The sequence below is a fragment of the Poecile atricapillus genome, chromosome 3 (genome assembly GCF_030490865.1).
Source record: "Poecile atricapillus isolate bPoeAtr1 chromosome 3, bPoeAtr1.hap1, whole genome shotgun sequence".
Classification (NCBI taxonomy): Eukaryota; Metazoa; Chordata; class Aves; order Passeriformes; family Paridae; genus Poecile; species Poecile atricapillus.
In genome coordinates, this window is record NC_081251.1 from 13381686 (window position 1) to 13525864 (window position 144179).

Below are 144179 nucleotides of genomic sequence, written 5' to 3' on the forward strand. Positions count from 1 at the left end.
TGACGAGCCATCTCCTGCTGCTTCTTTACAGGTTGAGGTATATTTCTGTGCAGTGTCAGACAGCAAGCAGCACTGCAGATCTCCACTACTTTACACTGGCTCTTGTCGGTCACTGTGAGACAGCTCTCCTGTTTTACAGCTGCTGCTCAAACTGTTTTACAGCTTTCTCTCTGCCACTCCCGAAGCACTGCTTTTCTGGGTGGGCTGTCCCTCTTCTCAACTCCACATTAATCAGGATCCAAGAATCTGAACTCCACTGCTTGGCTGACAAGTGTAAAAGAGCAAATAGGGAGCTGTGAGGCAAAAAAATTGATTCTGGACCTTTCAACTGGCCTGCAGTTTGTCCTGCCTTACTTCCCCTTTTCCCTGTTCAATGAATTTTCCCTTTCATTTTTCATCATCTTCCAAATTCAACATGGTCTTTTCTCTCAAATCAAATAACTCTTAAGAAAGAGTAGTTCCGTGCCAGATCTTTCTGTACTTACGTGAAGAAATCTTCATGCATCCAGGTCATCAGTCTGCAATGCAGTTCCAGCAGTTAACTTTAACAATGTTTGTTTCAAAATGTGTTTCTTGGCCCACTGCAGGTGGCAGGTGCAGTCCCAGACGACCTCACATATTACATCTGCTACACTGCATTAATACTGCAAACTGAGCATGCAAAGAATCCCATTAGCTCTAGTACTGTAACAGACAATCATGGGGGGGGGTGGGGGGTGAAACATTTTATTTTTACTAAAATCATAGAATCATTTAGGTTGGAAAAAAACCTTAGAGATCATTGTGTCCCACTGCTAAACTATACTGACAAGTCAACCACTAAACCGTGTCTCTAAGTGCCACATCTATCTGATCTGATGTTAGAATATGATTCTCCATTTTGATTACACTTGTTATATGCTACTTCTTTCTCTGCTAGGTGTTCTTGTTCTAAATTGAAAACAATGAGCAAAAATCCCTTCCCTTTGGGTTGTACATATGCCTGTTAATATATATTTTGACCCAGTTTTGGAGGGTTTTGTGCAGTTTAATAATATTAATTTATTTAAGTATATTTAACAATGAAAGAATTCTTCTTACATGAATATATGAAACTTTAAAAAATGAATAATTACTTTCAATTTTATTTATATATGAAATAATCATCTTATTTTTTTATGAACAAGGCAGTAGTGCACACTTTTATTTCAGGTGTCTAATCCTGATTTTGGGAATCAGGACTTGGCAACTGAAATTGTAGTAAGATATGTTTTATTCCATCAGCTGCGGGGATATTTCCTCCAAACCATGTGTACCTGGTCAAGACAGGTTCCAGGTACAAACATACACTGATCCCACAGGCCCACACCTCCCCGCCCCCCCATCTCCGCCTGCTCTTGCTTCATATTATAATTAGCTGCCTGGTGGTCGTGGGCTGGGGTCTCTGGGATGAAGGCCAAATGTCTTCCTCAGTGATTGCTGTTTGACCTTCACCTCTGGGCAGGCACAGTGGAGGTTTGGCTCTCCCTCAGATCAGCTTGTCCTGCTCAAAACCCCCTGTCTGGTCTTGGCTGGTTTCGGGAGCCACGGGTTTCTGCTTTGTTGGATTTTCACAATACCTAGATCTTGCTTTGCTGAGTCTTCACAATATATCTTATCTTAATGGTTTTTCCCTGGCAACTAAGTTCTTATGTGGTTACAAACTGTTTCTGCTATGTGTTCTGTTTCTCCTCCAACTGCTTAAGCACATTATAGGCTTCTAAACTTCCAAATTTTCAAAACCATAAATGTTCTCCATCTCCTTCCTATGTGTCAATGTCCACTCCATCATCTTAAGCTGTCTCCAAGAGTCCTCTTAAAGTATCAACTGACCCTTATGCAGTTTCTTCAGGTATAGTAGACTTTCAAGAGAAGGGAAAAGGGATCAGTTTTGCTTGCTAACTAATGGTAGAATTGCTAAGAGTATTGCAAACTCCTTTTAAGTTATGCTACAGCATCAGGCAAGGCAGCATTTTCCATCTATGAAGCACAAAGTCATACATAACAACTAGTTTGAAAGCAAGATTGTGACTACATCAAGGCAAATAAAGTGTGACGCTAGCACAAATATCTGGAAGTAGAATTGGCTCTAGCAAATACATTTTTCCCTTGTCCTCTTGTTTTCTTTGTTTCCTTTGCACCATTGTCACCCACTGAACAGCAGTAGTAAGTTTTTAGCTTCTACTGTTTCATAAGAGCACATCTCATTTTTCTGTGGGATACCCTGTGCTGCAGCAGTTACTGACAGTCACTGATGTATATTGTTTGCATGATCTGATGTTACAGCAATTCGGCGAAAGATACATCAGACTAAATGTAACAGGCAAAGAAAGCTGTTGCCAGATATTTTCCATTCATTCTGATTAAGATTAATAAAGCAAATTAAAAGATTTTTCAATCTGAGGCAACTACAAGGGTTGTTTTGGTAGGACAGTTTTATTACCATGAGGTAATTTCAGTTAAGTGAGATTTCCTACCAATATCAGCTTTGTTTCTAGACATCTGCAAATGAACAGGCTGTGCTGAGAAAGGGGAAGGTCAGTTGTTTGTGCTGGAGAAAAGCTGAACATGCAAGCTGATGCTGAGTTAGGGACACATTAGCAATGTGTCAGCCAATGATGACACCTTTGCTAGAATAAACAAAATCAAGACAAAAAACTGTTAAAATCAAAGCAATTGTTTTAAAGTTTGCAAAAATAATTCAAGTAGATGTTACTATATTGTTTTTCATGTGACCTAACACTCTTTCAGAAGCACTTAATACAAAATCCTCCTAGTCATGGACGTGATAGTTTAGCAGTATCTACCTAACTCTCATATAACTAATTTTCAAACACAAAGTGGTTCTCAAAAATTAGCTGTGATAAGCTTTGTGCATGGTGGCATGTTCTTGTGAGACAAACCTTTTGTCCTGTTTTAGACTCACCAGACAGTGATCAGATTATCAACATCATGTATACCAGGGTCTATTAACAGAACTGGATGGATTAGCATTTGATCCTGAAAAAGATTTGCAGGTTAATACAGTTCCTAATGCAACATTTAGTGAAGGATATAGTGACTCCTAGGGGCTGCCCAAAAGAATTAATATTCTGAGGTCTTAATTATTTTTTTTTCCCTCAAATGGATATAAATTTCTAATTTTGTAAAGGATGATTAAGACTTACGTGAATCCCACCACCTGGGAGATTACACGTAGGAAGATGCAAGACACCATGCAGTAATTTCACATTCTTTAGGATGGTGAGTATTATTTAATTCCTTTTTTCTCTGGTCAATCAATATAGCACTTTCAGCCATAGTCTCACCATGAAGGAAATATAATCTAGATTCATCAAATAGAAATATGGGATATAGCTCTAGCCAAATACCATATACATTATTTAAAACTCTAGTGAACTGCTTGCAGACATTATAAGGGCATTTTAAAGATTAATAAGTCATTTTCAGTAAACAAGGAGATAAACCAAAATCACAGTGGTTGTCTTGGGTATTTGGAAGGTTTGTCTTTTTCTCTCAATTCCTTATACATCCCTCTTTCTTTTCTCTCTAGCAAAGAAGAATGGTTTACACTTAAATACAGATGTAGTTTCAGATTTTGTTCCCTACAATAACACTCTCTACCCAGGAGAACATCTAGATCATGCCATTCCTCTTACATCCTTTCCACAATGAATTTTTAGAAATTCTGGAGTAACACTCAGAGGAAAAGACATTCATTATTTTATTTGCTACTGGGACAACTGCAATCTCTTTTTTTTTTTATTTTTTTATTTTTTAAGACAAGGTTGATAAGAATTGGTAAGTATTCTGTTAAGAATAGGACAGGATAAAGACATATTCTTTATCACATCATTAGAAAGGAAGAAGGAAATACAGTTCAGCTATAATGTGTGGCTGCAGCAAGTCATGGGAAACTCTGGGCTGTAGCATGCAGATTAAATTGAAGGGTGTTGGATTTTATTCTTAGATATAGCTAATGTTGCTCTGAGTTGGAGAATAAGTAGAGGTAGGGATTAAAACTCATAGAAGCATGACTAATGAAAGGACAGAGTACAAGATTAGTGAAAGAAATTGCTGGTGTGACATGTGAAGGCACAGTCAAAAGGTTGCACAACTATATCACTGTTGTCACGTCACATAACAGGGAAATGTAGGTGGTGACTCTGGTTGGACTCCAGATGCCCAGCAAAATGCTCCATTGCTCCCCTCATGGACAGGGTGTGATAGAGAAAATATAAAAGGCTTGTGGGTCAAGATAATGACAGGGAGAGATGAATCACCAGTGACTGTCACAAGCAAAACAGACTCAACTTGGGGAAAAATATTTGATTTATTACCCATCAAATCCGTGTAGTATAATGAGAAATAATCTTAAATCCTCCTCTCCCCACTCCTCCCTTCATTCCCAGATTCTCTCCTTTCTCCCTTCCAATGACACAAGAGGATGGGGAATGGGGTCTGTGATCAGTTCATTGCACTTTATCTCTGTCGCTCCTTCTTCCTCAGGGGAAGGATTTCTCACACTCTTCCCCTGCTCCAGTTTGGGGTTGCTGCTATGGGGGATAGTCCTCCATTAACTTTTCCACGTGACATAGGCTGCAGGGTATGAACTGCTCCAGCGTGGATCCCTTACCATGGGGTGCAATCCTTCAGGAGCAGGTTGCCCCGGTTTTGGTGTCCCATGGGGTCACAAGTGCTGCCAGCACAAACCTGCTCCAGTGTGGCTCCTCTCTCCCTAGGCCACAGGTCCTCCAGGAGCCTGTTCCAGGGTGGGCTTCCCACAGGGTCACAGCCCCCTTCAGGCACCCACCAGCTCCACTGTGGGTCCTCCATGGGCTGCAGGAGGATCTCTGCTCCCCCATGGTCCTCCATGGGCTGCAGGAGGATCTCTGCTCCCCCATGGTCCTCCATGGGCTGCAGGAGGATCTCTGCTCCCCCATGGTCCTCCATGGGCTGCAGGAGGATCTCTGCTCCCCCATGGTCCTCCATGGGCTGCAGGAGGATCTCTGCTCCCCCATGGTCCTTCATGGGCTGCAGGGGCACAGCTGCCTCACCATGGGCTGCACCAGGGCTGCAGGGGAATCTCTGCCTGAAGCACCTCCTGCCCCTCCCTCTGCACTGACCCGGGCTCTGCAGGTCTATTCTCACATATTCTCTCTTCTCTTCAACTACAGCTGCCATTGTTCAGGGGCTTTCCCCCTCCTTCTTAACACAGTTATCCCTGCAGCATTACCCCCATCTCTGATGGGTTCTGTCTTGGCCGGTGCTTGTCCATCCTGACACCAGCTGGCATTGACTTTGTCAGATGTGGGGGAAGCTTCTGGCAGCTACTCAGAGAAGCCCTCCTTCCCTGCTTTACCAAACCCTAACCTTGCCAAACCCATACAGCTGTCCCATTTGCAGATGCTAAAAAAATGCTGCACACACAGTGTCCTTAACACTGTCCCTCATTTTTCCTCTGTGATCCTTATGTCTACTTTTGACAGCAAGAATTGCTTCTTATCCTCACAATTAATGAAATCCAACTGTCATCTTTTAAATCCATCTACTTAGTCAGATTATTTTCCCTGTAATTCATCTGAGTTAATTCTTTCAACTAAAGTCTTCAAAAGCATGACTAATTTTTCTTAGTGCTTTCATGGTGTTTTTCATGTTGAAAAAATTAAACAAATGTTAATTAATTAACAAATATACAGAGCTACAAATATGCAAGTCAGTCATCAACACTATTTTAGTTTATTAATTAAGATTTCATAATTTTTATTTTTATCACAAGCCAGTCTAAATGATTTTTTTGTTAATTTTTTGAAGGAAAATTGCAAATGTAATCATGAAGAAAAAGGAAATTGTTTCAGAGTATTGTAAAGTCAAGTGAAATTATAACATCTAAAAATGTTGAAATTATAACATCTACTCTATCTGGTTGTTCGATTCTTCCAGCTGATATATCCTTCCATGCTCCTTTATGATACAATAATGCAAGCAATAAATACCATTGCATGTACAACTCACAGCTGCTGTATTTATCCCCACATTTATCTTTTTGACCTGAGTAAATATCAGTTCTTCACCTGCAGGATGGCACTGAAGCATACTGGTACTAAAAATGCAAAGCATTTCATGCAATTATAAGGGCTTTCTCATCTATCTAAGAAAAATTACTGTGTGTGTAATTAAAAAAATGCATCAATATCTGCTCCAGTGGAGCTTCACTGCATATCTCAAGTATAGTTTGTACTTCATGGCAATTATTTGGATGAGCATTTCAGCCATATAGAGATAAGATGCTTTTTCTTTCATGGGTATAGTCTGCCCGTATCATTGAGGTGAGCAAAGAGTTCTTAATGAAAATACCTACCCTAGGAGGTACAAATCATTCTCTATATATGTAAAGCTGTTTTTGATGGAGGTTTCTGGTAACTGATAGAGATTTCTTGTAACTGACTCTTTGATGACATATTCTCAAAGTGTGAACATTAGAAGTTTTTCCAGGTTCAATTGTCTTTTCCCACCTCTTTATTATTTTGGTCCATCAGATGGAGGAGAAAAGTTATCTGACTCAGGCATGCTTTTCTGTTTATTTTTTAGGATGAAAAAAGAATTTAGAACCTTGCCTTTGGGTTTGAAACACCTTGCCTTTGGTGTTTTCTAGTGTATAAAGCAGTGTAAAATAAATAACAACTTTCTAATTAATGGCTAGTTTAGCTGTAATATTGGGAGAAGATGTTTGCTAAGAAACATGTCCTGTCCATGTTCTGTGTGACTCTATATTAGGGTCTGATTTAGATTATTCCATCTGATCTGTATCTTGTCTAAATAAATTTCCCACCTTAACCACACTTGTTCAGAGAAATTATATTTTGATATATGAACACAACCTGCTTGCAAAACCTTCAATTTTTTATCTTTACACCTAAATCTATTTTGTTAAAGAGACTTCTGGATCTTGTTAGGTTAAATGACATGTAATACATTTATCAGTCCTACCCAATATTGTACTAGCTAACCAGCCCTCTGTAGTGGTCTCCCTGGTGTGAGCACTCCAGTGGAGGAGTTGATGGTCTCAGTCAAGTCACCCCTGCTGCATTTGGGGTTCATTATGCTTCATTCAGGCTTGGGAAGGCTGAATTCCCCTTAGCAGAGTAGCTGGTGTATCCCCAAGCCCCAGCATGCAGCACTATAGGGCAGGTGCTGGCATGCCCCAGGCTGCTCAGTGACACTATGGTGGACATTGCCCCACCTTTCTAGAAGATAAACGCTTGTTTTAACACACAACAAAGTGTGTGAGGAATACTGAACCTCTCCATAGGTGGCCTCTGTGGAGAAAGCTGTGGGACTTCCCCTATGCTTCACAAAACTGGGGTTCCCAGCATCTGAAAGGACATAAGATTTACATGCTAATTATATTTATCTTATTTCTATATTTTCTTAAATCAATTTCATTACGTATTTGTTGTTGCACCTTTCTGAATAAAATACAGACAGAATTCTGCACCCCTGATTCCACTGCTGCAGAGCATCCTGTGAGTCTTCCCTTTGCTTTCCCATATGTAGGTGTACGGATACCTACAGATAGATGCCATATAGATGGTAAACTGGCACATGTGGGTTACTGCAACTTGCAAAACAGCAATTTGCATGAGGCCAGGCAAGTCAAAGACAGGCAAGTATAACTGCATTCCATACTGGTACAAACTGGCAGAGTTACACTCCGTTTATCCTGTCTAGTGATTCTGATTATGACTATTTGAATCTGTTTAAATAAACAAGCAAACCACAAAATACTCCAAAGCCCATATTTTGATATTTTGGAATATAAAGAAGTGTTCTTCTCAAGAAGTGTCCCCTTCTAAAATAGGATTGAAGTAACCTTGCAGTTCAGAGAATCAGAGAATCATGGAATATTCTGACCTGAAAGGATCTTGAAGCCAAACATCTGGCCCTGTACAGGACCACCCCAGAAATCACACCATTTGCCTGAGAGTTTCTTCCAAATACTCCTTGAACTTGGCAAATGTGGTGCTGTGACCACTTCCCTGGGCACCCTGTTTCCATGCCTAACCACTCTCTGTTCAATGGACCTTTCCCCCTGCAGATTCTCTAGTCTCCAGACCAACCACCCCAGCTTTTTTCATTAAAGTCTTTGAAAGCCAGGAGCAGGAAGGGGCAGAGGATTCATATGTATTTTCAAGCCTCAGAAATTCCATAGCTAATTGAGTTTTTCTTCCTGCCTACTCTCTAAAATGTACCTTCCACAGAAGATATAACAGGATCTAAATCTAACAGGAACATTTCACTTGAGAACAATTATTTCCTGCACAAAGAACTGTGATTTCATAATACCAAGCTAGTGTGGGAGACTGTATTTGAAAGCCCTTATTATATACCATCTATCAAGATTAATTATTGCACTTAGCCTAAAGCACATCAGGTTAGTCTCTGTTTTCATTTAATTATCTTCCTAGTTATCTTTTAATTATCCTGTTTCCCTACCAGTGCTAATATATGTAGCTGCTATCCTGCATATTTTTCCTTTACACAGGAGAACACACATGGTTTTTGAACAGCAGCACAGCTTGTGCCAATGTTTTGTAAATGTTACCTATGTTAGGAGACCTTTTCTTTGAAACCACAGATTTCATCATGGTGGAATACCACCAGCACAATCACTGATTAGAATAAATAGGGTGTTTAATTATTTATTGAGAATTATTTTAATCTGAAATGTTATCCTGATTTTTGCTTTCTCTTTCATTATGTACCTTTGCATGCATTAAGCAGAATATTGGTACATGGAGCAGTTGGGATGGACTTTTCAGTAACCAGTCATTTCTTTGCCAGTGAATAAAAGATCATACCATCATGGAATAGCTTGGGTTGGAGGGGCCCTTAAAGATCACCTAGTTGAAAACGCCTTGAACAGGGTGGGGAACCTTCAACTGGACCAGATCTCTCAGAGCCCTTTCCAATTTGGCCTTGAACACTTTCAGGGAGGTGCACCCACAACTTCTCTGGACAACCTGTTCCAGTGCCTCACATTAAAGAATTTCTTTCTAATATCAAACGTAAACCTACTCTCCTTTGGTTTGAAGCCATTCCTCCTTGTCCTGTCATTGTATGCTCTTGTAAGAATTTTCTCTTCAGCCTTCTTGTAAGCTTCTTTCAGGTACTAGAAGACTGCAATTAGGTCTCCCTGAAGCCTTCTGTTCTCCAGGCTGAACAATGCCAATTCTCTCAGTCTTTCCTCTCATCATCTTGGTGGCCTCCTCTGGCCTTGCTCCAACAGCTCCATGTCCTTCCTGTGCTGGGACCCCAGGGCTGGATGCAGCTCTGCAGGTGGGGTCTCACCAGGGCAGAGGGGCAGAATCCCCTCCCTCTCCTGCTGCCCACGCTGCTTTGGGTGCAGCCAGGACAGGTTTGGCTTTCTCACCTGCAAGGGCACATGGCTGGGTCATGTCCAGCCTCTCACCCACAGCACCCCCAGGTCCTTCTCAGCAGGGCTGCTCTGGCTCTGTTCATTCCCCAGCCTGGAGTGATACCAGGGGTTTGCCCAACTCAGGTGCAGCACCTTAAACCTGGTTCATGTGTTTCCCATGAGCTCATTTCTTGAGCTTGTCCAGGTCCCTCTGGATGGCATCCCATCCTTCAGGTGTGTCTACACTGCTCCTCAGCTTGGTGCAAATGTGCTGAGGGGGCACTCAATCACTTCACCTATGCCATTAATGAAGATATTAAATAACACTTGTCTCCATATAAACCCCTAAGGGACAACACTGGTCACTGGTGTCCATTGAGAGTCTGACCTATGGACCAATACCCTCCAGATGCAACCATTCAATAAATTTCTAATCCACCTAACAATCTTCTCATTGAATCCATCTCTCTGATTTAGAAAGAAGAATATTGTGGGAGAGCATATCAAAGACCTTGCAGAAGTTCAGATAAATGATGTCTGCAGCCCTTCCCTTGCTCATTGCATAAGTGATGCAGTCACTTAGGTGATCACTTCTATAAGAGCAACCCACATATGCTTTGAGTTGGGATTGAGGTAGATGTATTGTCTTAGCACTTTTTCTTTTTTCAACAAGAACATTCACAAACAACAAAAGAAATCCAGTTTAATAGTGAACTGCAAGAGATGGCCCTTTGGGCAGTACATGTTAAATTTTACCATTCTCTGCTACAGAAGGTGGATAAATTAGAGAAATAGAGGAAAGCTGGATAATGTTACAAAGGCTTAAACATTGGTGACTATTCAGTATGAATTATGCTAAAATAGAAATTGCAAGGAAATCAAATGTCATGCTTCATTGGACAGCCTGATAATGGAGTGTAGTGTATTGTTTCTTTACTGTTAATTTATCAAGAAAGATATGCTTCACATAACAAAGGGAATAAAATATAAAAAACTCTCAACCAACCCAGAAAGCTTGCATAAAGCTCAGCTAGAGCTAGAAACTTTGCTGAAGGTACATCTATACAAAATGTGCCAGCCTGATAAACAGCAACTGTCAAAAATCTGTCAAATGTCACCCATGGACAATGAGATGATTACTAGCCCCAGCTTCAACTCTCAATGTCTTGTACCAAATCTGGAGACATTTAAGGAAAGGTGAGGCTGAAGGGACTTTAGAAAACATAGGAGAAGAGCATTCATCTTTATGCTTTCCCATATATATACTTGTCGTGGTTTTAAACCAGTAACTAAAAAATTACTTATTTCCTGATGTGAGATATGGATTAGAGCAAGAGCAAAAGAGGCTTAGAACTTAAAAAGGAATAAAGAAAGTTTATTAACAAACTACAAGAATAAGAACACCAGAATAAACTTCCAGAAAACCCTTTTTATCCCCTACTACCCACCATTCCCTTGTTCACATGACAACAGAGACAAAAACTTTGGAACTTTGGTGGTTAAAAACAGTCCCAATTCCTGCTACAGTCTTTTCATCAGTCTTTGTAGAGAAACAGAAGTCTCTTTCTGTTAATCTATGGAGTGTCTCACAAGAAAACTATTTCTGTTATAGTTTTCTATTTCCCTGATGTCAGCTGCCCAAAAATCCTGTCATCAGAGCTCACTCCTCCCATCTCACATCACTCTGAGGTGTGTACGGGCCAATGAGTCTAGGGATGTCATTTTAAGGATGAGTTATTCAAAGACAAAAGTCTTCTTCATCTGTCTCTGTGAGCTCCACTAGAAAAGAGTTTTCTCATCGCCCCCCAAGGCTTCAAATCTTCGCTTCCCTGTATCACAATTACTCTACTTTTTACTCAAAATCCACACTTTGAACACTCCATTCCTCCCTATATACTCTATCATGAATTAAAGGAGTTTTTTCAGGACCTTATTGTCCATCTCCATAGCTTTAACAGAAAAATATTTCAGCTTATAAAGCATCTCCTTATTCTCTACCTTTTCTGAAGCTTCTTTTCTTTACTGTCTCTGATAGTTTATAAAGTCTCTTTACATGTTAATTACTCTCTTTTTCTCTCTCTGGATAAAAGGATTAATCCACAAGTCTCGTCTGGGTAATGAAAGAGTTAAAATCTTGCCCAGGCTTTGTAGCTGGTTCTGTGATCTCTGCCGGTGCAGGAGCTGGAGCTGTCTGCGATGGAAGATTCTTCACAGCTGCTCTGGAGAGTGTGGTCACTGTCCCAGCACGCCGCAGGTCAAGAGCTTTTTTCCTTTCTTTACTCGGCAGTCTCTGGTGAATTCAGTCACAGCAAAAACTGCAGCCGAGCCAGGGACCGGCCTGGCCAGGCCAGAGCCCGGGGCAAGCCCCGCAGGCCCCATCTCCCGGCCGGGAGCCGCTGGGCCCAGCCCAGCCCCTGCCCGGGACACATGGGCTGGGCAGGGAACGGGAGGCCAGCCGGAGCTCTGTTACCTTTCACAGCCAGGAAACAAAGAGCACATAAGTGCCCTGACTTTACATCTTAAAGAGGTGTTTACAAGTTGACTTCACTTTTTAATGGTCAAAACTGCTGTCAATTCTTAGAAATGACTGATAATTGGTCAGGAGGAAAGACTCCCATCAGCCACCAGCAGTTTCAACTTCCCTAGCTCCCAAAGCTATCTTAAAGGTAAAGTCACCCCATGACAATGCTACTTCTATGTTTGGTGAGCACGTCAAAAAATGGAACATAACAAAGAGATAATTTTTCATTTGCCCAGAGTTTCTGAGTGCTCGGTACACTGCTGAGAACAGAAGAACTAGTGTCAGTGAAGTGGGTACATTCCCAAATGGCCACATTGATGTTGCCACACACATAAACACAGTGCTTTGTTGAGCATTCACACAGAATATAGAAGAGACTGCAAGATTTCCTCCTTTTTTTAACTTAAAGCATTGATTTGAACTTAGGTCTTCTTACCAAAACGTGCTTGTAGTGCTAACAAAATAACTTATCAGAGACTTCTTTCTCTTGCCAGTTAAAGCAATGCTGTTCTGCTTGAAAGAATAAAATGCTCATTTTGGCTACACGCAGCCCCATGAACAGCCCTAATCCCCCTGCCTCACCCTGCCTTTGACTATTTTGTTGCTCATTCAGCACAGAACATCTTCAGAGCAGCCCCTGATCAGGAGCCCTGAGCCACCGCTGGAAGAGGATGTTCCCTGCTACCTGCACAGAGACCCTGGAGCAAATGACTTTGGCCTAAGGGCCCTGTGTCCTCTGTCCCACCTCGCTCTGCGGCACTGAACCCAGCACACTGGAGTCTCTGCCAGCATGCTGAGATCATTCCACGCTCCCTCCTGAGAAATGTTTACACTCTTTGTCTGCACAGCTGCCCAGAGCTATGAAGGGAAAGGATCTCATTTGACCTTTTGCTCTAGAAAGGGGAAGGTACAACCAAAGGATATACTGCACAGTATTACAAAAAGAAAACTCTGCCTCCTGCAGTCATTGGTTTGGGCAGAACTTGACATCAAAACATGAGGAGAAACTTGTAATTCAGAATGTTTTCACTTCTCCCTCTAATAATAATTGTAGATGAAATGTATGCAGCAGTGACACTGCTTTTTGTCAATTAGTATGAGATGAAAATGTTTGTTGATTCCAATTCTGCATGTATCTATGCTAATTTCATGGTGTGTTTCCAGATTATATCCTTCAGTTTGACAGATATGTGAAATGTTATATGGCAACATCTGATTTATTTTGTTAGAGATGCTGCCTAATGAGAAAAGTAATCAGTCCCACTAGCCTTTGCTTTCAAATATCAGTTCCCATTAGAGACATTCCTATAAACCCTTACTGCTCTTCTTCAGTCTATTAAGTGGAGATTTTCTGACTGAGAAGACTTTCCAAATCCACACATCATAATTTAACTGAAATGCAGTTATTTTCTGCAGTATATGTATTTCCTCTACTATATTTTGCTAATAGCTTTCTTTTGCTGAGATTTGAGAAAAGATTTTTTTCTCCCACCAGACAATTATTCTCATTTGTTTAAAATGGCAGTGAAAGCACAATTAATCCACGATCTGTAATGATGCAGCCATTGCCATGACAATACCTTGTCACACTTCTATTATGGAATGAGCTGTTGAGCTTTGTCATAACCCAGAAAATTCTTCCCTAAAATTTAATACTTTTAACAGAAATTTACAGATATTAAATAAAAAAATCTTTCAAGCAGATTGATAGCTTATGTTCCTTATCCTAGAGATAAGTGCTATAGTACAATTTCCAGTATCATTCTTCAGTCAGCTGGAGAACAATGTAAAAAAGTAGACTCCTACCTCCTAAATTTATGTTAACTATATTATCTTTCTCATTCTTTCACTACTTGCACATTAGTTATGAATGTAAACCCATTGGTGACTTAGTCTAATATTACGAGAACAAATTATTGTGTCAGTTTTCAAAAATTATATTTCCCACTAGTACTACTCCTAGTGGTATGACTTTGATTCTTTTTGTTGTATTTTACCAAAGATAAGAACTTAGGGTTTTAGCAAAAAAATACCAAAACTCACTGTGTTTAAATCCCAGAGCATCTACAAATTAAGAAATTTGCTTTCATATGAAGAGAAAATATAAAAACACACTAAAACCTAATTTATAATCTTATCTATATGGTTCATAAAATCCAGATTACTAATTAGTACATATCTACTGATAAGTGCAACAAATGTCTTCATTGAAGAGCAATAAGTTTTTAGCATGAATAATTTTCAGAAGTTCTATAAAATGCCACATAGTTTTAAGAAAGTTTCTTCTCAGTTCCTGAATGGAATTTGTAACATCTAGCAAAAATAACTCATTCATTTATCTGACATTTTTAACAGACTTTTGTAAATAATCTGCAGTGTTGTTTTCTTTTACAAAAAGCTCTGTAGCAGCTCACAACTTTCATTAACATTGCCTCACAAATGTCAAAAGAACCAAATGCAATGAACCTGTTATAATGTACATGACACACCTGGTATTATTAATGAAAAGTTCCTGTAATAAAATGAGACCATTTTTCTTTGTTCAAATCAGATCCACATGTCCAGACTCTAGAGATAAACCGGCTACTTAAGTGTACTCTTGTATACTGAATCATTAAATTTTGTGTTAAAAATGACAGAAAAATGCATTGTATTAAAAAACTATATTAAGAAAACAATAAAAAATGACTCATAGAGGGTAAAAGATCTTGAATCATCTTATATTCCAATATTGTGCAGATTAATAAAAGCTATAAATTCTAATCTAGGCAATTCGAATGTTGAGCAACTCAGAATCATAATTCTTAAAATTATTTTTCTCCTCATCTGTACTCCCTATCCTTTTAAATGAGAATTTTTTTTGTGTGAGGAGTTGAACATCTCAGTTTCTTCTAGAGCCCCCCAGCATGTGAACTCAGAGAAGAGGAAAATTTAATCCACAAGGGCTTTGCTCCAAGAATTTCAGCTGCTTATTCTGCAGGAGATTTTCTTTCCCTCTCCCTTTAGAAATAATGCACAGCAGAACTTGATTTTTCAGAGCCTTGGGCTCTTGGACAGCCATAAGCCCTCTGGACCCTTACCAGGATGATTATCTAATCATCCAAGAGAAGACCTATCTATCCTGCTGTATTTTAAGCACTTACCTGAGGTGCCTGATTTAGGAATAATATCATTAGAAGGTATCCCATCATCCCTGAAGTGCTCTTCATGACTGGTCTAGAGAAAATTTAAGACATGATCCCTCTCTGAAGAGGACTTGCTTCCTCCATCGTTACAGAAAAGTGCAGGCATCTAAGTGCTCAGCATGAGCCTTACCTGCCTACCCAAGCACATGCTCAAGAATTAACTACTCTTTTACTTCTAAGGCTCACTCTCTAAAGAGTTACTTCTTCCACAGAACTACCACGTGAATACATAGCAAAAAGATGGCTAATTTCTCATCATGAAAGGGCAGATTTCAAGTAGGGAAACATTGGACATAAAACTTATATGAAAATTTCAGCAATCATGAGCAATTTAATATTCACTTGCTAGTATATGTGTTCCTAGGAAGTTATAGTGGCACAACATTAAAAATCAAGGTAAGATTTAGAAGTGGAGGAAAACCACTTTAGAAATGAGTCACGCTATCTAAATTAATCCTTCCTGGGGTGCCATGTCACCACAGGACTCTCTTTACAAGACCCAAGGTGGTGTTCTGTGCAATGGTGTGAGGCATGGGATACATCTTCAAACATCCAGTGGTTGTTTCCACCATTGTCAGCACAGGGTGCTTTCCTTGGCAGGTTTGCAAGTGTGATGCAATGTATCTGCCAGGCCTCCCCATATTTCAGTTTTGAGCATTGTCCCCCATGGCACAGGAACTTTACCTGCTTGGCCTGCTTGACTGCAGAACATGTTTCACAGTTACAATAACTTTGGGATATAGTGTCCATGGTTAAGTTCACCCCTTAATCACAACATCATCTGTATGTCACATCTCCTCCCAGGTGACCTGAAGCATCATGGGTCCACTGAGCCAGAAATTATTACCCTGGTATTTCCAGTCAAGGTCTATCTGAGACACTTTAATCTTGGCAGCTTGACCCACCTGTCCATTGTTGCAGTGCTTGTTGGTAACCCAACCCTTGGCTATGTGCTCATCTTCAAGATGGACTTTTACAGCCAGCTTCTCTACCATGGCAGTGATGTCTCACCAGTCTTAGCCCAGATGGGTTTTCCTCTGTTGCCAATTGGCTTTTTTATGTCTTTCCAGACAGGCCAAAAGAGCATTTGCTACCTCCACAAGTCAGATTAGAGGTCAAGTCTTGGCCATAGAGTCTTGGCCACTTCTCTCATTTGGCAATATCTAAAGCCAAGTGGACAACTTCAAGCTCTGCAGCCTGATTTGATACACCTTTTCCTAAATAGCTTCTGTGACTCACCACATATGACTCTCTCCATTCAGCAGCTTTCCATTTTCAATTTGCCCCTATAATATGGCAGGAAAAGTCAGTGAAGAGAGTGTATTGCTTTTTATTTTCAGGTAGGTGATTATATAGTGTGGCCTCCTCAGCACATCACCTTCTTCTCCACCTATTCTGATGACCTGGAATTTTCACCTTGAGGTCAATTCACTATGATCTTAGAGATCGCTGGGTAACTGGGATTTCTTATCCAAGCTTGCTGTGTAATCAAAGAGATCTCTTGCTCCATGTGGCATCTGCAGCAAGATGTGTGGAAGGGACTTTACCTTTGAATATCCAGTGCAGCACTGGCAGTCAGGGTGCCAAGAGGAGCTGTTCTTCAATACCAGTCACTTCTGAAATAGATCAAACCCCTCTGCCAAGATCTCTTTTTCAGTTGTGGTGTAACAGGCCTCAGATCCTTTTCATCTCCAGCTCCAGAACCCCACATATCACTCTCGGGTCTCCCTGAGTGCTTTTTGCCAGAGATTACAGGAAGGACCATTCTCCTCAGCTGCAGTGTGGAGCACATTTTCACAGATAAATACAAGATGGACAACATTCCTGCCCTGCTGGGTTCCTCTCCCATCCCTGAGCCTGAGAAAACAGAATAAATATGATCAAAAGCTAAATCATCTGCTCCACAATACACCATGCTGTGATGCCTCTCTGCTGCTGTGGGGTCAGACTCTGCTGGGGTTTTTACTCTGCACTGTGCCTTCTCTGATGAGTTCAGCAGCATTTGGTCACTTTCTTTCAGCACCACATTCTGGAGCTGCATAATTTCTTTTATTTTCTTGGAGTAGGGCACACATTCTGATGGGCTCAGTCTTGCTGCCCCTTTCTAAGAAAATCACCTCTGGGCTGCATTCACAATCCAGCCGTGTTTGCCACCTGCAGAGCTGTATTGTCAGAGGACCAGAAGGGACAAGAAGAGATGAGAAAGGGCAGGGTGTGCAAGGGCTGGTCCTGGCAACCTCTCTTAGGAAGAGATGGAAACAAAATGGTGCAGTTCCAGGAGTGTACTCACCTTTTCTTCCTGAAACCATGTCCCCAGAGATGATGTGAAAGGTATAGAACAACAACCTGGCCATGCCCATACCCTCTGCCCCCTCTCTGCAACCAGAACACACACAGTGTCATTCACATTTAACTAAAGAATACTAAGAAGCCAAGGAACATGCAGGAAATCTACCTAATTTTTTGGAATAAGTACTTCACAATGACTATTCTAAATTCCATTCATCTACAGAGAATTTAATTCTGAAATAAACTGGAATGTGCCATTCAAAATGGTAAGCAGCCACTGTGAAATTGCTCTGAGATAGAACTATTTTGGACAGATCAAATGATGGAACATAAATGATTGTAGAAAACTGATCAGTTTTCTTGCTGTAGACCCATATCTTCCTGTTGTACAAATGGTCTTGCTGCAGGATCCAAAGTGAAAAGCCCATGTTAATAGTAAACAAAGCTATAAATGAGGAGTTGAGTATTACTATTTTGCAAAACCAAACCAAACCAAAAAAAAAATAAATGAAAATCAAAAAAGAAATAAAATAACATACTAAAAAGTGCCTAAAGAGTTCTTATTCCTATTACAGCTTCTGAGAACAATCTCAGCAGCTGTAGTGGGAGTTAGCATTGTGGATAAATGAAAGCTAAGCAAAAAAATCACAGAAATATCAGAGATTAAGACACTGTTACATGGATGACACAAGAAAGAGTCTTGGAAAATACTGAGAACACTAGAAAAATGAAAGAGATTAAATATATAAACATATTTCACTTTTGTTAGTGGAGACTTCCTAGCAGAAAATTTTATAGCATTGTACAATACTACTTCTGGAAAAGTAGATAACAATAAAGTCTATATAGAAAAATATTTTTAAAAAGAGATAATTATCAGGAAGATTTTTACATCTATTTCCATTTTCATTACTTGCTTAAATGAACAGTCAGACAGTTCAACTTTTATCAATTTTCTGTTTTTTTCTTGCATTCAATATTTACATAAACTATAAATATATTTTCTTATTCATTTCTGGTTAACCAACTATGTTAGCAGATTGATACTTGAAAGTGGCATATAACAAATTCTTTAGTTAGGTTTCCTGTAGCAACATTTGTCTAATGAATTACTTTGTTCAGGAGCAGCTATTCAGTCCCAAGACGGAAGGCAGTACTCACTTATGAAGAGCACTACGGGGATGCTAACAGATAACTACACTGTCATTATTATGAATATATCCTTAGGATGCAAGGAAAAAAAAAAAAATAAAAGACATTCCAAACACAGAGACTGATTTAGAAAACAAAGTTTGACAGAATTGATACAAAGACAGATTGCTCTAACAGGCATCTTTATAACCAAAGTTAAAATTAATCCTAAAGCTAAGATTTTTAGTTTAGTCCTTAAAACATTTAAAAGGGATTTTATGATTCATTATGAATCATGTATAAAATTTCAACTCACAATTCCATTACGTATACTTGAATTAAGTTACTTATAAAAACTATGCAGATTCCTGTGGTGGATTGGTGAAACTGATCTCAGAGAAGATTCCCTTCTGCCTTTGCTTCAGCTTCTTGCCCAAGGGCAGAAGGAAACCCCTTTCTGAGTCTCACATCTGTCTTTGAGTGTTAAATGGGCAGCATCAGTGTAGGCAGCCAGCAAATTAACTAGACAGAATCAAGAGATGCCTCTTCTTGTCAAATAATTTAAAAAGTGCAACCCAGTGTCAGTTCAGTGCTGTCCTCTCAGAAGTTTGGAATAGAACAAAAGCAGACTTACATAGAGCTCATACCAGCTATTTTTAATTATTGAAAGAATTTTTCTGAATATGTTGCCTAGCAGGACTTTCATTTTACCTGGTGAGGTACTGAAAGGAATGCAAGCTGCCAACCCAGTGCAGGGAGAAAGGACACATCCCATGTAAGTCACTGAACAACTTTTCTTCTGCTTAAAGACACTTTAAAAATGCAGAGTCATTACCAACACTTTTTGATGCAGGCATCCTTAAATATAAATTCTGCTTTGGCTTTATCTCATCAAGTCCTGTTGCTTAACCTGAGTTTTAAAGCTGCTTGACTGTATCTTAATGGAAGTGCTCTGGTTGAGTCTAACTGATAACTGAACGTCATCATCTAGGTCACGGTAAGTATGGATTTCCAAAAAAATAAAATTTCCTCTTATCAACTGATAAAAACTGTTTTTTGATAGGAGTCATAGTGCATGCTGCTTACATATCTGAAGCAATGAAGTCCACTGGGTTGAATTCCAGATATGACCTGGCATGCCTTCCTACTTCAAATACAAATTAAACTTTCTCAGTTAAAGAAGAATCAGTAATGAGGCAGCATAATGGGTATTTTTAAGAGATATTGGAATACATGCAAACACTAGAGGCTTGAGGAGGATATAACCCTAAAACATATCTTGAGATGTGAAAACCCTTCTACAAGGTTTCTGTGTTACCCCAGGCAATATTGATACTGCTACTGGGAGGAATTTGTTGATGACTTTATCTCATTTATTTATCTGACAGAGGGAAGTAATTTCATTCACTTGCATAAACATTAAGATGTTATCAAGGTCTCACAAACTTGGCAATTAAAAAAAAAGAGAAGGTGCATTTTTCTGTAAATTGAATTAAGCCATATGACCCTTCGATGATCTGCAGGCTAAGCTCTTAATTGCTTCCACCTTTATTTCTTCAGTTTTGTTTGGGTATTTTTGTTTAATTTAACACTCCAGTGAACTATTCAATGAAAAAAAAAAAGTGTCAAATCTGAACTTCCACATTTTAGCTTAAAGCAACAATGTAAGACAGTCAATATAAATCAATTTATTCTTTTTGTGATGATTCCCAGATGTAGGGTGTGATATTTCATGCATCACTAAATCTATCAAGAAACAATTGTTTTCTTGGAGCTAATAGAGATAGAACCATTCATTTTTCTAGTGTCTTTTTCCTACTGCTGATGTTAAGTTTTGCCTTAGCTGTTTCAGACAGAAATGAATGGCTCCCCCAAGGCAGAAAGAATCTGTAAATTTAGCTTTGTATTCCACCCCAAATCCAATTATTATAACAACCCTGCTACTACTGTTATAGTTAAATGCTTGTCAGTGTTTCTATTATAACCCTTTCTGTGGAAGTTCATAACTCAACTGTTTTAAAAAAAGTGCTCCAAGCTAAACCTTGGCTTTCAGAGTTTCAGCCCAGAATACATTAAAAAGCAAACCAAAACCATAAGCCTGCAAAGACTATCCTGCCCCACCTTTTTAAAACATCTTTGTCTATTTCTAACCTTTTTTAAATAAGAAAAGAAAAATCAAAAAATTTAAAAACTGAAAAAGAACATTGAAGATGTGATTCCTCTTGCTTGAAAGTCAACAGCAAAATCAGACAACATCTGGACTAAAAATGTGGGAGCAATTCATCTCTGTGTAAAACTGTTGATTTCAGAATCTGCCTGGGTGCTGCTGTGGCTGCAGAGTGATTCATGCCTCAGTGTCTCCCGTCATTGACTGCTGTATGGGACAGCTAACACCTACTGTTCCCAATTCAAAAATTGATACAGCCTAAAGAGAAAAGAGACAATAGAAATATAATCAAATGACTTTTCCCCACGTTTTAAAAAAAATCCCAATATGAAGCTATAGAGGATAGATCACTCATTGATACATGATATTTTTAAAAAATCAATAGCATCATAACATATCAAACTCTGTCTCTGCTTATTAACTATAAATAAGGTCCCTTCATCTCCCTCTCCTATAGTACAATGAACTGTGAAAAACAGCACTCATTGAGCAATTCAGAAGATCAATTTTGAACATGGAGAAGTCAATACTTGGGATGGGGATAGGAATGGTCACAGATGTGCTCTTAAAACATAGCCAGGAGCAACAATCTCTAATATATATCACTTACTGAAACACTACACTGGGGAACATTAGAATGAGCTATGTTAGGAGACATACAGATTCTCTCAGGAGAAAAACTTTTCAGGAAGCTTTGATTATCAGCTTTTTTTCTGTGTTTGTTGTTTGCTGATGGTACTTTTAGTTTTGCTGCAAAGCATTATTCATCCTTTATTTTGTTGACGTTTTCTAAATTAATTCAGGAAATTAAAGAGGGTTTTTAGTTACAGAAGGTTCCCTAGGTTTGCTTGAGTAGCTCAATAGGTTCTGTCCAATTTGCCTTTGAAGTTATAGGACTTTCTGTGCCATTGTTCTGTGTGTTTAAAACTCCTCATAATCTCACTACATACTAGACTCAACTAATTAAATGTGCCATCTGCAAGCTGTCACCCCAGCATGACCTTTTACAGATCCTTAATTTATACATTAGAATCTACTAGCCTCACTACAATATTTGCCTTCCCTTACCTAGCTTTTGTTTTTTGTTTGCTTGCTTGTTTTGTTTGTTTGGATTTTCTTTAGTGTTAAAATTTTATTTCCACTTCCCTTCCCAGGGCTTCCTAATATCCTTGAGAATATTTTTCTTTTTTTTCATTTTTTATTTTTTTTTCTTATCTTATATGATGTCTAAGTATTTCAAAGCTCACCTTGTAGGAAGGAAAATTATTTTATATATGTGGATGGAGTTGAGTGGATGGAGCAGGTCCATTCAGTTCTAGGGATTTCACCAATTAACATCAAGTGAGGATTTGCCTCAATATGTTTTGTACAAGAGGTTTAGCATTCTGACATGGAGGCAGATACATATCTATGCTTCTGAGTTTTTACCTTTTATTGGACTTAAGGGGTCTGCTTGACTATTATAGCCTGTATTTTATAATTTAATTTAAGCACAGTGCTATAATGCAAACCATTTAGCTTACTCCTTATTTCCTGAGGTTGCTACCTTGCTGAGAGATGCAACATACAATATTTCAGTGATTTCATTTACAGCGTTAAATTCTTGCTCTGTGTAAATACAATTTAAATGGCATGAGCAGCTCACAGAAATGTATGGAAGCAAAGCCTTTTTAAAATATTTATGTATTTTATTTTAAAATTTTTATATCTTAAAATTTATATTGAAAAATAATAAACATTTTTATATTGTTCTATATTTTAATTTATATTACTTTGATAAGTTGTTGCATTACAGAAGTGAAACATAATATCCTGCTTTGATATTTGCACTTCATTTTACAAGGAGCTCATGTGAAAAATGGGAGTCTCTTGGTACCAAGCTGTCACTGTTTAACTCAAGCCAGCAACTAAACTCTGCACAACCACTCACTCCCCTCCCAGTGAGATGGGGGGATAGAACTGGAAGAGTAAAAGTGAAAAAAACTCCAATGTGCAGAACACTAAAGAAGAATTTGTGCATTGTCCTATTTCAACTAACAGTTTATGGACAAAACAGTCTGAAATTTCTTGCACTGTCAAATTTAACTTTTTGAAAGACTCCTCTTGAAAGCAAGGTCAAATTCCAATTTTAGGAGGAGAATAGGTTTTGTGAACTCTGTCATCACCTCATTTTGCCTCTATGCAAAGAAAATTGTATCTTGTGTTCCAAGTCACGGTACATTTATTCTCAGATAGTTTTACACTGCATTCACCACCAAATATTTTCTGTCAAAATGTTTATATAAACTATGGAACTGTTACAGAAAGTAACTACACTTCTATGACTTGAAAGGAACATATTTTTTCTGGGGTTGGCACATCTTTTGTATAACAGCATTGCTGAAATATTTCCAAACATTTAAATACAGTGTGGTGACCAGCAGAACAGGAGTACAACTATTTATGTACTGTTTATATAAAGGTTATAGAATACATGATATTAATTGATTCATGATAAAACTGAAACCTAATCAGGTCCTTCTAAGAATTTAAGTGTCATGAAACAGAAGCTCTTCAGACATATTAAAGAAAATATTTTCAAAACATAATAGTAAATAGAACAAAAATAATTACTTCCAAATTATAAACTAGGGATTAGTGAAAATTAAGTTTATAGTAAAAATAAGATATTTCATTGCAAAGGCTCAGATTTATTTTTGCATTATATATTGAAAAGTCAGGGTTCAATTTAAAAATCTTTACATGAAAAAAATCAGTGCCTGAATTCTAAAGCATGACAAAGGGAAAAGCCTAAGTGTGCATTCACTGGCACAGGGAGCTGACTGGGTATATCCCACAATACTGAGTATGGCCAGAGAAGGTAGGAAAACTTGTTTATGGAATGTCTCTACAGCAAACCATAACCCAAGTGGTCACCTGTCTGTGACTTATGGTTTGATTTTTATTAATCCCTGCTGTGTAATCTCCACTCATTTTTACAGGAAAAAATTGCTGTTGAGCAGTGCAAGAGTATTTAACCTGGAGCCATATGAGATAAATTTCAGTATAGAGAAACATTGAGATGGTACTAATGACTCAAGGATTCATGAAGAAAACATTGGTCTTCATTAAAAGCTATGCACCTCTAAAAAGCTCTCAGAAACAGAGGACAACAGCCCAACACTACTGTTTAAAAACAATTTAAGGCAAGGGAAGATGACAGTGAGCATATGAAAACACAACTTGGTGGCATGCCTGCCCTACCTGTGTGTACTGTTGACTGTGCATCTCTTCTTGCAAAGACTCTTCACACAGTGAAATAGCACCTGAACAAAGGTGTACGTGAGGAAGGTTATATTGCCACCTCATAAGATAAAGCAATTCAAACTGTATAGATCAGGTGGATATGTCATTCTGTCAATAGCATGAAACACAAATCAGGGGCAGGAATCACAACTTCTATCCCTTCTCCTACAGACCATATGGATCCAGCCTGGGTCACAGTCCAGAGCGAGAAAGCTTGCAGCACAGACGTAATTCAGCTGGCATCCCTTGATTGTTTTTGTAGTGGTCTTGTATCCAGCTTTCACCTTTGGATGTCTTTGAGAATTTTGATGTGACCATGAAGCATTCTGTTGAAAATTGAAATCTATGCCTTTCTATCTCCTCATTTATAGATTTACAGGGGAGAAATAACATTAGTTGGTAGTATCATTCATGTATGATTTTCCCCAGGAGACCAATGTAAACCTTCATGAGGCTTGAAGAGTCACTTGTATGTTCTCTGCCTTTCACCTGCAGAGGGTGATTTATAAAGGAGAAGTTTATGTTTGAATATATTTTGCTTTCCCTGGTTTAAAGAAGTGGAAGGAACAACTGCTGTATTTATAAAAAATGACTGGCCGTTATTTTTGATCAACATTTTATATCCTATTGAACCTTTCTGAAGGGTGCATAGGCTATATTTTGACCCATTTTTTCAATTAAAAAAAAAAAAAAAAGAATTGAGTACTTCTGTTATTTAGCATGCTGGTAACCTTTTTGTATCTTCAACACCCTTCATCATCATAAGTCTCACTGTTTTTTAGCATGCAAATAGGTAGAGTTGATGTTATAGAAATTGTAGGATTCATATCTAACAACCTCAAAGCTGCTGAAATAAAGTAGAAATGCCATTTAATTCTCACTATTCAAATTCACTAAGAGGCAAGATTGATCCAGGAAAGGTATCAATCTATACTCACCTTGATTAATTCTTTGATTAGTATAAACAATTAACTAATAGTTTATAAATGAATCTTACTAATGTTGGTTCACTACAAATTGGATTCAGCTCTTTCCCATAATGCTATGAATTTTACTGCAGCATTTTAAAGGTTTCTCCCTCCCTCTGCACATATTCTGAATAATCTTTTCCTTTCCCCACCTAGAGTACTGCATACAGTTCTGGTGTCCCAACATAAGAAGGACATGGAACTGTTGGATCAAGTCCAAAGGAAGGCCATGAAATTTATAAGAGGGCTGGAGCACCTCCCCTACAAAGAGAGGCAGAGAAATTTGGGGCTGTTCAGCCCAGAGAAGAGCAGGTCACATGAGACTACTTAGCAACCTGCCAGTATCTTGAAAATACTAATAAAGTCATAGTAACTGGAAAGTCATGACAATGTTTGCTAAATTAACTATCAAATTCACATTTGAAAATATAAAATCAAATTAAATTCAGGATCAACAAATGACAATTTCGCACGTCGAGAAAACCCCCTATCCTTGATTACAAGGTAAAAGTCCCAGAGCAGTTATAACAAAAAGATGTAGCAGGCATAAAGCAGTTACATCAAAACACTATTGCAGTGCTTGGAAGTAGTCAAAAAACCACAATTTGATATTAGCAATTTGTAGGAGCAATTTCTAGCAGATTGCATGAGACAGGACAGGAGCAAAGCTCACTAAATGATTTGGTCATGACTGTAAAACAATTTTTGCTCTTGCAGATTTTTGAGTTCATTGAAGTTTCAGAATACATCATAATTTTAAAGGCAAGTTGACCTTTTATAACACTATCTTCAGTTGTCTTTACACTTCCAAACTCCCTGGTAAAATGAAAAAGAACAGGGTAAGAAAGTAATTAGGGAAAATACAAGCAGTAAAATATCCTAAAATGTTAATAATTTAATAAATTTAAGTAACTATGTAGTTATTTGGGGCTGTTTGGGATAGAAAATTTAATGATTGTGTAAATTGGATTGATAGCACTAATAGAAGGCAACAGACAATATATTTAAAATTCTTATAGAATTGTGAAAATATTGAAGGCAGCTAGACAAAATTGCACTATAAACAGTGGATTTGTTTCAGAGTTTTATGTAATTGATATTTTTTCCTGATGTACCTTATTCTACTGCTATTATAATTAAATAAATGATTTTATTTTCTAAAATAGATTCCAACACAAAAGTGTTAGCTGACCTATGAACTCACAGAAAAAATATTCCTTGCTGAAGTGCTTGTAGAGGATTTTTAACTTCCCTTGGAACATTCATCTTTAAGGCAGACACCATAAAAAACTAATAAATAAACAAACACTGACCTAAGCGAAAGGAGGATGGAAAAGAAGCATTTGTAGCAAAAAGATTTGTACAGAGAAGGGGTAAGATGGGTCAAGCCAAAACTATCAGCACCACAATGAAAGAGCCCTGATATAGTCCCTTAATGCACCACTAACATCTTGCCACAGTGGTGAACTTTGTGACCTTAGCAAGATCTACTGCAATTTCTCAAGAGAGCTCTGTGTTAACCCATAACCTTGCTGATACACACAGGAACATATTAATGACACAGATGTGCTACCAGGTAGAAACACAAGCTTCTTTCCGAATTTTTCATATCCCATTGTTCATTGCTAAGGAACAGGAATAAATTAAATACATTTTGTATGACACAGAAGTGTCTTGATTTTAGGAAGGAGAACATCAGAAAATTTAATGAGCTGAATGTTATAAATATAATCTTATATAAATAAGGGAATATTGTTACATAAAACATGTCATGCAGATTGTCAGCTGCACTTTTGAACACTACATCTGCAAAATCATGAAACATTTTTTTAGAATGAAGCTGTCATGAGCCATTGTGCAGACTTTGGTCTTTCAATATTCAACTTCTTGGAAAAGTTGATTTTTCAGTATTTTCTGAATCATTCCGGAACCAGACTAACTTAATTTAAAGACTCTTTACCCTTTCTATGAGAAGTTATTCTTTAGGGGTAGACAGCATCATCCCTAGTATTAATAGAATAATATTTGCATATTTACATTATTTAGTATGAGAAAGTATACAGGAGGCTCTTATTTAGAGAGTTTAGTAGAGAAATAGAAAAAAATAAATGTACAGTATATGTTAAAGCATAACGGTCTCCCCGGAGTGGGAGTAAGATTAAGATTTTAAAATTGGCTAATTAAGAAATCATTTGTGTTCCCCTCCTGTTGGTAAGACATATATATAATGATTTTCATTAAGCAGAGGCCTCAAAAAGGCCTATCAAAAAAACATAACTTGCTAGTAGGAGACAAATGTATAGGCAAGTAAAAAGAAAGAACATTCAAGGTGATAAATGAAAGGACGGTTCCTTTCTGCTGCTGCTTTCTTAGCCAAGCTTATACTTCCTTAAAGCACAATCTCATAATTGGGAGACTTTTTTTTTGTTGAGTGTATGTAAATGCAGTATTTATTAAAAAACTGCTGTATATGTATAAGTATATATATATATATATATGTATGAAATTCCATTTTCAACAGCGTTTGAAGATTTTAATCTCTACCTATTTCAAGTGGCTGTGTTCAAAACTATTAATCTGCTTCCAAACAACTTGTATAATTCACATTTTAAAATAGAAAAAAAGTGCCATAAAACCTTAATACATATGCCAGAAGTAAAATTAAGCATAAACAGTGTTTTCCTATATGTAGAAACTATTAATTACAGAGTGACAATAAATTGCTTCAGGATTCTGAACTTCTTGTGATTAATGTATTTCTTGTTTGCATCAGCTTCACTTCATGCCTCACTACACACCCAAGGTGTCCATTAATCAGCACTGCTGCACAGTCTGTCATTTCTTGTTGCTTAAATAACACAATCACTGGTGATAAGAGGTGTGTAGAACTACACCACATTTTTCCTCTTTGAGCTTTATAATTTTTTAAGTGGCTTTTTCAAGACATTTTATCATCATTCTAGCAGGTTCACAGACACATGAAAGTCTCATGTAGAATTAGAGCAAGTGAAATCTTTTTAATGTGCAGATGCCCTTGTTCTCCACTTGAGGACTTTTAGTCAGTGTGCTACGCAGTGAGTTGTGGTAGCTTTATTTGACACTCTCAGATGCAGTGGAATGATACTGAATTACACACTAGCTGTGACTTAAAATATGATATTTTTGTCACAATGAAGCCTCCAAGGTTGACAAACATCACCAGGAACTTAATTAAAAAAATGGAAGAGAGACACTGAAATCTCAAATACATCCTGTCAATATTATTGGGGAAAAAATAAATATAATTTTTAATGATGGTCCCAACTTTCCACAAATACCTTAAGAACCCAAAATTTCCTAATTCATTGATTTCTCCATTTTCTAAGGGACTATTTCATGTGTTGTAGTGTCAAAAGAACGTTTTTTCCAATAAAGGAACTAAAATAAAAAGAATGCATTCTTTTTGACATGGGAAAAGCAATATTTTTATCAAAACAGAAATATATTGGTAAAAGCAAGAGGAAAAATTAGAAGACATCTAGTTGGAATAGAATAGAGCCATTTAATCCATTAAATTTGGAAGGAAGGGACAGTGATCATCCAGTTCAACTGCCTGACCAATTCAGGGCTCATGAAAATGTAAAGCATCTTGTTAAGGGCATTGTCCAAATGCCTCTTAACCACTAACAGGCTTAAGGCATTGACATATTCCCTCTTAAGACTGTTCCAGTGTTTGACCACCCTCTCAGAAAACAAATACTTACTAATATACAGTTTAAATCTCCGCTGGTGCAGCTTCAAACATTACCACACATTCTATTGCTGAATGCAAGGGAGAAGTGATCAGCACCTCCCTCCACAAGTGTCCTCTTTCTGTGAGTACTAGCAAAGAGAAATACAAGTATCTACATTTATGCTGCTAGCTTAGGAAAAGCTCTGCTTATCTTAAGCATATAAAAGCTGAAAAAAAGGTCATGAGCATCTCCTAGGAAAATTAACTTATGTAATTTATTTCTGTTTCTATACCCTTTAGAATCCTGTAAGAGTACATCTTTGGAAATTGCAGACCTCATAGTTAGGGGCAATGTATGATAGGAGTTGTTGTTGTAATGCTGGTTTAAAAACCCCACCAAACTCTACATGAGATCAGAAAAACTTTGTATGTAATACCACTGTTCTTCAGAACTACCAGTTCAACAAGAATTAGAACAATTAAGCAAAAGAGAAAACTGGATTACCATTTCCTTGCCCTAAACCAAATCAGGGAAAAACAAGAGATTTTTTATATTGAAGAATGATTAACTTCAATTGTGCTCTACTCAGAAGCTGAACTCTACATTCATTATTTATTTCATAATACTAAACTGAGATTAATAAACTAGACATGTGCTTCACACAAAGATATGCAAAAAATTCCTAGAGCTTGCATGTTTTTGTCTCTGGGAGGTGACTTTGAAGAGAAATTTGCACATTGAAAGGTGTTTTGCTGTGCTTTAAATAAAGGAAAAAAATGGTTTTGCTGTTTCGTACATGAAATCACAAAACTCCACACTTGCCAACTTCTCTGGGTGAACCATTGCCCCTTATACTCAGAAGATCTTTCCATCACAACAGTCTCATGGTAACATGTTCTGTTGCTTGGCTAAGTTTTATTGATGAGGAATTGAAGCAGAAAAATATTTGAGTCCAAATACTTCCTGTATTATGCTTTGTATCACCAGTTTCTTCTGACCTCCAGAGAGCAAGTAAATCAGAGAACAATTTTAATGAATGTTTTGCTCAAAATCTCTTGAAAATCTGTTGCAATTTGAAACAGAACTTATTTCCAGCCTTCTAAATGAATTCTAAACATAAGATTGCCAAGTAGGATTTTAGTGTTGTGTCTTGTCCTAAGTTGATATAAATTCCATTGTTTAAATATTTTAAAGAAATTAATCCTATAAAAATCTGTTTCTTGAGATGATGCTATTAAAATAAGCATTGTATTAATAGGTGTTTTAAGCATGTCCAAAACTGAAATTGGTAAAGAACCTTAAAAAATTCTATTGTCAACTAAACTTTACTTGTCTAGTATTCAGACTCCAGGAGGAATTTGTATGTCATTGTGATAGGATGTTGACTGTGTGCACAGCATGTAAATACTTCTCCTAACGCATAGACCATGACAGGTATGTAGCATACAATTTCTGTAAAGACTTTTCATCCAAAAAGAAAAAGAAAGTACATGGGTATGTTTTACTTAGTAAAGCACACAGAGTTGACTTAGGTAAGTACAAGCAACTGCTATGAGAAGAGCCAAGTCAACTGCTTATTCACAGCAATTTGTTGAATATTTATGATTAAAAATACATTTTCAAGATGAGAAATTTATGCAGAATGTTCACAGATTATTCAACTACTTTGAATAGTAAGTAACCTCTTTTTATTCTTTAGAATGTGTTTCTTTATGTATTTAGAATATATTCTTTATTAGTGAGAGCTGTGAGTTTTGGAGTGTTCATAGCACCTGTACTTCCATCAAACAAGAATTTTTTTTAGTTGGATTGCTATGGCAGAGAAAATAAAAGGTATGAGAGCTGAAACCTGTGTATTTATTCTTTGTAGGTAATAAATGCAACAAAATTACAACAAAAAAAAAGGATATAGTGTGGAGGATAGATAACACAGATTTATTACTAACATAACATATATTTACAGAATTTTTTAACAGAAGATTAATATCCTTGACCTGGGCTTTTTTTTACAAATTAAAAGTGTATATATATATATTTGCAGAAACAGATATAAGTTTAACAGTCACCAGAGTATGAAGGAGTTTTTACATAGTCCATAGGTGAAATCATCTGAGACCCAAGCCATTGAAGCAGAAAAAAAGAAAGGATGATTCATTAGAATTTTTTTTTTTAAAAAACTGTGTAGGATTCCAACAAAGCTGTACAAACTAGTTTGTGCCTACCTCTTTCAGCTCAATATAACAAAAAAAAAATATTATTTGATATCTTTAATTACAAAAATCTATATAGATTATAATGGCTGATAGTAGGTGTCCTGGTTTGAGCTGGATTAGATTTTCTGTTAATTGTCTTCCTAGCAACTTGTATAATTCTCTGGTTTTGATTTAGGGTGAAAATAATGTTGGTAACATATTGATGTTTCAGTTGTTGCTGAGCAGTGTTTATGCTAAGTCAAAGAATTCTTTGCTCCTCATCCCACCCCAGCAGCAAGGAGGCTGGGGGTGCCCACAGAATTGGGAGGGCACACAGATGATCCCAGCTGGCCTAAGGGATATCCCAGACCATGTGGTGCCATGCCCAGCATGTAGAGCTGCGGCAAGAAGGAAGGAAAGGATGTTCAGAGTGCCAGTGTTGTGATGACCTACCTTTACGGGGTGGGAAGCACCTCAGATCTGTGAATGTGCACTGGTTGAGAGGACTGGCAAATGCCAGAGGATTAGATTAGATTTGAGACTGTTACTAGTAAATTACACACTTGGTATGGAAATTGGTATATTTATCCCTGCTCTACTATATACACACATAGCAGTGCATTTTGGATAATGTGGTAGGGTGAAAGGGAAGAGAGAAATTAAAGATGGAGAGATTAGTTAAGGAACTACAGAGAGAATGAAAAAGGGAAAGAAAGGGGATGAGAGAGAGGAAAAAGGGAAGAATAAAGAGAGAAAGAGAGTCAAAAAGAGAGAAAACAGAGACAAAAAAGGATCACTAGCCCTGGCTCCAGTATCAATCCAGATGGTGAGATGTCCCTCCTGGTTTCAGAGACAATGATGAACTGATTATCATTGATCCAGCTGTGTCAGTCTAGTCAATGAGGTGTCCAGGGGCCTGTGGGTGCTGCCTGAACTTGGCAGGGTACCTTTTCATGGAGAAGTTTCTCCATCCAAAAGACAGGTTTCATGCTTTCCATGTAAATTAGTTTTCATGCAATCCTTTCTTTCAGGTGTTCCTGGAAATGGATTGGAGAACTTTGGTGGTCTTAATTCCACCCTATTGCCCATGTCCACTTCCTACCACTAATTCCTGCACTTGCAATATTCTGAGTTGTGGATCTTTCTCACAGAAAATTGATGCCCTGTCTCCACCTGTCTCCCCTTCTTCAGCCAAATATTGTTCTTTTTCACAGCATCTTAATGCCGATAATCCATGGTTACTACCACTCATTCTTTTCTGTTATTAGTAAAAGTCCTTTGTTGGCTCCACAGCCAGCTGGTTATCGGTGTTTGAGATATGTACATTAGCCCCTTATTTCTGGGAACTGAGAGCACAAATGGATTTCACTTTGTACTACTATTTATAGGATAACAAGAGAGAGGGCTTTAGTTATAGCAATTATCCATCCTTGCTGCAATTTGAGTCAGTAACTTTCTCTGAAGTTTTGACCAAAAAAGTATTATTCCACTTGGGTTGTTATTCAGGTGAGAAAAATAAGTTTCTCAAGGTTGATCATTAAAAAGCAGACGCTCATTAGACAAGTTCCTGGGAGCAGACGGTGTTTCTCACAAGCTCAAGAGAGGCTAAGTCCAGATGCAGTTTGTCAAGGCCAAGGCCTAACAAACATTTCTCAGGTCATAGTGAGGCTGGGGAGGAGGGAGATGCAGCACCACAATCCATGCTGTGACTCAAGTCAGCTTCTCTGGGCATTTATCTTCCCAAGATTTCAACAAATTGTTGTTAAGTATGATGGTGCCCAGCTCTCCCGGGGATGACGGAACACCTGCCTGCACATGTGAATTTGTGAATTAATTCCTTGCTTTACTTTGGTGGAGTGTGTGGCTTTTGCTTTCCTTATTAAACTGTCTTTATCTCAACCCATGAGTTTTCTAGTTTTTACCCTTCTAATTCTGTCCAACATCCCACTGGGGGAGTGAGTGAGAGGCTGTGGGGAGCTAAGCTGCCAACTTGAGTTAAACCACAACAGTAGGAAAATGCCAGTATTTGGTGCAAATCCTTTGGACATAAACATTATAATAATATAATACCTGATGTTTATGCTGGCTTTAAGCCAAAGCACTCATGATTTATTCAGCATGCTACAGAATGACTTCAGGTGATTCTTGACACTTGCTTCAGGTAAAGGAGTAAAAAGCCATCATATGTGGTGATGGTGGAAGGAAGAATACTTAATTTTCTCTAGATATTGAGATTTACATCGATAAAAAAGCAGAACAACAAAAGCAAAAGTTTAAATCTCATTATTTCAGTGAATGCTACCAAAAAAGCAAAATTCCAAAAACCAATATCAAACAAAATAAACAAAAATACCCCCCAAAAACTATCAGCTAAAACTCCATTTTAATTCCTGCCTCAGCTACAAATTTACTGTGGTATTCTTATGACAAGCCTTTTGTCACTACTTTTTGGTAATGATTTAACTCTCACTTATGACATCTTGCACAACACAAAACTTAATATTTATAGTGGTAAGCATTCACACCTATGACTGATATAAATGGGAGAGTGAGTAACTTGCAAAGGTAACAACCCACATTATCATATTGCTGGGTGGAAACAGGTCTAAGATGTACTGCACAATCAGGACCCCGTAAGAAATTATTGGTTCAGGTTTGTCCTTATTTCTGAAATGTTGTCCTACACCAAAAAGAGATGTTAACTGAGATGTTAGGTCTACTACAGTTTGAAATTCCTGGCAGCAAAATAACTACCTATATATATTGTACAGAATTTCAATGAATATTAGTAAATACAGTGGGATTGCCTTGAAAAGATATAGGAAAAACATGTCTCAGTCTCTGTTCTGAACTGACATTAGATTATTATACTGAAAGTATCATGGATCTCATACAGTTCAGGAAATGACAGGCTATCATAAAATACTATCAAAGGTATTAGCGGATGTTTCCTGAGTAACATAAATTATAGTATCCCTTAATTAAAGTGCTTAACCTACTTTCTTAAGAGATATTTTTTTAAGAATCTTGTTGGTATAACCATCTACCTCATTAAACTGGTTCCATGCCAGTGTGACTGAACTCCTGTCAACAGAGTCAAAGCAAAGCAAAACTTGTGCAGTGAGGTGAAGAATCAGAAGTTACATGAATAAAATAATCAAACTGAACTTTCACCTTGTCAGAGTTTTTTCTTGTTAATTTTTATATAATTATGCTGAGCTAGATACATATGAGGGAATTAAGATCTGAAAAGAATAGTGTAAACTGCTACAGCTTCCTTTCCTTTTTTTTTTCTTTTCCCAGGAGTGGTGGTAGGTTTTTCCCATCTTTAAAATAACCTGCCAGCTTCTGTAACTCATTATATTCAAGTAATGAATCTAAGCAGAATAATGCCCAGTGAGCATTTCAAAGTGGAATTTACTCTCAACAAGATGATGATTAGAAACTTGCATTGGACATTTCCTTTACAGCACCAGAAAAAAGCTGAAACTTTGGTCCTTGCATGATCTCATAAGCTGAATAAAATTAAGAGGACATGTAATAATGAGTAATATTTTTCATCTTGAACAAACGAAACTCTGAACTTAGAAGCATATATTACCCTTTGCTTGAAACACTCAGGAAGTCAGTACTTGAAGAGGTAGCATACTGCCCTTTAATTCTCCCAACAGATCAGTTAACTCATTGGAAACTAAAGGACCAAACTCTGTGTTTTCACAGCTGTATTCAAATCCACATTACCAGTTTCCATCTGCTGAGGCATCACAACTGCAGTACTCTGAAGCAGGCCATGCAATTCCACGTGATGGAGCTCTTCCTTTTTCCTGGAAATATTTCAATATTCTTTGGGTTAGAAAAGGAGAGGGTGTAGGTAGATGTGCAAAATGTGCCCAGGCTGTTGCTTGCACTGAGGTCAAGTAACATAGAAAGGTCCTCATGCTTGAGCTACAGCTCTCAGCCTCCAAAGGGAAGCAGCTGCACGAAGACTGTCCTCTGGAAACTGTTCCCCCTCCCTTATAATCCCCATCATTTATTCAGGAATTGCTTCGGGAAGTTCTTGTTGGCCTGGACCAAGGCAGCACTAGTCAAATTTTAAAGAAATTAATATTATAATCAGATTCCAGTGCCTATCAAGTTCCTTTGATTACTTCTTTATTTTTTACCAATATAAGCATAACCTCTGTATTAAAGTGGTACCACTCATAGATTTTTGGGTACATAAAAGACGATGAAGAAGATCCTAGTGGCAGTAAATATTTAAAACAGATGTACTATGTATTTTAGATACATAATCTTAAATTGTGACTTTCAACAGATCAGACATCCAAACCCTTGACTGTAAGGAATGAAGTGACAGTAGGAAGAAAGAGTTGCCACCTGGACATATGACCATGTGCAGTATCAGCTGATGACAGCCCATAAAATGTTACTAGATGGAGCCTATTCCCTTTTGTTGCTTTCCTCCTTCATTTTTTGCAGTGTGATGAAATTGCCTAAACCTCTTAGAAAATAAAATAAGGCAGTCAAGCCAGAGTAATTTTCTTTTCCTCTTAAAGAGACTTCTCAAGAGTGTTATAGTACACAACAGTCTGCATTGACTGGATGAACACCACCACACTTTTGACAATTATACACAGATAAAGGGGCAGGCAGAAATGAGGCTCAAAGGTCCTGATTCCTGGGCAAGGCAGTATCATAACCTTTTTGTGAAACTAGCTTTTGATGTCAAAACCACACATGGATGTTTATCCACAATACAGCAAAACACTCAAATGTATGCCTGGACTTCTTTATAGTTTCCAATTATTAAAACACTTCAAAGCTAGAAAGAGAGACAGGATCCCCTCATTGAAGAGTTTACAGTTTATTTTGTGGACATTAAATGTATCTTAATTTAATATAGCCCCCCTCATGACTAGCAGAAATTATTTGTAATTTTGTAATCTCATTTGGAAAGATACCACAGAGCTGTGGAAATAACAGTGTCTTTTAACTTTTCTACAATTATGTACATGATTCAAAGATGACAGCTCTATGACACCAAAATCCATTTACTAGATTTATTCAATACTTCAAACTCCTTTGCATACTAGGAGAAAATTTGGAAGATGGAAAATCTTGTAATTTTAATGTACAAAATTTCAAGCATGAATATCTGCTAAAAGACCCCTCAAGAATGACAGACTGTTACCAGCATGTGTAAGATTCTGGAAGGACAAAATGCAAAAAGGGAATTAATCAAAATGTACAAAAGAGAAATGGTCCTTAAGCCCTATTGTGCTTCTGATAAAGTTAAAATGTAAGATTGAGCTAGAGATAGAAGAAAAGAAGAAAAGAATTTTACAGAATAATTTGACTTCATCAGATAACCTGAATCAGTGGAAAATGCATTTGCATGAGTAAAACACATGCATAACTCAAGCGTTACTAAAAATAAAAGCTAATTTTACGATCATTTTATTCCCTTGTACTTCATTTAGTTCGTATTCTAACACAAAAGAAAGAAAGCTAATGCAGGCTTATACAGAACTGCTTTCATGATCCTAGTTATTATCATAACTGTATTTCTGTCAGAAGTTATTGGTAAGCAAACTGTTCCTTGCACATTTTTATTGTTTTCCTCCACTGATTTATGTATTGCCCCCATATTGCATTACTCCCACACTGCATTACTCACACAGCTTTTTCCTCTCACCTACTGAGGTTCCTATGAAATAGTCTTTATTGATCACTTTTTTTCATCGGCCTGGTGGGTAGATGATAGTTTTCCTGAGATGCTGTGTTAAATGTGGTCTATTTCATTTAGACCTGTAGTAGATAGAATACTTAGAATGGCATTGTGTGGTTTTCATCAAAAATTTCTGCAAAACTAAATCAAAAAACTGTTTTTCAAAAAAGGAATTTGGGAGGGGGAAAGGGAAGTGAGGATAAGAGAGACACAGATCATGAAAAAAAAGAGTAGTCATAACACCTGTTTTAAGAATTTATTTCACCTTCTCAGTGTTCCAAGATGCCTGGTCATCAAGGGTACCTTTTCCTTTCCCAATGACAGACATCATGCTGACAAGGTCATAAGAGATGAAAATGCAAAGTGCAGTGTACTCCACAGTTAAAGCTGACTGCTTTGGGACAAGGAGACCTTGCTATTTTCTAATCTCAAGATGCCAAAAAATCATATAACACTTTAAGTTTCTGACTAGAACTCACTGGTTATTAACTACATTTCTGGGAATTATTGCCGTGAAGGAAGCTGAACTGGGGTATAGAAACAAGATGAAAATTCTTTTTCTCCCAACCCTGCCCCAGTCAGACACATCTATTAGAACAACATGTGATTACTTATAGATGGCACCAGACCAGAGTCTTATCTTGATTAAGCCCCTATAAATCTAGACTAAAGTGGAGGCCCAGGGGCCTGTTACCAAAATGCCTCAACTCTGGAGGGGCAGAGCCAAAAGGGGAGAGATGCCCCTCTAGAATAGAGTAAGAAAAGGCCTCCTCCCCCATGGGCCTTTTGCAGCCACATATTGGTGCCTTTTGGGTTCTGGTGTTCTGATAGTGTGTGGGGATTGATGTCACCCTTGTTCAGCCCCTGTTTACCATTCATATACCCTTCCTAGAATGTTCTTCCTTCCCTTAACCCCCAATGGCTCTGTTTTGCTGCGCTGTTTCACCCCTGTTATCCTCTTGGTTCTCCCAACCCTTATCCACTCCCGTGTACCACTTTCCCCTGTCCCTATTGGGCCTCGACCCTCAAGTCTGCCCCTTTTGCCCCTCATTTAGCCCTGTGTCCTTAGCCCAATCCTTGGTTCTCATCCCTGCACCTCTTTGAGGCTGTGTTCAATAAACTAGTTGGATTGCCATACAAGAATCCATCCCCTGATCTTAAACCATCAGCATTTTCTGCTCAGAGATTCAGGTCTCTCTCTGGGGTCTCGCTGCGGCACGCGCCGTAACAGAGTGACTCTACAGAAATAATATTTTACTCCAAATAAGATGAGCACCTGGTTTCCCACATGTAATCCTTGCTTTTCGGGTCATGATAACCATGACAGTAAGCAACATTAGGAAAGTTTCAGGGTTTTGTAAATCACTGCAACACCCAGAATGTGGAGCTTGACACAGTCATTTCTGTACTTAAGCCCACTTGACCTGATACTTCTGGAAAATAAATTCCATGAGGCTACACAAAGTTAAAATCAATGAATTGCTGGATGAGCAATAGACATAACAACTTGTTTCTTGTAAAACAAACAACTTGTAAATTTGTTTTCTAGACCTTCCTTCCTGTGAAATAAACTATGTTTGGTTCCTTTCTCCTTCTCCCTTTCCCCTAAAATTGTCTAGTTTGTACCAATATGATAATTTCACCCTCAAATTCCACGCAGCTTTCTGATAAACTCAGTACTGGCAATGAGAATCAGCATATGATCCACCAGACTCACAGCTGTTCTATGTGTTGCTGGAGAGCCAGCAGATCAAACAGAAAATAGAACTATCTAGTCCATTTTACAGCCTTCTTACACCAGTAGAGAGAAATTCTTCTCTAACTAGTGATTTTTTTTGTTAAGAGGCTGGAAATCCAGAATTGTGAAATCTCTAGCCTTCAGCTATACTTGTCAAAACTCAAGGCTTTTATATATTATTTGAGGTAACTGGAAGAGAACAGTAATTTCTGTCTTCCCTTAGTCTGTTCCTGGTTTAGGAAGTCGTAGTAGCTACAGGGTTGAGATTCCTTCTGTGTGAGAGCATATGATAATTCATCAGTAAATTTTTCATTTTCCTGGTTTTATATAACATTTAGACCTATATAACATTGCATCAATTCATTAAAGGAAGTGTGAAATGATACTTCTAGGAGCCCACTTCATTATTCTAGAGAATGATCTTATCAGCACACATCATTTATCAGCTTCTTAAAACCTTAAAAAAGGAAAAAGTATTTATAGTCAAATCTCCCTGCTTTTTTCTAGACTTATTAACAGCTCACAAAGAATATGAAAATACATCCAACCAAAAGCATGTCTGCCCAGCAACATCTTAAAATGGAATTAAGATAATGAATAAAATAGACCTAAAGTATTAGCTCAGTAAATTGTTGAAATTTTCCCTTAGCAGACCATATTCCAGACATTTATTTCTCAATTAACTTCTATTTCTTTCATGTTTAGATACTTAAATTTTGCATCTCTGGAAGAGAAGAACCTAATGAAAAAATGAAAAAAATTCTATCATTCTCCCCTTACCTTATGAAAAACTGCAAAAACTGCAAAACTTTCTGCTTTGGAAATTTGTTGCTTTGCTTCTCCAGTGATATCCATTCAATTTGCTGAACCACTTCTTTAAGACAGTATTATATTTGCTGTTAGTGGCATCCTCTTACTTACTGTTTTGGCTGGACATTCAGCCTGTCTCAGTCAATGGAGACTGGAGTTCTATCATTTAATACTTTTTGATAGATTTCCAGTAGTTATGTTTAAAAAACCAAAACGTTTTCAGAAGGGAGACATAAGTCTACTTCAAAACCAAATAGTGAATTATGTTATTGTCTTATTTATGATCTCACAAATTTGAAAAATTACTAACTTCAGACGGCTTTACTTTAATTCTCACTTATTCATTTACATAAAAGTCGAAGTGAAAATAAAGCCATTTCTGTCAGTAGCCATGGGTATTTTGTCTTGCCTTTTCCAAGCATTCAGGTCTTGAGAATTCAAAAATACCATAATAAAAATCATAAAAAACTTATGCAGGCAGTGAATGCAGGGAAGCAAATGAATGAAAATCAAATTGCAGATGCCTAAAGAAACAGTCAAAGGATTTCTTGTTTCTTCGTCTCTTCAGTATTCCAAAACAATCAGCTTTCCTGAGAAAGATGTATGTTTTTATATTAGAAACTAACTTGCAAGAGGGATCTTGTCTCATCTCATGTACAAATGTAACTTACAGATATCATGTTTCATGTATTTTAGTTTTGAACTGTATTGTGTTTGTGGGCTCTCAGCTGCTTTATCACAAACAAGAAATACAATTTTTCTCATCAAAGTAACAACATTTATGAGAACTGAAGCCTCTGTCTTGCTCACTCACAACTGATCTTTCATAAGAAACTCACTATTCATCATGCTCAAGTACAGTCAAAATTTTATTTTCTTAAGAATATGTTACTCTGCATTTCCTCCTATGAATACAGAGAAACCCAGACCTTTGCTGACACTCTGGTCTATACCAACCATGTGCAAAATATACCCTGTGCTTCATAGAGCAGACTGTACTGCCCCCAGGAAAATAAGGCAATGTTTATTCCTCTTTACACATAGTGGTACAAATCTATAAATACATAATACAAAACAAAGAATGATTTATTTTTACCCATTCAATTCCAGACATTCCTCCTCAAAAAATTTCATATGTTTAAATTAACTTTGGAAATTATAATTGAATATCTTCTATTTATTGGATAAAATTTTTGTCCCAAAGTTTGAGAAAATGCCTTAGTTTCTAATATCAGGCCCAGCCAGCATGGGCTCATGAAAGGCATGTCTGGGCTAATCAGTTTTATGTCTTAGTACAAGGTGACCCACTTAGTGAATGAGGAAAGGCTGCCTGTGTTTTCTGCCTGGACTTGAGTAAAGTCTTTAACGCAACATTCTCCTGGAGGAACTGGCTGCTGATGGCTTGGATGGGTGGGTGCACTCTTTGGTGGGTAAAAGAATGGACAGCTCTGCTTCATATTTTTGTTGTCAGCTTGGGGATGGGATCAAGTGCAAACTCTGTCCATTTGCAAGCTGCATCAAGTTGTGTTGATCTGCTGGAGGGTAGGGAGGCTCCCTACGGAGAGATCTGGACAGGCTGGATCCATGGCCAAGGCAAACTCTATGAGGTACAACAAAGTGCTCAGTCCTGCCCTTGGGTGACAGCAGCCCCATGCAGTGCTGTGGGCTGGGAAAGGGGCTGGAAAGCTGCCCAGCAGAGAGGGACCAGCTGGGGCTGCTTAACTTCTGTCTGCACCTGAGCCAAAGTGTGCCCAGGAGGCCAAGAAGGAGCCTGGCCTGTAGCAGAAACACCTGTGGCCAGCAGGACCAGGGCAGTGGCTGCTCTTGTCAGCACTGGTGAGGCTGTGAAGCAATGTCCTTGAAGGACATTGAGGTTCTGGGGTGTGTCCAGAGAAGGGCAATTCAGCTGGTGAACAGTCTGGAGAGTCATTTTAGCATTGCTGTGACACTCAGTCTAGGAAAAAATCATGTAACTAATTCTTTTTTTCCCACAGTTTGTTGCTTGCTTTTTTTTTTTTTTTTTTTTTTTTTTTTTTTTTTTTTTTATTTGGTTTGGGTTTTGTTGTGGTACACATGTCTACTTCAAAATTTTTACTGTTAATGTATCCTTTTTTGAACACTACAGTTTTGTTTTCTTGAGGTACCATTGGTTTGGACTTTAGGGTTTGATGCCACTGCAATTCCTCTGGTAATGATAGCTTATCTTGTTTAAACACAAAATTAATGTCTGGTCACATGAGATATCACAGAAGTGTTTTGTTTACAAAATCCATAGGCAGCAACTCCTTTTTCTTTATTTTTTTATAGTATTAGGTGAAAACTTATTAAATTGGTGCATGAGACTTAATCTGTTTTATTTTCCTGTTAAATAATATATTTTAGGAAAAGACACACAAATGACTAATACAGGAATTTCAAGAAGTGTACTTTAAAATTTGTAAAAATCACTATTTACCTGTTAAATAATGTCTATTAAATGATCATGAACAGTTTCAAAGACTGCATTTCATTTGTGTCAGTGAAACAATTCAAATGAAGAGCATAATATGTGTTCACTGAGTGATTTGATTATGAATTTTACACAGCTTGCAGGAATTTCTCTCAGGCCTGAAATTCTGGAATAACACTAATTTTAGATATTAAAATTTTTATTTTAGTAGTTTTCATGGACATGAAGAAAAGCTTTACTAAGCTTTACTAAGTAAGAAAAAGAAAATCAGGAAAACCAGGAAAAAAAAGATGCACATAATTTGAGAGTTGATAGATGCTGATTTCAATGCTGGGATAGTTTTTACAGACCTCAGCTCATGAGCTCATTTTTACCTAAAGCTCCAATTTTCATTAAGGTCCTAAGTTTCACTTTTCTTGAAACCATTATTGATGCTCTTGCATCTCAAAGAGCCACAGGTGACCTTTATCAAGATGTTTTCATTTGCATTGAAAGATGTACTCTTAGTGGGAAAGGCTCTTGTTTGTTTGTGGGATTCATTTTTGTTTGTTTTCTTTTTGTTTAGGTTTTGTTGAGGTTTTGCTGTTGGTTTTCTCTTTCCCCTTCCCCACCCCACCCCCCCACCAAGAGGAACAGGAGAGGCTGCTGTATTCTTTCATATTCTGAATTAGACAAATTTTAAGAAAAACAGAAGAATACAGATAGTACAAAACCAAGAGATGGATTAGGGATATTGAAGGGATTCAGAAGATGGGATTATTATGTGAAAAACAAGAAAATATGGAATATACAGAAAACTGAGGGGAAGCTGAGCCTAAACTGTTAGAATAATTAAAAATATGAAAGGCATAAATCATAAATATGAAAATGTAGAAACACAGTAATAGAAAAAGGCCATTAGAAGATAGTACTTGTCTCTTCTGAGTAGTTAGAAGCCCAATGTTCTGTATTCACAGGAACACAGACATGAAGATGACCTGAAATAATGGTCAAGAGGTGATTGCTTCTTGAAGGCTCAAAAGTTAAAAGGCTCATTTTTTTGGGGACCATGATTTATACCAGTCACATTTTTTTCAGGGGAAAATGGAGGGAAAGCTGTCAAGCTGTTTTTTGGCTGCTTGACTTTGGTTTGCTCTTTACACAGGGATGAATTGCACACTAAACAACCTCAGTATGATCGTCAATAAATTATGCTTACTTTTTATGATGTATTCACTTACATTTTTGAATTCAGTGAGTAAGATTCTGCTGTAAATTATGCCAAAACACATAACTGTATTAGAGGAAAAAAAAAAAGAGGAAAGGAAACAATTAAAAATATATAGATCATATAGATTAATCAGTGCCTTTTTAAGCAAGGCAGGAATCAGGAAATTCTAATTTGTTTTTAAGCTATGTAGTACCAGAAACAAGCGTCCCCATCTGTTAAAAAACAATGCAGAAATCTGAATACACACTAGGAGATGGATTTTCTATTTTATGATCAAGTCCTTTGGTTTTGTCTGAGATGGAGACCTCTTTCTTCATGATAGCTGGCATAGTACTGTATTTTGGGATGAGAATAATGTAGGTAAACACATTGATGGCTTAGGTTTTGCTGACCAGTCCCTACACTGAATTAAGGATTTTCTCCTCCTCTTCCACGCCACCACTGGAGGGGCTGGGGGTGCACAGGGAGCTGGGAGGGGTCACACTGGGACAGTGACCCCACCTGACCAAAGGGATTCCCCAGACCTTATGGCCTCATGCTGAACAAAACAAAAAAACATTCTGGAGGAGCTGCCAGGGAATAGTAGTGACTGCTTGGGAACTGCCTGACAATTGTATTTGTTATCATTATTATTATCCCTTCCTCTTCTGTCCTAATAAATTGTCTTTCTCTCAACCATTCAGTTTAACCTTTCTTTTGATTCTCTACCCAATCCCATTGTAGAGCAATGAAGAGACAACAGAGGTGTTCCACTACCTGTGGGGTTAAACCACAACACTGGTCCATGATCTCTGGCAGAATTTGTTTCTTGGGTTCTTTGTGGTTTTTTATGACTATTGTCTTGCATTTAGTCTATCATCTATCTATCTATCTATCTATCTATCTATCTATCTATCTATCTATCTATCTAATATTTATCTAGGAAATATTAGGTTAGCTTTCTGATGCTATTTGGTCGAAATGAGTTTGAAGATGTCTGATTTTCAAATGTTTTCATCGGTATCTTGATCTAGAGGGCACACTTCATGAGTTGATATAATAGTATTTGTGGTGATGAACTCATTGTGTAAGAGAAAATTGAAATGAATTTCAAATAATCAAAAGGAATTAAAAATACTATTTGATTAAATAGATTTTTTTTATCCAGGAGTGAGAATGAGGAGATGTAGTGCTGCTGTCTTAAGCACTCAGCTGCTTGCTTGCTTACACCCCTTTTCCCTGGTAGGATGGGGAAAGAATCAGAAGCCTAAAAGTAGGAAAAAATACAAGAATTGAGATAAAATACAAGAATTGAGTTAAATAATTAAAAAGATATAACAGAAACAATAACAGCAACATACAATAACACATATATATATAATAATAATACTATAATAGTAATAGTAGTAGTGATAGTAGTGGTATGGGAAAAAAAGGAGAAAATCAATTTGAAACTTCCAAAATCGTGAGTAAAAAATGGGAGAAAATAAGGCCCAGCTTGGCACAATGAAGTCATGGGGTAAAAGTTTATTTTCCTCTTTTAAACTAGTGTTTATGAAGAAGGAGAAACAAAGGAAGTAAGATAAGTAAGATAAAAGGATAAAACTTCTAAGATATCCTTTTTTTAAACTTTATTATTAGATAAAAATACAACTGCATATAAGTAATGCACTATTTATTGGCATAACTGGCCTTTAATTTTATGAACTATATATTTTATTTCATGGTTTTTAGGATCTAATATTTATAATTTGTTTGTACTCAAGCCCAGGAATATCCATTTTGTTCATTATAACATAAGACAGTACTCTCTTGTGCAAAAAGAATGGAGTGGGTTTAAATTGCATCCTAAGTTTTCATCCTGATTATCGTCATGTATTTAAGATGCTAAATTATTACTTTGGCCAAAATCTGCTCTGTGAAAGCTTGGTGATATTTTTCAGAATGTCTTGGATCCAATTTGTTATTGGCAAAGAGCATAATCCATACTATAATATAAAAAAGACAAAGCACTTTTTTTAAACAACATTTTTATTCTTAAATTGAGACAGACAGTAAAATTCACAACTACAACATAAGACTTGAAGATTTTAATGCTTTATTTTTTGATATTCTGGAGCTTTATGCATTAAACTCTCTTTAGTACCATGCTTCAGATTGTAGATAAAGTTGATTTCAGATTTATCCATCTACTTTAGGGACCACTGTACATAGCTTAGTGTGGATTTGGGTAAATGTAGGTTACTCCATCATGACTTACGAGTGTCTGGAGAGGACACATGTTAGATTTCACAGATTTTAGAGTTGATGTTGTGTATCATTCATTGGTTTTTCAGTGTACTGGGGAAATTCTAGTCTTCATTCTTTAAACAATTTTTGTATTTTTCTCCCAGGCAAGCAAACATGTACATGTTAAAAATGATAATAATTCCTTTAAAATTGAGTGAAATAAAGTCTACCTAATCACCTCCTCTTGCTACTGTCAAACCTTTTATGTTCCTTTCACATTAGATGAAAACAATTTAAAAGAGTAAAATGTCCTGGGTAACTCCTAGCCACCAGAGACAGAGGCATGTACAAGGGAAATTAAATTCTCAGGTTCATTAATTTGTGCACTTGAGCAAATAATAAATATAGGCTTGGGGTTAGCAAGAGTTTTATAGTATTAGAAAAGAAGAAAATATTTATTAGAAAGAATTATTAAGCCTAAAGACCACATAATACGGAAAAAGATGTTTAGTGTTCAGGTTTACTATGGAAAAGAGGGAGTTTCTTCTATGAGATGTATATTCAGAGCAGAGTGTTAAAAATGCCAAAGACAAGGGTTCAATTCCCATACACTTAAGAGTTGGACTCAATGACCCTTGTGGGTGCCTTCCAGCTCAGAATATTCTGTGATTCTGTATTGGATTGTAATAAAGTTTCTCCATTCAGTTTTCAGGTTTTGACAATATTAATAAAATTATCACCAGGTATTAGAAATGGCATGTCTGTGAAAACTGCAAAATGGTTAATGGTGAGTCTTGCTTCTGCAGTAAGATTAAGTTTCTCTCTAGAAAAAGTATTTGACTCACAAAATTTTAGTCATAGTTTAAATACTGCAAACATATTTCATAACTTTTGCTGAAAGTTCTAATAACTCCATCTGTATATTTTTTTTAGTTTCTAAACTGAATGTCAGTTTAGTCTGTAGGACTGTATTTCAGTCAGTAAAAATTTACTATGACTAAATTCACTTTAAGTGGTGAGTTAAAGAATCACCTAAACTTTGTCCTGATTCTTTTCTTTGGAAGAACAACATTAAATGACATTCTAATTTTTTTTTTTTAATATCTGCTTTGTACCTACATGTTTGGAGTCAGTCAAAAACACAGGTTTTGCTTTGGTTTCATATAAAGAAGATTAAATGCTTTTCAAAAAATGGTGCAGAAATCATGAAGGCTGCTTTGTATGCTTCAAGTTTTTATGTTAATGTATTAGCAAACCCCTTGTTCAATTAGATCTTGATGTATGAGTTTCATTTCTTATTGCAATCCATCAGAGATTTCACAGGGTGAATAACAGAACTGATAAATATGACAAACATGTCAGAGTCAGTGAAGGATTATGATCTGGTATGAATATTATAACTGTTTCATAACAGTACACTTAGAAGTGTTTGTCAACACTTTGTTATAGATTACCTACTCTTGGGGACTGTACTAGTATACCTATGTGTGTGGTTCTAAAAGACCAAAATTCAAGGCTTTCCAGAGTGAGCTGTCTTTGAAGTAGCTATTTATTACCCACAGTATCCTACTTCAAATTTTCAAAATTAGTAGTGAACTGAAAACTGCCAAATGAATTCAAAATTATTCTCTTTAACAATATGTTTCTGTTGAAAAATATTTGCATTCTATTAATACCATAATAGCCAAAATTCACTAGAGTTACACTGAAATACTGATAAAATAATCTGGTCAGTTCTAATTGCCACTGTCACAGCAGTGTTGCTTGTACAGACAGCAGTGATGGTTTCAAGGTTCATACTAGGTAAGTGGTGTGTAAAGGCATATAGTATATCCAGGAAACTTCCTTGTTCCAACATTGTACAAATGCAGCTAGAGACAGGCCTCCAAAGGAATTATATTAGTAAAAAAATAAAGTATACATTAACAAGATTATTTAATTTCCATTCAGTTTGGAAAATATGAAAAAACTCTGAAGAATTGGAAGACATGAAAGAAAACAAGTGTTAGTTTATAGAAGTATTTAAGTATGAGAGAAGTTTCTCAAGAAGTATAAACCAGTTACAAGACTGTAGAATGATGGAATAATAATAGAATGAAAATTTTTTGAAACATTGATACTGATAGAATTGCTGGTCTACCTGTGGATGTATACTTTGATTTCTCCAAGGTATTTGAGTAGCATATTTGATTTTGTTAAAAAAGTGTTATACTGCAATTAATTACTGTAATTATCATATGTAGATGTAATGTAATGTAGATGTATTTTAAAAATTTTTTTTAACTACAATTCCCTATAATCCAACAGAGAGTTATCACAGTAGGGCATATTTTTGAAAAATATCTTTTGCATTTTTTCTTCTAATTTTTTTCCCATGACCTATATGCCATGGTGACTTTCTAGTCTGGCTGCTAAATGACACTGGTTGATGAGGGAAGCATTGGTAAGTAAAACTAACAAAGCTTTTCCCCTTTAGTGTAGCAAAATCCAAGTGATTGCAAATTTTGCATTTGAGAGTAAACAATACATGTGATATACATCTATATGAATTCTTTAATTCTGTAAATCAATAATTTAAAAGAAGACAGATTTTGGCTTCAAAGTTTGCTTCTATATAAATTCTCACTTGTACTGTTCTTGAAAAAAAAGGAAAAAACAGTAAAGAGGAACACCAGAAAGGAAGGGATTTTTTAGTATAGATTGTACATAGAACAGCTAAAATTCTATACCAAATTCAAGACAACAATGAATACTGTAAAGTGTTAGGAACATCACCTGAAGTTGGGTCACAGTTCTTACAAGTAGTGTGGAAATCCTGAGAGAAGCTCAGTTGCAACTACTCAGATTCCTTATAACAATTAGGACAGATGCTTGTGATCTGCTGTTTTTAATGTTTCAAGTTAAATCCACACTAAGTATTGCTGGAGGACAAGCACTACAGTAGAATCCTTTATTTAAAAATGTCAAAGACAAAAAAATTCATCAGGAAAAATAATTAAGAAAAATACCAGATAGAAGATTTTCAGGGTTTTTGGTAATTGCACAGTAAAATCCAATGATTGGAAGGTTTCACCAACTTGGTCTTTAAATGTAAGAGATGTAGCCTCAATCGCTTTGTGTTGGGAAAAAACTGGGAACTTTTAACCCTTGAGCATGTGCAATTTTTGACAATCAAATTCTACAGTGAGGGAATAAGTCTTAGAATATCAGCAAGTTAACATTGCCAGAGCTAAATCTTGAAAGCTTTGGGTTCATCAAAACTTGCAGCAGTTCAGCTTAACAGGGGAAATGGAACCATATGATCCTCTTTCCTAGGACACTGTTTCCTTCTGGTTGTCAGATGCAGATCCCTGGAGAGGATGGGATTTTAGACTAGCACAGCTCAGAAGGCAGCAGACCATGACCAAGTTTCATTTTCCTTTGCATGAGCCTGTTGTCCTCACAGGTAAGAAAAGAATACTGCACTTCATTGTGCAGTCTTAGACTCATTGATAGCTTGATATTTTTTGGTTTTCCTTTATCACCTTCTTAAAAAGGATCAGATAAGTGGCTACACCACGAGTGGACTGGTAGTGTAGAGCATGCTAAGAATAAAATATTCCTTATAAGATTATATTTCTCAAAAAATATTCCTCAACTTGTTTGTGGCTCTAGCTGCATGACCTTAGCCTCTCTTCCCACCCCACTCTCTGTCTGGTAAGAAAGAAGACAACTAACTTCATTACCTCTGTGCACCTACCTACAGCTAATGTAGCCATATAGCAAAAATGTGAGTGAAGAGAGATGAAATATTTTTAATGAGTCTTTAGACAAAATAGTCAATATTCAGCTTCTCATCTTGGGAATTATTTTTCATGATTATGATGCTTAAAGATTTTTCTAAGAGCTCCTGTAGGAGGATGGAATTAATGTTATTAACAATGTCATTTTCATTCTTAGTGAAAGATTTCGTGGCTCCACAGTAACAGTTGATGTCACTGAGTTACTAAAGAAAAATAAAGCAACATAAAACATTTTTTTTCATTTGAGATTTATTAAGCTTTGTAATACTTTTAGTCTTCCATGCTCCATAATGTAGTTAGCTTTTCTATAAGGAAAAATAAATTCTCCAAGTTCAATCTGTAGTCATGACACTGACATAAACATCACTGTAAGGAAAAAGTAGGGAATCTTTGGGGAAAATTTTACTTAGGTGGTGGTATCTGCGGCAGGACCTTTTACCCCTGATACAGCAAAAGCTTATCTCCCCATACCATATAGCTAGGTTAGGCTGGAATGATTTGTTATTTGATGAATTATCTCAGCTGAGAACCTCCTTAGCTGGCAAAACACATCCTGGCTTGAATGGTGAGAAAGTAAAACCTAAAATTAGTGATTGCAGAACACAAACATTTTTACAACTATCAAAGACCACTATGATTTTCATGAAATCATAAATCTCTTATACAATCTCTGAGTGTGTGGAGAGTTCTCGATGTTAAGATGTTGGCATAGAGTTACTTCCCTGGCATTGAGAGAAACTGGGAGATTCTCTGCATGCTGCCACCATTCATGGATAAGTGACACTGGCTCCTAACCTATACTATTTCTTTGTTATCTGTAACATAAGGTACCTTTACTAATAATATCATACACACACACAAAACTGTTCACCATTGGACAGTATTTACAATATGCATTTCAAATTCAAACTTTACCCATTTTTACAGACTCCACATGTATTAGCTCTCTTCTCAGTGTTTATCTTTTCTCTCAGCAGTTGTACTGCTTTTTTGCCAGCTTTCAAAAACAAGTTACAAGCTCCCTCTCCACGGTGTGTTTGCAGTATGTTGCAGCTGTTCTGACTAAAACTGTTGCTGGAATGAAATGAAAAATGAGACTATGGCAGAGGATCAGACATTTCTTGCATTCTTTTAACCATGCCTTTGAATTTGTAGGGGAAATCAATACTAAAGAACTGAACCTGAAATCAATTCAAGCAAAAAAGGAAAAAAAACCCACAACCCCCAAATCAGAAAGAGGAGATAGAACAATTTTAAATTAACAATTTAATTAAATGATATATTTTTAGTACTTTTTGGTCTCTATGCTTTGTCTCAACATGATTCCTGACTTACTCAAGTGTGGAATCATACCCAAGGAAACTTTTTTGCATTGATTGTTAATCATATTTATTGTCCATGAAGGATGATATAACTATGAAAAAAATATGTTTGGCATTCTTTTATTTATAGACTTATGAACTGATTTGTTTTTTTTAAGCAATAAATGAATGAAAAAAAAAATCATCTATTAGGAATATAAAAATATTGAGTATGTTTGTAGAGATATCAATAAGTAATTCTCAACAGTATAAAATTGAATTAAGACAAAAGTAATCATATTATTATAATACATCTGCAGGGTAAAGCAACAGATCAAAGTTCTAAAAAGTAATTTAATGAAGTTCATTCATCAGATAGCTACTTCAAGCAGAATGATGGAGGTATGTGCATAAATAATAGCATTTCTGTTGAATCAGAACACTGAATTAAAAGTAATCTACACAAGTGATTCATGCTTATATGAGGTCAACTGATATCATATGAGCTCAAATGATATATATTCAAATTAAAGAAGTGTCAAATTATAATTACCTACCAATTGCTTCAGACTTAGGTAATAAATTAGTTGACTATCTCCATGCACATATCTCTGTATGACTGACTAGCTTCTATAATCATTTATAGTTTGTGTTTGCCCTTTGTGCTTTATAATTCATTTACTTCAGTGTAACCTTTACACCCTGTTTCATACTGCAGTTATTCAAAGGAAATCACCCTTGTGTATGTATGTTTATTCTCTACTCCAATTTTTTTTTATTTTTATGTTCTAAATTCTTACTTAGATCATTCTGGTTAACTATTGTATTCTATGTTGACAGTCTGACATTGAAGGTTTATGATCAAATTAAACATTCACCTTTTTACATGCATGGGAACAAATATATAAAGACAGGAATCTTTCTTAATAACTGTGAACACTGCTGGAGTTTTGGAGAGAAGACTCCAGATAACCTATGTGAGATTCTGGATATTTATGAAAGATGCAATATAGATGTCTCAGTGTGGTGTTCTTCAAGAGCAGATAATATGCCTAAAGGACATTTCCTTCAGTGTTCTAGAAAGAACTGGGAATAAAATAAATTCTTGCTACATAAATAATTTTTTGAAATAATGATTAACTGTATCCAGTTGATAATCTGTACACTGATAGATATTTTCATATCAAGATAATAAAGATAAATTTAAGTCTTTCCACTTCTTTGGGGACATTTATAATAAGAATGAACAGATACATTCAAGTAAGTCCTATTTCATGTGCTCCTGAATTACTGGAAGCATCTGGAGCAACTTTCAGAAATGGCAGTACAAAACAAAACCAGTGCAAGTTTTTTTAGATAACTCTCAGACTATTCCATAGGCATAGTGTTGAACAAAAATCACTGACTAATAAAATCAGAAGTTAAAAATCTGGATTTTTCCTAATACATTTCAGAGTTAAGGCTCTACTATGTGATATGTAAGTGGCAATATCACCATCTGAAGGCCCATTTCAAATTAACATTTAAACACATCCTAGCCAGCCTTTTTCATCTGGATTCACAGATATCCGTCACTTATAGGTGGACATCAGCTGAGAGTGACGTGAAAAAAAGTGTCAAAAAAACAAAAAGTTCTAAAACAAGGAAATTTTGGCTGTGGTTTCCATAGGATGCCACTTGAAGACACTTTACTGTTATAAACTATGTCAGTCAAAGGTTCTGTCTTCATAAACAAGGGCGAAATAATTTATAAAAAATTAATTGATTGATTTCTCATTTTTCAAAATCATATTTAAAGACCATTCTGTTCTTTATTGAAGTTATAATTTTTGAAAAAAAAAAAGAACATAAATTTACTACTTTCTGGACAACTTCTTTTAAGTTCTTCTTAAGTAACATTGTTATAATCTACTCTTTAGAAACAACTTTGCATAAACCCACAAACTATTTGTCACTTCATCTGGGAAAGCTGAGAAAACTTTAAGTGTAGAGGTTTAGTGTCTTGCTTCCAGGTTTATAGGTTTATTTTTTTCCTTGACTGTCTGGAAATAAAAGATTTCACATCAATGTTGGAAAGGATATGAAATAAAATATTAGGAGGATTAGAAGGATAGTGGAAGGATAAAAAATAAGCCTGGACCATTTTACAATCTGAAATAATCTTTTTTGAGACTTTAAGACTCTTTTGCTTGGTTTTGGAATGAATGATGAAACTGAACAGTAATAATTGGGTATGTGAAGAATCAGGTTTTGTTCTACATGATTGCCTTAGCAAGAACAGAAGAGTTGTTATATAAAAACAGATGTTGAAGTCAGGGGTCAGTGTAAGAACTACTACATAGAATTCAAAATTTTAGAGGAGATCAGCAATGAAATAGACAACAAACTATTTTGTTAGGTGAACCACTTAAATGATTGAAACATTTGATATCTGTATCACCTATGTTGAATAGCAGCCTAATATAAAAAAGTCTAAATGCTACTACCTCAGTCATAAATTTCTACCATCAAAGAATAAGGAAAGAAATCCCTAAAACAAATCAAAAGAAAGTTTTCTTATTTGGGAATTTTGATTCTTCTTGACAGTTTTCTGATAAAACAAAACACCACCACTTGAAATTGCAACATATTAAAAATTTCTGATTGAAACATATACTTGGTATATTTAAGTACCATTGGGATATTTTTGATTTCTATGACATAAAAAACACAATGTATGTGTTAAAGGCATTGGGGTTTTGTTTTCTCTTCTGTCAAATATTGTTTTGTCATAAAAACACAATCAGTATATTTAATAGTACATTTGCTAATAAAACCTAATTTTAACCCATTAGAATAAAAATAATAAGAGGTTTAGATTTTTAAAAACATATAACTTTGATTGGAACACTTTTTATACAATTTAATAAGAAAATAATAAAGTGTCTTGTCAATTAAAAAAAACAAAAGTACTAAACTGCTGTTGATTAAAAAGCACTAATGAAAATCACAAATAATTCTCTCACCACCTAGGGATCTCAATAACATAATTTTCAAATTAGCAGTTCTTGTAAGAGAACATTGATATGTCAAACTTTATGCATGAAAGGTGTTGCAAGATATCGCACTGAGAATGACTCAATAATTAATGGGCATAATAAATAAATAAATGAAATGATTGTCAGGATCTAGTCACAGAAACTGTCAATGCAATGGAAGTGTCTCTGTTTCATCTCTAACCTCCTGGCTTTCAATTATGATCAAACAAAATCTAGATTACTATACTTCCCTTTTTTTCAGAGCTCAGTCATTATTTTAAAATCCTCATATTGTCATTGTGTTATGCATATTTAATAATTTAGGGCTTTTGGAAACTTTTCATTGAAATGCTATACTTAAAAGGTGGTTTATCTCACAGTAAGCACTTCTGCCACAAAACCCAAAATTTACCAAGTCCCAGTTCACATAGGGAAAAGTTAGGTCTTTCAGTGGTCAGTTGCACATAGTAATTCATATCTACTTAAAAATAACCTTCATTATTGTCAAAGAAGAGGAATTTTCATTTATTTCTTCTCTGTCTTGGTGGTTCTTTATTCTATATCTTGTTTGATCCACAATCAATCAAAAATCAAACTTTAACTTCCTAAAAGTAACAGTAATTCATATTATTCTGCAGTAGCCCAGGCAGTTTTTGATAATGTAAGCATGGAAGTAATTTGGAAGGCTATTAAAATATCAGGAATGAAGAGCCATATAAATATGATGACCAGAGTAACAGAAAATGAGATAAATTATAGAGGCAAGATCACTGCCCTTGGGGTTAAGAACAAATAGTGGTACAAGCCTACAAATTACAACTGACTATTGTTAAAAGATGCCATTGTGCTCTCCACCTGATTCTTACTTCTGTATGTCCCTCTCTGCCCCTTTTTGTTTTTCAAGTTTGAGTGGCCTAATCAAGAAAGTGTCTCAGTAGTGAAAAACAATAAGGGACTAAACATTTACAGAAATATCTGATGCACTTTACTGTCACAAGATTAACACATTTTTAATCTGATTAAGAGACCAGATGCTGCTCCATGTTTTTTCAGCAATGAGATAATCCAATAACAAAAATAGAAAGCTTGCAAATATTTGTTACTCTTCATGCTTCTCTTGTACAAATTTGCTGTTATCTCTTCTGTGCTGTTTAAAAATGTCCCTGCATGATAAAAAATATGTTTGTCTTTGCATAAGAAAAAGTAGGCAACATCTCTCATCATCAAGAGAATCATGACAAACAGGGTGTTTTTGGTACAACATAATATGAAGAAGAAGAAGAGAACTGTGACTCCTGATATATGCAGTATTAGCAACTTTGTTTTTCTAAATATTTTAACTTACTCATTACAATTTGTCTTTCTACAAACAAATTAAATGGGACTGTCACAATAACATTGCCAGTAGTAATAGAACATAAAGCCCCAAACCACATTAGCTGTTCAATGTTCTAAGAACTCACAAGCACTTTTAATTTTCTGGGCTTTTTCTAAGCCCAGAAGACTCCTCTGAACATGGCCTTTCTCAGCAAAGTAAACCAATATTATCTATTAGTAATGCAGACTCTAGGCAAAACCTTCCAAGAACTTCCAGCAGTACTTACTTTATTTTCAGAAATCAGTTGGATTGTTAAACTTCAGGAATACTGGTTAGCATGCCCAGATATTGCCATGTAAAGACAACTAAAAATAATAACAGGGCACTGCTTATACAAGTGATGGTTTTTCAGGTGGGAAGAACCTAAGATTGCTTTCTTTATAAATAGAACAAGAACAAAATGTCCTACATATATTAAAACCCCAACCTGTAAAAAAAATAATATCTATTTTTGGTTTTTTTATAGGCCTACAGAAGGCATGGTCATGTATGAAGTGTGTATGAAGAATGGTCAGAATCATAGGTAGGAAAGCACTAACAGTGCTGGGCCTGAGCACATCTCACCTTCTAGGAGTTCAGCTGGCTGAATACAAATGGAATCCAGATGATGGCCTTCATTGATAGGACCTATCATGAAAAAAGTTGTAAGGTTGTCCCTCCTTTCCTTAGGACCTGTTTTTAAATATTCTGAAGCGTGACCAATGCCCTCAATAGCAAGGAGCTTTGGTGTGGGCTTAGAATGTTGGACACAAGATCCAGTGTACAGACAATGATCAGGGTCAGCCCTGGTGTCATGACGATCTGCCATGATGACATATTTCTAAGGTCAAGTTAACCAGTGGAACAACATCAATTGAGAAGATATAACCAGGGCAGTCATAAATACAACCAGCTGAATTTCTTAGTTTAGGCAAAATCCTGGAAGTGGGATTAGGACCTTAATGTTGAGCAGCAATTTGGTGACAAAAACCAAGATCAGCTGATGAATGAAGAGGACAAGCAAAAGTTTGTGTACAGCTTGAAACAGAAAAATTGGAAGATGCTGTCAGTGTACTCAATGTAGAGATACTTTTTTTCTTGCCATAGTCAGTCAAGAATGCTCTCTAATATTTAGCTGTTCAGATTGCCTTCTGTTGCATCAATAACTAGCCACTGGGAAAATGCCTGCTAGTATCAGTGACATCAATATCTATATAAATAACTAGTCCCATGATTTCAGATAAATATAATTGTATATTACCTCTTCAAATATTAATTCATAGATAGGAGTGAGATTAGTGAGATCAGGCAGAAGAAAGCTCAGTGCAATTACCTTATTTTTTTCTTTTTTCTTTTTTTTTTTTTTGTGACCACTTTTGGCAAGGTTAATGAGATAAAAGAAATATGAAAATTAGTGAAATAACAAAGCCAATCTTTAATTTCAGCATTCAGCATTTCAGTAAACAGCTGCCATTCAAGATTACAGAGTTTAAAGGATTTTCATCCATTTCTCAGTTTTAGACTTTTCTTGTAGTTGTTACAGATTCTGTATATTTTGCTCTGCAAACTCTTACTGCAGTAGGTTAGTACTTGGAAATTTTCCCTTATAAATGTTAGATAATAGTTTCTAAGTTCATTTTAACAGTGAATGCTTTTACAGCCTACACTTACCCAATTCGATGTGCTGCTATTTACTGCAGAGGTTCTTAAAACTAAGATTGATCATAAATAGAAGGGTGATGGGTAAAATGTATGGAACTGGGAAGATCTGTTCTTGTAAAAAATTGCAACAACTTAGCTTTTTGGATCATGAAATATGAAAAATAATTTCTCTTTCTGATTTGATTTAAGGTTTCTCAAATTTATGGGGGTTGTATTTGCAATGTGAAGCATTTGATCAGCTGCTGACAATTTGAGATCATATCTTTATCACACAGTTATCACTTATGTTGAGTTATTATTAAGCATAAATAATATACTGATCATAGCCTTTGTCAGCTTGATTTCCCAAAGACTGCAGTCAATACACTTGTTAGACTTAAAAAAGTCACCAAACCTTTGTAGATAAAGGGAAGAGGTGAATGATTCTGTTATCTTCAGAAGATGCCAATGGCATTGAGGCAGCAAGGGCAGGTGGGCTGCTAACAACTCCTTCAGATAAGGTCCCAGCATTAGACCAGAAAAGGTGAACAGCAGACACCTGTCCCTAAATTGTTAACTGGTAGGGTAAGGTACTTCAATAAAGAATCCTTAATTACCAATATCCTTATTCCTAAGCTGGGATAATTAGGAAACTTTAAAGAATAGTTTATTGCTTACATACCTCTGTGTCGACAGACAGAAACAGCACAAGAAAAGAAAACATCAAACTTAGTTACAAGAAATATCTACCTGAAAATTTGCTCCTGTGAAAGCAACCTTAACCAAATATAAGTGAATAAAAAAATAATCATACTGTGTTGATATATATTTATATAACTGTATAATAATATCTGTGGGGATTCAAAGAGTAAGTTCTCTTTAGGATAGACAAGAATTTGACCACAACATCTTTTTAAATTTATTCTTTTACACAGATAATGCTGTTGCTGACTTTTTGTGTAATTCTAGAAAGTGAGTCTACGTTATTAAATGGTCCAGGACTTACGTCATCTTCTTTCTCATAATACTCAAGCCAATAGGTCACTATTTAGTGACTAGTATTTCCTTTTACAGTTTTTTCTCCCTTTTTTTTTTAATGAAAGGAATTATGGTCAAAGCAATTTCATATATGACAAACATCAATTTTTAGTGTACTTGCTTCGTCTACTCAGGCAACATGCTGCCCAATACCTCCTTTCACTTTATCCTGTTAGGCTTCAGAGGTACAAACATGTTCATATTCTGCTACATAACAGAAATGACCAAGAGGTTGTGTCAAGAGTATGAATAAAATCATCTGAGGTGCCTAAAATAAGTAGAGTGTATAGCTAAAATCATTAGAATTGATGCAGGTATCTTCAACAGCCTATGACAGACAAGAACTTAAATCTCACTCATAAATTATTGTTATGTATGGATTTATGAAAACCATAAATCATAAATTTACTATAAATCACATATATAAATGATACTATAACAAAAAGAAAATTTTTAAATAGCATTTTCTTTTTTTCAACATATTCGATACCAGGCTTGCAATCACATTTATCCATTCTTAAGAAAACTCTGGGTTTTACTCTCCTATCTACTGCACAGAGCATAAAGCAGTTTACTAGCAAAGAGGGTCTCTTATTTGATCATAAATCAAAGAAAGAATCAAATTACAGACTAAATAATTATTTAAAGGGCCAAAAAAGATTCTTATTGGGGGTGAGATTGAAATTTACACAGCTACCACAAGAAAAATATCTTTTTTTTTTAATTCCATATCAAGGAAATATGATATATTTCTTATTAAAAATAAATTAGTGCGTAATTCCATAATATTATTATTAGTTTCACTTCTTGCAATCACATTTTGGCTATATTTGTTCTGTCTTGCAAAATGAAGGCTATTTAATAGAATGAGAAAATACATTTCTTTCTATCTCCTGTTGTTTTCACAGTAACATAACTCCAGATTCAAGGAAATCCAGTTTCTTTAATCTTTCTAACTAATGAAATAAAAGTATTCAATATGCCTATTACTATTCCCACATCTATCATAATTTTATATTGAGATATTCCCTTTTTCCTCAATCATCTACAGAATTTCCCTAAATATATAATTCTAGTTATTTACTTACCAGCCTAATATAACCAGTCAGATCAATTTCACATCTAAATCTGTTATCCAACATCATGTTTGGTCTATTCTTTACAAGGGAGATAAGGAAAATCCAGTTTCCCACACTTTATAAGTTTTGAGGTTTTTCAAAAATGATTCCTACTTTATTGAATCTGATTTTTTCGAGAGCCAATATAAGTAGAAATGCTGAAGCAGAAGTCTAGTTCTGTAACAGAAATAGTCTTTCCAATTTCAGGTAGTTTTTTCATATCACACATATGAGCTAAGACTTGAAAATCACCAAAGCACACAAGAAATTGTTTAAGCTGTATATATTGGCTGTAAGTTTTCTGATAGATTCCTCAAATATTTTATTCTCAAATACCTTACATACTTACACTTTACATTTTAATATTTATCCCTATTTTTTCACTCAGACCTTTGAAAAATATGGAAGATTGCAACACCAGAAGACAAACAGCAATAGAGAATGATAACCTCAAACTGATTTGCAGTAACTATCATTGGTTTGAAATAAGTTTTCTTTTTTTCAAGGCACATCTCTCTCCAGACCCCACTGCACTTTGCTATTGAAAAAATTTTTGCTATTCCTACAAATGTCATGAGGCTATAAGATTCTGATTTCATTTGCCACTAAAAGAAGAAGATAAGTTTCATGTGAACACTGCAGTTTTGGGAAGTGAGAATGGTGAAGAAGAATTAGGAAAAAAAAAAAAATTAGCATTTCACTTTCTAGACACAGCCAGATACAGTGAACTCTGCCCTGAGGGACACAGCTGAGCTGATCCACAAAGTTTTTACTACTTTAAAAGAAACATGGTTCCATCCTCTGTGAAAGGAACACTCTCAGCTCACAACCACTATATCTAGAACTATAAATCTTGAGATTTTTCTTAAAAGTTTTCTCTTCAAGTGACATGAACTATTAAAATGTATAAGCAGGCAAGTAATTATGGATAACACCTCAGCTCCACAGGACCAAGAAAACATTGTAATTGCTCATGATGAACAGAAGAATATCACACATGAAAAAGAAATAATCCATGTAACAACTGTATTTTTACATGTTACTTAATATATAATAATATGCAAAACATGTATTATTATCTTAAGGAAAAATACGAAAGAGAGAGGATCTGGAGTTTCAAGCACCTCAACTCTTTTTGAATATTTTTCTGCAGGCAGTTCAACCTGATGCTGAAAGTCCTGATGAAAATGAGAATTGGAGCAATAAAACAATACAACTTTTGTGTGCTTATAGGTACTTCTCTCCAGAAAAACCAAGCTGTGTCACAACTACACTGAACAGAGAATAGGATGAACTTGTCATAAGGCCCATGCTGACCTCAGGACAGCAGAGAACAAATCAGACAGAATGAACAGTTAACACTATGGTGTTGAAGTGGCGTGGCAGTAGTAAAGGTGCATAGGAGAACTAGGTGCTTGTACTGCTTAAACGCTTAAATTTCACATGACAAAATCAGCTTTACCTCACTTTATTATCAATTGCAGCATTATGAAAATATACCTCAACTATTAAACCCTACATCTTATGTATTGGAAGGTTTATGATGTATAACCCCTCATTCCCAGAAACATGAGGCTTATTCCTAGCTGCTGTGAAGACAAAATTCAGAAACTCCTGAAGAAAACAAATCAGTAGTTATAAGAGCCAGTGAACTGGGCAGTGACATGAGATGAGCATGTCTTGGGAGATTTAATTCCTTAAGTGGAGATTAACCTAATCGGTCTGGGGAAATTTTGGAAACACACTCCGCTCCCCAAAAAACCTTGCTGGTTAAGGCACATTTATGGACTCACCTTGCCTCTATATTTTCAATATTTAGCACTTGGTCTCCGTACCTTCTGAAAGAGTGGAGATTTCAGTAGGTGATTATGATAGATCGGCATTTAAGAAAACAAAGAGAAACACCTAAGGAAGTTAAAACTGCTGGTGGCTGGTGGGAGTTTTTCTCCCAGCCAACAACTGGCCATTTCTAAGAATTGACAGCAGTTTTAACCATTGAAAAGTGAGATCAACTTGTGAACACCACCTTAAGACCTAAGCCTGGGAATTTCTTTGTCTCTTTGTTTTCTGGCTGTGAAAGGTAACAGAGCTCTGGCTGGCCTCCCGTTCCCTGCCCAGGCCATGCGGCCCAGGCTGGGGCTGGGCTGGGCCCAGCGGCTCCCGGCCTGAATTCACCAGAGACTGCCGAGTAAAGAAAGAAAAAGCTCTGGACCTGCGGCGGGCTGAGACAGCGACCACACTCTCCAGAGCAGCCATGAAGAACCTTGCATTGCAGACAGCTCCAGCTGCTGCTCCAGCAGAGATCACAGAACTATCTACAAAGCCTGGGCAAGATTTTAACCTTTTCATTACCCAAATGAGACTTGCAGATTAATCCTTTCTTCCAGGAAAAGAAAAAGAGAGTAATCAACATGTAAAGAGATGTTATAAACTATTAGAGAGAGTAAAGAAAAGAATTAAACTTAGAAGAGGTAGAGAATAAGGAGATGCTTTATAAACTGAAATATTTTTCTGTTAAAGCTATGGAGATAGACAATAGTGTTCTGAAAAAAATTCAGTTAATTCATGACAGAGTATATTTGGAGGAATGGAGTGTTCAAAGTGTGGATTTTGAGCAAAAGAGAGAGTAATTGTGATACAGTGAGGTGCTGGAAAAGAGTGGGGAGAAGTAATAGTTGAAGATTTGGGGCTGTTGTAGAGCAAAGAGAAAACTTCTGTTTTCCAGGAAAGCTCTCAGAGACAGATGAAGAAAACTTTTGCCTTTGAATAACTCGTCCTTAAAATGACATCCCTAGACTCATGGCCCATACACACCTCAGAGTGATGTGAAATGGGAGGAGTGAACTGATGACAGATTTCTGGGCAGCTGGCATCAGAAAAATAGAAAGCTATAACAGAAATAGTTTTCTTGTGAGAAACTCCATAGATTAGCAGAATAAGACTTCTGTTTCTCTACAAAGGCTGATGAAAAGACTCTAGCAGGAATTGGGACTGTTTTAAACACCAAAGTTCCAAAGTTTTTTGTCTCTATATTGTCATGTGAACAAGGAAATGGTTGGGTAGTAGGGGATAAAGGAGTTTTCTGGAAGTTTATTCTGGTGTTTTTATTCTTGTAGTTTTGTTAATAAACTTTCTTTATTCCTTTTAAGTTTTAAGACTGTTTTGCTCTTGTTCTAATCCATATCTCACAGCAAGAAATAAGTAAGTTTTCTAATAATTTTTTAATTACTGCTGTAAAACCATGACAGTGATTTAACATTAAAAATTATAGTCAGAGCCTAACGGATCCAGTCTTTTCTTTAAGACAACTGAAGAGACATAACCTTTTGTCTCATTTTCCTATCAGCTCCCATACTTCTGGGTAACCAGGATTTCAGTAGTTCAATTTGAGTCTGAATACTTTGATAAGGCAATAAGGACTGTGTAATAGCTTTAACAGTGAGATTTCAGCTTATAGCTACATCTTTAAAATCCCACCTCCATACTTCAGTAACCGCAGGAAAATAAGTTTTATGAGACTGTTTTCCATTCATATGTAGAAGCAGGGGACATGAAGAAAAATGGGACATCAGATACTTCAATTTAGTAGCTTACAAACTATAATACATTGAAAGCATACAGAAGAATAATTTCACTGGGAAGACTTTTTGAAAAGTTCTTTTACCCTCAAGACATAATGAAATACCATATTTTTCGTTCCTAACATATAAAACTCTTTAAGCTCTGTCAAAATCCCAGCACACATCTGGGGTGGGTAAGGGCAAGACCACACAACAGCACAAAGTGCTCTCCACTGTCCAGGAAAAGCTAACTTGGCTGGGAACTGAGATGAATAGATTCTCAATCCAAAACTCACATACCAGCAGTAAATTTCTTTTTAACAAGGGAATTGTCTGAGGGCCATTTACTGATTTCCTGTTCTCTGCTTGGACATTCAAAGGTCCATAAAACTGACCCAAGATCCCTGCTTTGAATATTTGAAGAGGTTTCTTGCTGTTACCTCTGGACTTTGAATACTTTACCTAACATTGCCAGCTCTGTGTGTTCAGAATTCATGAACTGAATCCCACTAAGCATAACAGGCTATTAAAAATCATAAGAATTAAGTATAACAGCACAGCAAGTTTGGTGCTGTGTGTAGACTTAGCTATTCACATTGCTATTTTCTCCAATGCAACAGTGAGAAAGTGTAACTTCAGCTGGGCCACTGAACTTGTCATGAATTTCAAGGCAAAATCTTTGCATCATTCTGCATGAGAGTGTCAGTCATCACTGAAAGGTAAATGCACTTTTCTCCAGAAGATTAGAAAAGCTAATACTCTTTTCCATTGTAGTACCAAAATGGATTTTTAGTTTCAGTCCCTGTGAGGATTACTTTCTGAAAACCACTTCAGAACAGTTTGTCCCTCACTTAGCTAATATCATCGGTGATCCATAGTAAGATTCACAATTTGAAAAGCAATGAAGAATATGGTACACTCTAATTGCCTCTTGACTGCAGGTAGTTTATTGAATAGGCAAAATCAATTTTACTATACAGTGAGCAGGTTTGGAATTAAGGCAGTCTTATTGAAGACCTGGTCAAAAGTAATTTCCAGTTGAAGAGTTGTGCATCAGAAAATACTTATTTTCCCATTTCACCTTAACTGCCAGTCAGGACTGTCCAGTTTTCTGAAAACCTGCCCAAAAAGAAATAAAAGCTGCAGGACCAGTCTAACTTAAATTCTATAACTGAACAACTAGGGGGAATTAAAATTTTAATTATTTCAGTGTACTTACAACTTTGTTAAATTCTTTTGAATAAAAGGCGATGAGTGCACTTTTGGGTCTTTGTCAGTAGTACTTGCCTTCCTGCTATGTTCTTATACATTTGTTCTATGTGTTCAGACATATATGTTCCAGAAAACCTGTTAAAACTATCAGTTTTATTTATATGGCTCACAAGAAAAGTGATTCTTCTCTCCTCCTCCCCTCCACCAAAACCAAAGACAACACCAGGAAAAAAATCACAGGACATCCTTAATGAGGCAGAAAAAGATTTAGGAGGGAGACACTTATGTGAGATTCATGTCCTGCCTTAAAAGATTATCTTTTTAATTCTCTATCTCACTGTTTGTTCGTTTTCAATCTATTCCCCTGCATCTCCAAATAGGGAATATACTATATATACTATTTCATACTTGAGAAGTTAAATTAATTTTGGGGATTTCAGACCAGTATTTGAAGTTTCAATAAAATTTTAATAAAAGTCATGTTCTGAAATTCACTTCAGATTATTTTACTGAATATTAAGTGATTATCCTATTTGTAATATTTAAACTTTGTGTATCCCATGTGTATAAGACTTCCCAAAAGGCTTTGTAATCTCAGGTAAGCAAATGGAATAATAAAAACGTTAATTTCTATGACATATTTATGAAGAGTTTTTTCAGCTTTCTGTAGATTTTAATTGTGTTTCTTCATAATCTTTACCATTTTTATATGCATGTGTCTGTTGTTTATGAAAGAAAAAAGTGTCTGCTATTATCTGATACCATATAATTTATGCTATAACTTAGGCATTTATGAATACAAGCTAGTGCACTTTCCTAAGTTTTTTATTTTTAAATTGTTCCTGTAAGACAATAAAATCTTATTATGTATAAAATACTGTGTACAAAGAGCAGCATACATTTTAACACTAAGATATTTTTACCCAAGATAGTTTGGAATTAGTAGAATTCTCAAAACTACTTCATCTATATAATTAAATTAATATAATTATATATATAGATAAATATAATTATATACTTCATCTACATAATTGAAAAAAAGAAAAATCTGATTTTCAGGCAAACCTATTTTCCCCAAGAAAAATACTCTTAAGTTCATATCTTATGGCAGGTATTGTTGCAAGAAGATACCAAATAGTGTGACTATCAATCCACACCTGTCTGTGCAGATGGCATAACCACATGGCATGAGACAAAGTTAAATTTCATGCTTCAACATGGTTAGACATATTTTGTATTGCATGTAATAGGGACTCATTTTATACATCACAAGCAGAGATTCCCCAGACCAATGAGATGGTGTGCCTCAACAAATTTGCAAATAACAAGTCCTGTTGTGAACTCAAGTAGTTTCCTGTAATAAATATGCCTGCTACATGGTTTAGGGACATAAACCCAAGGTTTTCCTACTTTTGTGAAAGACTGAAAAAATTTGATTCTATTTTAAAACATCAATAAAAGGAGAAATTGATTCTCATCACAAACTCTGTTACAAGAAAGATATTATCTTTTTTGTAATAAAGATGTTCATTTTGTGGCATGGATACTTTTACTCAAAAAAACCCAAACCAATATGAATTCTAGTGATATTAATTATTAAAAAGTGTGTGCTGTATTAAGAAAAACTCAGTGTTTATCAGTGGCTTAATTTTTAATGTTGCTTCTCATGAACCAAAAGTAATTAAATATTCTGAAGCAAACCCTTAAAAGAATTTCTCAAGACAGATATTTTCAGAGATATTTGTGAAGCCATGAAAGTCTTTTGTTGCAAAAAATATGTTTCATTAAGACCTATGATGAGCTGCATACATTTTCTACCCTTTAATCTCTACTGGTGTAGTAATGACAATGGTTTCTTCCAGGACTGGTAGGATGTAGTTATCCAATAATTAACCTATCAAAGTCCCCAAGTATCTCATTTATGAAATACACTCCAATTATTAGAGGCTAATTAATTATCTGGGGATATACCAGGGGAGAAGACTCAAGCCTACATTAGCCCTGAATAAGTCATTGCTGCCTACTGGAAAAACTGCATTTTAAGGAAGTCTTTCATATATTTATCTAAGGAGATGTGTATTCCAGAGGGAAGTCATCCACATTTTCTGGCAGCCACACTTAATGTGATTAGTACTTTTATTCCATCAGTCCAGTGGGGTTACTGCCAGAGGTAGGTTATAATTAAGACTAAACCAGGATGCTATAGTTGTAAATTATTAAAACATGTTTAGGTGAGTTTATACTACTTGCTAGATCCTTAAGCAAAATTTTACTTAAATTATACCAGTAGCATTAGACTCTGAAAAATAATTTCCTAGTATCTTTCTTTTTTGCTGTGAAGAGATAATAAATTTCAATATGAATCTGGACGAATATTCAATGTGGAGAAATGAAAGATTTGTGCCTGACAGATTTGGGGGCTTTCTCCAAAGAGTTGGATTGTTGGTGGAAAAAGGAAGAGCAACTGATGTCTTCTTCCTGGACTTGTGCAGAGCTTTTGTCACATGACAACCTCATCTTTAAAGAGACATGCATTTGATGAACAAACCACTCAGTGGATGAGGAATTGGCTAGATGTTTGTACTCACAGAGTTGTGGTCAATGTCTCAAATGTCCATGTGGAGAACAATTATAAGTCAACTATATAAAAAAAAATTGCCTTGTATCTTCAAAATGCATATTAAAAAAAAAAAAGGTACCATTGTGAATGGCTTAATAATAAACCATGCATAACACCTCAAGACACCTACGTGCTGGAGAAGGGGAACAAAATGCATAAAATTGCTTCACATATAATTTTCTAAGAAAAAATGAAGGCAGAAATTTAAATTGTTAGTATTTTATGTTCAGCTATTGTGTTTTATACCCATCAACACCAAAACAAGAAGAAAGTATCTGTTTTGCTGACATTCTGAATTCAGTCACCCATTAGAAAAATAAAACATCTTTTCATTTGTTTATTTCTGTTATTGTCTCTAGAAAACAGATTTCTGTTAATTGTAAATTGTTACTCCATGAATGTGGTAGTACAGGATCTTGGAATCACTTTCTGTTAAAAACATTGAGCAGATGAGTACAAAATTCAATTTTTGTGTATTTGATTATGTCAATTGCAACTTGATTTGAAAAAAAGTACACATAAATCTTTAAGGGAGACATATAACTTTTTAAAATGCTGATAGAAAAATAACGAGACAGCTATTAGAGAAAGAGATTTAAAAACAGGCTTTATAAAATGTAAATTTCAGAAAAAAATTCCAACATGAAAAAAAACATAAAATGATTCAAGTTTTCTTCCATTCTCTTAAGATCCTTTCTATCAGTTGGCAGCTTCTTTAGTAAAAAACTGCTTCTGACTCCACAGATGATAAGATTGCTTTCAGTTTCCAAGCATGGAAGAAGAAGGTAATAGATCTCTCAAGTGGTGTGGGTATGTATTGCAATCTAACACTGCTCTTGAAAACAAACACCTGTTATTTGTCAGTTCTATGTGCTATGTGACATCCTGTAAATTTTATTTGTCATTTGGGAAAAAAGTTTTGCCCATCAGTTGCTGAGAAGATAAAAAAAATCTACTTGGACTTTGAAGACTAGGAAGGCCACTACTGTTCTGATCCAAAGTGGCATATTTTTAGTGATCTATTTTAGATTTATGATACCTCTTCCTTTGAAGGAAATGTTACATCTTCACAAAACACTGCAATCTTTCTACAGACTGTCAGTACAAACCACTGTGCCATATTTAGTACCAACAGACCTCATGTATCCACAGCAGAGGTTTATCAGCAAAGGCTGTTGTCTTTAGGAGTACTTATTAATTAATAAATAGACAAACATAATGAAATACAGAGTAATAAAATGGCAGTACATGGCATTCATAACTTCTTTTTGTCTTGTGGGGTTTTTGTAATTTGTTTTTTTTGTTGTTGTTGTTTTTGTGTGTTTGGTTGTTTTTGTTGTTGTTGTTGATTTTGGTGTCTTTTTGGGGGCTGTTTTTGCCAGCAGCTATTCTTATAGCAGCAGAAATTCATATTTATCCAGAGCAGTTTAAATAGAGTTTTTGGTTCCCCAAAAGAAAATTTCTTATGGCATCTGGTATGGTATTTGAAAGAGGCTTGAACAGTCAAAGAATAAATGCCTGAAGTGCAGTCAAAATAGAGACACCCTGCTCTTTTTAGAAGGAAGGAATAGTTAAAGAAGTTACTCATGAGTATGCCAAACTGAGTTTTAACAGATTATCTTTAATTAAAGATGATTAGGACTGGACTCCAGATAGCAACAGCCCCAAATTACTTTCATAGCATTTATCCTAAGGCAGAAGTGTGAAAATGTGGCAGAATTTCTACAGATTTCAACACAGTCAGAATTATATCACAGACAGTATGTGAGAGCTACATAAATTTCTTATATGAGGCAGCTACTCACACCACAAAGCACAGGAGGCTCATTGCTCTGCTAAGGAAGCATGTGTAGGTGTAAACAGTGGCCAGAATTGTCATGTACAGAGTAATGTTGTGAATTTCCCAACCACCCAAAAGACGCTTCCAAGGATGGAAGGTCTTTTTGACAAGGACCATTAAAAGTTTCAAGAATTTTATCAAAGTCCATAACCTTTGATTCCCCAGAAATAATTTTTGATACTGTTAGACATCAGATTAGGTCTTTTGTGTGTTTATTCCTAAGCTATGCACCCAAAACGGAAATACAAAAAATGGTTACTTCTGAAAATGTTGTTTGGTTTATTTTCCACAATTTCTGACATATACATAAACCTGAGGTGGGTGAGATTTTTTTGTGGGGTGGGGTCTTTTTTAACACATGAGATTACGTTGCAACCGATGAATATATGTGTTTTTATCTCATTTTAAAAAAACAATGAAAGCTTGCATCTCATGCAAATAAAATTTTGTGCAGGTCAGTGTATAAATGGATGACCTATTCATCCTTGAGCTGTTGCAGTTCATCATGTGGTGTACTACTCAAAATCTCTGTCTGTTTCATTTTATATTAATATACTGGGTTAAGAAGCATGACATTTAAAGCCTCTGATGCACATATCTTGTCAGAATTAACTTCAGTGGCTCAAGAGGTCACTGGCTGCCCAGCAGGAAAAGGCAACCTGCTCAGACACCACAATGAAAGCTGACAGAAACAATGCATCATTATACCCACTTGTCAACCCTATTTTATTTTCTGAAATGGCCTGGAGGCATTCTCACAATACAGCATAGCAAAGATGCTGCCTTCTAGGTGAATCTGTTACAGCAAAGTCAAACTCCTAGTTTCTACCCCTGGTGAAGGTGATCTCAAGTGAACAACTTTCTCTTGAAAGTCTGATAGAATTCCTCTCTTTCCAGATACAAGAGGTTTACAACTTAGAAAGTCTCAACAGGTTGTGCTGTGATGATAATTTGAGCCCTCAACTGAGGTAGTTTTCCTTTTGCATGGTTGAAATATAGCCCACAGCGGAACAGAGAGTGTCCTTCAATACATGGTAGTTAACAATATTCAGAGGCAGCTAGAAAATCAGGAAATCAGAAGCACTGGATGCTTAAAAATACTATTCTTAACCAACACCATGCAAGAAAGCTCCTCAAAATTTTGTATATGATCCTACCAATCTGTGTAGTCATTTTTCATCAATGACATCTTCCAGTCCTTGTATTATCAAAACTCTCACTAGCTGAGAGAAATTGAATTTCAAAGTAATGTTGACCATGGTGTAAGCTGTTTAATTTATTGTCTTGATTCAGTACACTTTAGATTGATGAATCAGTGTATCCTTATGTATTAAAGGCAATGTTGTAACTTGCTGAAATGGAATTAAAAGAAAAAATCCAATTTTCCTTTTAAATTTTTCAAGGGATCCTTTCTCTTTCTTTCTCTCTCTCTTTCTCTCTCTTTCTTTCTTTCTCTCTTTCTCTCTTTCTTTCTGTCTTTCTTTCTCTCTTTCTTTCTCTCTTTCTCTCTTTCTCTCTCTCTTTCTCTCTTTCTCTCTCTCTTTCTCTCTCTCTTTCTTTCTCTCTTTCTTTTCTCCCTCCCTCCCTCCCTCCCTTCCCACAAGGGAGGATCCCAAAAGAATTTAGTCCAAAAGAGGCTGAGAAATCCAAGAATGAAAAGAAAAATACCGAAGAGATGCAGCAGAAACACAGAAACAGAAAAAGGATTTTTTAGAGAAAAGTTACAAAAAAGAGAAATAATATGGGGTTCAAAGCCATTTCTGAGTGCTTTCTTTTTCTTAATGTACTATCCTGAAACATACTGTAATACTTTAATTGTGTATGAGGAGGAGACTGAGTGCCCAGAGAGGTTTTGTAACTATATTTCATATTTCTTGAATTTTTGTGGGCAAAACACCTAAATGTCTGTTTTGTGAACCCTTAAATTTTTGTAAAATTAGTCATAAAATCTCAGAGGTGAAGATTTAAAATTTCTCTCATTTTTACCCTCTCAGCACTACTGAATTGTAAAGTGCAATCTTAACTCTTATTTGCATCGAAAATCAACATATTCCACTGTATGTGCTTTGGGCACTGCTCTGTGGCACAAGAGCAGCTACAGTCACTGGGCTTATGGTTGTAATATTGGCAGAAATATCACTGTTTTTTGACCTCATATCTCAGGAATACAGCAGAATTTAGGAACTGTAAACAAGTCACTGTCTTTACTGTGCTTCTTTCCAATACGTCACTAATAACCCACCAGAAGCAGCTTGTCTAGAGGGCTAATTTTCACGTCATGATTTCTATCTACCTCCCAACTCTTTCACTGATATATTTTCCCAGGTCTGGATTTGTGCAAATTGGCTATTTCAGAGATGCAGTTTCCTATGACTGATAGTTAAGACTTGTGGCTTCAAGGGTTGTCACTGTGTGGAATGAAATGAGGAGATGGAGCTAGGTATGGAGAATAAAGTTGCTGTGGTAACATTATTTATCACCTGATTTATTTGTTTCTATTAATCATAATAACCAATAACAGCCTCTGTCTTTCATCTGTACCTTGAGAAAGTAGACGTGCTGTGACATGGAGTGAGTAGGAGAGTTAGATCTCTCATTTCTCTTTTCTCTATGGAACATCCGTATAAAGACAATCCTCCTCAACACGGAGGTTCAGCCAGCATTATCCTAAGTTGAAAAATTTTAGAGTTTTGAATTTCGGTGTACAATGAAAGTTAATGAACTGCTTCTCTTGAGAATAAAGGGATCTCTTTTTTTAAATCAACATTCCGTCATGGCAAATGCCTTATGGTTCTTTATAAATGACAAAGGATCAAGATGATGTTCTCAGGCCAAAGACTGAGTAATATAGCAATGGGCTAAAGAATGATTTCTGAAAAAAATGAGTTCTCGATAGGCTTCTGCAAAACTGTACACAAAGTGTCACACAAGGCTAAAATATGGATGCTAACTGTGAAGCAGGCAGCATAGTGCCTGTGGAATAGCAGGCCACGTAACTTTCTCAGTCTTGCCTGGGAAAGTGGCCTGGGAATTCATAAGGAGAAATTAATACAATCCTCAGAGATAGAGAGCAGCCTTGCAGGTGCTGTTTGTCTGTTCTTTGTTTTCTTGCAAGAGAAAGTCGAGGGGTGGTGAACCCCACTGACCAATGATGGTGATGTGTTAGTTTACTAACCAATAAGAGTTTTCTTTTCTGTACTTTTCACGTATCGGTCTATAAAAGGACCTGAGGTAATAAACCAAAAAAAACTCTCCAGTTCGACTCCCAAGAGTCTGTGTCGTTCTTCTCACTGTTCCCAATAGAGCGACACTAAAAGGTGATAAAGTTCATAGACTGATGAACTATCAGAATTATGTATTCCTGGTGAAATGTTTTGCTTGATAAATAAGATTTTAACTGCATTATGAACTTGCTTCTTCTAAAATAGTAAAATATTACATTATCAGTATCTCATATTTGAATAATAAAAACATGGTTCATACCAATAAAGTTACTATCTAGGGTGAAGAGAAAATAATTCCGCCTCTGGAACCAACTCTATCACTCACCTGTCCATCAAATTTTACAGCTGTAAACCCTGTTTACAGGGTTTCAACTCTCTGAAATAAGGCCCTGTGAATAAAGGAGTGTAGTGGGCAGACATCACTGAAGTGAGCACTAAATAGCTCTTTATTCACTTTAGACCCTTCAAAAGATGAGGGAATGAAAAAGAAAAACATCATTCCAAAATGTAGGGAAGAAGAAGGGAAAAAAATCTATCAAAATAAAGCAATGCAAATTCATTGACTTCAACAAGAAGACTGATGCCCAGCTAGTCTCTGAACAATGGTTTCTACCCCAAAATCCCAATCTCCTCAATTTGTGTTGCTCAGCATGAGGTTAATGATGCAGAATAAGGGGTGGAGATTATTCTAGGTCTGTCTGGGAAAGAGCTAATTTCTCTCATAGGAGCCTAGATGGTGCTGTGTTTGGGACCTATGGCTAAAACAGCCTTTATAACATACCAGAAATGAAATTAAAAAATCATAAAATAATAGAACAATAGATTGGTTTTGGTTGGAAGAGACCTTAAAATAATCTAATTTCAACCCCCCTGCCACAGCCAGGGACACCTCCCATTAAATCAGGCTGCTCAAAGTCCCATCTTGAACACTGCCAGAGATGGGGCGTTCACAACTTCTCTGAGCAACTTGTTCCATCCCTCATCACCCTCAAAGTTAAGGAATGTCTTCCTCATAGCTAATCTAAGTCTACCCCCTTTCAGTTTAAAGCCCTTAACCCTTGTGTTGTCACTACTCACCCATGAAAAAAGTCCCTCTCCAGGTACTGGAAGATTGACACGAGGTCAGCCTGGGACTTTCTCTTCTCCAGAGTGGTGACATCAACTGTCTCAGCACATCTTCATAGATAAAGTGATCATCTTCTGCCCCTATCAAGATAGAAAGGGTGAGAGAGAAACTAGGTGGGCATTTAGGTTCCAGACAGGGTCAATCCACTGCAGGGAGCCAATAATTTGTTTTATTACCCTGTAAAGTGTTAATTCATCTGCTGTCTCTTGTATAGAACTCTGTTCTTCAAAATTTCTGATATATCCATCCTCCTGTTTCCACTTCCTTGTTTTGTTTATGAAAATTAAAATACTTAAATGAAATCATTCATATAAACCTGTTAATAGTCATCTAGCACTTTAAGCAGCATTTCTTTTATGGCAGAAGTGTTCCACATCTTTTCCCTTTCATTTTTTTTGCCATATAATATTTCATTAGTCACAAAGGGATAAAGAAGTTAAAGAATCTATCCCAAACCCCCTTTCAGAATCTGTCAAAAGTATTTTTTTAGATAAACATCTTTCCATTTATTACTTTTTTCATTTCTCTTCTCTGTATTATTAAACTCCTGCATCACAGGAATCTATCATGTGGTCTGTCACTTGGTCAGTTTGGCACAGATCTTGACAGTTTAGATTTAAACTGGCTTTAGGTTTCTTACATTTCATACTTTTCAATAGCTTCTTCATTGTTCCTTGTATCTTTTGTTATTAATATATAATTTCACTAATTTTGCACTCTTAGTATCTCCTAAACTTTTTCATTCAATTTCTGCTCTATGATTTAATTGAAATGGAGCATGTGTTGTTATATAGTTTATTTATATTGCTCTTTCTATGTTCAGTACAGATTTTCCTAAATATGGTGGGTATGTTTTGAGTCACCAGCATATTCCAGAACATGCACTATTCTGTCATCTTGAATCTTATCAAAATCAATAAACACAGATAATTCTCTGAGTACTTAATTAGCAAAGATATTATGAGAGCAATTTGATATATAGTTGGGAAAGCATTTGAGACTGAGGCACATAGAGTCTATTTTCCTTGTAAATTATACTTTAGATCACCAGTGTGGAAAATATCATTTCACACTTGATTTGCTACTTTGGGGAAAAGAACACTAAGGTTCACATTTCCTTCCCAACCTTCACCTTCCAGGACTCATTTGACGTGTTACCATAAGTATGGTATGTAGTATGTAGTGCAATGGAGCTTCACAGGTTTGCTAAAAGGCCTAAGTTTTCTCATCTGTGTCTATCTGCCCTGTCATGTTGTCTTTTCTTTTGAGAACTAGAATGTTGATGATATCTATTTCCTTAATCCTTTAATGCTTTCATATTTTTTTCAGCTCATTTGTTGAACATTGGTTATAAGATCAGCTCAGCGCAAAGCAGAAATGTGGGAGGTTGGAAGGGGAATGATAGGTTTTATTTAGATGTGACGATCTTCTCCTGGGGTGAAGGGTTCAGAAAGGGACCCCAAAAGTTAATAATAAGATTAAATAGTTTTAAAGAGACAGCTGTCTCGTGAGAGAAAATCAAATGAGAATTAATCCTTTCTCTGAGGTGTGGAATTGCCACTTCCTTGTGAAAAAAAATTAATCAGACAAGACTTCACTGGAGATGTAAATGTTCTACAGCTGAAGAATTGAGTGCAGGAAATGTTCAGCACAACTATCTCTACTAGGGGAATTCTGACAGCTGTCACAAACTCTCCAGTCATTGTCAAATGACTCTGTCAGTCCCGTTATTTACCTTTTTACATGCCAAGGGAACACTACAAGCTTCAAGCAAAGGAAAAGGTAAAGTTTAAGGACAAATCACAGACTGCCATAGTAGTTTTATCAAATTAATATAGAAAACTCATTTTTAGAAGTAAATCATATGCAGAAAAATCCTACACATGAATCAAAACAACCAGGAATCATCTATGTAAGTTACAAATGGTCTTTCAAAATATTAGTAACCAACCTGCTTGTTTCATATCAGCCATAAATGATGCCAGTTTGGGTAGCAAAGAACCATTTAGCTGTTGCCGCCCATATTGCTTGGTTTTATTAAGTTCAGAGGTGGTTTACCCCAGTTGCTCCCCGGTCATAAAGAATGGTTTGTCCCCAGGTGCCCATCATGGTAAACCCTTCCCATTTTTCCAGATTGTTCCCCATCCATCACCCTAATCCTGCCCCTAAGCCCTGTCAATCTATGTGAACCCCCACCTTTTGTTCCAGTTCTTTCCCTGCCTATCATCCCTTCCTCGACGCCCCATTGATTGTACAGTTGCTTTCCCCCCCCCCGGGTCCCTACCATTGGTCCTGCATATTGTAATCCCCACCCTTAACCCCTCCGTTGCTGTTGTCCCATTGGTCACCATACGAGCCGCCCACGGTCCTTAAAACCTGGCGCATGGGGGTGCCCAGGGTCTCGGCTCAGACCTCTCCCCTGTGATCCCAGCTCCGCACCTGTTGGAATAAACTTGTTCCTGGGAAATCGGAGGAGTTTGAGCACTCTTTCTCCCTTCGTCACAACCTGTGTCGCCCTGTAAGCCTCAACGCCAGAGCGCAGAGGAGCTCTGGAGGTTCCAGGTTGAGCCTCGCAGTGCTAGCCTGGTTCCCCACTCCTGCCGCTGACATCGGCCACAGCTAGCCGAGGCAAAAGAGGCCGATTCGGGCAGCGACATTTAGCCTATGTTAGGATTGAGTAGTGCAATGCACTGAGAAATGTCTGAAATGATGCAAATTTAAGCACTGATAGTAGAAGAGAGGCTTGAACTGTGTCAAAGTTAATTTAGTAAATTAAAGAAATTATGAATGCCAACAGTGCAGAGCCTTGGTATTATGCAAGAAGAAAGCAAAAGACAGATAGGCCATTCCAGAGAACTGAATTCCAGAAGTCCTTTTAAATTAGATTAAGCCAGTAGGAAACTTCTGTTGGGAAGGTAGAATTAGAAAGAAATTATAAATATGACTCTTTAGCAAGAAAGGCTAAGGAAGAAATACAAATGAAAGCAAGGTTTGAATAATTCAAAGAAACTGGGCTGGTATGCCAGAACACATTCTTTCCCCCAGTAAAACTAAGCTGAGACCCCTCTCCCCAGCCTTATAAGGAAAGGTCTGAAGGACCCTGGATAACTAAAAATATGCAAAAGCAGCGATTTCTATAGGTCGCACACAAATGTTACTGTATACTTAGAAAGACTGATTAGTGAAGGAATAGAATATTCAAATGCATAGATTATATAAGTAATTGTAAAAGAGAGTTCTCTCTCTTAGCTCTCTTGTTTTCTCTTGTCTCTCTTACTACGTTCTCTTGCTGCTCTTTCCTGCTCTTCTTTATCCCTTTTTCCCCAGCTCTCTCATTTCTGTTATGTTACTCTCTTTCTTAGCTATCTTAAGTCTTGAGCTCATGTATTCATATTTTACCCCCTTTTGTATTGTTCCCTCCGAGCCCGCCTTGAGCTCTATCTGCTGGCTCAGAGCAGGCTCTCTCTCTCTCTCTCTCTCTCCCTCTCCCCCACGCCCTGAAATAAACTACTAACATCTAACTTGACTGTAGAGGTCTCTGCCGTGTTTCGGACCATCCACCCCGAAGTGTCTCTTACAAACTTCTGTTTTGAATTTTAAAATGTCACAATGAACACAAAATGGAAAACATCTTCTATAATGCTCTTTGCAATCTGTGCTTCACTTCCCAGTAGAAACATGAAAAATGATCTATTATAACCAAATACTGATAAAAAGGGCATTTTGATAGGGTCTGCATATATATATATTTCATCTATTAATAAAGAAATTAAATATTAATGGAACTATGTGAACAATGCGTATTGCTGAATAGTAAGAAGGTCATGAGACCTCTTCTATTTCTGCTTGAGGCCCAAAGTAACATTTAGATGTTCACAATATTTTCAAGCTTTATGAATGTTATATCATTAGCTATTCTCTCCCTGGAGAAAGAAAAACTGATAGGCTTCAGGAGTGAATATATAAATAATACAATACTAAATAATGTTTAATTTGAGAAATTATTTTATATTCAGTTAGTTCTGAAATTACATAATTTGTGGTATGTTATATTCTTTAAAAAAAGGAAATGTTGTGCTTACAAGAAAACAAAAAAACAAACTATACTATTTTTATAATATTTCTATATTAGCATCTGTCTAGGGTTTGCCAATATCAACTCTAGTACCACTTAGATTATTTAATGATACATAACAAAATGAACAACGTCTGGAATCCTTAATGAGAACAAATGGAAATAACTGAAGTTCATTCTCAACATAATCATAAGTACTGCATTTGGCAAAAGAAATTGAAAGCGTGAGCTTATCCAAAAATGATACATTCACTTTCTTGTCATGCAAGAGTCAGTGGATAGTGTATGGATAAATGAGGCAAAGTGCACAACTGAAAAACTAACAGAGGTTTGAAAAGGTTAAAAGAAGTCATGCTTGCAAAAATTTCTTTAAAATATGATGAATTATTTTCTTTGAAGTACTTTCCAAGAGTAAAATGCTGGCCCTGGAGAAAAATTTCAATTAAAAGAGGAAAAAAAAGCTATTGTAGAGATTACTATAGGAGAATATATGGAGTTTACTGCAAATCTGTTTATTGTCAGCCCAGAATTTTCTTTCAAAAATGAATTAATATTATATGGCAGATGTACTGGAAATGAATCATGCATTCCTTATAAAGCATCCACATCTAATCTTATTTTTAGGTGAGCATATGATCAAGTAATATGATCACAGAGTGAGAGAAACCCAAAATGAGAGAATAGTTGACACCATGTCCCTTTGGAGTAAGAGACTTCCAGAGCTGTTTAATCCAGGCTGTCTGCTCATCCCATTGACCCACCACTGTGTTCAGATGGCTTTTGAGTATCCCCAAGGTGGAAGACTCCACCAGCTCTCTGGGCAATCTGTGCCAGTGTTCAGTCACCTTAACAGAAAAAATGCTTACTGATATTTAGATGATTCTCTGTGTGTTTGTGTCTGTTTCCTCTTGCCTTGCTGCTGGGCTGTACAAAAAGTCTGTCTTAATCTTTATTCTCCATTCAAATGTTTTTACATTGCTAAGAACATTTCTTATCCTTCTATTCAGATTAAAGATACCCAGCTCTTTTTGTGTTGCCTCACAGGACAAATGCTTCAGTTTTTTAACCATCTTTGTAAACTTTCACTGGACTCTCCTCAGGACAGCTGTCTCTCTGGTACTGAGGAGCCTAGAACTGGATTCAAGACACAAAATGCTGCCCTACCATTGCTTAGGAAAGGGGAAGGATCCCTTTCCTCAACCTGCTGGCAATACTTTGCTTAATATAATGAGGCTTCCAACATTTTTAGACTGTCTTTTTGTGTTGAAGTTTTGCCAGGAGCTCCTTGCTCATCTGCACCTCTAGTGTGGATTGATTTTGAGCTTGGAAGAGGGGATTGTTGAATATCAACCAACTTTCTTGGGCCCCTCTCCATGACAGGACCTTATCCCATGGGATTCTTTCAGGTCCTCTTCCCAGAAGAAAAAAATCAATTCTCCTTAAGTCCAGGGTTGTGATCTTGCTTTTTGTCTGGCTCTCTCCTCTCAGAATCCTGAACTCTGCCATCTCATTGTCACTGAAGTCAATGGTGCCGTCAACCTTCAGCTCCCCAGTAAGTCCTCCCTTGTTAACAAACATGAGGTCCAGCAGAGCACCTCTCCTCATTGGCTTCTCAGTCACTAATTGTGGAATTTCCCTAATATTGTCCTGAAATTTCCCTATACAACTTTTGAAATCCTTTATGTTGAAGAAAGAAAAAAAGTATCTTGCTCTCATGTACCAGCAAAAGATTTTATGTTGTAAAACTTTTCATTTAATTACTTTGATAGGTTAGAGAATAATTTTTCCCCATAAAGATATTATCACATTTGCTAGGAAACTTATAAGCATTATGTTAAAAAAAAAAACAAAACTAAACTAAACAAAAAACACAAAACCAAAAAGCATACCAAAAACCCCACGAAAACAAACAAACCAAAACCATGAAACAAAGACCCAACAAAACAAACCAACCAACCAAACAAACAATAACCAGAAAAGCAACAAAAAACAATTTCCAGTTTGTTTTTTTTTTTTCTCACCTGCTTTTGTATAAAAAGAAAGTGATTTATTTCAATTTATTCATTAATCTATTACACACACATTTCCACTTTAAGTTCTCCCAAATGTCCTGTGTTTGGGATTTGAAAAACCCTTATATTAAATTCCTAGTCAAAGTTCAAGAATTCATAAAAAACCTGAAAAATTCCTTTTGTTCTGGCTTGATGTAAAACTCTTGAAATCAATAGGTGTGCAACTGGATTCTCTGGACCAAAGGTCAAGTCCTTAGGGGGTAGGTGTGAGGAACACAAAATTATAAAACATTCTGAAGAAATATAAAATTTGTCATGGATAAGCTCAGTTACATTTGATTGCATGAAACACTATTTCTTCTTTAATGGCCTAGATAAGAGGAGAGAGTCAAGGAGCTAGGGATGTTTAGCCTGGAAAAGGGAAGTCTTGTAAGGGGACCTTACAGCAACTTTTTAAAACTGAAGAGTAGATTGCCAAGAAGAGAGAGCAAAGTTCCTCTGAGGGGCACAGTAAGAGAGTTAGAAATTGGTCATAAATTAGAATTCAGGAGGGTTGACTATGTGAACAATCAAGCATGAGAATGAGTTGTACTTTACATATTACTTAGCATTTGTCCTTGGAGATCTTCAAATTCTACTTGGACAAAACCCTGAACAACTGGTCAGAATTCAGTTTTCACCCTGTTGGAGCCGGTGGCTGGTCTAGACGCCCTCTGAGATCTCTTCTAACCTGAATGACTTCACAACTCAGGTTTTTCCTGAATGCACTGGATCTTTATGACATTTACCATTATCATAAATTTTAAGTGAAAATTAAGATTTTCACATACACCCAAACATTTTTACATTAGTTCTCATTGGTGTCTTAATGGTGATTTTAGTAATGATTTACCAAAAGTATATCTCAAAAATTAATAAATACACAATTTTAAGCTTTCCCATGTTAGCTTTCAGTTTGCATCCACCCCTACATAGTAGAACACAAACCAAAAACCTGACCTTAACAAGGTTATTCACGACTTTGTCTTCATAATGAATAGAATTTTCTCTGTAAATCAAAGATTGTCAAAAATACAATAATTCCAGTGACTTGTAGAGTAAGTTAATAGTGTCTTTATTTTACTTCTGCATTAAATGTAATTTAAATATTGAATGTTCCCTTTTGTGGTAAGGATTCAGAAAACTTGATACTTCCAGCTGCAGAACTTAATAGGGTAAAACCAACATTCTGAACAACCATGAAATATATATTTGCAAAATCACTGCCTTCTGCTAGATGAACTTACCTAATAATAGCTTATTTTCAGTCATCTTCAGTTTACCCTCTGAAGATGTGGCTTATGGAATTAAAATAATCCTTATAGTATATTTGTTAAATGTGAGAACCTATGGTATTTAACTGAATAAATTAAAATACTTTTCTGCGAAAATAAAAAAGAATCCCAAATGTTTGAAGCTTCAAATTCTCTTAGATGTAACCTTCTTCAATTAAATGCAGGAAAAAGTTTTGAGATCTTACATTTTTAAGATTTATTAATAAAATCAAAAATAGTTTAATACTTGTACTATTGAACCAGGTATAAATGTGGGTTTCTTTTGATTTTAATTCTGAAGGTCATTACTAGATAACCTTGCTGCAAGTGCTCAATCATATTGAGTGTTCAAAAACTATTTTATGCTGTAAGCTTAAGAATCTGGTAAAATTTTATTCACTCATTTGTTGAACTAATTGAGAAAGACCCTAATTATCTATCCAGTCAAAAATAAATTGTGAGAGGCTACCTTTTCTTTCATGATAGAACTTTAGATAGACAAGTGCTAGAGTTTTTCTTTTATAAGTTTGAAATTTTGATTGCATAGCATAATCATACAATTTAATATAGTTTGAAACCTTAAATCATAAATTATCATATTGTTAGTGGTTGTAATGTTAATGGGAGAAATTATGGGAAGAGGAGTAAATCCATGTAGTTAAAGTTCTCAGTATCTGTCTTTAAAACCCGTGGAAAATACTAAAAAGTCTTTGAAAGATCTGGTCCTTAGCTTCAATATCATGAAGTGTGAAGAGTCAGCAATGCCTAATATGTTTCTAACATTTAATTCTAATCATGAAGTACATTGTGTGAAAGACATTGTGGGCATAAAATTTAAACCTTTTCATAGGGTACATCAGTGAGTAATTAAGAAAGGGATTTCTTTTTCCTATTTGCTTGCTTATTTTTTTCATTACAGACACAAATTCAGTATTTTCTGACTTAGCAGAAGATTTTTCTTTATTCCTTCTAGTTTTTCAAAGGACAATTGATAGTGGTTTATTAAATTTTTCATAAATAACATTATAGCTTATCTCTATAAGCTTAAATCAGTATAATGTTGTGAGGATAATGTCATTATCAACCTTTATGTTTCATATCATTTTTATTAAACTTAGATAAATTAGTAGCTCTTCATTCAGAATCTGAAAATCAGATTATATAATGAGCATTTAAAACTTTCTCTTGGAGTAAAAAAGCTCCAAGAATAGAAAAAGATATAGAAAAGAATAGAATAGAAGAAAAGAATTTTCTATTTTCTATAGAATAGAAAATAGAAAAAATAAAAAAAGTTTTTGATTTAATCTCTTTAGAAATACCTAAACCGAGTACATGAAAATATAAATAAACAAAATTTTAAAAATTATGCATACATGCAGTTTTATTCTATACATGTACATCCTTTGCCAGCATTTATCTCACATGCATGGTGCCAAGAAGCCAAAATTTTTAAAATTTTGAGAAATACCTATTACTGTGTCTATTGAAATGAAATATAATTATAGGCCTTCCACTCAGATAAGGACTTGTTGCTATAGAAATATTGATAAAGGTCGGTAAATACTTGAATAAATATTTATTAAAACAGAAGCCTATTTTATTTTTTATAATATTATAAAATATATTTTATCATGTTATTTTTAAAATAAATATTATATTTATTATTAGCCATTATTATTTGATTTCTACTCAGGCCAGAATTAGGGCTTGGAGAAATATCTGACTATGAAATATCTATTTTCTGGTTCACTCCAGCATCTCCTTCAATATTTACATTCTCAAAACTACTGGTGCAGCCTGGTGTCCTCTTGGCTGCTATCTTCCAAGGCTCTGCTCTATTTTCTTGAGGAGGTTATTAGTCACAGTTAAAACATTTGTATATACACATTAGTTTGGAAACAATATTATGATAGTCTTGGAAAAATTAACCCTTTGTTCTCAGTAGTGTAGAACTGAAGTTTGCAACATATCCAATATGTTCACTTTGAACTCCATTATTATTTGGTCTTCAGTAAACAAAACATAAAAATTAAAATAGGAGAATCTTAGTCAAGTCATCAAAAATAACCTTCTCTACAACTTATAATTTCCCCATCTTCAAGTATGACTACTTTTGTCTAATAAGTAGCAGGTGAGGCTCATCCATCACTTATTTGACCATTCTCCCCCGTTATGTGTCCTGTTCCATCCAAGCATGTGCTCTGGTACATCATTTCACAGTAACTTCCTATGCTGCCAGCCTCTGAATACTTTTCTGATAACATACTGTGTGCTAATAAAACAGTTGGACAAAGTACTGTCTAGACCACAATACGCTGCAGAATTTTAGCCAGAAGTTTCTAATCTCTGTCCTGACAAATCCCCAGGCCTTAGGTTCAGACATTATTATATAGGGGAGAAACCAGAAAAAACAAACCACTTAATAAGCTGTAATAAAAAGCATTTTCAAGACAGAGTGTGCCAAAAAACAGTAGATGACAGTATTTGGAACAAGTTCAGTGTAGTTTACATTAGCATCTACATTCTGTTGGTTTCTCCAATAATTTCTATTCAACTTCTGCCTGTGAAGAAGTACTCATTCAGTACTCTGCAGAAGGGCTCCTAGCAAGGAAGGAAGCTTTGGCAACGCCCTCACAAAGACTTCCTGTAGACAAAAGGATCATGATCCTCCTAAAAATTCAGGGTGAGGTGAAAATTAGAATAAAAGGGTAAATGGCAAGAAAGGAAAAGAGTCTAAGCAAAAGATAAAACTGGTACTGTCCAGTGCTAGTCAGAAATCCAGAAATGCAACTGCTAATACACCTCTAAAACCAGGGATGGGTGTTTGGTGGGAACAAATTTCATACATCTATTTTCAAGAGTTTGTCAATAATATTATCCTACAGTATCCTCTGACTTCAAAAGTCTTGTTCCATAATAAACTCCTGCTTTGCTGTTCCCAGTCAAAGCTGAAGCAGAAATCTATGGAAGATGAATGGGACGGGAAGTAAAAGTCAAAAAGATATTCCAATTCACATTTTTTCTTTATAAAAATTAGCCATTAAATAACTTGATTCTGTTGTCTGTCCTAGACTTTAGCACCAGGGTGTCTTTTAAATTTTTCCCTTATATTTTCTGTTTTTAATTTTATCAAGTAAAGCAAAGCTCTGGAGCAGAGATTCCCCTGCAGCCCTGGTGCAGCCCATGGTGAGGCAGCTGTGCCCCTGCAGCCAATGGAGGACCATGGGGGAGCAGAGATCCTCCTGCAGCCCATGGAGGATCATGGGGGAGCAGAGATCCTCCTGCAGCCCATGGGGGACCATGGGGGAGCAGAGATCCTCCTGCAGCCCATGGAGGACCATGGGGGAGCAGAGATCCTCCTGCAGCCCATGGAGGACCATGGGGGAGCAGAGATCCTCCTGCAGCCCATGGAGGACCCACAGTGGAGCTGGTGGGTGCCTGAAGGGGGCTGTGACCCTGTGGGAAGCCCATCCTGGAACAGGCTCCTGGAGGACCTGTGGCCTAGGGAGAGAGGAGCCACACTGGAGCAGGTTTGTGCTGGCAGCACTTGTGACCCCATGGGGGACCCACACTGGAACAACCTGTTCCTGAGGAACTGCATCCATGGCAGGGATCCACACTGGAGCAGTTTGTGAAGAACTGTACCCACAGGAAGGACTCATGTTGGAGCAGTGTGTGGAGGACTCTCTCCTTTGGGAGGGACCCCACACTGAAGCATGGGAAGAGTGTCCTCCCCCTGGGGAGAAGGGAATGGCAGAGATGTGTCCTGAATTGACCACAGCCCCTCTTCTCTGTCCCCATGTACTGCTGTGGGGGAGAGGCAGAAAAATCAGGAGTGAACCTGAGTCCAGAAAGAAGGGCAGGAGGAGAAAATTTATTTTTTATTTCTCATTTTCCTATTCTGATTTAATTGATAAAACATTAAATCCGTTTTTCCTCAAGTGGAGTCTGCTTTGCCCATGACAGTCACTGCTGAGTGATCTCTCCCTGCCCTTATCTTGACTCAGAAGCCTTTCATTTATTTTATCCCCTCTGCCCAACTGAGGAGAGAGGTGATAGAGTGGAACAAGGTGGGCCCCTCCCATCTGACCAGGGTCATCCCACCATAATCTTAAAAAACTGCTAGGCTCCAGTAAATATTGAAATACTTGTATTTCAGAAGCTTACAGTATGAAATTTCAACAAAGTTCCCAGAGAGGTAATTATTACAAGAGAAATATTTTCACAGTTCAGTGTGAGAAAAATCTCATTAAAACAGATGTTTTAATGTGTTTAGTCACAGGTAGTTACATACAGATTTTCCTCAGTCTGTGAAAATAATGTTAAGGAACTATTCTACAATCTGTGTGTAATATTAGGATTTTATAAATATAAAAATGGGAGAAAGGGCTGTAAAGAGTGCTTTATATATTTTGTTCTGTTCTTTTAGAATTAGCTTACATTTTGGGTTGGCTATCTACTCCATTTCCATATATAAGGCTACTGGAATTTTATTCTTTTTAAAATGAAGGAAGAAAAAGAAGAGATTTTATAGACCTTTCAGCAGACATTTGCAAAGACATTAATTTGACCTGAATTATTTTCTGCCTTACTATTTGTGTTACCTGTGTTTCTGTCATAGATCAGTGTTAAAACTCCTCTTGGATTTCTGGATCAGACTGAATGATTTTCAGGAATAATGTTATACAAAGGCTGCTAAGAACATGAATAATATATGTCTACTACTTCAACTCTGCAGGCCACATTTGAGATACATAAATATTATTTTTATATGTTTTTTCTTAGATTGAGCTATGAACAGTTACTAGTGAGCATATTTTAAGATGGTTGAATTTCTATATGCTCGACAGTAGTATTTCTGCAGAGATATAATGAAGATTTCAGCCCCTATATCCTAAATCTTTATTTTACACATTTTTAGGAGCTTTGTGGTCTATAATATTTCATTGTTCAGTAGGGGCCTGAAGGCAGTAGGCGTCTTTGCAGTGATTTTAATGAGCTTTGGGTCAACTTCATTATATTATGGGGAAACACAGTATTCCTGGGTGACAACACAAATTTGTATTTTGAATAAAAGCAGATATTCAAAGAAATTAATGCCAAAAAAGATTATTATGATAATTTAATTTTCTGTTCCATATAACTATAATATCACACTACCTCAAATTACTACCTCAAACCATGTGGGAATTATTGAACGTAACTAGTGTAAAAGAGGATTATAAAAGAGATTGGAGCAAATGAAGAAAATGGACAGAGAGAGAAATCAAATTGTTATGAGATGGTAAAAATGGAACTCCTCAAATGGTCTTCCTCACAAGGAAGGAATTTTATCCACATTACAGATAAAATTTTTGTGAGCAGCTATGGCAGCATCTAGACTATGCACATACACATTCTAAGTTCTACTCTTATCTACCTCTCCTCAGTATGGGACTAGGAATCATCATAAACATCCCAGTCGAAAAAGCTTTGACCTGTTCAGACACCTTCTTGGAAGAGGCCTGTGAGACAAACTCCTGGAAGTGAGCCCAAGAGAGCTGTCTAATTTTAAAAGATGATCTATTTTAAGAATGAACAATTCTGAAACACACAAAACAACAGAAAGGCATCAGGAGGTCTGCTCGGACAAACAAAGAGCTCCTGATAAAACCCTGAAGAGATATATAAGTGGGAGCAGGGTCATGTCATACAGTCAGCAATAAAAGACTGTGTCAAAATTGTCACCTCCAAGATATAATGTGCCTTCACAAAAATTCCACAACACAGCCATAGAGCCATGAGACTGCATCTTTTTTTTTTTTCCTGTGCTTGTGTTTTTTTCTTGTTTCGTCTGCTATGCTGTGCTTTGATGCCATAACTGTTCCAAAGCCTTTGCAAAGGGTACAATTACCACCAGAGCCAGTGTGTCACTGAAGTATTTGTAGGTGGACCAACATCACAGGAAACATTTCTTTGCCCTCTTCCTGACACTTCAGCTTTCTCGTGAATATCTAGATCAGATATGACTGATTAAGCTTGAGGATGCTAAATGACTCAAATCTTTCTAGAAACAAATTTTACTTTAATTTTCCTAATGGTCAGTGACACAAGCTGATGGACAAATGTCCTCCTCCCCTCTGGTAACCCGTCCATCTCTCGTGTCTTTCCCCACTCAGGCATGAAGTGTGGTACTTAGAAAAACTTGTGGGATAACTATCAAACTCAGGACATTTGGGATCAGCAGTGACACTGATAGGGAACAGCATTGTTTGCCCTTTCTTGCATTTCCTGGAGAGTGGGAAAAATAAAGTTTTCATTTATCTTTGTTTGTCCTTGTCATGGAAAATAATTGCTGATACACAAACAGCTTTTCAAATCACCAAGAAAATTCTGATTTTCAGATCAATCATCTCATTATAACACATTATATGTAACATATAATGTCCTCTAACTTACCCAATGAAAAATAAATTAATAGATACATGACAAGACCTTATTTTTCTCTACACAAAACAAAAATGTTTTTTCTGGGACAAAAGCAATTTAATCATACTTATGTTAAATAAAAGTAAATAGTATTCTGGGCTTGAAAAAGAAATGTCCTACTGTTTCTTTAAAAGTGTATGGTCCTGATATTAAGGTCTAAGAACTTTCATTGACATGATTAAAACCACCTATATATTTGCAATTTTGGTCTCAGTAGAAATGGTTCCTATTCCATCACATTTAATACGAACTTCTGGGACTAACTGTGACTCAGTGATGAGTATAGTCACAAGACACTCAAAGTTAAATTATATCAATTTCAGGTTAGTTTGGATCAGATTGTATATTTTTCCAATATGATTGCTTTTTTCCCCAGTGAAAAATGTATGTAATTTTACATTGTGCATAAATTCCATCATGATTTGCAGGTTCCCTGCCTTCTCAAAAAGATATGCTTCTTTTCTTGCACAGCCAGAAGTGTCCCTGAGCCACATGTGATTTCATGCATGGCAGAACATTGATTTCACAACATGGACAGGGACATAACTTTGAATTACTCTGAAATTTCAGCTAAATGTGTGAAGAGAATGGTTGCTAACTGGCATTCCTTCAAATGCCACCAGGTTTTTTGTTTAAAACAATAGCATTTAGTAACAGCTGTACTTACAAGATGTATGTAGGAGTATCCAAGATTGAGTTAAGCATCATATTGATGGGAGTAACAAATAGCATCAAGTTCAAATCAGAGTAGCCGGTGAGTAGGTGCCATAGCCTGGGATCCAGGGGTTTGTGAAACCTTGGGAGCAGCTGGAGAGGTCAAAGTGAGCATGGCTTCCCCATCTAGCTGTGTGTGTGTGTGCGCTCCTGTGTGTGTGTGATCTGTGAACAGAACAGTCTGTACCAGCAACCTGCAGGGCCACAGCCTCAGGGCTCATCTGTCCCTGTGCCAGCAGCTGGGAAGGCTGGGATCCAGAGCCCAGCTACTGGGCAGAGTGTCTGAGCCCAGCTACTGGAGAAATTCATGAGATATATGTCTCTCTCTCTCTATATATCTCTCTATATACATACACAAAAATATAAAAATATATAAATATGTGTATAGATAGTAATATACCTTTATATATAGATATATAGATACATTTATTTTATTTATTTTCTACCTAATGTATTAATATATATTTATCTAATATAAACATATTATTTTCTTTTTTTCCCCACAAAAGGACCAGTCAAAGGGGAGCAGAATATGATCATTTGTGCTGTCTGTTTTTCTGAGTTCTCCATGTTTTTGCCTGTGTTTTCTGTTCAGCCAGTCATGAAAATGTTTTCATATATACATTGTACATGTGTGCTTTACATGCTTAGCCTTTCTACAGCTTCAACTTGGCTGCACAGAGAAAATGAAGGTTTACAGGAGAGAAAGTTTTGAAAATATATTTGTGCAAACATTGCAACTTAAAATGAATGAACCATTTGTAAAATCAATCATTGTGTCTCAATTGATGTTGCAAATATAGAAATCATGTAATTGTGAGGATTACAATAGTTATATATAGTATATATATATAGTTATATACAGTATAAATATATATTATATATATATAAGTAGACAATTCACATTATGTAGGAGAACTGATTTAAATTGTATTTATTTGAAACTTTCTGTAGTTTAGTAAGTTTTTAAAAGCAAGAAAGAACAAAAATTCTACAACTATTTCTTAGCTTCTGTTGAAGTCAAACTGTAAATTCCTATTACAATTTTTACATCATCACTCAAAACTGAATAGTAAAATCAGTAAGAAATTAAAAAGTAACCTGTATATGATCTAACTGTAATTTGATTACCAGTGTCTTTAAGAGGCGTGAGTGAGCTGAAAGTTAAGACTCTGAGAAGCTGAAGGGAGAGAATTATTCTGTTGTCTAAAATGTGTCTGCAAGACCCATTGACAACTCTTTTTTGTTTCCTGTGTCAAAGCTGATGAAGACCCTGATCCTCTCAAACAGATCAAAGTGACAATTCACCTTGTACAAATATACATCAGACTATACCAGGAAAAAACATTTTAGTTTTTCTTTTATTTTGTTTGCAACTACTACTCCAACAACTTTTGGAGAAAACTGTTTTCTGACGAATTTAGAACAGGTGTTTGAATTATTTTAAAATATTAATGAACTCAAAGCTTTGCTATAATTTAGTTTAAATATGGATTCTGGGTCAAGGACCCCACAGAGGTGGAACAGAGGGCAACCACAAATGACAGAACATCAGAAAGGGGTACAGCCACAGCATTATAGAAATTGCTTTAGTGACAGGCACACACGTAAACCACTGTGGGTGAGCCTTGAATTATGCAGGTGGGAGCATATAAAGAGAAAAACATTAAACATTTTTGGGTTTGCTAATAAGAATTGTTTAGCATTTAAAAATTGGGAACAGTTCAAGGGTAATAATTAAAGATGAAATAAGAGTAATTTTTGTGAAAATGTGCTGAATTTTTGCCACTTTAAATTCTAACTCTTTGAAAAGGGGTAAGGCAAAAAAAAACCAAACCTCCTCAAAACATTCTTGGTGTAATTTTGACCAGAGCAACCTGGAACGTAGTTCATACCTTGGCTAAAATCCATTTGTAAGTGGCATGGTACCTTGCTCTTTGGGAAAGGCAAAGAAAGAGGGAATGGGAAAGTATTGAGGAATTTTTCACATAGATTCTTTCTATATGTTTGTTGCAGAATTTCGAAATAAAATGTACTTCTAGGACTAAATTTAAGATTTACTGAGTTTGTATTTTCTACTCACATAAAGAGTGAATTAAAAAATAATTAACAATTGCTGTAATTACCTCTCCATATTTTATATATTTTGGTCTTACATGTAATTCCGTAATTACATTTAAAAAAATGGAAATTTCTGTAATTATCTGGAATAGTTTTCAGCATTGTTGGCGCTGTAAAGAAAGTTCTAAGAGTGTCCAAACAAATTGTGCATTCATTCTGTTACTTGCAGATTATTTTTTAAAAGAATATGCAATATAATTTGATTAAGGCAAAAAAAATTGTCCTGGAAATCTATAGGTTTTACTGTTTTCAAGACATCCTAAGTCTTCACTAAACATTGACATCATTCCTACTGGTTTAAATAGTCTTTTTGCATTAAATCCTGTCTGTACTATCTCACTTTGTACTAACACATGGATTCAGCGAGGAGATGTAGATAATTAGGAGATATTTCTTTGTATCCAACAATATATGACCCAAGCTTTTCTCTAAGAAATAGTATCTTGATCAATGCAGTGAGTCAAATATGTTCTAGGTCAGAGTTGTATTACGGTCTGAGGCAGCAGTGTCACCTACTAAATGAATAACACATCTTCCTGCACTCTGCATTTTTGCTGCCATTAGAGCTCTGACTCATGGCCTTTCTGTCCAATACTCATCACATATTGGTCAAGACCCTGCAAGTTCTTGTTTTTGAACAATTGCTGAACAACGTGTCTATTTCATTGATTAAAAAAAACCTTAATGAATGTGGAGAACATACCATTTGGCTGAGTTCATAAAGGAAAAGTGATGTTTCTTCTTACAGCACAAATCCCCTGCTGACATTGCAACAAAAACCTGATAACATTTTATTATTCAATTTTCAAATTATTATTTAATTTTTAAATCCTACTGTTTTGTTATTGGCAGTGCTACTGGTGCATTTATAAGAGATAAGAACGTGTTTGCAACAGTTGCCCTGGTGACATAGGTTGTTGGCTGGAGAGCATGTTAGCACACGTGTTGTGTTTATCTCATAGCAGCAAGATGCCAAGGCAATAGCTGTCCTAATTTGTCTGGAGATCCCCAGTTCCTCTCATGCTTATCTGAATCCTCTGTGAATCCAGATCACTCAATCATTTTTTTTTTTCTTTAAAAACTGCTTGCCCAAACTCTATGATTAGTTTGGATATGGAAAAGTCCCATTAGTTCTCTTTTTCCTATCCTTGCCATACAAACTTCTTTAAAAACCTCTCAGAAAGAGGTTTTCACTGTTCTTCACAGTAAGCCTTCACTGTTAAAATGCAGTCATTTAAAGGATCCAAACTGACATTTCTGGAAAGTTGTATCTTCAGTTCCAATGAATAATACATGGAGCACTTTGGATTGTGTTCTCTGTCAGTATGAAACATCCTTGTCCAGGTGAGAATGTCTTTGTCAGACAGCTCAGTCAGGAAGACTAACAGAAATCTTAGTCAGAAGAGAATCCTGGAGGTTTTTCAGACCAGACTCTTAACTGAATTTATTGCTAGCACTAGGTGAAGTCAGTCTGTTTTCTCTAGCCAAGGCCTGAAAACTTGCAAAGATGGAGATAACCCATTCCAGAGAGTCATTACCCTAGTGATTTCCATTTAACCAAAAACTTTCCTAAAATATAAAGATTTATTCTAGAAAAGACAGAAGAACTAGAGCTTCTTTGTGATGATGATTTTGTAATACCCATGTGTGTCAAACGGCTTCATATAAGCTATACATCTCCAACACAGCCAGTGTATTCTTCATTCAAAGCTAATTACAGGGAAAAAGATATTTGTATATTACTTTAGCATACCTCAATGTCTAGATGACACAATTCTATTTAACCCCAATGGAAAAATATTTAATTTATTAAGTTAGCATGACTGAATATTAATACCATGTTTGTAACAATAACTGTTATTCAAGTTATTACAGATTTCCAAACTGAGAATAGTGTAAGAATTAATTGGGGATTTATCTGGTATCTGGTTGTTTCTATCTAATTGTTTCTCTGTCTGATGAATTCTACTATTTATTCAAGAAACAGATGAGATGCCAGTAGGGTTCAGGGGTCAAAATCCCACATTAAACACTTCTTGATATTTTAGATAATGTACTGAACTCTGGTGTTGTCTTAGGACTACCAATGGATCAAGTCTTTGTCTTTGCTGATATATATTTCCAGATTATTTAACTTGCAAAATTTCATAGGAGAGAGCTTACATGATGAAATATAACAGAATCATTTTCTTTCTGAAATAAATTCCTGTCATTAAGGTCTTCAAACATGACACAATTGATTTTATGAAATGCTAAAGGCAATTTATATTTAATATTCCACAAAAAATAAGGTTCTAAAAAAATAAATTTGGAAATTTTCTTCACCTCTTTTGCTCCCATGTTTGGTTTTCCCGAAGGAAAACCACTAACATCAGCACAGGTGCTTACTTGCCTGTTCTATGAAAAAGCCTAAATTATACAGGGATGAATAAAATAGCTAACATGAGAAATAGATGCAGAAACCCAAGGAATCTGTACCACAAGATTTTAATAAGAATGAAGAAATAGAAGCTATGTGAACACATGGCTTTCTGTTTACATTTCCAGAGAGAAAATGGTGATTTCCATGGGTGTAGAAGACATCAGGAGTATTCTGGTTAAAGGAAGGGAGTGGTTTCAATAGAGTTACTAGAACATATTGTTATGCAAAAGAGATTACTACAGGAAAATGGCAGTTTGAGTAAAGTCAAATGTTTGTATCACTCCTGAAACAATTTTAAAATTTTTTATTACTCTTGAGAGACTCCTGACATACCTTATAGCATATAATGATTGTATATGTTAGTACTAAATTGGAATAAATTTAAAAATTATTTCTGGACAAGAATGATACCCAAAATAAAGCTGAACAACTGAAGTAATTCCTCTAAAAGAAGAATATACTTTGTTTTTTATCTGACACCAATAATTTTTGATGGAATTAATTGCACGTGAAAATCACGGACAAGATGTGCAGAATGGACCTGATAAATTTGGTCTGTGGCTGGCTTATCAGTGTTGGTTAAAAAATACTTCTGTACTACAGAAAATACAACACACTCATATCTGCAACTCAGTTGTCAGAAAAGTCCATTTTCTGACCATTTTTCTGGGTCATTTTATTCATTTAATACATAATGCATTCCCTCCTCCACCTCCTGCTCCAAACATGAATTAGAGTTTTGACCCTGATTCTGCAAGATACATAAGCATTTTAAATTAAGTACAGAGTGAGGAGCACTTTGGTCTCTGAAATAGACAATTAAATGCTGATGTGTAAAAAAAAAGCTCCACAAACCTTTGTTCCAAATTGTCCTTAGGTTAACACGGGGGAGGACTTACATGAAATGCCTAAGACAATTTAAGGACTCCCTTCTGTCCCTATTCCTGCCATCCCACGTGTGCCCTTTTACTTTTTGAACTGTGTGTTTAGTCACACTCAGGTTGTAGTGGTAGAACAGAGGACTGAAAGGCAAACACACCTTGGAAGCACATGGAAGGAGTAAAAAAGGAAGTGCAAAATTATACTGGCAATGCCATTAATTTTAATTCTATTCCAAAATTCACTGGATGTCTTTTGTTCATCTTGAAATGACCTTTCGTAATTCAATGTCATCTCCTAGACATGTACAGATGCTGTTTCCTGGTTTGATAGAAAGAAGCAAAAGCAGAAGGAAGCAGCTATCTGCCATCTTTCAATTATAAGAAAAAGAAAAAAAAAACAAACATAAGGTTCTTCAGTACATGTAGTAATGCCTTGGAGCAGCTGAAGTGTCTTCTTCTAGATGTCCCATCCAAAGACACCCAAAACTAATTTTTAGAAATGAAAGTAATCCCAAATTTTTTGACAGCAGACTTGTCACAATTTAATCCCCAGAAGCTTGTTAAATCGAGTTTATTTTGTTGAGGGGAAAAAATCATATTTTTAAGTATAGATATCCAAAGTATAAAAGAGGATGTATTTATGATGCTGTTGCTGTAGTGAGAGTAGTCTTGCCATTTTTAGCAGACCTTTGATCATATACAGAAATGATATCAGTGATAATAAAGACAGACTGTACAAAAATCCAATCAATTAGGAATAGTCTGGGGTAGTCTCAGGGAAGAGTCACACTGATGTTGGAGAGGATGCTTAGGAGAGGAAGGAAATGAAAGATGAAAAAGAGAGGTAGAAGAAGCAGGAGTTATATGGGAAAGATTTTTCTTCTGTACATCAAACACTGTGTAAGCTGGTGAGGTTCCACCAGCCTTGCTGGCTCTGCGAGGGCTGTAACAGAGCCAAATTCTGCCTCTGGCAGGCTGAGCCTGCCTGGAGGGCAGGTGCCTGCCAAAGCCTCTCCATCCGACCTCTTCAGATGGAGATTTTTGTGGCTGGTCTATATCTGGCAAACGAAAAGTGAGAGATCACAGTAATTTTAGTCATGTAACAGATCCATTTGTGAAAGCTTGCTTTACTATTGCATCTGCTCTGCCTCACAGACATTAGCAAATTACATGGTGAAGAAAAAGGGGAAATAGACTGTAATTATCATGGCAATGATAGCATCTACTTAGGAAACACCAAAATAGTTCTTTTCTTTTTTGATTACCATACTTTTAGATTTGAACTTTTTATTAAATGAATCCTATGTAAACCAGCGACATGTTTTTCTTTAAATTTCTGTTCCACTTGGGAAAAGAAAGAATGTCCAATAGTGCATTTTTCATTCAGAACAACTCATCATTTACAGTGACTTCTTCTGCAAAATATTTTTCTTTTCATGTCAGACACGAGAAATTTTTCTCTCTAAATTAAAACAGACTCTAAAATTTTTAAAAAACCCAAAAATGTGAGAGCTCTAAGCACTCCCTCTAGTGTATGAAATGTAGAGTTAATTTTATATTAATTTGCAGATAAATAACAGGAATGTAAAACGAGTGCTCTCGTTTTGCTCCCAAGAAAAGACAAAATAGAAAAAGTGGGGGTCAAAAGTAAAATAAAAATTTCTGTTCTGCTCTGAGTCTGTGCTGATCTCAAAGGCGGTTTGCCTGCTTGAGGAATACAGCAACACACAGGAAAACTGCAGTTCACAGCAGTCAGTGTGCACAAGTTCATAAATGGAGGCTTACCATGGTTTATTTTCAAAATCAGCTTATTTTGGAAATGAAAGCTACTTGAATGTCTTCTGCTGGGGTTCAAACATAGGTCTGTTTCCTTTTCCTCACAATCAGAACTTGTGTTCTCCTCTCCAGGTAAGAAATTATAAATTTCCATGCAGGTTGATTCACTGCCATGCCATGAAGAAGCTGACAGCCAGGCAATTGCCACAGCTTTTCATTGTCTCCTTATTATGAAAACTGAAATTTTATAATTCAGTTCAAGCACAGTATGACATCTTTTAGAGACCTTGTCATTTTATACCTCACAAATCCATTAAGAGAAAATGTAGAAATAATGTAGTTTTGTGTATATTATACGGCTGAAAGTTAAACTGTTCTGCAGTAGTCTGTATTCAGCTCTTTCACAATACATCAGGAAAATTTTATACTTCAGTATAAAGTTTCAGATATAACAACATTCAGATTCTGAGAGCACAATATAGCTGCAAAGTGTAAATTATGCTTTCCATAAAAAAAAAGGACATTCTTTCAAGGAGCAAGTTATCTACTAACACAGGAAAATAGATACAGTTGGATATATTTTGCTGCTATTATGGAAGTATTTATGTGAATGAATTCCACAGAAAAATCCAATTCAAAATCAACATGAAGAAAAATTTCATCTCATAGTTGTAAAAATAAGTCTTTTTGCATATCAGAAAATGCCAGTTTTCCTATTCTTAAAACTGACCTGGTCTGTTCTCTTTGAAACCAGTCTCTTGAATCTACTGAGTGACCTGTGGGAAGTAAAACATTATAGTTCAAAGAAACATAATATGGTTACCTTGTCCTACTAGCCCCAGGCATATTTCTGCTCCTTTTGTTCTTGAATGACAGGTGCGTTAGGATGCAGCTCAGCTAGGTTAGGATGCTGCTTTTATCTTCCTTTATCTTCTGTTTTTTTAGCTAGAGTTAAAAAATTCAGTGGGGCAGAGGCAGTACACCTGACAATAAAGAGCAGGAGAGCTCCAAGGAGGTGGCAGATATTGCACGAAGCCTGTGAGCATTAGCTGGAAATCTGAGGCAGCCTGGAGGTTTGAGCAACTCGTGAAAGATATTAAGGAAGAACAGAGTTGGGTCTGGCTGGGACCTAGGAACAACTCTTTAGGAGTCAGAGGACAGCCACAGAGGTGAGAAGGAATTGGTGAAGCAGCAACCAGTAGTGAAGGATTGATGGAAATATATAAGTGAGAAGTGAGACATCAAGCCAGAGGGGATGTCAAGAAAGATAAGTCAATGGCAGGTAGATGCCAGCTGTTAAAAAAACAGGCAATTTCTTCTTCCAGGAATCAGCACAAGTCCAATGAAATGAGTTGATTTGTCTTTGGCAGTCTTTGGGTAAAGTGAAAATCTGTGCAATAAAGCTTTCTAACTGTTATTACTTCTAAATTCAGGGAATATAGGCAACATCCAAGACATCCTTCTTCCACTGGATGAGATTCCCTACTGATAGGGAATACTATTACAAAAATGACCAAAAGACAGAAGAGGAGTGTTTGGCTGACAAAGCGCCTTTTAACAGACACAAATGTCACTTGCATACCTGTTTGATAAATTCAAAGTAAAGTGCCTAATATGTACAATACTTTCAAGGGATTTCATAGTACCTCTTGTACTCTTACAGCTATTGCGAGTAATATTTTTGGCAGAAGAAATATTCCATCATCCATCATCTTGCTGTCTTCTCCACAGCCCTCCAATGTGGCTGCAGAGAATTCTGCTGCAAAACTAGTTCAGATGTCTTTACAAAGAGAGACTGTGTGAATGTGGTGGGTCGGTAGGTTTATCCTGCACAGCACTGAAATCTACTTTGTTCTATCAAACCGAATGTAAAAATTATTTGTATTTTCTTTGTTTGTTTGCTGGTGGGTTTTTTCTTTCCCCTGGGTGTGGCTTATGAGAGATGAAGTCATAGGATAATAAGGTGGTGTCAGAGAAGCCAGTAGATTTTTTTACTGACAAAAAGATTTTGCCTTTTACCCCTTGTAGTGACATTTTATTACTTTTTTCTTATGTCTTAGAAACTTCTTAAATTCAAAATACTCAAGATGAAAACATATCATAAGTTCTTTTGACATTCACATAAAAATAATTCTGTTTCTCAGGGTTTTAGAGGAAAAATGAAAACATAGATATTAAAATATGATTTTGCACCATTTATTTTTAAAACAAATTTCCAACATTATCTTATTCCGAACTCTGAGGTTCATGGTGAAGATTCAAATTTTAATCAAGCCATTTTTATGCTACAGTTTTACATCATTAAGTAATGCAAATTTCAAAAATATCATCAAGTTCATTTTCTCAGCACGTTTATCTGCTTGTTCCTGAAATTGTCCAAAGTACTTCAATATCATGCACAGAAATATTTCTGTAAAGGGCTGCAAGAATTCTGTCCTCTAAGTTGCTTTTCCAGAATCAATGACTAATCAGGTAAGGGGCAAATGGTACTTTAGGATAGAAAACACAATTATAATGAGGTCAGTGTATGGTGTCAGATGTTAACAGTTTTCTCCGTAGAAAAGATCACCTTTAGGATTTTAAAGCAACAGTTTATCCTCAAACTTATAAAATGTGATTTTTCTCTTTGGAGGTTAGCTTGAAGTTCTTGCTGCTGTGGTTGCTGCCCATGTTTTGCTTTTCTTCACATAGAGCTAGCTACTTGTCTGACAGGTGACTGCTGCAAAGGATACACAGCAAGGGCACTAATGGCTCATTCACAAGCTGCTGTGTGAGCCAAGAGACTTTGAACATTTGAATTAAGGCAATATATACTAGCAGTATACACCTGTCGAGTGATCAGCTACTTGATACAGATGATAAATCCTAGCTGTGCTTTCACTGCTGCCAGCCATAACTGTATAATTAATTTACTAATTTTTTTCTTTTTTATTACCAAAAAAAATCAATCCAGACATCATTTTCAGTTCCTCTTTTAAAAATAAAATAAAATAAAATAAAATAAAATAAAATAAAATAAAATAAAATAAAATTTAAAAAAAGCATATGTGAAAAGTCATCACTAGTGGCCTTCTGAATGAAAAAGACTAATTATTTGTAATTTTCCTAATTAATTGGATGATGTACTTCTTGACTATAATCACTGCCATTTTGTTTTGTCAGTAGATCTTGCAAACATTCAGCCTCAGAAAAAATGGAGAAGAAACAAACTGGATAGTCCATGCTATTTTAAGTAAAAATATTAAGTCCTAAAAAGTGTTTAAAATGTAATATTACCAAAATAGGATGTTCTAAAGAAGTTGGTTGTGGTAGTTTAGTTTTCTTAGTCCTAGCATATGAGAAAGAATCAATTTGAAGTAAATATTCATTTATGTATCTCAAAGAGGTTTTAAATTTGTCAATGCCTTATGCTAGTGCAGGACTTGGACTGCTATATGTTGGAATAAATAAGATATTCTTCACTCTTCCCTAATGTGGGGATATGAAAGCTCTACTTCTCTTTAGAACAATGGAAGATTGGGCTCTTAAGGGGAAATGAAATTTCCTGAAGTTCTTGACTTGATCATTGTTGATATTTCTCCCCATATAATCCAGTAATATCTGTTGTGGATTTATGATTGTCTCCACACACTTCTTTAAAGGAAGTTTCTTGTTACAGAGAGTTTTTAAGACATGATACATAAAAATTCATGTTCACAAAAGAAAATAGGAACAAATGCATTATTATTTTAGTATCAGTTACATGTAAGGTGCATTCTTAGTCCTTCAGTGGGAATACATCACTTACTTAAAAATTAGATAAGGGTCTATTGGGGAAAATAGACTCTAAAAACATGTTAGAGGAATCATTATACTCATTAACATACAGCCATGCAATCCAGTAAAACATCATCAACGAAAAAAGTGGAGGAAATTTATTTCTGCCCCTTGTCCATCTTAGGCCTTTTGTTAATGTTCATATTTGCAAAGCAAGATGCAGGATTGTTTCTGGATACAGCCATGTAAGGGGCAGATGACAATAAATAAATAATTGAGATAGTCAACCATATTGCTGAAAGCTCCTGGCTGGGAAAGTGTAACCGTGACTAAGAATGGAAAGATTCTGGAGAATTAGTCACCTAAAATGTAAACAGAAGTGCTATACAACTCCCAGAAACAAAGAAACAACCGTTTAAAAATGCATGATATATATCAGTGTACAGTTATCAGCTTACCATGACACTCACAGATTCCAAGTTTAATTTGGATAAATAGATTGGGAAATAAATGTTGTTTTCAACTGGCAGGTACGGCTGCTTTCAGTTCAGATAAATTGTTCCACCAAATAACTTATATTGGCAGGCTTATGAGAAAAGGAAATATGTTTGTGAGCCGAGAGTACAATTGGGAATGGATTTTATTTATTTAGATATTTTCATATCAGGTGGCAAAGCTGTAAGTTTAGAGGGCTCATTGTGCCACTAACAGCAACCTAGATTATTGCATGTCTGAGTTCCTTAGGCTGTAGTATATATATTTTTTTCAAAATATGAATTTTATAAATAATAGAAAACACCTTGTTGCTTTTAAGCAGCTGCAAAGGTTATATACTATTGTGTTTCTTTTCACACAATCATTTTCCAGAAAAACTAAAATAGTAGCATTGTTGCTCGTTCTTTCTGTTTTCTTTTCCTTCCTTCCTTCCTTCCTTCCTTCCTTCCTTCCTTCCTTCCTTCCTTCCTTCCTTCCTTCCTTCCTTCCTTCCTTCCTTCCTTCCTTCCTTCCTTCCTTCCTTCCTTCCTTCCTTCCTTCCTTCCTTCCTTCCTTCCTTCCTTCCTTCCTTCCTTCCTCCCTTCCTCCCTTCCTCCCTTCCTCCCTTCCTCCCTTCCTCCCTTCCTCCCTCCCTCCCTCCCTCCCTCCCTCCCTCCCTCCCTCCCTCCCTCCCTCCCTCCCTCCCTCCCTCCCTCCCTCCCTCCCTCCCTCCCTCCCTCCCTCCCTCCCTCCCTCCCTCCCTCCCTCCCTCCCTCCCTCCCTCCCTCCCTCCCTCCCTTCCTCCCTTCCTCCCTTCCTCCCTTCCTTCCTTCCTTCCTTCCTTCCTTCCTTCCTTCCTTCCTTCCTTCCTTCCTTCCTCCATTTGTCTATATAAACCACATTTACTGACCATGTTTATCAATTTGAAAACTACAATAAAAATATAAGTAGTAAAATTTTATAATTAAATGCTGGAAGTAATTTTGCAAGGTTGCTCATAATTTAGTCTTATTATTTTCACATTATAATATAGCTCTGTAACTGTCTAATTGTGTGTTTTTAGTGGGAATATTTCCTGACTTGAAAAAATAATTGTTTAAATATTTTTGTTACCATTTTTAAAAGGAAATTGAAAAATCAGAAGTCTATTTTAATGCCATGTACCTTTTGTTGCAAAACAAAATTTTTAACCTCTGTGTAAACCAGAATGTCAGGCAGCTAAAACATACTGGAGATCACCTTCAAAACCAGCCACCAAGAGCTGTAGCTAGATAAACCTCTCATGGTTATTTCAAGATTATGGGATGATTCGTGGCTCAGAGGACTTATCCACATTAGTCTGTTTATCTGTAATATAGAGTAAGGAATGTCAGTTGGTACAAGTGATGGTTGCTGTCTTGAACATCAGGGGTGGGAGAAGCCCACAAAACACAAAGTTCAGTGGGTTAATATACTTACAAGTCACATGGAATGGCCAGATAGCTGCTCTGGATGGGCAGGGAGTGTTAAACTGTCTGTTGCAGCACTGTTGATCATGTGCAGTTCTTTGGTGGAAGGTGCCAGAAATGAGTCTAAGAGTGCTTCAGGGGACTTTGATGGTTTATGACACCTTCTAAGACATGACGGCTGCTTCTCACTTCAGCATAGTTGTTCCAGTTATGCCCCATCAGAAGGGATGAATATCTCCAGGCCTTCACGTAAATGTCCCAATACCTTCCCCCAGAGGGGAAGCCAGTTGTATAAGTGAGGAATTTGCCATCATAAAAATAATTATCCTCCTCCACAGGATCTGTTTCTTATTTTCCTTCTTCCTTATCTGTCTCAAAACCTTCACTTCGACTGGGAGATGCAAACCTGGCCACAGCAAAACACATGCTGCTTTTGCAAATGGCCAGTTTTTTGAGTCACTAACCCTTAACATTTCAGCGTCTCACAGCTTGTTATTCAAACATTAAAAAAATAGATAATATGAAGGTTTCAGAGACATCAGAAAACAAAATTATTATTATGCTTTTCAAAGTTATTATGTGTTTTTTTTTGTTCTTGTTGTTTTTGTTGTTTTTTTTTTAAAGGTAAGTCTAGCCAACTGGTCTGTGTAGGACAGTCTAACGTACATAACACTGGTAATACAAACATCCTTAGAAAATTGGCAAAGTGGCCTGTAACCCATGAAGGCCAGCCAGATTTGATCCAAAGAGTGCATCTAATAATTTAAGGTTACTGGAATATTCTACACCCAGACAAAAATGCATTAAAAGAAGCACCTTAAAACCATGCTTTGTCAATCTTGATATGGAAAGCAAAAACGTACTGATTTGAACAAAATTCATAACTCTGAACTGTGAAAACAAATTGCTTAGAGTTATTGCTTGGATAGCATGAAAAGCTACTTGAATATATTGACTTATCTAGGATTGGTATAATAATATCAGTTTAACAGAATATATAAATATAAATTATTTAATACATTCTTTCCCGTTCTATAAAGAGAATACTTGCTAGATACAAATTTTTCCAAAATTTTTCCATTTTGTTGCTTAATGATTTTTTCTCATAAAATTCACACTCATTGAGAATGAGTACACTTTTCTTGGCAGATCTCCAAAGTAACTTCAAGTAAAGTTACTCCAATAGCAAGAACTCCAGGACACACGTAAGCATATTCTGAATTAAGGTCTTGACTTACTTATTTTTTCTCATTACCTTAATTACATAAGAAAGACCATCAGTATCAAAATATGGACAATGAAAACTGAAAGTGAAAATCTTTCAGCAGTTTTTCACACAATGAGAAGTAAAAAATATTGATTGTAAATCGGAAGAAGCAGCAGATCTGATGTACTTCTTGGAATAAGACAGAAGTAGAGAAAAACATGTCTTGGCTGTGCAGCAAGGGGAGGGGCAATGGAAGAGGTTTTGACAGGAGTATTTGACAACACTTTCCGCCTGAGAGCAAGTGCTTTTAGCAATGTGTTGAGTGGAAAAAGGATTCAAAAAACCATCACTTGGTCTAAAGACTGTTGTGTGTAGCTGTCACTCTAAATTACCTCTATTTGCTACACATGGAGCAGCTAGAAGTAAGATAACAGGTACATGTTAGGACATGAGATGTTTCTAAACTTCATTCTAAACTTATTTTCACACAACTTCCATGCAGTGCAGGATTCCTTTCCACCCCACTGGTGTTGTATTCCCAATGGTCTGCAAATATAAACGAGGGAAGATCTTTAGGGATGGAGGAAACACCTTTCTAATTGATGAATTTCTCTTATAAAAGATACCAGTGTTCCAAACAAACTTCTTAGCTTTATTCTTAAGCTCATTGCAGTCAGTATACTCCTTTACTAAAAACCTCTGTTCTTTTCTTTCCTGATGATTTATTTCTGAAAGGGCTGAGTTGGTCCGAGGTAAGCAATCTTAAAATAGATGTAACTCTGAAAAAGTTTATGAGAATGCACCTGAAATTTTAGGAATGATGGCACTTTCTTCAGTTATTAAGGCATCTGCAACAGAAAACAGATCCCAGACAAAGAGATCAGAACTCAAAAATATACCCTGAAACCCCAAAGCCTTAACAGTGGCTAAGTCCTCCATCTAATACAGGAACTTGACTAATCTGTATCATCTTGATGAACAAATACAGTGAGTGATTTCATGATTTTTTTCAAGTGTTGTATAGTCAGTCATGCATACAGCTACACATATGTGTGTGTATGTGTGCATATTAATACACAAACATACATACTGTAGTGGTTTAGATTTGCTAATTTCATTTCCCGGCCAACGCACCAAATAAATGTCGTGGGTTTAAAGCAGTAACTAAAAAAATTACTAGAAAACTTACGTATTTCTTGCTGTGAGATATGGATTAGAACAAGAGCAAAACAGGCCTAAAACTTAAAAGGAATAAAGAAAGTTTATTAACAAAACTACAAGAATAAGACCACCAGAATAAACCTCCAGAAAGCCCCTTTATCTCCCACTATTTAACCATTCCCTTGTTCACATGACAACATAGAGACAAAAAAACTTTGGTGTTTAAAACAGTCCCAATTCCTGCTAGAGTCTTTTCATCAGTCTCTGTAGAGAAACAGAAGCCTTCTTCTGCTAATCTATGGAGTTTTTAATGAGAAAACTATTTCTGTTATAGTTTTCTATTTCTCTGATGCCAGCTGCCCGGAAATCTGTCATCAAAGTTCACTCCTCCCATTTCACATCACTCTGAGGCATGTATGGGCCATGAGTCTAGGGATGTCATTTTTAAGGATGAGTTATTTAAAGGCAAAAGTTCTCTTCATCTGTCTCTGTGTGCCTCCCTGGAAACAGTTTTCTCGTTGCCTCTCAAGGCCTCAAATCTTCTCTTCACTCTGTTCCAGCACCTCACTGAATCACAATTACTCTACTTTTTGCTCAAAATCCACACTTTGAACACTCCATTCCTCCCAATATACTCTGTCATGAATTAAAGGAGTTTTTTTCAGAACACTATTATCCATCTCCATAGCTTTAACAGAAAAATATTTCAGTTTATAAAGCATCTCCTTATTCTCTCTTCCCCATCTGAAAGTTAACTCTTTTCTTCACTGTCTTTGATGGTTTTATGATGTCTTCTTCATGTTGATTGTCTCTCTCTTTCTGTCTCTCTGGGAAAAAGGAGTAATCTGTACGTTTTATCCAGGTAGTAAAAGAGTTAAAGTCTTGGGAAAGCTGCAAGAGTTCATGGTGTCAGGTTTCAGTCCAGCAGCAGAAACTACAAACCAAGTCAGCCCGGCCGGCTCTGCTTCCTTTCCTCCCCTCCCACCCCCCTACACCCTCTGCGGCCTTGTCCGGCCTGGAGCGGGGGAAGGAGGCCGAGACAGAACCTTGTTACCTTGTCAAAAGGCGGAAACACAAAGAGAGCAAGAGAAGCGAGAACTCTGGCTTTACATCTTAAGGTGGTGTTCACAAGTTGATTGTGGGTTTTCCAAGCAAGGCTAACACCCTTATTCCAGGAGCCAGCCCGTGGCCTCTCTCCAGGGCTACCCTGGCCAATCTACCCACAAGACATCAATATGATGGATGGCGAAGCAATGGCGTTTATTGCAGGGGAATTTGACAATTTATAACCTAGGGTCATTGTGTTACTCCCATCTACATACGTCACACCTAAGTGCTATTGGCTAATTGCAGGTTTTGCTGTCCTAACAGAGAGGGGGTCTAACAGCTTCCCGTTACAATCCCGAATTCTTCCGCAGCGCAATGCCCTAGACTACAACATATTCCCCCCTCTCTATGAATAATTAATTTGCTAAAATATAAGGTATATTAGTCTTAAAAATTCTAATGTTATTTTTTATACGTATTTTTAAACACTTTGTCTAACTTATCTATATTATAAAGTTTTAAAAATGGATAATATAAAATTGAATAAAATATAAAATACTTAACTAAAAGGCTAAAAGCTTATAAAATGGATACTACAGTTTTTATTAGTAAATATGAGGCACAAGCGGTGACTAAGTATATTTTAAAGCATCTGTTGCCTTTCTATAAACAAAATGTTAACTTTTTCTAGTCGGCTTTTAACAAAGGATATAAGCTTATTTAAAACACACGGTCCAAAGATTAGCACGAGTAAAATCATCACAACTGGTCCAATCAGGGTAGACACCAGGGTGGTTAGCCACAGAGATTGGTTGAACCAGGACTGGAACCAGTTTTGCTGGGCTTCTCTCTCTGCCTTTCGTTGAGACAGCCTGTCTCGTAGCTCTGCCATGGTGTCTCTCACTATTCCGGTGTGGTCAGCGTAGAAGCAGCATTCTTCGTTCAGGGCAATGCAGAGGCCTCCTTGCTGCATGAATAGAAGGTCGAGACCTCGCCTGTTCTGCAACACAACTTCAGAGAGTGAGGAGACTGATTTTTCTAGAAAGGATATGGATTTCTCAATTCTCTGTAGATCTTCATCTACAGTCTTCTGTAGCTGAGAGAGACTCTGACTCTGGGTTATCAGAGCAGAGACACCCGTGGCTGCTCCAGTTGCTCCCAAGCCGAGCAGCATTGCTATTGACAGTCCTGTCAACAGCTCTCTTTTCTGAAATCGGGTGAGACTCTCCACTTGCAGGCTCAACTCTTCATCCAGGTGGTACAGGACTCTGGGGATGATAACAGCTCCCAAATCTTCTACAGAATTTCTCCAACACGATTCAGTTCTGGAATGTTCACTGCTCCTGTGATGTCAGCTGGCAGCTGATCGGTGACTGAGGGCTTTGATGTTCAAGTTGTTCTTTAGACCCTTCTAAATCTTAAAACAAAGGATACCTGAAAAATTAATAGAAACACCACATCATAATAACAACATAAAATTTCTGTTGGCAAATGTCTGTTAATGTTTAGACACAACTGTGTCCTGACAGGTCCACTTCTGATCCATGTCTGGAGTACCAAGGCTGTGTAATGACTTCTCTGTTCACTGGATCTCGTGTGTTCATAGGCACACAGTCTGGTCAAATGGACAGGTGACTTTTCTCAACCTGCCAACAAAACACAGGCACTTCTCTCCTTGAAGTTAATGAATTACACTAATTAAATTGCTTTTAGGGTATCAATTTCCCCCGTTTTCTAAAAAATAAAAATGAGATGTATTTCTGTTCAACATTAACACAAACCTTATACACAATCAGTAAAAACCTATAGCAGTTAAAAATCAATTAATATAAAAGTATTGTTAATTATTAAAACACTGCACCAGCATCTCATAGTTAATAAACAAATAGAGACAAAAATCATCAGTGAAGGATTGGATCATCATCTCCGGAAATGATTTTTCAAGCTCACTTTAAAATTGATCCAGCTGTCATATTAATAGGGTCAAATTATAAAGTCAAAAAGTGACTCAAATACTGATTTGGTACAGAAAACATCTGGATCTGCTGGCAAACATTCTGTCCAGGTAAAGTTAAGGCTTGGCCAGGGCCTTAGACTTTAAACTGGAAAGATGCCTCTTAACATATTTTTAAAACAAGATTTTCAATAGCAACAGCTATGAGATGCTTACAGCACAGCAAATTGTCAAAATGCATTTGTACAAAGCAAATGATTAAAAACTTTAGGTACCAGACTAATTAAATCATTCAGCAGTTGGTTTAATTTGAAGCTTCTTTTATGGCAGCTAATCCTTAGCAATGGTATATCTTTTTAAAATTCTGGAAACACTGAAAAATAAAAAGTTATAGCAAACAAAACTACAAAAATTACAACAACTAAATAGAACTCTCAATGAAGTCTAGGGTGTCACAGTCTGCATTCATTTCTGTCCACAAGCAGATGTTCATCAGTGGTTTATCACAGTTGCTTCAGTTGTAGCTGTCTTCATATTTCTAGGAAAATAACTATACTTTGCAATTTAAACAAGTGTTTCTAATAAAACATAAAACAATTCAAATTAAACAAAAATTTAAACTTAATAATAATTATTTATAACAAAAGGAAATAACAAACTTAACCTTAAAAGAATATCCAAGTTAGAAAACTCAACCCAAAAACATTCAAGCCCAAACATTACAAAACTTGACTATCCTCAATTCTACCAACACCCAATCTATACCAAATAAAAACACAACTCAATCTTATTCTGTTACTACAAAAAAGCACCTAAAAGCCTGATATATACTCCTTAAACACAATATAACAATAACATGGATTCACTATAAAAATTATAAAAATATAACAAATACATCACAATTCTATGTTATCTAGCTTTGAGAATAGCCCACAATAACTACAAATATTACTAAAAATACTCATTCACAACAAGAATTTGCCTAGTATATGCTCAAATTAGCTAAGATTACAAAGTGCAGCCTCTCTAAAAAAAAAAGCCACAACACAGGATTGAACAAGTTGTCATTTAGCTTTTGTAGCACTTTTCAAGAACATCAAGTCTAATTTTTAAATTAAAATCTAAAATCCGAATTGATATATATGCTGTTATATGTGTTTTATATAACAAAAAATTTCACATTAAAATTTCCTTATTAAAATTGTCAAAAACTCAACAAATGGGTAATATATAATTAACATAACTTTAAAATTATTAAAACAAAACAAAAATCTTTTAAGTTTCTTGGGATACAAAAATACAACATTTAAACTTTTTAATTTATTTTCAAAGGCACTTCATTCAATAAAAACTTATTTTTAAATCTCAATTTTAATTACAACAATCTGCTAATTTATAAACAATACAATTTACAAAACTTCTAGTTTTTTAAATTGTCTAATTAAAACTCTCTCTTTTTTTATCCCTCTCAAAAATGTCCAGGTTTCTGTTGTTTTTTGTTGTTTTATTGCTTTACTTTCCGCGGTTCCATTGAAGTCGCTGTTACTTGTTTCACTGGTGGTTGCCATGGCGACAGCGTTCTGCCGTGTGTTTTCCTGAACTGGGCCGTGCCGAGCTACTTTTCAAATCTGAGAAAAATTCTAAAAACTCCAACTGCATAAACTCATAATTATTTAAAACACAAAATTAACTCCAAGAGGATACATAAACACCTTTTAAAAACTCAAGAAATCATGACTTTGTAGCAAACTCGCTATTATCCCAGCGCTTCTTCCCGGGGGGGGGATGGGGGGGTGCTGACCCGCTCGTGTCTCCGTTACAGTTAGAACTCAACTGGTCAGCTACTTCCTGCTTGCCGTGCCTTTTCCTCGGGCCCCCACGACCACCCCTGTGGGCAGGCCGTTCCCTCCCCCCTGGCTCCACTTCGCCTCCATCCCACCTTTCCCTTCGCCCTTCACTCCAGGCTCTAACCCGCCCTTTGCCACCCCTGGTTTCCACCGCCTTCGCATTCCAAGAATTCTGCACACATCCTCTGCTTTCTTCTCTACATTTCTTATCTCTCTCAACTCCCCAACTGTGCCCATCTTCCAAGGCCAGCTTTTGTTCTTTGTTAAAGACATACTTTTCCCACTCTATAACATTTTTCTCAGCGCCATCTTTAAGTCCAAGGGGGGATGTGTCTCCCCTTACTTTCTTTGCTACATTTCTGACTTCTTCTGTTAAATTTTCCCAAAAATCTCTTGCTTTCTGTTGCCCTTCTGAGAGCAGCTCAGGGTTTGGGGTTTTAGGAGGCATATCGTCCTCCTGTGTCCCCTTCTGCTCAGCTGAGCTACTCTCATCTGGGGATTCTAAAGTTTGTGTTGTAGCACTCACCCCTAGTTTTGGGGTGACCAACAGACAGCTTTTTGCTGCTGTCCAGGTTTCCTGTTTCAGTCTAGCTTTTTTCAAGGCCTTAACGACCTTCCCCCACAACTTAAAATGTTTCATATTAAAAGAATCTACCGTTTCATTAGCCAGAGGTCTGGTACATTTCTCCCACACCTCAGGGTGAAGAATGTCCACTGGCTGTTCTATAATACCGATTTGTAAAAGCTGTGTAACAGCAAGCATAAAATCCTTAGATTTACAGTCTACACCCCACTGTTTATATAGTTCAGATACGACCTTTATCCTTGGGTCCATCGTCGTTCAAGATACAGGGACGTCTCCCTCGTCTAGGAAAGGTCCAGCCTGTCCTGACCGCTGCTCCTGTTTTTCCAGGGATTCCTCACTTTCCGGATTTTTCCCACTTTTCTTCCCGGGTTTCGGCACCAATTGTGGGTTTTCCAAGCAAGGCTAACACCCTTATTCCAGGAGCCAGCCCGTGGCCTCTCTCCAGGGCTACCCTGGCCAATCTACCCACAAGACATCAATATGATGGATGGCGAAGCAATGGCGTTTATTGCAGGGGAATTTGACAATTTATAACCTAGGGTCATTGTGTTACTCCCATCTACATACGTCACACCTAAGTGCTATTGGCTAATTGCAGGTTTTGCTGTCCTAACAGAGAGGGGGTCTAACAGCTTCCCGTTACAATCCCGAATTCTTCCGCAGCGCAATGCCCTAGACTACAACAGTTGATCTCACTTTTCAATGGTTAAAACTGCTGTCAATTCTTAGAAATGACCGATAATTGGTCAGGAGAAAAGACTCCCATCAGCCTTTCGCAGCTTCAACTTCCTTAGCTCCCAAAGCTATCTTAAAGGTAAAATCACCCCATGACATATACACATATAAACACATATAAACATACTTGTGACAGTTTTCTCTGTAATTTTAAAATATGCCAGTTATGGCCTGTTATGCAGAATCAGTCTTTCATTTTCTATACATAAAAGGTTGCAAACATTTAAATTAATTCCATTGATTTAGCTTCAAAAGCATATAGTCTCTTGAAGATCTGAATGTAATAAATATTTATACCTGCTGGAAATAAGATTTAGGATCTTTCACTTAAAATCAAAGAGAAGGTCAAAATTTAACACTCAGAAACTGTGAGAAAAGTTGGCCTAAATAAACTATAATGAAAAAAAAATTAATCTTGATGCAATAACACTATTTCCCAGCACGTCTGGGATACTATATTACAGTAAAATGTATTGAATTCAGAGAATTTAACTATATGGACATTGGCATTAAGTTCTATAACTTTTTTGTTTGTTTGTCTGTTTGTTTTTTTGTTTTTTAATTGTATTTTTTATAAGCCTAATGCAAGCAGTTACAAAGTGGAGAAAAAACAATTGAGAATATGGTCAGAAGGAATAAAATAACTTTTAATGTATTTTAATAAAACTTATTTAGATCTGTTGTACAAGATAATGCAAGAATCTACACAGAACTAAGGGAATATGGAAATTAATTATCTATGCAATAGAAACATGAATGTTCTGCACAATAATGCTAGAAATTCAGCACGGTTGTTGTCTCAATTTGCTTCAGTTCATATGCAGCTTTACTGGTATCAATATTCTTAGTATGATACAGAACTGGCCTGATATGTTATTAAATTAATGATATTAAAGTCACTGGAAGAATTGAGGGAATATTGAGAAGCCAAAACAACAAACAAGTTAAATGGAGAAATTCAATATTTACAAAGTAGTATGGTAAAAGCTGACTTACTCATACTGTCTCTAAGAAATTTGAAAAAAATAGAGATCTGTTTTTTCAGTTTTTAATTCTGATTTTAACCCTGAAATAATATGAAGCTTATAAAACATCAAAATAAAAATGTGTAAAGTTCCTTTGCCTTTAAATTTCATACTTCCTTCAAAGCACCTTTTTCCTACTTCCTGATCTGAAATAAAAAAATTGTATTATTGATTCAGAATTTTCCAGATGTTTTACTTGGACACAGCTCAGCATTAAACTAAAATAAATTTTTACTTTCAGACCCTTCTGAGAGTGGCATCTTTATGATTTATGTTTTGCTGAAAGGAAGTTGCTGACCACATTGCTGCCATTTCTATTCTTCTGCAGTCTTTTATCTCAACCAGTGTCTATTTATAAGTCATTATCTTGTTCATAGGCACAAAGAAGGTTTTGACTGTCCCAAAATTTAAATTCCACATCAATCAGATGTACTGACCTAAAACATCTTGATTAAATTCTGCCAAACTAAAATTTGAGTGTTTTACCAGGCAAATATATTTGAGAAGAAAAAGAGTTAGGATTGGGGAAATCACAATTTATAGTAGCTATATTTTCTTTTTTAAGCATCTTCCTTTAAAAAGAAACTTTCAATGTTCAAATTGTAATAAACAGTAGAACCTCTGCAATCTTTATTATGTTTTTTCATGAGTAAAATAGTTTTCTTTTGTTAGAAAGTAATTTTATTACAAGCTTTTATAGCATAGTATTTAGAAATCAAATAATTCTCCCAAATAAGTATTTTCTATGAACTCCTCTTTTGTTTTGTGTTCCCAAGACCAATTATTGTGTCTGTTTTATACACAGAATCTCTTTAGAACATTGATGGTTCCACCCCAGCTGGCAGCCAAGTCCCACACAGCCTCTTGGTTACTGCCCAGCAGCCGGGTCAGGGAGAGAATCAGAAGGGTGAAAGCTGGAAAACTCATGGGTTGAGACAATAGCAGTTTAATAGAGAAAGGAAAAGCCAGGAACACAGGCAAAGCAAACTTTATTAATGTGAATTAATTCACGGCTTCCCAAGGTCTGGCAGGTGTTCAGCCATCTGCAGGATGGCAGGGCCCCATTACACTAAAGGTGACTTTTAAAGACAAATTCTATCACTCCAAACATCCCCCCCTCTTCCTTCTTCCCCCTACTTTATATACTGAGCATGATATCACATGGTATGGACTCTCTCTTTGGTCAGTTTGGGTCACCTGTCCTGGCTGTATCTCCTCCCAACCACCCATGCATCCCCAACTTCCTCACCAGTGTGTTTTCCGTCAGAAAAGCAGAAAAAGCCTTGGCTCTTTGCAAACCCTGCACAGTAAAACCAAAAAACATCTCTATAGTATCAATCCTGTGTTGAGTATATCCAAAACAGAACCCCATAGCAGCCTGCAAAGAAAACTAACTCAACTCCAGCCAAAACCAGCACAACACGGTGCTGGCAAATCCAGCCTTACCACTGGACTCAACAAACGTGGAAATACATATCTGTGTCTGGAGTCACACGTAATTAATGAATTCCACCAATTACCAAATACAACCATGCACCTGCAAACGGAAGCGTTTAAAGTTTAAAAAAACTCAGGTTCAGGAGAATCTCTGATATTTTTGTATTTTAGTGAATATCTAAAAAATTATTTTTAAATGTGGTATTTCTTCTGTGTGAATACTATTTCTCTAGCATTCCTGATTTCCCTTTAATAGAAACATAAAGCCCTAGGAAACTTTTGCCATGTTGAATGACATCCATATCAGTAAGATAATAAAGCTTTAAATTCTTTGGCTTTCTATGTTTTAATTTAATTCTTAAGGTTTCTGTGCTCTTAAACATTGAGACTATACATTTCTTTCTGCCTTCTGTTTCTTTCTGTATTTGCCTTATTCCAACAGAAAATATAATTAACTTTTTGCTTGTATAGCTTTCTTTAGAAAGACTTTGAAAATGGCAGAAGGTAAGATTTCATCTTTTGTCTATATTCTCTTTAATGAAATCTTATGTCTACAGTCTGCTGAACAGATAGGGACATCAAAATACAGAATCCTCTATATAAAATTGTCTTGCACTCCCTGAGCCAAACTTCATCCTTATTTTACTTCTGCTTAGAGATGGAAGTAAGTCCTACTACCAAGATATTTAAGGATAACTACAATAAGTCAGGGTTGAAGTGTTTGAGTGCAGACTGTTCACAGCAAAAACCTTTCAAGACTAAGATATGCCAAGTGAATAAGAGGTGACACATGTCAAAAGAAAGTTTTGATTTATTTCTGCTTGCACTTCCAAAAGGCAAATAAAATAATCTGTATTTTATGTTTTTACTTTTATATTATTACTTTTTGTAATGCATTAGGATTCTGATAGTCCATTCAGCTTGCATCTCTCCATTACCCTATCATTTGACTTCTGGAACAGACATCATGGTAATTATTAACAGTAATGTTCTTTGGACAATATTTTTTTCACATCATTATTGTGATGTACTGGAGAAACTTCAAAGTTCCATTAATCCAAATAATTCTACTAACTTCACAGGTATTAATTTTCCTTAAAACTGGAAATTTGACTACAGTATATTTAAGTATTAAATACCTTTAAAAAATTCTGTTTATTAGTCATACTATTACACTTGCAATAAACTATTGTCAATATCCTTCCTTTTTAAATTTTAAAATTGCCTTTTATTTGTATTTTGCTGGAATTAACTTATTTTTTTCTTATTAAAGACACTGAATGTCGTCTCACACACGGAGCTGAAAGCAAACACAGATCATTTTGATGAGGAAAAAGCAAGGGAAGAAAAGAGAAAATTAAAGCAGAACGAATGAGGAGAGAAAAACAAGTGAAGTATAGAATACAGTTAACTTCTTCCCTTGTACAAAAATAAAGTAAAACATTCACATTCTTTAATATGTCCACTTAAGGAAACAAATGAAAAAACCTTCTCACAAACCCAGTAGATAACTCCCCAAAGAGGAGCCTGTTGGGTTTTTAAAGGTCTCCTCACTGCCTTTATAAGGCGTCTATGAGGTTGATAAACTGCATCCTACCAGGAAGTGAGCATCCGCAGCTGGTGGACAGCAATGAGCAGCACCTCATGTGACTTAATGTAGAAATTTATGACAGACTTTTCATTGGAGTCAGCCATGCTGTAGACTCTGTGATAGCAGAGAAATGATTTGTGCTGGTAAATCATCTTGCCTGGTACTAAGGCAGGATCAATTGCATACTTGCATGCTAATGCTCTGCCAGTCAATAAACTTTGTACCTGACTTAGAGTCAGAATAACTCAGAATGGAGAACTTTGTGTTTCTTTTTCTTCATCCACTATAAACCATCTTGAACTGTATAATGTCATATGATGTACAAACGAAGACATTAACTATGAGAAGGAACTTTTTAATGGGACCTAATTATTTAGAGAGCTCACTGAATTTCTGCCCATTAGCCTGTGAGAATATTTATTTTTTAAAGAATTTAACCCTTTTATTGATGGTATTTGCTGCAGTGCCTTCATTATAATGGGTCAAAATCCTGTCATGTCATGATGTTGTTTTCACCCACAGCAATGAAACACCCTTTGGAAATGCTAGGAACAAAGAAAAGGGCTGCAGGCTTATGCTTTCTGCTCTACTGTTAGAGAGAGATTGTTTAGGGCTGTTCTCAATTAAGACCTGAACCTTTTCCATTTTATTGCTGTCCTCTCTCTTATTTAAGGCTGTTAAAAGCTGCTCTTGGCTTTTTGATCTCTTTAATTTTATCATAATAAATCAAGTTTTATTTAGTGGAAGAAATCCTCTTATATGATTTTTAAATATAGGAGAACCATTTTTCAACATGTTCAATTATGATAACACAGAGACAAAGTCACAGCAATTTAAGTCTTCTAATTCCATGCACAGAGTAAAGGTCAACACTTTCATATTTGAGTGCCTATCATTAGAACTTCTGAGTGCAAAACATTTCTTCCAGTTTTTACATAATAGTAAGAAAAAGCTTTTTCTGATTAGACCAGAGAATCCAGCTGTGAAAATTCTCAGCCAAATAAGCAACTATTTTGCTCTTATGACTCATACTTCTGAAAATTTCATATTAATTCCTGTGTCCAGCCCAAATTTTTGTAAAAATAAAAAAAGTTTGCATAGGGTTTTCAAAGAGAAATGCCACTGTCAGTGTTTATTTTGAAGGTATATTAAAGTTCAGATAAGTAATGCAAAAGATCTGAATATGATACTATTTTTTTTGGATTTAATTCTATTAATCATATTTACATTTATATTGACTAAAACAGAGGGCTGTAACACAGATTTTTCATAATAATCAAACAACTATTTAAAGTGATTTTTGTTTTTATAATAACATAACCAAAAAGCTGTGAATTTGCCTCTAAACTGGGTTAACAACTGTGTTTTATTGTGATTTGTGATAATGTGCTATCAGGTGCTTCAATCAATGCTAAGTATTCTTTCACCACAGAAAATATATTTCTATCATTTTTCCAGTTTTTCTTAGCAAAACAAAACTATGTAACACTGACTCATGGTGTACACACTGTTCTCATAGTTAAACTAGAGCAAATAACATGAAGTGTTGTAGACTGTTTTCAATATTCACATTATAGTACCTAGAAGAATCACAGACAGTGCCTAGACTTTCTATGTCCATTCTTACACAAAAAAAAGTTAGATGATGCACAGTCAGTGAATATATAAAGTAAGAAAAACCAGGAAGAGACAGACTCCTATCTCACCATCTAATTCATCCTATTCATATTATTTAAGTATACTTTGTCACTATTTTTTTACTCTGCCTGCAAAGCAACGTGTTCTTAGGACATCACAGAGGTGAAGATGCTCTCTATTTTGAATTTTTCAAACCTTCTTATAAAAGAGTTGCTTAACATTCATACTCAAGGATTGTACTGCTTGTCCTTTGCTGGCTTTCTGTTGTACCAACAGGGAATCTAAGACATAGTTTTTAACTTAAAATAATGAAATGGTAATTTTGAGATAACTCTTTTTCTCAAGCAGATTGCTGATTCTTTTGTGGCATTGCATATGACAACATTTCAGTCATTTACACCAGATGTCATTTACTGTGAGACATCAAATTGATTTGTGTCCTGTTCAGCTTCCTCATATAATTTCATAAGATTGTACAGTAAGGATATTGCTTGTGAGTGTTTATGGGTTTTTTTTTATTAAAATCTTATAACAATAATAGAAAACAATATTAAATATAGAAGGAATAAAACTATATCAGTGACATAGAGTAAGCAAAAGAGTTCACTCAGAGGAAACAGAGCAGACCCATTGGTCCATTCTCTACATGAACCTCAGTATTCGATCAATCTTGGCTGAATAGGCTCCGAAACACAAGTTATAACAGTCCCAACTGAGCAATAAGACTATGAATTTGTAGAGAGAGAAAGAAGTAGGAGAAAAATTGCAAGTCTTGAGGAATCTCAAAAAGAATCTAGGATAGGTTCTGATTAAATTTAGAAAGTTAGTAAAAAGAAAAGAGCAGAGTTTAAGGAGAAAAAAACAATTCTGAATGACTTCATAGTCACTTTAGAATATGGTAATCCCTAGGGAAGTGACAGGTCTTCTGTAAATTTTGCAGTGAGTTTAAGGTACCTGTTCTCTGGCTGTGATAGAGGAAGAGGAAAGAGTAGCAACCCAAAAAAGCAGTACAGGAAGTACAGTACTAGCTCTGCAGTAGAAATGTCCACTAGGAGTGGTATTGTAGACAATTCTACCTTTAAGCTTCTCATATTGTTTTATAAAAAAAATGAAAATAAGTAACATTATGAAGTGAACCTGACAGGCTTTTTTTAAACATGTATATAATTGTCCATCCTTTATAATGTTGATGATGCATTTACCCAATAAAGTCTAATAAAAAAAATTCAATTATGCATGAATTGCATATTTTAAAATGCTTACATTATTGTTAAGGTTCAGATAAATTCACTTTAAACAGCAAACTTCATACATCAAAGCTTTATTCATGTGCTTATTTTTCTTTGAGGTCCATTAAACCAGGACTAATCTGTCATGGAATATGATGCTGTTGGAAACTAATAATTCTATTTTGTTCAATACTGAATCACAGTTTGAGTTACACAGCTCAAATTTCAGTAGTTATGAATACACACAAATGCACAGGGTAATCTCAATATTATAAAGTTCTACATGCTGTTGCTATGTGCATGGAGGGAGCTGAGGTCTCAGTCTAGGCTGTTGGCATTAATTTGTTGTAATTCATATGTGATATTTAGAAAGACAGGAAGTTGGATCTCTGCTTTATTATTCTTATTGACATTTGATATGCATAGAAAACACTAAGTTCCAGTGGATGAAAACAAGTGTATTTTGCACCTATGTTGTGAAAGCAAAATTTCCTATAAAATAAAACAAAAAATTTGGCTTAATGACAGAAAAAAAGTGAAGGGGATTCACTTAGGATCTCAGTCCCACAAGCACTCAGGGTCACTGTATTGCCTTTGCTTAAATTGTATAAAGTAGATTGCAGAATTGAAAGCTTACTAGTAAGCTTTACTAGTGTAACTCAAGGCAATCCTTTAATTTTTCTCTGCCTGCTGTTATAAGACATTTTGCAATTCACAAGGTTTCAATTTGTACCGCTGAAAAAGCATTACAGGACTTTTCTTTGTAAGATGGTCAGAGAACAAAAAAAGCTAATCATTTCCATTCTGTATTCACTATGCAGGTTGCAGCATTTATCCTGTAATAGATGCTGCTACAACTACAACAAATCACCTGTCCTAAACAGTTCATAAGCTGAAAGAGAGAAAAAACACATGAATGTTTTATATATCTACCTCACCCAGCATTCAAGCATACAAGTAGGACAACTAAGGTCAATTGTGCTATACAGAGAAGTTTTGGCTAAGCTGAATTCTGTGTACTTCAAAGTAAAAGTGAATCTTTGGGCCAGTGATGTAATATTGAATAGGAAAGAGGAAGAAAGCTAAGGGGAAAAAAGACTTCCTTTAAAAATTTCTCATGCAGTGGTGTGGATTAATTCCAGTGGGAAGCCAAACATCCCACAGGCCCCTTAACTTGTTAACTTGCCCCTTGGAGAGATGGGGAAGAGTATTAGAAGTGTAATAGCGAGAAAAGTCATGGATTGAGATAAATAAATTTGATAAGTAAAGCAAGAGCTATATTCAAGCAAAGCAAGGTAAGGGCTTCATTCATTACTTCTCACTGTCAGGCAGGTGTTCAGGCCTCTCCAGGAAAACAGACCAGCAGCATGTGCAGTGCTGATTTGGGAAGACAAATGTCAACACTCCAAACATCCTCCTTCTTTCTTCTTCCCCCAGCTCTACATGCTGTGCATGATGCCATGTGGTATCCATTTGGTCATCTGGGGTCAGCTGTCCTTGCTGTGTTCCCTTCCAACATCCTGGGCACACCCAGCCCATTCACTGTGGGGAGCAGGGTGCAGTGAGAAACAGAGAACACCTTGACAGAGCACAGGAACTGCTCAGTGACAATTAAAACATTGGAGTGCTATCAACACTCTTTTGCTCAAAAATCCAAAACATAGCACCATATGAGTTATTATGAAGAAAATTACCTCCATCGCAAACAAAATCAGTACAAACTTCACCCCTTGTGGCACACCATTTGTGGTGTGCTCAGGTCCCACATTATCCCATGCATCCTCATTAGCCACTCTCTTCCTATCCTTTGACAGACCCATTGATATCATAAAATGACTGCAGAGGGAAGGGACCTTAAGGATCATCTAGTTCCAAATCCCTTTCCATGTGCAGGGACACTTTCCACTAGACCAGGTTGCTCAGAGCCCCTTCCAACCTGGCACTGATGATGGGATAAGGGCTCTGCAGCCTGTCTGAACAACCTCACCACCATATCATTCCTTTAGTCTACAACCACTGCTTTAAAATGTCCAGAAAAATTCTGTTGAGTTCATTTAGTTCACAATCATCCTTCTTTGGTTCAGGTGCTATAGTACCATTGAAATGAATTTGATGACAAAAACAATGATTTTCCTAAGTATTTCCCATGCTATTTACTTGAAATATGAGTATTTCTAGGAAGCCATGGAACCATAATTCCTATTCATCCATTCCTATCTCCTACAGAGAATTTCTCCTGTTTCCTTTGTACAAAAGTAAAGAGAGACTTATGAAAATAAAACATTTATTTTTAATAATGCTAAACAAGATTTATACCCTTGAGAGCTACATCTCCAACTGGTTGAAGCAGAAAAGTCACATTTGAATATATTAAGCTTGACTTTTAAGGATGTAAGTAGTTCTGCTTTCACTCTCATCTTGATAATTGATTGTTCTGCTGCATTAAGAGTAGACACAAGATCCTTCTTTCTACACTTGATCTCAAGCATAGAATCAGACTTGCTTAAAGTTAACTTCAGAGAACAAAAATAGTTTTTGATTAGATGCTTCAAAGCGTATATGTCAATATCAGTTTAATTACTTTTCTTATCTGTGGTCAGTGAGTGATTGTCAAATGAATCTGAATCAAGTCTGACCCAGAAAGGAACATATCTAGGACTCACTTATGTCTATACCATGAAAGATGTTTTGATACTGTTAGCACTGAATTAAAGAAATGAGATTAAATATAAGAGATGATCAGAAGATCAAAGGTAATATTAGAGAAAATACCCTTTACTTAGCCTAGAAAAACCTGTTAATTTATATCCATAGATTTTGTGTATGTGAAGTATTGCTTGGGTTTTCCAGAGCCTTTTATTCTTCTAGGGAACATAATTTGTGAGAGTTTATGTAGTTCTCAGCTTATGAAGATGGTTGGGATAAGTAAGGGCCATGAGATAATTAAATTCCTTGGAATAATCTGTGCTGTAATAAAATCTAAATATTTCAAAGTGTCCCTTTCTCCTTAAGGCTTTGAGTTTCCAAACATTTTGTGGTGATGGGAGATATCCATATGATTAATTTTTAGCAGCACTGTTTTCCAGGCAACAGCAACATCTTATAATTTTATAGTAGCATAACCTACAAGAACAAAACAGCTCATCTTAAATCCATCTTTTCTGAAAATGAACAAACACGCTATTTCTTATTTCTATGACATTTAATGGCAAATTGGTTTCTGTCCAGTGATCTGAACTGATCAGAGCTGAAAAAATTTCTGACTCTTTTTTTAGGTTCATTGTGGACAGATTACTTTGTGGACAGATACTCCTATGCAGTAAAAATATCCTTTGATGGTTTCAAGATAGAATCCCTTGTTTGTTAAGTGTCCTCCAGAGAATTATAAAAATAATGATCCATTAAAAGAACATAGTGGAATTGTCACTTCCTCCACACAGGATTTGCTGGTATCATGGATATTCTTAGCCTGGGAAATTAGAGATAAAAATTCATTTGCAAAATTGTTCCCTACAGTCTGTGCTTTGCATAATTTACTTTAACTTAGTCATGCAATGATTCTTGAAACATTTCACTTGAGAATAAATTCTAGTTTTATGTTCTAGTTTGCATATAAATTTCCTGACATGCAGTCCACTCTTTCTTTTGCATTAAAGTATCATTTTATCTTTAATCAAACCTTACTGCAAACCATCCAGTTCATCCAACTTGAGTGATTCATTTCAATTCAGTTGCAAGAGTTTTTGTGAGAGTATTACAAGCTTTTATTAAGCAGTCAGAGTGGATGTCAACTTTAAAAAGGTTGCAATCTAGTATGCACTATCAAGGAAATAGAAACATAAAAATAGGATGGAAGAGTTGAAATCTCAGCATTTGTAACAAACAAGCAACATGTTGGATAAAAATATTTAGTAGTGTTTCCATCTGGCACTGAAGGTGTCAAGCAAGGTGAGTTTAATGGGAAATATGGTACTCAGAGCACAGCAATTTTTGGTTTTGCAAACTGCATGCTTTCAGCCTATCTCCAGCAAAAAGTGATAGACATGCTGGTATTGCCCCTAGAAAATGCATTTGACAAAAAATAACCCCTTCCTTTCTGCTCAAAGTACTCTTTCAGAAGGCAAAAAGTGTTCAACAATGGCTGCTTTTTCATACACTAATGGTAAAAACTTCTGTGTCAGAAATTAAAATGGCTCCCTTTGATCACTAAGCTATTTTGATTATGAAATACAGCAATGGTGAAGAATATTCTGCTGGGAGGAAACAACAAGGTTTTCTATGATCAAAAGACTGTTAGAAGCTGATATTCACTGCAATAGAGTATGACTGCTGATCAAGCACATTTTCCTATGCATACCAGTTTATACTGGATCAGCTTTGGGAAAAAATTTCCACTGTCTTTTCCCTTGGTTAAACGTTTCCATATGCCCATGTTGACCTAGAAACAATGTCATAATTAAAGTTTGATGCCAATGTCACAAAACAAGTCCATGTTTTAGAACAAGTCAAAGGAAATAAAATCTCTACCACCCTGTTTTCTTTCTTTATACATAATCTTTTATACACAGACTTCTTTCATTGAGTAATGGAACAATGTTCAAGCAGCAGAATGTAGAAACAATCAGAACCAGGAGTGAATGGAATGCCAGTCTTCTGTAGAGTACAAGAGGACATTATATTACCTCAAGCACTCACTCTTGGTATCTTAGAGACAAATATACAGGTGGAATGGTGAAAATAAAATTATCATCTTCTTAATCCTCTCTCTCCTCGTTTCTTACATGGACACTTTGTGGATGCTACACTTGCCCAAGAGAAGCTGTAAATTGACTCTTAATAGGCACAGCTCTTATAGAGCATAATGTGTCATATTGCATTCTTATAAAGTATTTGCCTCAGCAGAAAAAAGCATTCATTATTAATGACTACTTTAGTCAATATTTAATATATTTCCATTCTTCTAAAATATAAAATTCTTGATATAAAATATTAAGTAATAACCAATATGCTGGAACTTTATCTCTTTTAATTACACTTAAAATTAAATTGTGTAAGTCCAGAATATATTTCAGTAAGTCTTAAGACAAGGATCAGCTTAAGTGGAAACACAGCAGAGTATACTCCTCTTGGTTGTAGTATCTGAGATGGGCACAGTGAAGTGCTTATGCTTTCTCCAAGCACAGAGAGCATCCTTCTAACAACAAAAAAGAGAACGTAGATTCTGCATGCCTTTATGTATTTAGGAAAAGAATGTTTACTAGATTGAGACAATATTCTTTGTTTGCTCTTCTAGGTATTAATTATCCCATTCAATGAAAGAAGATGCAAAAAAACCAGGAAAAAACCCTAAAAAACCAGCATGGTATATAACTATTAACTTTATAAGATCACTTGGAAAGAAGTACTGTATATATCCATTCAAACATGGCAATTTAAATTTCTTGGCCTCGTCATTGTTATCACCTTCTGCCTGTACACATTTTGTTTTGGTAGGCATTTATATTTCTTTTAACTATGACAGTTGACACAGAAACAAACATGTGATGTTATGGTAATAGTGTTGAAATGTTAAGACAAAAGAACATGTCAGCTGAGCCCTGTCCAGGACAGCCCCTGCCCTTAATTTTAACATGACATTCAAATATAAAATGAGATATAAACAGAAATATTGTTGACATTTAGCCTAAAATATGTATGTTGCTTCTCTAACAAAAAATGTGTGTTTATTGAACTTCAGCTATTCTATATATTTAGATATGTGCATAGGTACAGTATATTTAATTCATTATTAATGAGCAATTGACTTTAAAATTCATGGTGTTGGAACATATGGAAAAAAAGTATCCCTCCAGTATCTGTCATTTACTGTATTAGTGTGCTTGAGATCAAATTGATTCTATGTGTTTTTAACATCCAACAGAGGAGTTGAAAGACTAGCTAAGCTATATTTCTTTTATAAAGAGGATGAGATTACCAAATTCTTAGCTGGGATAACTGTCTCCCATCCAGGGGGAAGAAGGGAAAGAACTTTACTGGAGCTAGTTTTCACTGAGAGAGGTTCAGTTCATTCAGCCTTCCCAACAGGATTTTCAATAATATGATTACTTGCACTAAAGTTAGAGACATATTATGACTCACTCACAATTTTCCTCAGAGGCTGTAGAAGAGCCTATAAGCTTAACTTTCCCAGTCTAAAGGCATTATCTCACTGCACAGTGAAAAAAGAAATGAAAAAAGAAATAGACAAATATTAAGAGGTGGTTATCATCAAACTAGCCAAAATATTTTCTAATAAAGTGTTGTGAGATCATACCCTGTCTTTTTTTTAAGTGGATATTCTTGCCTGATAAAGGCTGTAAAGGAAACTGATTCATTTCTATCAGCATATCTCAAAGCAAGACAAAAAGGCAGGCAGCAGATGACAGGGAGGCACCGGTAGGCCTGTTTGGAGCAGTTACCTAAATTGCCTCACTCATTAGTGGCAGTGGAGTTGTGTTGTTTGTTATCTAACACTACACCAGTTTAACAAATAAAAATCATAATACCTCAGTGAGGAAGTGAGTTTGTTCTGGCAAAGGGGAAACAGGCCACAGCTGGCAAATCTCATTGATCTCTAGATAGAACAAAACAAAAAGAAAATTAGCAAAATTTAATTCATTATTTTAAAAGTAGGATAGAATGGGGAGTATATTCCTCCTTTTAAATGCAAAAGTTATGTAGATATTTCAACTACATTAGCCACCAGTATGAGGTGTTTGCTAATTCCCCACCAAACCATCTGAAATGAGGTAAAGGGCCCTGCTGTGCTTAACAGCTACATCCAAAGTCCCCCATGTGCACCAACAATAAAAATTCTAAAAGAAAAATCTATCATTAAAGGGAAAACCATCAGAGATCTTTATAATCCCATAAATACAGCATGTAGAAGGCTTACATGCTTATTTTGCTGGTACTAATGGAAACTATCTGTACTAATATAGTCTGTACGGAAAAATGAATAGACCTCCTCCTCCTCTGTGTGTTTGTTGTTTTAAAAGGTTTGACATCTTACTAAGAAAAGGCAATTACTTTTCCTTTCTTCATAACTTGATGTTACAGACTGGGATAAATGCCACAGATTTTTTTCTTCATACATTTCTGTACAAATTAGAGGAATTTAATTTGTAGAGGCTGCTTCTAGAGTATCTGACCTCAGAATCAGGCAGAGAATGAAGTAATGAGAAGGAATGATTAAAATGTGCTATGCAGCCACCAAATACATGTAGAAAAAGATACCTATAAGTTAAAGACTTACATGCAAAAAATACATTTTCATAATTAGAATCTGCAGCTATTGGTGTGCATTTTTTGAAGAAATTCACAGATTTTTGAGACAGGATGGTAATTCATTTTGTTTAATATTTTCCTGTTCCAGGCTGCTTCATCCTCCATATTGACTTCTTTTGGCAATACCTGTGACATGGTTTGACACAAAGATATGCATGAAAACAGTAAGAAACTCATGACTACACTTTTAAAGGATTGCCCTCACTTTATAGAGTGATGTATGTGATTTCTAGTCTGAATAAGGCCTTCTTTAATATCCACCTACTGATTTATGATATGCCTTTCTGTGATTCAGGACTCCATTAATATTTGTATCCATCAATACTTGTATACTCCCTCTGTGAAGACACTGAGTCACTGTAGCCCAGTCATCTTACAGTCTTACCTCCACTAAGACAAATAGAGTGTTCTGAATTCTTCTGCAGCATTTCCCACAAGCCTTGTGAGCTTTCCTGGCATTTAATTTACCCCTTTCAATATTTTTAAAACTTTAATATTTTCTCACAAATATGACAAGAGCAGTGCAGGCAGTGTTTCAGGGCTCTGATGGCATATCCAGGGGAAAAAAAAAAAAAAAAAAAAAAAAAAAAGATTTTTCTTATATCTTGTGTACCACTCTATAGTTCATACAGCCAATTCTCCCCTTTTGCACAGTTCTGGTCCAGAATTTGATTATTAACTTATTTCTGTTAGAACGGGCTCAGTGCTCCAAGACTCAATTCTCCTCATCATTTATCATTCATTCAGTCTTTTCATCTGCACATTTTACTGGCAGTGATTTTGTGCTTACTTCTGGTTCACTGATTAAATGTTGGACAATGTTGAAAGTTACCATGCCTATGGAATGTCAGTAGAAATTCACATAAGAAATTGTGTTTCATCTATCATGATATGTCATCTGGTTTATATTCCACTTCATATTTGCATTACTATTTTCAAGTACTGCTAATCTTTATTCCAAATAATATACAAGACCTTGTCACAAATACCTTACCAGGAGTTGTTCCCATAAGTTCCGTTATCATTATAAAGTATATTTCTAATTTGAAAGAAGGGCATTTGTTTAATAAGATCTATTTTCATTAATTGACATCAACTATGATATATATCCACTGTATATGTATATACATATATATGGATTTGACATGCCACTAAATTCTGCAAAAAAGCATTTAGTATTTTCTTTTATTCATTGATTCTAGTTATGACTAGTATTTTCAAGGCTCTTTTCAATGATAATGTTTCCAGTTCATTCAGCTCTCACTCAGAATTGCTTACAATTGCATCTTTAGCACTTAAATATTAATGCCACATCCATATTAATTTTTTAAATCCTTCTGCTACTTCCAAGTAGATATGTGGCATTTCCTATCTTTCAGATCCTTTGTCAGGTCCCTACTGCCCTCTCCAAGCTCTAGTTCTGGTTTACCGTGGGGCAGTACTGTGTGAATCCTTAGCAAAAGTATGAGAAAGCCTGATTCAAACTTCAGTGTGGAAATAGTACTTGAGTTATTGTGATAATGTGGCCCAAACAGAATGAACCTTAATCTTTAGTGATTGGTCAAAGGGGCAAGGGTAAGGAACAAAAGGGTGTTATTCATTTACTCAGAACTAAAAATTAAAATCTATCCCTTCTGAAACGGTTTATTTTCTAGGACATGAGATTTTAAGCACCTACTATAATGCAGTTGTACTTTGGTTTTCAATGTAAGGGGTTTTTAAACATCCATAAAATCCTAATCAGTCTTTCAGATGTCAGAACTTCATCCAGTTTAGCAGATTTAAAATCCATAAGCTTGCTACTCTGGGTTTGTTAAATGTCATGCAAATTGTATATAATTCTTCTTTGTGAATATCTAGAAAGTATTCGAGTCCCTTGGGCTTTTTCTCATGTTGTGAAAACTACTTGAGAGCTGATATTGTATAAACAGTTTCTAGAGAAGACAAGATCTGTCCTCTTTTCCTTAATACCTTAAAACTTATCTGCTTTTAGATCTTTTTTGTTCTTATCATCAGAAACAAAAAAATAACAATTATTTATGTACTTAATGAACAAGAAAGCCAAGGAAAGTCTTCCCTGAAGTTGTTGTATTTCTATATTACAGCCACTACATGAGCAGTTTAAAATGAGTGTGTGCACCAGCAAATAAAGCAGAGTAAGAATTTGTCCTTGTCTCTGTGTCTAACTGACACAGCTCTGCTCATATCAACATTCCTAAGCATGCTTTTTCATCATACCAACTGCTGACATCCAAAATACTTATTGGGAAAAATTCCCAAGTATTGCTGTGTGGTTTGTGTCCAGGAAAGTGATGGCATATGTTTAAATAATTGGATTCATTTGGATGGTTATCTAAAATGTAGACATTTAGATTTTGTTATTAGAATTCCACTCAAAGTCACATGATTTTATGCATTTTCCTCTAGCATGAATCCCACTTCAAGAGAAGGTAACCTGCAGATAATAAAAAATGCTACTGTTCTTCTGTGTCCTTTGTATGGGACCTTTTTTATTGATGTATGGAGGACAAAAATTTCTTTTAATGAAAATGCATGGTATAAACAGAGGAGTAAATATCATGTCCCGAGATAGAATCATGAGGTTTATGAGCTGCTAATACTGGTGGACTAGACAGACACAGTAAAAAAAAGAAGAAATTTGTGTCAGAGAATTGCATTTGTGCAAAACCAAGGAGAAAGATGAGAAGATTACTGTGTTTGTCACAATAATGTATGGCTTGGCCTATGGGACGGAGGGAGATGATCTCAAATGGTCCTTTCCAACCTGAAAAATTCTGTTTCTATATTCTGTTTTCTTAATTTTTTTCTTGGTAGGTCTAAGAGCAACAAAACTTTAGAATATATATATCTATACATAACTGTATAAAAATATTTTTCATCTCAAGGAAATTTTTAACATGAACTCTTTTTCCCTCATTAGATGTCTGATACTTAATGAGATTTTGCCAAACACACAGTCTCAATACCTGGTTGCTGACAATGACTAATATATTCCCTTGGTATACTGTAAAGTGGTGAGAAAGTTGTTTTTAGAGGAAGCGTCTCTTCTGTTCCATCCTGAAAGTTACAGCAAAAGCTGATGATAGCTGCTGTCACTGTGGGTCAGTGCCCATAAGGTTTGTACAAGTCTTTTGACATGAAGTCTTTCATCAGTGATCTAAGTACTCTTGCCCTACTGCAGCATCATATTCTTGAATCCATCTTTTAAAGCACAGAGCCTATATGTTGTCTCTGCTATATGTCCACTTGACATTGCAAAGGAAGATTTTATTTTTAACTATATTTCTATCATATTGCCCTCTCTAACCTCCTATTCAATGAAAAGAATGGAAATGGAATTTGGAAGTGCTTCTAGACATATGATTCAAGTGTATTAAATTACCTGTGGGTAATTTGAGAACTTTGGATGGTGTAATACAGTACATGAATATGATTAGTCTAACCTGGAGAACCCCATTAATAATACACAACAAGTGCTTGTCCTGCCTTTATGGCTTCATAACATGTTTCAGGGGATTCTTAATTTTACTCTAAATGTCATTTTAAATATGATTAAGCTTTCTCAATGTTCTAAGCTAAGTGCTTCAGTTCCGTAATCATTTTTGCAGCCCCTTCCCTGGATGTGTTCCAGAAAATTCCCTACCTTTCTTAGATGGGGAAGATCAGAACTAGATCCAGCAGTCCAGATGTGGCCTCACCAATACTGAGGGAAGGAACAGATTATAATTTCCCTTGAACTTCTGGAAATGCTCTTTCTGATGCAGTTCAGAACACTGTTAGTCTTAATTGACACAATGGTGCATTTCTGGTTCATAATCAACTGCTTACATTGATACAGATCTTAGCACTGCTAATGCTGAAGTTCATCTGATGAAAGGGTTGAAGTCCTGAATGGTTGCCAAGTCACAGTTTTGTAAATTCTTAAAATAGAACTTAAAATAGAGGAAAACCTCATAAAAGGCTGAAGTATTTTTGATTTGTCGTAGCTAATTTGGAGCAAACAGATCTCTCCATAATGGATATGACATATCAAGAACTTGCCAAGAACAACCTAGAAAAAACCAATGTAAAATATTCAGATTTCTGAACAACTGTGTATGCTTGCTGTGGTGTCACCATGTTGTCCTCAGGAATCCAAAGGCAAGTCCATTTCATAGTTAAGGATGTGTAGATCCTGCAGCAGAATGTTGTTATGCACATTCAAACAAGTTATCCTATTACTGATATAGTCTGCCTACTAGAAAGTGTGATATCAGATGGATAGGTAGATTATTCCAGTTGGCTGGAAAACAGGACCCCAGGGTTCATATGGTTGTAATCACTTATAAAATTGTCCTGGATTAGGGCAAATTTGGGAGGGAACTTTTAAAGTGGTCTCCTCTATAAAGCAAATTCAAGCTGCTCTTCCCCCAACCAGTTTGGAAGACATCTCCAAGATCTGGAAGACATCTCTCCAGATTTCGTTTTGGAAGACATCTCCTTCAAGAAAAACCCCATTTATTTAACAAACAAAGTATTCATAAACATAAGGAAATTAATAATATTAAACAATAAAACCTCTCATTGTTATGAAGAGATGGCAAATTCAGAAAGTCCTTGCCATGGGGTAGCTCAGCTCGCTCAGTCTCTTATCAATCCCTCCGGCACTGGAAAATGCCATGTCCCAGCCCCAGTGGGCCACAGGTGTGAGCTCACAGGTTTTTTTCTGGATTTTCAGTCCAGAGCAGGTTTGACCAGTCCAGGGAAAAAACCCACAGTCTTGGGAAAACTTTCCTTGCTGCAGCTAATGAGGAAAACCAGTGGAAAAGCAAAAAAACCAAACTCCTTGTCTCTCTCTCACTGTCCATGCTGCAGGCAGCACAAGGTCCGTGAGAAGGAATGCCAAAGACCAAGTGCAGTATCTGAGAACAAACTGTGGCTTCTTCTCCCTCCTCTTCTCTCTCAGAACCAGTCTGAAAGGTGCAGAACTTAATATCCAGCATAAACAGAACATACAATTGGGGATAGAAGCATTATAAAGTCACTCTAGGACAGATGTCTAACTGGTAGGTTTTAGTTGCTCACTAGCATTGTTCCTCCGGAGTTGAGACTGGAACCGAGAAGGCTTAACACTTTAATAATAGCCTGGATAATGAAATGCACTATTGGTAGATGACACTATTTTGGTGAAGGAGGCTCTTCTGGAAAGCAGAGCTTCAGTATCTCAACAGATTGTGGAAATGGGCTAACAGGAGCTTTATGGAGTTCAGTAAACTCACATGGATAGTTCTGAAGCTGGGATGGGATAAATCCACACAAAGTTTGAGGGTCAGCTGGAAAGAAAACAACTCTGCAGAATAGGACCTGGAAGTTCGAACATGCTACAGACTGAACATGAGACTTACCCTGATGTAAAGGTAGTCAAATAAACACTCTGTGGTCACAGCAAGAGTGTTGGCAAGAGCCAACAGGTGCAGGGCAGTGATCCTTCCTCTATGCCCTGCTGGGGTGGTGCAACATGCTCTGTAAGGGCCTGTCCTGATGCCTTGGGAAGTCCCTATGGTCCCTGGTCCCATCTGTCCTCTATGACACCCTGCCAAACCTAACCAAAATACAGCCAAAATAATAAGCACATATATTTCTGCTCTTCTTGTTGCTCATAAATGTAATTGCAGCAACTGAAGAGCATCCCATTTACATCAGCTGGAGCTCAAATTTCATCTTTCAACTTTGGCTGAGTTAACAATCCAACTGCTTTTTTTATTTTATTTCTCATTTTTCCCTTCACAGTTTTTGCCCTGTGTTGTTTACAAGTTCAGGCTTAAATGATTAAGCAAGTGTTAAATGGTTCACTCTAACACAGTACACTGAAAATCCCCAATACATGAATTTCTAGATTTAAAGACTGTAATAACAAATTCTATATTTATGCTAATGAAAGCCCTGTATCAAATTTCCTATCTGAAAGAATACTCCTAAAATGTTAAAATGGGAACTCGATGGCCCACTGATTCATTAACAAGAATCAGTTGCCAAATGAAATTATTAATTCAGTAAAAAACCCATACTGGAGAACAAGTTACTCCATCTAAAATTTAATTTGATTATATTAAAATTACTTAAATAATTTACTTTATCTACAAGGTGCTTTACGAACATTACTCAAGTCCATGAGATATATAAATTTATGATAACTCCTTTCATACAGAAAATGAAACAGTCACTTAAACAGGCAAGTGCCCAAACACAGTGTATGAAAAGCAGGACTGGAGCTCAGAATTCCTGAGTTATCACATTTGTCAAACATGCAAATTAAATTTTTTGTGTGCAATGCCCTCAAGTCACTGCTAGTGATGATTTCAATGTTAAGAAAAAAATGGGAAGTATGGCTATAGTACATTTGTTCAGAATTAATTTGTTTTAATAGAGTTCCTTGCATTCCTCTTGAAGATAGGAATATGAAAATTAAAACATTATTTGAAACTTATGAAATGATTTATCTTATTATAAGCTTTTGTGATGTGTGTCAGGCAAATGTGAATTATCTAAGTATGCAATGTTATTATCACCATTTTGTTATTGAAACATCAAATAAATTACATCAATAATTGTCTAGAAAACTTTGCACTGAAATCAAAGTTCAACCTCAATTTCATAGATTCATTAGTCTCATGCCATTGCTGACCTTTAATGACACTCCATGTTGCCATTTTTGAGCTTTAGAGATTCAAGGTAAGACCATTAAAATATTCACTCATAAGAGAAAGGGAGATAACCATAAATATTTTTGGAGGATACATTACATGTATTTTCAGAGAACTGAAATTATCTCTGTGGGTAAACACCACCTCCCCCCTCTCTCACCCAGAAGCTCAGCCATTAATATAGTTCTCAAACTCAAACCTAACTCAAAACTTGACCTTACATCATGGGATAAAGGAGAAGTTATAACTCATCCAAAAGGAGCAGACTAGAGCCTTGCATTTTATTCTGCATGTAGTATTCTCATTTTGTAAAATGCAAAATCTAAATCAAAGGCTGTCAAACTGTCTCTTACATAAGACTTTCTGATTTGTATTTAGAAAGCTTTATTTTTTTAAAACTAGCTCCAACTGCAAGTATTTTCCAAATAGTTCCAAGGATAGATACCTTTCTAAAGTCAACATCATTTATAAGGCATATGATGAAAATTTCAGAACAGTACTGGACTGACTCGATCTTCTCGAGTGGCCCGGCTAGCTCAGCGATGAGGTTTCTCTTCACTCGAGTTTCGAGCCAGCATATGTTTGTGGGGTTCACTGATTTTCTTCAACAATTCAAGTCTATAGAGAGAGTAAAGAAATCAGGGGGGCACTCTCTCTCTGGTTTGCATTCCACAGTTTATTTCTGTGAAGGGGAATCCAAAGGACGAGAGACAAAGGATTTGGGGTCTGGGGGGTTTCTTTTAACAGGGTTTCTCAGAGGGAGGGAACATCAGAGAGAGAACCAATTATTTCTCTCAGCTAGTACATCTTACAAACTTTCTACAAATCAAGGTTACACACACCAAGATAAGAAATAACAGACACCAACTTCAAATGCCCACAAAGGTGTAGGAGTATTCTCCACAGAGGGACAGAGGGGGAGAGAGGGGGGGCTTGGTTTCCTGGCAACACAGGGGGGAAAGAAAGGGAAGGGAAGGGAAGGGAAGGGAAGGGAAGGGAAGGGAAGGGAAGGGAAGGGAAGGGAAGGGAAGGGAAGGGAAGGGAAGGGAAGGGAAGGGAAGGGAAGGGAAGGGAAGGGAAGGGAAGGGAAGGGAAGGGAAGGGAAGGGAAGGGAAGGGAAGGGAAGCATGCCCTCCCAGCTTCCATACCTCAGAGGCATTCTGGGACAGGAAAAACAGAGTTACAAACTTCCGTGTTGGAAAGAAAAGTCTCCTGGGCTAAAGAAAATTCAAGCAGCTGGAAATGCCAGCAGGGTCCTCTTGTTACTCTATCCGGCCTCTTGCCGTGGGGCTGAGGAGAGAGACTTCATTAACCATGGTAACTTGACGCCAGGTAAACAATTAGGAGAAAGAGAAGCTGGGGGGGGGGGGGGAGGGGGAAATCACAACTAAAAGATGGGAAAAGATATATTTCAAGCTATCAACTACAACACTGGACAAATAAATAGTAAAAAGGAAAGGGTGTAATTTCTTAGAAATAAAAACAAATCACAAAATCTAAGAATTACAGAATGTGCTGAGTTGGAAGGGACCCATAAAGATCATTGAACCCAACTCCTGGCCCTGCACAGCTCTGTTCTCATTAATTACACCACGATTGTGAGTGTTGTCCAAACAAATCTTGAACTTTGTCAGGCTACTATTGTGACCAGTTTGCTGGGGAGCCTGTTCCAGTGCCCAAGCACCCTCTGAAGGGGTGAAGAACCTTTTTCTAATATCCAACCTAAACCTCTCCTGACACAACTTCAGGCCATTCCCTCAGGTCCTGTCACTGTTACCACAAAGATCAGTGTCTGTCCCTTCTATTCCCCTCACAAGGAACTTGCAGATTGCAATGAGGCCTTCCCTCATTCTCCTCCAGGCTGAACAGACAAAGTGACCTCAGTCACTCCTCGTACAGCTTCCCCTCAAGGCCCTTCACTATGTTTGTTGCCCTCCTTTGGACTCTGTAATAATTTAATGTCTTTTTTATTTTGTGGTGCCCAAAACTGCCCCAGCACTGGAGGTGAGGCTGCCCCAGCTCAGAGCAGAGCAGGACAATCCCCTCCCTGGCCTGGCTGCTGATGCTGGGGCTGATGCCCCCAGGACAGGGTTGGCCCTCCTGGCTGCCAGGGCACTGCTGGCTCCTTTGTTCAACTTTGTATCAGCCAGAACCCACAAGTGCCTTTATACAACGCTGCTCTCCAGCCTCCCATTCCCCAGTCTGTCTGTACATCCAGAGTTGCCCCATGCCAGGAGCAGAATCCAGCACCTTCCCTTGTTGAACTTCTTGTGGTTGGTGAGTGCCCAGCCCCTTAATTTGTCAAAGTGTCTCTGTACATCCCCTCTGCCTTTAAGAGAGTCAACAGCTCTTCCCAGTTTTTGTATCATCTGTGAACTTGCTCAGTATCCCTTCTAGTCCTTCGTCCAGGACATTTATGAAGATTTTGAAAAGCACAGCTCCAAGTATGAAGCCCTGTGAGCACCACTGGTGACAGGTCACCAGTCTGATGTCACCCCATTCCCTATAACCTGTGTGGAATGGAACTATGGTTGTACCCAACCCACAAGCAAGATGCTCACTCATCTCATGATGAGTTTATTCAGCTAAATGTGGGACATTTTGTCCAGAAGGATCCTGTAGAGATCTGTCCTGCAGGAGAACTAGTAGCAGAAACTTTACTGCTACTACAGTATAAATCCCAAATATTACAATTAGATTACATTGACTATCTTCCCCCGATCAGCTGAGTGGGTTATCTTGTCATTAAAGGAAATCAGGTTTGACAAGCAGGACTTTCCTCTCATGAAGCCATGCTGGCTGCCACCAATGTCTGCATTGCCTTTCAGGTGTTTTTCAACACAGCACTTTTATTTCTTTAAAAGCTTTTGGTGAGCAAGTTTTCTGAATATCTCGTAGATATCCAAGTGAACTGTGGTCTTTTTAATTTTCTCTGTATTTTAAGACTTGGGCTGAAATTTGCCCATTATAAAATATTTATCCATTGATTCACTATTTCTATGTTTTTATTATATTCAATTATATTTATTTGATACTGATAAAAGTTTTAACTTTCCTGTCTATAGTTCCCAGTGTTGTCCATGAATCCTGTTTGAGAATTAATGTGAAATAAAAATATTAGGTGATAGTATTAAGGGACCCACTAACCCCACTAATCCCTGCTGAAATGCTGTGGTTGTGTGGCAGTTGTCTCTAAGAGGGGAATGCCTTGTCATTTGCTCTTTCCTATAGTGCGATGATTTTTAAGCTGCTGTCTTCCAAGTGCATTTTTCTGTTCTTTATGCTTGTATAACTCATCATTTTAATGTTTTCCCTCTTAAAAACTTGTTCTGCTAGCTATCTATCCTGGTTGCAAGCTTTAATCTCAGTCTCAGTTTCTTCATCTTTCATGGCCCTAATCTATCTATATACAACATAGATTAAAAACTAAGTTTATCACTTAAACATTTTCTTAGAAATCTAAACCAAAATTAGGCAGTGATGCTGTATCAGAAATAGATTTTGGGTCACACACAGCCAAGCAGACAGCTAGAAGACTCTCTCAAGGGAAGGAATGATACATACCACAGAGGAACAACCAGGTGAGGAGCTGAACAGCAACACTGTGAAGCAGGGAGGTCACAAACTGGCATAGCTACTTACATCTACTTTTTTTGAGGTTCTGATGAGAATCTCTTTTTCCTTTCTTTGTCTCATGTGGGGGATTTCTAGTCTCCAAAACTCTTCACTGCAGATAGGCAGAAGAGCTACTTCTCATTTTGACAGCCCTCTTCAGAATAGGAGCTGCTTGGTCAAAGTGCTCTTTCAAACTTGACAATTCTCCATCACGCCCATAATAATGGATGAGGGTTCTTAGAGTCCTTGTCAATAAAGCTGGATGTGCAGACACCACTGTTAAAAAGATTTACCCTGAAACAGCTTCATAATGTCAGACAGACTCTGTGCAGTGAATGGAGAGGGATACATAGATCACCACTCTGTGTCTCTAAACAAGGGGAAAATGGGATAAAGGTGGCAATTTTTCACAAGGCTGGAGGAAGTAAAAGATCATAAAGGAGATGTCAATCCCAAGAGAAAGATATTAAAATAAGCAGAAACTTCTTATTAAATGGAGGTCACAAAAATTGTACATTTATTTCAGCTATTGCAATTGATATGACTAAATAGGTTGGTCAATGCAGTTAACCTATGTGATATAATTTATGATAATATATTAATGTGGTTGTACTTTAAAAATAAGTACAAATTAAATAACTGTGCTAACTGAACATTTAATTATGCTGTTTTATTTGTACAAATGTAGTCTTTGTCTCCTAATTCTACTGAAGAGAAGGGATTCTCAGATTCCCACCACAGGAATATTTCCTCAGGAACTTCACTATTGTTTCACTACACATGAGCCATCTGGTGACCCCATCCTTAGGTATTCATACAGAGTTTGCATCACCTGAAGACATATATCTGGGCAAAAAATAAAGAAATAGACTTTCATCCTCATCATGAATAGTGGGAGGCCAAAATTTGAAATTTTAGAGTAAGAAACAGGAATGTCTTCCAAGTTCAAGGAGAAAGGACTTCCAGCATATTCTTCTATACTCAAATAATTTATCAGCGTTGCAGAGTCCTCTATAATGGTACAAACTGTGTGCTAAAATCTATAACCTTTCCTAGACAATCAACAAAAAGATAATATAACATAATAATGTGTCTAATGTGCTTAAAATGAAAATGTTGCAGTTGTATTACTAACATTACACTAAAGCAAACACAGTTGTCCATTTTTACCAAAATGAATATATTTCTAGAAGATGAGAAAAGATATAAATTTACCTGTTCTGAATGTGCCTTGGTGAATATTCAAATGACATACAAGGCATTACTTCCAGACTTATGAAAAAGGAGAGTGATAAGTATTTTTTTCTTCCTAAAATGATACATATTTGGGGCATTCAGTGTATTTAATGGATATACAGGGAGAGGGAGATACATGACTGAATTCCAGCCTTCCTGTGAATGAACAACAATTGCTGCTTGAGAAAGCATTAACATCAGCACACTTAAGCTAGGAATACTCTAAATTACCTGAAATCACAGAGGAGGCTCAGATTTTTAAAGCTTTAGTCACAGTGTAATCCAAAGTAAGAAGTAACACCTTTACTTAAAAGACAAAGGTAATATAAATATATTATTTATATTATATTATAAATATAAGTTATTCACACCTGGAAACCTACAAATTGTGGTTGGTATGTACGTGCTTTCTTCTTTGTAGTACTGAAATTATCATTAGAATTACTTGTTTATCACATCAATGATCAAAATTAGTTTTCATTGTACCAACATTCATATGTAAATATCAAAATACTTTTTTTAATAATTCTGACTTTTTAAAATTTAGTTAATAATGGAAAAAACCAGTAAATTAACTAGATTTTCAAGTGCTGCTCTCAGATCAGTTCTATGCATTTCTTTTTAAAACAAAACAATTTTTGAAAATATATCCAGCAAAGAAAGTTTGGAAGGATGTCATATTCTAAAAAAAAATAAAAATAAAAAGAGATGGTCATTCATATGTCTCACATTTATTTTAGATTTAAAACTTTATTAAAATCCATTTTAATATTTTAACACAGATGTTGATATTTTTATGGAGAATGAAGAAAAAATTGTTCTTTTTTGTTAATGAGAAAGGTATGCTAAATCACAGTGCTGTTGTAAGTATATATGTTCAAACAATGGTGAGGAAATAGCTTATTTGAAATAAAAAGCATACAAGTCCTCAAGGATGGTGGAGCAATTTAATGCTGTGTAGGATTAGTTTTCTGAGAACATACTGTGAAAGTCCTGAGGGTCTCATAGCTCACTTACACCAAATTTTTAACATCCTCATTTAAATTTCCTCAGACTTAATAACATGCCCTAAAGTCAGAATTTTCTATTTAGGGAAAATATAAATACAACAATTATCAGCTCAGTACTACCCTCAAAGACAATGAACATACATACAACCATCCTGCTGGGTTTCCTAGGAATCAGTAAGAAAACTGGAGTTTTCACACATCCTTGCACTGCTCCATGGACAGATGCTGTTTGATATAAGTAAAATGTGCATATGAGTATCCTCCCCAAGTCAGGCACAGCATGACTGCAACTGGATCTTTCAAAGACTGAAAAATACTACCAAACAGGTTTAACCTTAAAGTGTACAGAGCAATGTGTCCTGTGGATTTAAAAATAAATAAGCCAAACATGCTCTTTGATAGTATGCACTTCAATACTACTTCTCTAGAAGATATCCAAAATATCATGTGTCCATGTCCCTACTGAGGCAACAGGGTAAAGGAGAATGGTAGAAACATTTCAGCTTTTAGTGACCTAGTATAATGCTTAATGAGGTAAAATATTTTAATCTAGAGACAAGTCCTGGGTCTTTTTTGATCTGTGTCATTTTGGGTGGGAAAAAATACAATTCAAATATACAGTCCAGAGGCCTGCAACAAGAAGAAAACATTTTGTTTGCATCATTTTGTCTTTTGGTGTTTTTTTGTAAACATTGTACATCACTGGTATAGAAAATAATAGTATCATAAATAGTTTTATGACCAGTAGCATGTATTTAAAACTGTTAATGAAGATAAATCTTAAAAATTTTCTCTCTGATAATCCATGCTGCTACATAGCCAAGACTGTCAAATCTTACATACTTTCTCAGCAGAAAAAAAAAAAATATTATCCATACTTATTAGTATTTTCTTGAAAATCACTAAAGCAATGATATATCCCATATACAGCTAAGATTTACCCATGCTTGTGTGAGATGTGTAGGTACCTCTAAAATTTATTCTGGAAAACTTTTTAATAATTTAGACCTAGGTTACCCGCACCTCCATCACTAGATACTGGTTTGGGGGAGTCCCAGTTCCAGAAGAATCATTCAATCAGCCCAGCAGTGGGAAAACTGAAGTTCAATCAATGCTTTTGATCAGATGGAGGTAAGTGATGGGTGGTGTCCCTCAGGGATTTATATAGGGACCAGTACTCTTTCATAAATTCATCAATCACACAGACAGCAGGATCAAATGCACCCTTGACAGGTTTGCAAATGACATGAAGCTGAGTGGTGAGGATGAAGAACTGAAGGATGGGCCATCCAGAGGAACCTGTAAAAGTTCAAGAGGTGGGCAGGCCTGTATGAGCTTCATGTGGTTTGGTACAGGTTGGGCAATGAAGGGATTGAGAACAGCTCTGCTGAGATGGACTTGGGGCCTCTCATGGAGGAAAAACTGGACACGAGCCAACAGTGTGCACTCACAGCCCAGAATGCCAGTCACCACCTTGGCTGCATCCAAACCCCTGTGGGCAGTGGAGAGAGGGAGGGGATTTTGTCTCTTGTGTTTCACGCTGGCAAGACCCCACCTGCAGTGCTGCATCCAGCTCTGGAGTCCTCAGCACAGGAAGGAATGGACTTGTTGGAGCGAGTCCAGAAGAGGGATGCAAAGATGATCAGAATGGAGCCACTCTCTTATGAAGACAGGCTGAGACCTGAGTTTATTTACTTTATTCAGTCTAGAGAAGAAAAAAGAAGAAAGAAAGTTTTATGCAGGCAGAAAGCAAGTTTTACCCAGACCCAGATAGTGTGATGGGACAGTGTGGAATGCCTTGAATGAAAAGAGGTCAGGTTTAGATTGTATATAAGGAAGAAGTTATTTACTGTGAGGGCGATGAGGGTCGAAAACAAGTTATTCAGGGAAGCTGTGGATGCCTCATCCCTGTAAGCGTTCAAGACCAGATTGGATGGGACCCTGAGCAACCTCATCTACTGGGTGGCATCCCTACCCATGGTAGGGTGGTTGGAACTAGATGATCTCTATAGTGTCTTTCAACCCAATCCACTCTATAATTCTAAGAATGTTAAGAATAATTATGCAATATAATAAAGTCACTTAATATTCCAGGAATATTAACTATTACAGAATCTGAGAACAGAGAATTCATATTCACTGAGGAATTAGTTACCTGGAAATATCTGACCTACTCAAAAAATTCAAGAGTCACCATAAGGTTGTTAGGGAGAAAAATGAATAGCTTTGTTACTGATCAATTAAGTTTTAAAATGATCTTTAATAAATTCAGAACAATTCAAGGTTTAAATGAGTGTTTTGAGGCCTTAGAAACTCATACATATAAACTGAATCTTTTAACTTTTTTGAATCCTATTAAATCTGGATGGAAATGAAAGCCTATCGCAGAAAACAGACTTGCTGAAATACCAGAAAACAAAGTTTAAAGTTCTGTTCTACCTTAAGAACAGCCATAAAAGAAGTTCTGTTCTACCTCAAGGATGAAGTAAGTAATAAATATACTTAATATTTATTAAAACAGTTAAACATTCAAGAACTGAAATTGAAACCAGGGGTAGCCTATTTATAAATACATAAAAAATACATAAAAAAAAAAAAAACAGTGGAAGGATGGAAAGCTTTATATCCGTACTAGGCAAAGTTACAAAATTTGTGATAAGAACAAAGCTTTGGTTTGATTATAATTGGCACTGGATAAATGATGATCAAATTGTGGAAAACTGAGACTGTAAACAGCGTGGGTGCGTGAATGTTCCAAGTAGGGACCAGTGGGCTGGCAAGAAAGTAGAGGAGTCCATTCTGTGAGTGGGCATCACAGATATGCTGCCTTGCTTCTTGCACTTACTTCATTGCATTCATTGTATTAATTGCATTGTGTTCCTGATTTTCCTGTGGGATTTGTTATGACAGACATTTTATATGACCATTCCAAGAGTATCCTTTGTTTGCTATGGCTATCAGATCAACCCCTGTAAAAATGACTTCTTGCACCTCAAAGTGGGACAAATCTACCAGTGCAGTTATTCTGCACTGGGGCAAAGTTGAAGCATTATGTTTTTGTCTGTTGCCATGGGCAATCACATCAACAGCAACAGCAACAAGCAGCATCCACCAATGCCACTGGTCTAAGAACCACTGCACTATACCTGAACTTAGCTTTGCAGAGCCAATTTACAGATGCAGATTAATTTACACCACTCCAAACTGGTACGTCTGTACTTGTTTAAAAGAAGGGGAAATGTGAAAATGAAACTCAGCAGATACTGTTTTCCACGAGTGTCTGGTTTGTTAGACCAATGAGACTCTTCACACTGGGTCACTATGTAAAATGTGGGGAAACTCTAAGCAGAAGAATAATTTTAGGACAAGAAAAATTGTGTTCTGTGCTTAAGAAAATGGAGAAGGATTGGTGTAGCAATAAGAGTCACTGTCAAGAAGACAGCTTAATTGGTTCATTTGGAAGCTTACAACTATCATTGCTCTGCCAGTAGTCAATTCAAGGACTGAAAAACCATTTGGAAAGTAACCTTCCCTGTTCCTGATCCATGCTCCCTTTTAGTAGTGGTGTGTGCAATCATATCAGGCTTTGCCCAAGCTGAACCTCTCAGCTGCTTTGGCAATAGACTTAACCTGTCCAAACTCTCCAGCAATTATGCTTCAGCAACCAAAAGAGATGGTATTCCACCATTTTATAGGATATTTTTTGTGTCTGTGGATAGCTACCACCACTGTCAGATGGCCTAGAAAAATACAAGGTGGCCCAGCTCACACCACCTTCCTAGAGTATGACAAGGAAACATCTGTATATAACTGGTGCTGGTGTAGACAAGATTAATGCAGCCTTTGTGCCATGGTTACTTGGCAGAACACTTAGAGATTCTTATTACCATGGCTCATAAAGTTCACAAATGCAACCTCATCTATCACCATTACGTCTTTAGTTACCACCTAAGGAGTTGCCAGATGGCCGGGGAATAAGTTTTCATGGAGGGATGGACTTAAATCACTCTTCTTTACTTAGCCTCAGTCTTGTTTGGTATTTGAAAAAGCAAAAAGGGCACATAAAAAAAGAACAGGAGCAGAAGATCAAGTAAAGCCATGGCTACTACCTGTGCCAGCTGATCTTGTTCACTAATCTATGTGGAACAGAAATGAAAAATTGTAAGGGATATTCTGGCTGAAAATTTTATATACATTTTTGCCAGCTCTTTTCCTGCACTTGGAAATTTCATAGATAGCAGATGCAAGTCATTAAAATAAGTACCCATAATTTTTTTTCCCATTTCCTTCTTTTCCCTGATGTAACTCAACTCTCACAGTGCAGTCTCTGGCAGCCACTGGCCTGAAGCTGGGAATCCAGATTCAGCTGTATTTTAAATCCCAACCCTGCAGCCTTTGGGATCCAAAAACTGCATTTGGCAGATCTGGAGGTTTTTTTCCAGCTCTGGTCTTTTTGTCATTGATACTTACTTACACTGAAGGGCCAAAAAATTTAATCATTTTCATCACACTTCCACAGTGAGCAATGAAGCATGTAAGCCTCTATTAAAAACGAAATGTGCAGTGCAAAACGAATAAAAAAACATAACGAATTAATTTGAAACAATTTATGGTTTAAAGTGTAGAGGATGAAGAGATGCTGGTTAGTTACCAGTTACTGCTTTGCATTTGCAAACAGCAGGTGCCATATCATTGAACTGACATCAGAGCATGACTCTCAGGCTTCCACTGTTCTAACAGGAGAGGTAATTTGGGGGCTGCTGGACTTGCAGTGACCTCTCTTCTAGAAGTAGTGATGTGTGGGCTGTGAAAGGATAGGGTGGCAAAAGTAGTTAGGAAGCAGAAATGGAACTGAGTCTGCAGTTACATTTGGATTACGTAGTAGAGTCTTTTATGAAAAAATTATATTAATCCTTTGAATCTACAACAGCCTTATGAGCTCAACAGAGGGCAGATGTTGCTTGGCTATGAAAAAAAAGAGTTATTCTGATATGTCTTAATAACTGCTTTCCCGTTGTGAATCCATGTCAAGAACTGCCAAGATCTTTTGTGTCTCTGCAACCACCTCTTCCCCTTCTGCCTGTTTTTGAGTGTGATATGCTTTCTCTGCTCTCAGCTGAGCTGGAAAGCTCTCTAGCTTAATTTATTTCTTTAAATAAACGAGGAAATAAAACAGGTCAATAGTCTCTCTCCATCGAGACAGAAAAATGTCCTTTTCTTATAACTATAAAACATGTCCAGCTTCTCTGGAGATGTAATAAAGGCATGTGTTCTGTAAGTGGAAACAGAAACAAAGAATAGGAAAAATGTTGAATCAAAGGGTACAATGAGGGCACCTTGGTTTAGGAGAGTGTCTGCTTGAAAGTGTTAATGTATCTTGGAGCCTGAATCCCTTTTTGAGAGAGCATCAGCAACAGACCTTGCAAGTAGTTGATTGTCAACAGAAGTCAGTGATGAAGCAGTTAAATTCTCAGCTAGGTAAGCCTGACAAAGCTTTGCAGTTGAAGATATTATATGGTGAAACATTATGTTTTGAGTAAATGCAATTTTTTCCAGTAGAAATGGATTTAAATTCTTTATGATTCATGTTAGACAAATACCAAACAATTGCTTAAGCATATTAATCTCTCTGTTCAGAATCTTCTGTCTTGAAAAATTATTTCCTTTTTGGTTCATTTTTCACCCTAGAAAATAATCAAGGATTATTCTGCCAAAAAAAAAAAAATAAAAGATTGGATATGGGATAAGTTTTTTTATATTTATTTTTTAAAATTATGTCAGAACTGAAATATTTCGGGACTGTCTATTGACAATAAAGGAAATTTCAAGGTTTGTTTTTTTCTTGGCATTTTGAGTGAAGACTGACTAAATATTTGATCCTTTGGAGAAACTTTATTTGAAAAAAGTTTTTTAAATGGCTTCACTTGACTCATTTCAGGATGAAAAAGTAACAGCAAGAGAATAAGAAGGGAATTAAAATCCTCAAAAATTAAAATATTCATCATACAGTTTAAATAAAGCAAAAATATGAACTACAGAATCAGACAACTCAGTCGATCAGTTTGAAAAGATTTTCAGGAACACTGCCTGGATCTCAGTAAGTTTATCACAGTTCTTCAGTAATTACTTCCTTATTAACATTACTTAATTTCCTTGGCATAGTCACTCCCATTTTAGCAAGGCAATTACTGTTCTTAGCAGTTTTAATTTTTAATTGTGCTTTTTAATTAAATCACTTTATGAGAAATACATTCCTCTGTTGTCAAGTTATATAATATTCCTCCATGACCACTATCTGAAATATATTTCAAATCCTAAGAGTGTCATTCTTGACCATTCAAGAAATCATTACAGTCATGACATTGGTATACAGCTACAATTAGCAATTATATATATATATATATATATATATATATATATATATATATATAGTTTCAATGTATCTAGAAATAGTATAAATTCTGCTTGGTTTATTCCTGAAACAATTACATCTCTAAATTTAAGTCTTCATTTAATAGAATGGATATTTTCATGTAGTAAACTAACTTCCTGGAAATTTCGTAGCAGTTTTCCAAACCCTCATTTGCCCCACTTTTCTGCTCTTATGACTAAAAATATGTGGGCCAGCAAGAATTTTCACCTGGCCTAAGCATTTCCAGAAGAATACTTTAGCTATATTGAAGTTTGCCTCATTCTGATAGACAAAACCTCAATAACAGAGTGAAGATATAAATATAAAAATATATAAATAATAGCCAGTACTAAGAAGATAGAAAAAAGCCTTTTGCATTGACTTTCTTGTATCAGGTGCATTATAAATGATAATAGATATATTTCTTGAAAATAGAATTACTCTATTCAATAGAAAGATATTTATATGTAAGTATACACAGAAGCAGAAAGGTAATTTTCATATAGAGCAACATTGATGATTTTTGGTTTTCTGTTTTATTTAAGAGAACTGGAAAAAATTCTGTAAATTAATCTTCTGATTTAAAACACGTTTGTAGTTCATAATTAGTTACATCTAGTAATGAGAAAAAACACCTATTTTATACTGTCTTTTCAAATTATACATAAAACACAAAAGGAAAAATTTATAAAGCACCATCTTTTACACCAAATTTCCACAGAAACCAAATTCGAACCAAAATTTAGTAACACAACTTTCTGTATTATGATTCATTTTTGACAAATGATTGAAACTCCATTTTCTTACTACTGCTTTTACCTGACTTGCCTTACATGACAAGGGCAGTCCAAGTATCTCTACTGATCTCAAAATATAGACTTTGATCTTTGTTCTAAATTGGGATTATTACAACCCTTGCATAAAAGTCTTCTATTCTGATGGAGCATTTTAAGCATAAGCCTTCTTATCTTGTCAAGTTGCTTGGGAGCAGATGGTGAACATCATCAGGTGGTTATAACTGTGCTCTTTCAATAGAGAAATTCACCATTTCACTAAACAATAACCAAACAAATAATCTTCTGGCATTTCCAACTCATTAAATAGCATTCATATAGATACATGATTGAGAACAGAAAAAACTAGTGTCCTTGATAATGATCTACAGTATTCTTGCCATTACTTTGAAGAAATGCAGCATATTTTGCTAGTAAGATGAAATTCATGCAAGATAGATTTTGAATATAAATATATATGAATATAAATATATTAAAAATAGAAATGTTTACAACCAACATACCCATTAATTCTTGGATTCACATCGAGATTTTAATTTCTTGAAATAATTCTCAGCGTTATTTTTGAGTTAACTTAAATCTCTATGGAATCCAATAAAAGAGGCATGAATTCTTGTTAGCTTCAAATGATGTTTAAACACATACAGATTCCTCACATTTATAATCACGTGTGATGGATATGTTCTTCAAGGTGGATGTATAAAATGTTTCTAGTGAAGCAGAAAGGCTCAGATTTTTACTTTTATCTTTTTTTAATTCAGCTAAAGTTAAGTAATTTCTTACCAAGTATGTAGTTTTCAAAAAGCTAGCATATGTTCTAACTATAAATAGTTAGATTCATGAATGAATGAAGAAAAGCTGATTCACTTTCATCTGTTTTAAAGAAAAGAAGAAAATTGCTTTTTAAAAAATTATTTTAATGAGGAAGAATTTTAAGGACAAGCATCAAGAATGAGATATATTCCTTTCCTAGATTGAATCTGGGTGTTTTTATCCGAAAGTCGCTTAATGTAAAAAACATGAGTAGAATTGAGAGCTTCATTCCCACCCTTTATAGATATGATAATTTCTAAGCTACTTCTAGCATGACAGCTGGAAACAGACTTTCTGAAGACTGATTTATTGGTCATTACTGGCATAAAAAATCTGAGTCCACGATAATTTAAGATTATATTTTCTCCCATCATGTGAAAGAATATTGGTTTATATTTTACTGAGTGTATATATATATATATATATGAAAATTGATAAATGTTTATGTATGTTTAAATTGGGTATTTAAATGATACTAGTGCAGCCAAAGATAAGAGTTACAGACTTTTCTCATCCAGATCAGAGTGTTTCAGGTGAAATAGACATAACACAGCTTGTTATTATTATATATTATATACTATATTATTATAAATATACTATACTATTAACACTTAGGGACATAGTTAAGTGGTGAACCAGGCTTGCTGGGTTATCAGTTGGACTCAATGACCTCAGAGATCTTCTCCAACCTAAAAGATTCTATGATTCTATTGTATGATTTAAAAAGGTGTTATCTTTGCATTCTAAAATTTGTATCTTATTTTAAATCCAGCATGGTTCCATCCAATGGAAACAATAGGTTTACTATTTTACTTTTACTATTAAGCATATAAAATTTTGTTTTTAATTTCAGTGAAAACAGGATAAACAACTACATCAATTAAAAATGACTAATGATTGCGTAGTTGTGTTGAGAAACCTTTTCATAAGAAAGGCAAGCAAAATTATGAAACTTAAGATCTGAATTTCAATGGCACCATTAATATATTTCTATTATTTGCTTCTGACTTTTTGTAAAAAAATAATTTATCTTCACAGTCACAACTTATGAGCACAATCCATCAATAAAGTAATATTACCATAGTGCAGCTTTTAAATTATGATCCATTAAGAATACCTTAAGAGCCTCTGGGATCCTTTATATATAGTTTCCTTTAGTGTTAATTTTTTAATTTGTAACATGTACCAGAGAAATAAGTTATAGTGATGAATTTCTGATTTGTGATTATTAGTTTTTTTAGATTAAGCTTTTTATCTTGCTGGTTGCAGCCAAATAAATATAATTTACACACAGAGCAGTCTATTATACTCATTCAGTGCATGGGGTTTCAATTTTCTCAATTCAAGTGCAATTCCTATGGCTTGCTAACAATACTGTGTGGTGATCAAAAGCTGCAAGTAATTATTAGAAAATATATCACATTACCATTTAGGTACAGTTCACTGCTGGACCTTACAGGAATAACTGTTCTGATATTTTATTGTT